The 144179-nt window shown below is 39.3% G+C and overlaps 1 protein-coding gene and 2 long non-coding RNA genes across 11 annotated transcripts; 2 read left to right on the top strand and 1 right to left on the bottom strand.

Moving 5' to 3' along the window:
- Nucleotides 1-19601: 19601 nt before the first annotated feature.
- LOC119866410 lies at nt 19602-33508 on the top strand. Its single transcript, XR_005379973.1, has 4 exons — nt 19602-19632; nt 30958-31078; nt 31253-31929; nt 32850-33508. It is a non-coding gene; the product is annotated as an uncharacterized LOC119866410 (long non-coding RNA).
- Nucleotides 33509-50039: 16531 nt separating this feature from the next.
- On the top strand, nt 50040-58808 carry LOC111092771. Of its 2 annotated transcripts, none has more exons than XR_005379971.1 (4): nt 50040-50627; nt 53312-53544; nt 55178-55360; nt 57154-58808. It is a non-coding gene; the product is annotated as an uncharacterized LOC111092771 (long non-coding RNA). The 2 variants fall into 2 exon arrangements; XR_005379972.1 differs by lacking the exon at nt 57154-58808 and adding an exon at nt 55841-55901.
- A 14559-nt stretch (nt 58809-73367) lies between these two features.
- On the bottom strand, nt 73368-117634 carry SMCO2 (single-pass membrane protein with coiled-coil domains 2). Of its 8 annotated transcripts, none has more exons than XM_038577129.1 (10): nt 117231-117632; nt 113869-114003; nt 111200-111317; nt 105486-105625; nt 103940-104089; nt 100876-100966; nt 97609-97665; nt 95268-95324; nt 94055-94230; nt 73368-73574 (listed from the first exon to the last, which is right to left on the bottom strand). In XM_038577129.1, exons 2-10 carry the CDS (start codon nt 113991-113993, stop codon nt 73454-73456), a joined length of 1035 nt encoding a protein of 344 aa, XP_038433057.1. In that variant the 5' UTR covers nt 113994-114003; nt 117231-117632; the 3' UTR covers nt 73368-73453. The 8 variants fall into 8 exon arrangements, with proteins under 8 accessions (XP_038433057.1, XP_038433061.1, XP_038433055.1 ...); XM_038577133.1 differs by lacking the exon at nt 73368-73574 and adding an exon at nt 87828-87882; XM_038577127.1 differs by lacking the exon at nt 73368-73574 and adding an exon at nt 90818-91079 and having other exon boundaries at nt 117342-117632.
- Between the last annotated feature and the right edge of the window lie 26545 nt (nt 117635-144179).

The raw sequence follows: 144179 nt of genomic DNA, 5'->3' as shown, positions 1-144179 counted from the left end.
CTCCTCATAGAACTTCCCCATTTATCCTCTTGCAAAGGAAAACACTGGATATGTCCATCATTAATCCAGGCGTGGAGAGTTGTTTTTATGTTTCCCTTTCATCACCTCCACTGCCCTCTGTCTTTGGGACCTAGATTTTCCCCCAAACAGGTATGGGGATGAAAAGAATTTTTCTCCAGTCAAGTGACCAAAACTTCAGTTAGTACCCTATCACAACCACCACCATAGTAACAGATTCACATAAGAATCAACAAAGAAAAAAAAAAAAAAAAGAAAAAAAAAAAAGAATCAACAAAGAATGCTAACATTTATGATGAGCACCAGATGTTATATGGAAGTGCTGAATCACTAAATTGTACATGTGAAATTAAAACAACTTTAAAAAATAATGGATGCTAAAAGCATTGGGTGAATGGCTGTTGGGCAACAAGACATGCCCGTGGTCTCCAAGAACTACTCAGCAGACTATTAGTTATCGGGGGGATTTAGGTAACTTTACAATGGAGAGAACTGGTGAACACCAGCTAAACCAAGTGATTCAATTTAGCCTAACTCACATCATGTACCTTCTGAAGAGAAGCACTGCATTGTTGCTAGCACTGTGTGTTTACCCATGTTTACAATGAATCTAATTGTGAGGAATCCAACAGTCAGATGAATTTGGAATATAAGGAAGTCTTCTAGACAACCCGTCTTAGACTTTTCAAACATGTTAGCATCATGAAATACAAAATAAGAGAAAACAAAAAAGTCAGGGAGACAATTCACAAAGGAGATCAAAGAGACGTGACAACCAATTGCTATTCATAATTCTTCACTGAATCCTTGATCAAATTCTCAAAACTATGATAAAAGACATCTTTTAATAGTTGGACAAATCTGAATGTGGACTGTATCTTAGATCATTTCATTGTATATAAGATTATGGCTATTAATATTCATCCCACAAGTCCCAACTGTAAAAGTTGATCCAGTTGAAAGCAGACTAGCATCTAGGCACTTTTCAAAAACATTTCAGATTTCAGGAGTTTATTTAATAGCATTTGTTGAAATTTAAAAGAATAATTTTTGCCCAGTGGAGAGCTAGGCTCTCTTTATCTTTCAAGTTATCGCAGGTTCCAAGGCCTGGAGAGCTCATGTTTACCTTCCAAAAAACCTTGGACATTTTGTTTTTTTCACAAATCAAGGAACAGCCTGCCACTTTACAGTACTAATTCTTGCAGACTGCAACATTTCCTTTTATTTTGAGCAGTGTGAGAGCATTTTGCTTTTTCCAACCTAAGAAGCAGCATAAGCATACAGTCACCATATAATGTACTGAACATACTAGGAAAGTTGTGAGAGCAAAATGGAGCGCTTCTAGAGTCTTTATTAACATTTTTTGTTGTGTTCCTCTCATAGGATTAAAGCTACAGTTCTTTTCTTAAACAAATGTACACATTCACATATATTAACACTTTGCAAATAATTCACAAAGTTCAGAGACTCCTTGAATCCTACTCTTCAATCCCAGGTTCAAAACCTGAAGTTCTCAAATCCCAGGTCTACTCTTATTTGCTATGGATCCTGGGAAGCTAACCTCTCTGGGCTTTCCATTTTATCTATAAAAGATGATCCTAGTAGTACTAACCTCAAAGTGTCATGGTGAGGATTTAGAAAAAGTGCCTGGCACACAATATGTGCTTACAAATTTAAGCTGCTAGTTGCTGTCACATATTTCCTTTTTAAAATCTTTCTGTTAAAAATCTGCCACAGCTCCTTATGCCTACAGAATTAAATCCAAGCAAACTGTCATTACATCTCTCTAAAATCAGATCCTGATGTACTTTTCCAGTCTTATTTTACCAAGCTCCTGCACTCGCCCCTCGTGCTCCTTGCACTACTCATTCCCTCTACTTTCTGCCTCAGTACCTTTGCTTATATTGTCCCCTCTTAACAACTGCCCTAACCATGTGAGTCTACCCTGCCACCTACCTACTCCTAAATGCACCCTTTCAAGGTTCATGTTAAATTCAAGTTCTTCCCTAGAAGTGAGCAGGCTAGAAATAATCTCACCTCCCTCTGTGCTACCATAGCACTACCTGTAATAAGTGTACGTTTTACCCTGTTTTACAGAAATGTGCAGCCAAGTCCTTCTCTCCAGAGACAAAAGCCCCTGTGTTCTGCTTATCATATCTTTTCATGCACCATAGCCCCTGGTCCAGTTTCTTGGACATAGAAGCTCCATGATAAATATTAGTGAAATGAATGGTTAATCTGCAGGAAATAACTGAAACTGATAATATCTGAAAACTGCATGTCATTTCCTCTCATATAAAACTTAACTAGTTTCTACTTTAATTAAGTCTAGTCCCTGGATATTTATATTGGGGGTCAGGGAGTGTGCCATAGTGTAGATGTTTCCTGAGTGGAAAAGCTCAGTTTTGTACAACAGACAAAGCTAGACAACAAAAGAATGGTTCCATCTTTCTATTTGAGTAGAAACTGATATTCTATCCTTTTTTTTTTTTTATACCTTAAAAGATTTTTTTTTTAAGTCTTCGTATTTCCAAATCCTCCACATCATGTTTAGATTCAGTCACTCGTTCAAATACATATACTAAACATAAAATGCTAGAGGCTGTGCACCAAGATGATTAGAGAGACCTTTCCCTTGAAGAGCTCACACTGGTGGGGGAGGTGGTGGTGGGGGGGGGGGTAGACATCCTGCCAGATACAGCACAGGGGAAGATCTGGAAGAAGGAGCAGACAACACTAGCAGAAGGGAACAGCCCAGGCAAAAGCTGAAAGTCCTAAAAGGCATGTGTGGGGAAACCGTGTAAAGTCCTGTTTAGCTTGAACACAGGGTGGTAAGAGACGGAAGTCTGAAGTGCAGGAATGGAAGCCAGATCACGAAGGAGTTTTGAATTGTATCTTATGGGAAGAACAGAGTTTTGAAGCAAGCTAGTGAAATGATTAGATCCATGTTCTAGAAAGGTTTCTAATAACAGCAGTGTAGCAGTGGGACTGAAGAGGAAAGAAACTGGTAGCAGGAATAGGAGTAAAAAAGAAAAAAGAAATGGCCACCCAGGCTCTGTGGTGAGATGGAAGAAGGAATAAAAAGCATTTTCACCCCTTAAGTAGTTTTCTCAGTATGGTTGGTGTACTGCTGTTCCACTCTCAGGCCAGCTGCAGTACCCTCTGTGCTATACCAACTCCTAGACACTACTTTCTCTGACAATTTGTAAGCATTTATATGAGCTAATTTATAAATAAATGCAGGAGATGGGAAATTATCTAAGCTGACAAGATGCAGCAGACTCCTCAGGTGCCCTGAAGTAGACTGTCAGCCATTACCAAGCAGATTTCTCCTTGCTCCTTCTTGCATTCATTCACTTTAGTACTCACTCAACTGGGGTTCCTCTATGTGCTGGCCATTATTACTTTGTATGCCAAGGACATGGGGACACACGAGACATCATTCCTTCTCTCTGAGTGCTCAAAGCCTGGCAGAGGTATTGTCATTTGTTCAACAGGAATTACTAATTAGACAAGTTGTCTTTAATGGTCTTTATGTTCTAGGAGGCTGTTTAAAAATGTGTTCTGGATAATGGTCACAATAGCAACTTGTAACTCAATTTTACCTTAAATGACTGGTTTGGAACATGATCTACAGAGCTGGAATGAAAAGGATTCCTGCCACAATAATTGGGATTACTTTGCTTATGTTATGCAACAGATATTTGTGCATGTGCCCACTCACTAAAGTTCATTTTTAACCCCAAAATCAATACTAACAGTGGGCTTTTGAACTTTTTTGAGATTTAAATTCAATTGACATATAATGTATTATTAGTTTCAGAAGTAGAGTTCAGTAATTCATTAGTCTTATATAACACCCAGTGCTCATTACATCACACGCCCTCTTAATGTCTATCACCCAGTTACCCCATCCCCTGACCCTTTCCCCTCCAGCAACCCTCAGTTTGTTTCCTATGGTTAAGAGTCTCTTATGGTTGTCTTCCTCTCTAATTTTGTCTTGTTTTATTTTTCCCTCCTTCCCCTACGCTCCCCTATTTTGTTTCTTAAATTCCACATATGAGTGAGATCATATGAGAATTGTCTTTCTCTAATTGACTTATTTTGCTTAGCATAATACCCTCTAGTTCTATCCACTTCATTGCAAATGGCAAGATTTCATTTTCTGATGGCTGAGTAATATTCCATTGTGTGTGTGTGTATGTGTGTGTGTGTGTACACACCACATCTTCTTTATTCACTTATCTGTCGATGGACATCTGAACTAGTGGTGTTTTCAATGGACATTTATGGACATACACAGAGCAGCAAAAAATTTGAGTTGCCCGTGAGCATGGTCCCAGCTGAGGTGGAACAAGGCAATGCTCTACCTTCTTGTCTCAGATCGGCATTCATACTACAAACAAGTGTTTATAGGGCTGAAGTGCTATTTAGTGTTCCTAACTGCAAGAATGCTGTGATGTGCCTTGCAGAGAAAAAAAGGACATGTTAGATAAGCTCTGTTCAGGCATGTGTTATAGCCCCCGTTGAATGTGAATTCAATGCTAATGAATCAACAATATTAAATAAGGTGCCTTAAAACAGAAACAAGGCTATGTATCAATCAGTTGAGAAAATGTTGTGACAGAGGCTCACAGGAACCTAAATATTCCCTAGGGCCAATGGTTCAGTATTCACTGATTCAGTATTTGTGGAGACTTTATAGAATGTAGCTACCACAAATAACAAGAATCAACTGTATTATATAAGGTAAGGAGTGCAAAGAACCAACCACACATAACACACTGATTTTTTTTTCAGCTTCACTTTCTGAGGATTTAGGAAGGCCACGAAGTGAGGAAACGGAAATCACTTTCTGAATCCTATAACACTCCAGTAGAATTAGTGGGTATTTTTGTACCTCTGGAATCACTCAGACACAGACTCATAAAGAAGCGTCTGCCGCTCTGCTGGCTGGGTTAACAAGAGGAGGACAAAGAAGGGGTCAACAGGCCAAGATGTGCAGTGGGTCGATGTAAACAAGTGTTCGGGGTGTCACTATTTTCTGCTGGGAGAAGTCTTAGGTTTGCAGGTTGGCTACTCCTTGAAGGCCATTTATTTCTTGCTTGATGCTTGTTGGTTTTTATTTTTTTTTTCCACTATCCCAATAACATAGGAGGCCCTCAGTGCAAAGGCTTCAGAAAGGGGTGTTATGTGCCTGACCTCACTTGGACCAGTTTAGACTATGAAGAACCAAAAAGCCCCCTTCTCTAAGCAAATAATCCATTCTTTAATTTCTAAAAATTTACAAACTGTAAGACAATATAAATCCCATAAGTCATCCAAAACTTCTATGAATGCCCCAGGATTCATGTTTCCCTTTGTAAAAGCTAATCCTGTCAAGCAGGAAACAACTTCCGGACCATGGTGTATTGGAAGCTGGCATCCCTGCTCCAAGAATTCCATGCTTTAGAACCAGAAATATTAATGGAGAGTTCCATCCTACATCTCCCTCTCTCCCAATGCTGACATTGTGTTTACTTGTCAAACAAAACAGTCATCCAAGTTTAGACCTATTGAAAAGCTTCCAAGCAAGATGAGAGGCCAAGTCAAAAAGGAGGAACAGCTAATCAGAAATCAAGGGCAGGAAAAGCTGGACCCAAAATAAATATAGTACAAAATGCCCAGAATAGCCCAGAAAGACAGCTGATGACCTTTTCTTTTAAAATCTCTTAATATCACAGTATCAAATAGCCTAAGTATCTAAAACTAAGCACATTACTATTAACACAAAGATAAGGAATAAAGTAAAAACAAACTTAAAAATAGGAAATGCTGATAGTACAGTGACAATTTGTGTTTTGAAATACAAACTAAAACACAGAAGACAAATATAATTAATGTATGGTACTGAGGAGTCAGTCATTGGCAAGGGATTATACCTCAATTCAAGGTAACAGTCATGGGAAGTGATTGAGGCTATTTTGAGTTCTGAAAGCTACCAAAATTTCTCAAGAGACTGTATTATTTTTTACCTAACAACTCAATGGGTCCTGCTACAATGGCTGTAAATTACTGCAGCCCTAATTTAAGTTCTCCTCTTGATTGAATAAGCTCGGAGCTATGACTTGTCAAGGAGAGGCAAGCATCTTGCTATTCAGGAACACACCCTGGGGACACCAATTTATTTCTCTGATTATGATACACAAAGCCTTGAACTACTGCTAAATAATAGATTTAAGAACTACTGAAATCCCTTTTCCTAATTCCTTGCTCCTTAAACCATAAAGAGCTTTGGCTGATTGAAATTCTGGTGCTAGAACCATGCTTTTAAAAAATGCCATAATATTAAGCCATAGATCCATTACATGAGAGTCAAAATTCCCTTGAACCCTCTTCCTTTTTTAAAAAACTGCTGAGAGGGGCAGCCCAAGTGTCTCAGCGGTTTGGCGCCGCCTTCGGCCCAGGGCTTGATCCTGGAGACCAGGGATCGAGTCCCATGTCGGCCTCCCTTCATGGAGCCTGCTTCTCCCTCTGCCTGTCTCTCTCTCTCTCTCTCTCTCTCTCTCTCTCTCTCATGAATAAATAAAATCTTTAAAAAAAAAAAAAAAAAAAAGACTGCTGAGACTATACACCTAAGTACCATCAGAAGTGCTAAGTGCTTCTAAATTAAATACATAAATATATAGCATTTAAAAAAAAACATACCACCTATCCAGTTATAGAGCAAGTACATGTGTGCACACACATCCTCCACATATTTTGATTATTTGCTGAATGTGTAAACATTTCCTTTTTCTCTGTCTACAGTTGTACCCTTGCATATCTGTATCAAGGAGAAGAAAAAAAATCAGCAGTCACTGACTGCCAATTTCCTAAGGGGTGGGGGAAAAACAAAGCAACTGAAAATAAAAAGACTGCTGTGGCTTAGGCCCAGTCATGCAAATAGCTTCAAGCAGCCCTTGAACTCCATCCACACCCTCACACACAAAGGACGCATCTGCTTAAAGGCATACTTCTAAAAGCCCAACCACATCTTCCTTTGATTGTGAGATCCCAGATATTTGGTAGAAGAGGGAGAGATTACTGGAGGGGAAAAAAATGGAAATAAAAATCTTTTGTAAGATTCATAATGGAAAGAAATTCATTTATGTATTGCCTCAAGTTATAATGAACCAATAAAGCACAAGACAATACACCTATGTGACACGATTCCAAATAAGATTGCCAACCCCCCAGCAGCAGTTTGAGAATTTATAGTAGGAATTACCTAGAATAGAAAATGTTTGGCCCACAAAAGGCAGTTAGGAGATAGTAAACTTCAACCCCCATATGACAATTAGGGTGAAAAAGATTACCAGGGTATGGACAAAGAGGACCCAAAGGAATGGTGCTATGGGGGTTGATTTTCAGGACACCATTATCTCAGTGGCTACAAAATGCCTGCTCAGAAACCACTACATGACGAGCTGGAATGATTATGTAAGTAGGCCTGACTAATGACCTGCACAGTCCCATGGCCTTCCTCAGTCTGGAGAAGAGAAGGCAGCAACAAAGCCAGATGAGAGGCCCCACCTCATGCTCCTCAGCCTCCAAAGTGGTATAACCAGACAGCTTTGGCCACCAACATCCGAGTTCTCAAGAACCATGAGATTGCCTCTCATGAGGCAAATGAGATTTCTTCTGTTTGCCAGTTGCCAGAACACCTAAATGACTGGAAGTACAAACCTCCCAAAGTTTTTAATTCTTCCCTGTATGTCCTCCTGCATCAGCTTCATTAGATACCCCTGGTGTAAGACAACAGAGATCTGAAGGTAAAAGTAATAAGTAAGTACTAACACTATTTGCTATTTATTCTTATTAATTCAATGTCATTTCTATGACAATTATTAAATGTTCTTTAATGTTTGCTTTGATGTCTGGAACAACAAAACAAATCCAATTTTAAGGGGTGGGTCACTCTCAACTGTGTCATGTGGGAAGTGAGAATTCAGAGATAGGAGTGAAAGCAAAATACAGCTTTCATAATCCAGCTATGTCATATATTTAAATATATTTATGTAGCTTATATATAAATATACACACCCTTTAAGGGGTGTATTAGAGTACATTAAAGCAAATGTTGGTGTGGGAAAAAAAATCTAGATACATTCATATAGCCTTAAATTAGTCACAACACTCTGGTAATTTAATGTGTTTTTTTTTTTCTTTCTTTCTTTTTTTTTTAATCTACTGTGGAGGTTAACTATTTTTGTAAATTTAGGTCAAATCTTGAAATCACTCCTTCACCCACTTTCTTAAGTATCAAAAGGTCACAGGAACTTCTGGCTTGGGATGTGTAAAAGAATCTAGCATTTTGAAAAATACAAACACATCCAAAAGTAGGTATTACATTCAGAAAATTCACAAAACCCCACTCTGCCTCAAAATGCCAATCTAAAAATTAGCTTCCTGATTTTACAGATGAAGAAACTGAGGCCCAAAGTAGATGATATAGCAGAAGTGCAATAGCTAATAGAAAAGTCAGAACTAGAATTTCAGAAAGCTGGGTAAAATGTCCTCTTTGTTCAAGTCACTCTAAAAGTTTTCTTTTCAGAACATTAGATTATTCACTTGTTTGATCATAATCTCACCGAGGGCAAAAATCAAGCTAAATCTACACCATATGCCCCAATAGCTAGTTCAGAATCACTAACAGATGAAAAGATATTGCCAACTAGAACCAGTTAGGATGCATCCCCTATACAGGGTATGATGGTGGGTAGTAAATCACTCACAGAGCCTTCCCACCAAAGCCCTCCCAATTACCCCAGTAAAAAAGGACATTTGTTTGCTAATTCTTCTCAAACAAAATTATGATTTTCCTATGTGTGAAATCACCCAGGTTCCCCATGACTCTCAGCTCCACTGGCCTCTTCTTGAACTAACCGAGTAAAGCAGTTCTAACAACCAAGAGTGTCTTCACTGACTCACCCTGGGGAGGGACTTGCCAAGAACACACGGACAAATGTTTCCTTTCATCTTTCCTCTGATTTCAGTTTAGGGTGAGGCAAGTAGGAAAATATGTATTAGTTTTCACCATACTTAAAGAAACTAGCTAGTCATATTTTTTTTTAATTACCCAAAAACTCCTATAAAGTATCAGAGACAGAGTCAAAGAGGAAAAATCTCTAATCATAAAATTCAGAAAAAATAGTAAGAATAATGGCTATTTATTTTTAGTGCCAGTACAACATACCCAAAAGCACATGCTGATACTACTGCAGCAAACCGTCGCAATCAGGTAGGCTTAATCCCTATTTTGCAGATAAGAAGCGAACCCAGAGAGAGCGTGGGAGAAGGAGGTGGTGGAGCTGTGAGCTGAACATAGAACGGTCGCACAGCAAGGCCCCCAGGCCCACACCCCAAATTTGTTTGAAAATACATATTTTTCCTAGTTTGGTCATTCTACTGTTTAAGTCCATCTTGGCTCAAGATTCCTACAATTAGGGACTGGTTTTTCAAAGCTCCCTTAAAAGAAAATTAGACTTAAAAAGCAATTTGACAAGATTAGGATAACTTTGTTCAGAAAATGCTTTGAAAATGTTAATCGCCTTCAGAGATTCAGCCTGCCTCCCTAGATCAATATTTATTCCTTTATTCATCTTCCCAAACTCTTCAGGTTTCACAGCAGAGATTCTTCCCCTGGGTTGCCACTTTTCCAGGCTCTTGATCTGGCTGACGAGATAGCCTAATCATTTCTAGGATAGCTCAGACATCTCTCTCTTCTGGATTTAGTTTCTCTTCCTCTCTGTAACCACTTCCTGTACCAACCAAAGCCCTACTCTGCCAGGGGAGCAAGCCCTCCCACACCGCACACATAGCAGAGAAGGTTCCACCTGGCCACCCCCTCAAGAGCGATCTATGAAAAAAACGCAGGCTCAGACCGTCACAGTCAGGCTGAGGCAGACAAATCACCTAGCTACCGAAAATCAATTTGTCTGCTTTAACAGACGTTTATTTAGTTCAACATCACTCCCCAGATCTGCATAATCTAAATTACTGAGTAGTCCCTCAGCATTACCAAAAGACATGCACAAAAATATTCACTGAAGCACACTATTTGTTATTCATCCAAACTGGATAACTATCGAAATGTCCAGCAGCTGTAAAACAGATATATAACTGAATATCATGACAGCAAGGAGAATGAGAACAAAAAACAATATTGTAGATAAATTTCACAAATATAATCAGAAAAATTAGCCAGACACAAAAGAATATATAGTACATGATTCTATTCACATGTGTTTTTTTAAATAGGCAAAACTAATCAATCAGTTATTCCCAGGAGCATTAGAAGAGGCAGGTTCTGGGGTCCTGGCAATCTTTCATTAATCTGGGTGCTGTTACAAAGGTGTGTCCACTTTGTGACAATTATTCCATCAAGCCATCCACTTATAATTTGTGCACTTTCCTCCATATTTCCATAAAAAGCTGACTGAAAAAGACCTCAGAGCACATCTGGTCTGCTCTCCTCAGTTGGCATGAATAAAAGTAATTGTTTCCCGGGTATGTTAAGTTATCTCAAGGACACAGAGGAAATCCATGGAAAGCCTGGGACTGGACGCTGTATTTCTTAACTCTCCACCCAAGCACCACAGCTACCTCTCAAATGTGGAAGGATGTTTCTCTAATTTCCTTCCTTGTTGTGACTATGGCCAAGGTTTAGAGGGATTAGGATCATATTCCTATTAAGAATACAACCCAGAAGGTTCGTCTCCTACCAAAAGCAGAGCCAGGAAGATCATTTGAAACACCCTTTAGGATACAGCCAATCAGAAAAAGTTGGCACCATGTTCCCACTCTAGGTTTTGTCACTTACCAGTTGTGTGACCACCAGCATATTCCCTACCTTACTCTGAACCTCAATATCTTCATGTAGATCACGGAAATATTAACTCCTACCTTGCAAGGTTGCCATGACATTATCAGGTAGTAGTGTCAGAGCTGTGCCTGGCATGTTGCGAACACTCAGAAAAAGTATTTACTGAATAAATACTGATCGAATTGAGGGAGTCCAGTACTTGTCACTTAGCAGATGCTCAATAAACAGTTAAGTATTATTATTATTATTACTGAACAAGAGGTGCAGGGAAGAAGGGAGTAAATAACCCCATGTGAAAACATCTCCTTTTTCTAAGCTTATAAAGGTCATTAATGGGTTGACCCAATTCTTACTGGTTTTGATGCTCCACTGAAATATCTGTGAGACAAAGAGCAATAATGAATTTGAAAGACGGCGGTGCTTTTCATGCACAACCAGCTCTGTGTTCTCTCTCTCAGTGCCAAACAGATGTGTTCACTGACTGTTAAAACATTCTAAATTCTCCAGTCACCTAGGTGAGTCATAGAACTTTTATAATCTAACTTTTCAAGAGGGAGATGGGCCATCAAGTCTCATAGACTTAATGACTTAATGAGTAGACGTACATAGTCAAATAACTTTACTACTGGGAAAAAGATTTACAAACTGAAGACACAGAAGGGTAACTGCAGGCTTTAAAGATGTCAGAAATAAACCACAGAGAGGAGAGAGTTTACTCACATTTTAAAAAGTTTAATGCTGATTTTTTATTTTCTTCAGCTCTTCAAATTTTCCATGTGCTTATGAGCAAACTGATCCATAAAACTCTTTTATACTGAAAAGAAACAAATATAAAAAAAAGATTAATTAAAACTAATTTCAAATTAGAGCACACAAGAGGAACAAAAGTAAGGCCTATAGATGGTGAATTATTGTATAAAAAACAAAGAGCATCAAACTAGGTTACACATGTGTAATTAAAAACAAGAAAATGTGTTACGGACCAACAGATTTAACTAACTTCCTTCTAGTTATCTTTTCTCCTCTCTCCCCCTTCATTTCCTCCTCCCAGCACTCCCTTCTTCTCTTTCTTCCTTACTTCCCAGTTGCTGGACAAACTCAAATATTCCTTGAAGCCTGAGTTTCAGGAGAAAACCATCATCATTCCTTTTTATAGCACAAACTACCTGGCACATGTTAGGCATTCAATGAATGCTGAGTAAATAAATCAAAAATTTACAATACTTGGCTGTTAGGTTAAAAAAATTAATAAAAAAAGGGAAATCAATAAAAAAATCAATATGCAGACAATATGGTAGAAGATAAACACTTTCATTATCAAGACTTGTGATTAAAGTTGATTAATACCCTTACCTCTAATAAATAACAGATATTTAGAAAAAAAATTGCCAGGACTATACGTATGGGCATGTATATCCTCACCATTATAGTAACAAGATATATTTTTTGGTAGTATACGAGTATTTAGGAATAGAACTTCCTTTTGAGGTGCTCACTATTCAAATATCTCGTAATCACCTCCATCCAAATGAGAAAGCAAAGTATCTCCAAGTTAAAAACCAGAAATGTTACCTCACATGTGTTTATCAAATGTAATCAAAGCCTGTCCCAGACAAAATTATGAACTAGCAGTGTGGCTCCTTCCTTTTTCTATCTACTCGTTTGAGGAGTCAGTGACCCCAGATGTTTAATTCAGTAGGGAAGCAATAGGATCAGCTCTAAGGTTCAAACAGTTTAATGGATATCTTTTCCAAAGACATTTTCATTTGAAAAAGAGCTTCAAAAGAGGCAGGTGCTTAACACTGAAATAAAATGCCTTACTGACAATGGAATTTCAGGCATGAACAGAGGCTGTCTTAAAGAAATCTCTCAATTCAGGTAAGCATCTGTCCATTTGGTCACCCCTAAAGTCAGATTCCTATATAACCCATATAGACACACCAATCCAGGTGAACGTTAAGCAATTAATGATGTATATATACATAGGCTAGCCCAATTTCAAGACTAGTGTGTGCTCCAAAAATAAACAGTTGTTAAATGAATGCAGAGGAACCCTACTCCATAGGTGCTTCTGAGAATGGAGGCAGGGGTGAGTGATGTGTGACAGCAAGTACAGCAATTTCACTCCTGTTTTTAGACTCAGATCCAAGATTTGGCTGGAGAAGAGGTTTCCTGGAGTGCTCATAAAAGACTTGCAATTAATGATTACATTAACAGCAAAGAAAATTCCAATGATCTAGAACAATAATCACACCAAAATCCAACCACCTTTTCTAACAGGGCCTTTGTGGGGGAATGAAAGTTCTAGCCGAGGTCCCTGGTCAACCTGAGTCTGAGTAGGTGGGAGCCTCATCTGTGTCTTCATCTCCTGCCCTGGAGCAAAGAGCAGAAGGAAGGATACCAATATTAGCAGGAGGAAGGCTTCATAGAGGATAGGACTAAGGGAGGGAAACAGGGACCTCCAGCAGGCAGCAAGACACAGCACATTTCTGGGACATCCCAGGTCCCTTCCCAGTCCCCATCAGCCTCCTTGCTGGAAATTACAAGGGCAAGGTTTAGATGTCACACAGGCCAGGGCCTATTGGATACAAAGGAGGATGGAGAAAATATCAATGGACTGGTTTAAAGAGAAGAAAAATCAGATACCTATATTCTATAAGACCTAATTCTAAACATGTAGAAAAATTTTAAAGAGAATTGTAAGAAAGTGTTGCCTGAACTTGCTCCAGAGGAATCCATTCACTTGAGAGGCACTGAGTATTTTCAATCCCTCCCTTAGCACAGAGCTCTGATTATTTGGCCCAACCAAGACTGAATACATAAAAACATTTATAAACATGAACTGTTCAATTTTTTTGACTTTCCATCATGAGCCTTGTTTAAGCAAGTCAAAGATGTCCTTTGTCATACAGTTTTGATCGAATGCAAGAGACTTTAGTCATTTCCTCAGAAACAGACGTAAGCTATAAATATGAACTAACCAACACAGCCACTCACAAAAAGGTCCACTGACAAGTTTAATTTAAAAAGAACACTTTATTAAACTGAAAAGCCGGCCATAAAAAAATTCAAACCCATGCAAAAAACATTCCTAGCAGAAAAACCTGTTGTGTAATGCCAATGATAATTAAAATAGCCTGTTATTTGACTTGTGTATATTTCCTACACAAAAATTAACAAAAGTCTGCATTTACGTTTATCTAATAAAACAACCCTTAGCATCTTGCCCAAGTCAGACTTCAAATTCTAAGAATAATCCTCCAAGCCATTAAGTGACTTCTGTGTATCCCTTCCCTTTGAGATGGGAAAACACATTTATTACTACTTTCTAAATCCCTTTGCTCTTCTAAGGCATGACCATCATAAGTGAAAATACACGTTAGACATGATCATTTGGAGGCGAGGTTATTGTTTATTACAATAATATCTATTTCATACTTTAAAACTAAATGGAATCCAGGGGCACCCGGATGGCTCAATCAGTTAAGCACCTGCCTTTGGTCATGATTCTGGGGTCCTGGGATTGAATTCCACATTGGGCTCCCAGCTCAGCAGGAAGTCTGCTTCTTCTCTCTCTGTCCCTCCCCACTGCTTACGCTCTGTGGCACAAGCTGTCTCTCTCAAATGAATTTTTTTTTAAATTAATTTTACTAGTTTGTTTTTTTTTTAATTTTTATTTATTTATGATAGTCACACAGAGAGAGAGAGAGAGGCAGAGACACAGGCAGAGGGAGAAGCAGGCTCCATGCACCAGGAGCCCGATGTGGGATTCGATCCGGGGTCTCCAGGATCGCGCCCTGGGCCAAAGGCAGGCGCCAAACCGCTGTGCCACCCAGGGATCCCTCTCAAATGAATTTAAAAAAAATTAAAAAAAAAAAACCTAAATGTAATTCAAGTCTCTACACAATATAACTTAAGTATCTGAAGCAGAGGTCTACAAATACAGTCTGCAACCTGTTTTTGAAATTAAAGTTTTATTGGAACATAGCCATACCTATTCATTTACATACTGTCTATAGCTGCTTTTGCAGGACACAATGAGAGTGGAGTAGTTGCAGAAGAGACTAAGTCCTACAAAGTATAAAATATTTATTAACTGATCTGTCCCTTTAAGAAAATGTTTCCTGACCTCTGGTCTCTATGTTAGTATAGCACAGCTGACCACTGAAATACATTCATAGACGACTAAATGTTGAGATAAACACTAATCCTGGGCAGCCCGGTGGCTCCGCCTTCAGCCCCAGGGCATGGTCGTGGGGTGGGGTCCCGGGATCGAGTCCCATGTCGGGCTCCCTGTGTGGAGCCTGCTTCTCCCTCCGCCTGTGTCTCTGCCTCTCTCTGTCTCTCTCTCTGTGTCTCTCATGAATGAATAAAATCTTAAAAAACAAAAAAACAACACTAATTCTGGTTTACTCATCCTATTGGATAACTACCTAAGTCACTTATCCTTTAGCTGCTTTAATTTTCTCATTATAATACAATAGATGATATTTATTGGGAACTTATGTGCCAGGAACTATTCTAAGGGTTCTACTTTTAACAAATGAACAATGAATTCATTCATTTAATTCTGACAAAAATGCACTAAGGAAAGTAAATGGTCACCCCCATATTACAGATGAAGAAACCAGTAATTAAAATAACTTGCCCAAAGTCACATTGCTCTTAAGTGGGAAAATCAGGATCAGAACTCAGGCAATCTGGGTCCAGAGCTACTATTATTAATCTCTGTGCTATCCTGATAATAATTTTAATTTTATAAAAGTTACACATGATAAAGAGATATCTCAAAAGAAATTTAGGTTAGAAATGTTAAGTAGAGACAGCAAAGTATACCTCTGCACAGTTTAAGATAAGGTACCTAAAATAAGAATATGAATGGACTTCCATAGACTTGCAAGACCCTTCTAATTATAAAATTAGAGCTGACCCTGGGGTATATAAAGGCATATAAAAGTCCACAATACTTTTTTTTTTTTTTTTTTTTTTTACCAAGTCATCAAAGAACCAAACTAACCAATGTCTATCTTTCCCTGAAGTTAAGGCCACTTCAGGACCTTCAGAAAGCCTTCAGGATAAAGACTTACTAGGGACCCCAAATCTTCCAAATTTGTTCCTATCTAGTCTCATCCTCTGCTTGGTTTCCATCTGGAAAAAGGCTGAGCGATCATCCACATAAATTATGGAAAGACGGGATCCCTGGGTGGCGCAGCGATTTGGTGCCTGCCTTTGGCCCAGGGCATGATCCTGGAGACCCTGGATCGAATCCCACATCGGGCTCCCTGCATGGAGCCTGCTTCTCCCTCTGCCTATGTCTCTGCCTCTCTCTCTCTCTGTGACTATCATGAATAAATAAATAAAATCTTAAAAAAAAAAAAAATTATGGAAAGACTTCTTCACAACCTGGCAAGAATAACTCTACCCAAATACCAATCACTGCATGGTTCAAGAAGACGTCCCCTGCTGAATCATCCCCACCACTTCCTGAAGTTCTCCAGGTTGTCTGGAGGAAATGTGTCACCTAAATGTGACCCAGTACTCTTTTGGACTGAAAGGCAGGTTTACACAATCCAAATAAAATAAGGGTAAAATATACTGCTAAGTTACTCATCACCAACTTCCCATTTAAATAGAGATGGTCTTAACCATCTTTTCAGTCAGGCTAGTTTTTCATTGGCTTGTAATGTCTGCAGAATCAAGTCCAAATCCTTGGTTTTGAGGGATGCCTGGGTGGCTCAGCAGTTGAGCGTCTGCCTTCGACCCAGGAGGTGATCCTGGAGTCCCGGGATTGAGTCCTACATCGGAGTCCCTGCATGAAGCCTGTCCCTCCCTCTGCCTCTCTTTCTCTCTCTCTCTGTCTCTCAAGAAAAAAAATCTTTAAAAAAAAAAAAAAAATCCTTGACTTTGACATTTAAGGCCTTCCTCATTTTATCCCTTAGTTACTTTTCCAATCTTACTTCCTTTTATTTTTGGTCTTTCATGTAACAAGGCTAGCCTATTTCTCCCTCACGCATCACCTCTACTCCTGCTTCTGAGCTACACATTCTGTACTCCATTTTCTCTTCTGCTACCAACACCATGTCCAGTGTACAAGCCAAATCTCTGTGCTCCATATTGTGGGATACAACTTGCAAGTCCTGTAAGGACTGGATCCTCACAATCCCTCAGGGGAAAGAGGTACACAAAAGACTAAAATTGTATATTAAAGATGTGAAAATGCTACAGGATGTAAAAACTTTACAGGATCTAAAGACTTTAGAGAGAGACCATCATTGAATTGGACCTTGAAGGAAGGGGGACCCTGACAGTGTGGTTGTGTTCATAAAGTTGTAGGGGTGACCAAATGGGATAAAGGGTTACATCATACACTTCAGAGTCAGATAGGTCTGAGTCCAAAATCCTGGTTCCTGCTGACTGGAAAAGGAGTGTGTAGGAGTTATGATCAAATAAGTTAGGTTGACACCTAAGCATGGTCAAAACTCTATTTGTATCCCGTTCTCGTGTCTCGGTCAAATAATTAAACCTTTCATACTGTGTACCTACGGAGTCTTCCCCTTCTCTGTCAACAAGATTTAGTGTTTCAACCTATTCATTCATTTGGGCATTTAATCACATATTGATTTTCACCCTTCAAATATTCCAGAAGTATGTTTTGCCTCCTCAATAACAGTTTGTTATCAAAGAATGGATTCTTTCAAATAGACCTTTGGCATTTTCAAAATTTAGGTTCAAGGCTCCTGACAAGTAGTGCTACTTTAGCTGAGAAGCAATTTAAATTATAAGCATGGGCTGTCTAGCAGGTTACATGGGGCCCAGCCAACCATAAACATGTGTATTCCAACTCGGCTTTGCATTCTGGTTATCCAGTAACTCATATGAACAAACTTAAAACTTACTCCTGAGATGGTCAGAAGAAAAAAGCTCATGGTGAGGGCTAATGATAGAATATATATTAAAAAAAAAAAAAAAAAAAAAAAAAGAGATCAAGTTAAGCAGTACAATAAAGTGAAGGCTCTTAGCCAAAAAAATAGACATTAGAAAGTTGAAGAAATTACATGTTACAGTATATTTGCAAACCTGTGGTTGGGCAAATGGCTTGGAATTCATCTCTTATGCTTTAAAAGGGTTCAGTGTACAGCATACAGTGCTCTCACAATACCAATCACCATGCAGTAAATTCTAGCTGAAAGGATAATCTCATAATCTCTGATGTCCCAAAGTCCTCAGTGAACCCATTTTCTAAGCCAAAATCAAATTCAATGTAGTCAAATTTCCCTCAAGGTCCCAAAATCTCAGTATTTGTAATGTCTACTGACATATTACATCAAATAAAGCCCACATGGCTTTAAATTAACATGTTGCTTCACAATCATATTTGTAGTGTTTAGTAATGGCTTGCCTTTTTTTTAATTTTAATGTCTTCATGCACAGCTTTCTTTGCCAATGCAGACAAATTATTTTAATTTCCCACAGAAAGATTCTAATTCAAAGATTCTAAGCAATTTTGGGAGTCAAAAGTTGTTATTCTTTGAAAGTTTTGACTGAATTGATTGAAATGATTAAGGCTGACTGTAAAGTTTTATATAAAAATAAACAAGCACAGTTGTGTGTGACATAGGACAGTGGGGTTGGGGGAGGGGTAAACTTGGCTCAGTTTCCTAAAGCACCAATTTCCTTTGTGGCAAATACTTCATGGGCTATTGTGAAAATTTTATAGAACAATGTATTCAAACTTTATATAACAAATATTATGAGCTACAATGTAAAATTTACCAAAAATATATTTTAAACAGTTGATTTCAATTAAATTTTGGGCAAGAACTTTAGACATTCCTGTTATTTACACATTTCTTGGAGCATAGTCACAGTTTTGTAGAAATCAGAGATTGCTGACTATAGTCATGTCCTCAGAGGGGAAAAATATTCTATAAGTTTTCTGAAATATGTTCTATCCCTATTGAAAGTATAGGAGAGGGACCCTGGGTGGCTCAGCAGTTTAGCACCGCCTGCAGCCCAGAGCATGATCTGGAGACCCGGGATCGAGTCCCATGTCAGGCTCCCTGCATGGAGCCTGCTTCTCCCTCTGCCTGTGTCTCTGCCTCTCTCTTTCTCTTTGTCTGTCTTTCATGAATAAATAAATAAAATCTTTAAAAAAAAAAAAAAAAGAAAAGAAAGTACAGGAGAGACAACTGTACCAGCCCAGAAATCTTGGCCTTCATAACCAAGAAATCTTGTAGAACAAAATGCTTCTACCTCCATCATTAGCTATTCTGTTACTGCAAATATCACTCAAAAAACATGAAGCCAAACCACTCTGATCCCACAAGCATTCTAAAAGAGCGTTCTGAACTAATGTGAAATTTGTATAATAATTGTTGGAATACAAACAATGACTTCAGTCCACTGGTACATTAAACTTTATCATGGCAGAACTCTGTGAACCAACATACCCAAGTTCATCATAGCTCTGGAAAGTGGGTTGGCCTATTATGAACTATATTATTGCTAGCCCAGAAGAACAGCAAGGATTGTTTCCCTGAAATTGTACCACATAGAATTTATTTTCACTGTCAGCCTAGGACCATGATCTCTGCATCATGTGTTTTAGAAAGAAATGCATGTGGGTTGACTGACTTATTTCCTAAGAATTAAGCTAATGAATTATAAGAGATTACTAAAAAAAAAAAAAAAAAAAAAATTCTTTCTCTCTCTTCTCTTACCCCTTTCTTATTTTAACAGGACCAAACCGGAAGATGCTTTCTTCAAGGGTAAGAATGGCACTGGCAATGATCATCAAAAGCCCTAAAAATCTAATTGCCTTTGACCAGCATTCCATATCAATTAAGTTAAACAATTGGACAAATGAGCAAATGATTTATATATGTAGTTTTCACAACGATATTTATAAGAAAAAAATAGAAATTTAAACATCTAACAATAGTGACACTGAGGTCTATCCATTAGACTATTAAGCAGGCTAAAGTTGCTGAGGTGAGTACCATGGTTAATAACACAGAAGGACATACATGATACATTAATTGATTCTCTTTTTGTAAATATATACATAAGGTAAAAAAAAAAAATCTATAGTTTTGAACACTTTCTTCTTCATCAGTGAGCCTACAGCTGTCTACCAGTCCACATCTTAAATTAGGGATAAAGGTGAAATTTCAGATGAATGTGGTTTTATTTTCCTTTTTGCTTATCTGTATTTTATAATTTCACAAAATATTATTTTGCCAAAGGGAGCAGAGCATGATGACTAAGGTTATAGAATATGGTACAGATAAGCCTGGGTTTTAATATTCCAAGTCCATAAATTTTTTGCTATATGACCATGTTACTTAACCTAAGCTTCCCATCCAACAAATGGGAAAAATAATATTATAGCCATCTTTTTTATTAAAGAAGGTAATAGAAACTCTATATTGGATAAAGGAAATGATTATTATGTACTTTGTAAAATACAAACTTAAATTTATATATTTTTTTAAAGATTTGAGAAATAGTACACGTGTGTACATGTGTGTGCAGGGAGAAGGGGAGAGGGAGAGAATGTCAGGCAGACTCCTTGCTGAGTGCAGAGCCTGAAGCAGGGCTCGATCCCTCAACCCCAACACCATGACCAGAGTAGAAACCAAAACTCACTCAACCAACTGCTCACCCAGGTACCCCAAAGTGTTTATATGTTTAAGAAAAACAAATCCAAACCCCAGGCTCACAGAAGAAAAAAAATACATAACTAAAAACATGGGGAAAATTTTATTTGCAATGGTAACCAAAAAAAAAAAAAAAAAAAAAGCATATTTAGCAGCCCTGAGTTACCATTTCACATATCCCAAAACAAAAATCCCTAACAGTTTCAATGTTCTAGTGAAACTACTGGTCTTTCACTGTTAGTAGCACTATATTTCATGTGAATCTTTTAGGAAAGCATTTAGGCTCTATTAGACTAAGAGTTAATAATTCCTCCACTGAATTTATCTGCAGGAAATAATGTGCCTAAAGCAAAAAATAATATGCAAAAAGGTATTTATGACAGAATCCTAAATAATTAACTGGAAATATCTGAATATCCAGTTAGAGGAATGATGAATGGTTTAATTCATCTTGGCATGTCAAAGCAACAAAATAAGGAAAGCATCCAGATTGTCATATTGAAGGCCTTGCAGAAACAAAATAGTTTGATACGCATTCAAGTGAAAACAACAAAATTCAAAATACCTATTTTCTATCCCTATATAAAACATATATAAAATCAATCAGCATAGGAATAACTGAGATGAGGAGAAACGTGTAAGGAGAAGAGTTTTCTTTTCTAGACTGAGGAGCCGTGAGTTCAAAATAGAGTGGTGACCCAACATGGCATCCTCAGCAGTTGAACCAGAAGACATGGTCGGTCAGCCATGCCAACTGCTTACATTGCATGGTAGATAATACCAAAGTCTCTATTTCTAAAGAAGAAAGGAAGACCAAATTTTACTAGTATTTCATGAATGGATTGCCAATGACCCTCTCAGTCCCAATGGCAGCTAGTCACACAAAAGAAGTCTCTGAAGGAAGCCTGGAAGCTCCACTGCCATGAGGCATCCTCCATTCCTTGTGTCCTTCCAATGACTGCAAAGTATTAGTTTATATGTGTCCACATAAGTGAATGGATGGATGATGTTATCATTATAATTTAACCACCAAAGTGACTCCCATGAAATGGACATTGTAGTTGACAGGAACCAGTGATGGATGAAAACAACAATAATGTAAGCACAAGGGAGCATAAACTCATGAATCTGACACCTATACTTGATCAAACTGCACAACCGTACAGCAGCCCGTGTTCCTCTAAAGATTACATTGTCACAGCGAGAAATTTTTCTGAAACATTTCGAAAATATTTCCATCATTATGTCATTATTTCCTCAAATAATGTCACATCCATAAAACCTCTCATATCTGTACTCTTTAAGCACAGAATTTTCTAATCTGCTTTAAAATTTACAAAATAAAGAGTTTTAGTTTTTGAAGTCCTATTAAAAGTAGGGAAATGCAGCATGTTCCCATTCTTTCTTAAAGAAATGACTGAACTTCTTTCTTAAAGAGGAAAATAATAGCTATTATTTATTGAGGGTTTGCTGTTTATGAATCAGGCACTATTTTCAGCGCTCAACATGCATTAATCACTCAATCTTCAGCACTATCCCTGATGAAGAGACTATAATAATTATCCCACTTCACAGATACAGAAACTGAAACAGAGAGATTAAGCAAATTATCCAATCTAGTAAATAAACAAGACAGGAAGGTCTGTTCTTACTCCAATATTATACTAGATTACAATTTACTGACTGATTTCAACTGAACCTTTGTGCAGTTGGTGGATAATGATGAACAAGCAGTGAACCCTGCATGTCGCCCATTTGGATTTGTACATACTTTAACTTTTTCAATGATAATATCTGAAAAAAAATAAGTATATAAATAAACTGAACTTACAGACCTTAACATTAGTGTTTCCCAAATGGAAATAGATTTTTAAAAATAAGGAAGCAAATACAATCATACTATCTTCACTAAAATTACCATGGACTCCAATTTTTTGTCAAAAATTAAAGGGCTGAATATTACTAAATATAAAATTATTTTTAAAACGTTTTTGTGTCCTTTTAATTCCTATTTTTGTGTTTACAATATGTAATACATTAGTGCAATTATGGGTATGTTATTTATAATACAAATATATATACTGGAGGAGATGCTCACAAATTTAATGACAGTAGTACCCTGCTCAAAAGTTTAGACTATTGCAGAAGACTTTTAAGCAAGAGAAAACCAATCACATTTGCATTTCAAAAAGCTCTTTCTGGAGGCACTGTCTGGAATGAATTTGGAGCAGGGTGCAGCAATGGTTCCTGAAGGTTTGAACTCTGCAGAGACAGGGGAGGGAGGCTAAAGCTGAGAAAAACATTTAGGAAACTTATCAGTCATGAAGGAGCAGAAGTCAACGATGACACGATGGTTTCTGACTTGTGGTGACAGCAAATTCAGAAGAGAATAGAAAACAAAGTTCATGTGTTGGGAGTGGGGGCACAATGATAATTAAACTCTGATACATTGAGATTAAAATGCCCTGAAACCAAAGGGTGAATGCATGCAAGGTAATTGGAAAAACAGGTCTGGAAAGTTCAGGAAAGAGCCTGGGCTCACTCACAGCTGAGCTTCACCAGTTTACAAGTGGTTGCTGACAAGAGAAGTTTTGATAAGCACACTGGGGGAGAATACCTAAAGATGGATAGGCAGGGCACCAGCATTAACAGAACACGTGGTGAGAGCAAAGCCATTAAAGAACTCTGGGAAGGAAGGAAGGGTCAGAGGAGAGAGGTCCAATAGAGAGTGGAATGAGCAGGCTGAGGAATTGAGGCATGCTAACAGCTGGCAAGGCAAAGGCTACACGGCTGAGGGACCAACCATGTACCCATGCCATCAGTGATGTCAGAACATCTGGGCATCACACCTGCTTGCAAAGCAAAATGAGGCCCCTCTGCCATCATCCCTTACCCTTACATATGTTAAGAGATTGCAAAAGATGAGCTTGGTAAAGAAAGACATAGTATCAGCAGCCTTATACTCTATAGAAATGAGAGAATAAGCATAATCAAGTTACGATTAACCTGTCATATACAACATATGTCATTACTAGAAAAAGTACTTTATCCCTATGAACCTTGATTTTATATAGTCAACTAATAAAAAGAATGTAAAAGTGCTTTCTGAGACTAAGAACAAAACCTCCCTAAGACTGAGAAAACAGAAAGAAATAACTTCTGATGCTACTTTTGCTACATTTTGCTTAACTAAACCTGCCAATGTTGATGATTGCTCTTTCCCATTAGACCCCAATGGCCCTCTGTCATGATATAAAGATGGGCTTTGGCATTTTGAGACAACTGTGGATCTGCTCAAGGTCTTCTCCCTAGAGGGAAACACAAGCTAGATGAAGGCAAAGTTTACTATGTTTCCAATGCCATTAAAATTTCTTATAATGTGGAATTTCTCCATGATAAAGGGTTATAAACCTTATCTTGGGTCTCATTATCCTGATCATATCTACTTGGTCTGAATACTGAGCCAGGATAAAACCTCATGGAGGCTACACAACCCTCTCAGACTTAAAACTCATACCTCAAGTTGAATTTACCAGCTTTTTTTTTTCCCCAAAAGTTATTATGGAAAATGTTAAAGGTATACAAACATAAGTGGATTAACACAATGAATGCCATGCACCCAACACCAGCTTCAATAATCACTCCTTATGGCTAGTCTTGTTCCATTTATATTCTCTCCTATCCATATCCCCATATTACCTTGAAGCAATTGTCAGAAATGATATTTCTGAATGAATATTTCAGTATGTCTCTAAAAGATAACGTAACTGTAAAACTATTATCCTAAAATTAGTAATAATTCTTATTGTTAGGAAGACCAATTTCTATCTCAATACCATCACATTTCCAGTCAATCAATGATCACATTTCCAATGGTCTTGTAACAGTCATATTTTAAAAAACCATTTGTTCGTTTGCATTAGGATCTCATCAGGGTTTACCACTGTGTTTGGCTGATAGCTCTGTTAAGAATTTTCTTTTTAGGATTTTATTTATTCATGAGAGACCGAGAGAGAGAGAGGCAGAGACACAGGCAGAGGGAGAAGCAGGTTCCATGCAGAGAGCCCGATGTGGGACTCGATCCCAGGACTCCAGGATCACGCCCTGAGCCAAAAGGCAGACGCTCAACTGCTGAACTACCCAGGCATCCCAGTTAAAAAACTTTAAAAGTTTTTTTTTAACTGGGACGCCTCCCCTCCTCAACAGAAAGTCTGCTTCTCCCTCTCCTTCTGCCCCTCCCCTTGCTGCTGCTGCTTCTCTCTCCCCCTCTCAAATAAATTACTTTTTAAAAATTTTTTAAATAATTTTTTTAATCTATAGGTTTCCCCCTTCATCTCTTTTCTTTCTCCTTGCAAATTACTAAATTGAAGAAACTGGATTGTTTGTCCTTCAGAGTATCCCACAGTCTGGCTGCATTGGCAGGTAGAATTTAATATGTTTTAGTCCTTTAAAATTCAGGTGGCTAAACTTTTTCTTGCTTATTGATGGACGATAGATATCCCACGGTGCACTGAACAAAACCAGGATGCTTTTCTATTCTGCTGGCATTCGGTAAAATGGAAAACAAACATAGACAAGTTTTAAGGATGCTATAAAATTATCTTTGGGGCAGGAAAAGAAGTTGGAGCCTGGGCTAATAAAGTAGTATTTAGGTCACGGGAACAGGCAGAGGTACAAATGTTCCAGGCCTTCCTTTTCAACTCCCCTGATAGAATAGAGAGATTAGAGTGGGCTCTAAAACAAGCAGGTTGAGGTGAATCCCAGCCCCACCACTCTCCAGCTGTGGGTCTTCAATCACTACTTAACTCCTGTGCTTCAGGGTCCTTATCCATAAAATGGACATAACACACTCCACACCTACTGCATGAGAATTCAGCAAGATAAATTCAGAGAAAGAGCTTGGCAACAGTAAGTGCCCCCCCCCCCAAATAGTTGTCATTATTATTTTTAAATTATTATCCCTAACTAAAAGTGAAAATCTCCCTCTCAAAACTAAAGCTCAACTTTTTGAGGTACCACTTATACCCCCACTAAGTGACAACTCTAAATTGAGTTTTACCCTAAAGACTTTTTGCCTTGTGTTCTTGACAATTTCCGTTTATAATGGCACTTCATAACAAAAACTACCCTTGCCGTGTGATCTATCATCCATATTTTGCAAACAGCAGGAGAATCAGCTGTCCTTGAACAGTCACAGAACTAACCTTCTTGACTGTTTAAAAAGCATTCAAGGGAGAGACAGATTTCTTTTCCTTAGACTAAGAGCCTACCATGTGCAAAATATGGCATTAAGCACCAGCAACCTCATGAATTCTAATCTCCTGGGTTTTAAGGGGGGGAAAATCCAATGGTTTTGTTTTAATTATTAATAACCTGAGAGGGTTTTTAAGATTTTATTTTATTTGAGAGAGAGAAAAAGTGCAAGGAAGAGAGAGCATGAGTGGTGGGGAGGAAGAGGGAGAAGCAGATTCCCTGCTGAGCAGGGAGCCCAATGTGGAGTTCGATCCTAGGACACTGAAATCATGACCTGAACCAAAGACAGATGTTTAAAGACTGAGCCCATCCAAGTGCCCCGAGGGTTTTCACTTAAAGTATGTATTCAGTGCCTATCACTGGGCCCTATGCTGTGTGTGTGTGTGTGGGGGGGGGGGGGGGGGGGGATAAAAAATTAGGAATAGGGCATAGTCTCTGGAAAAAGAGTTTATACAGTCCATTAGGACAGAAGAGAGGTTTACTAATGATCTATAATGTAATATAATACAATATAATAGTAAGTGTCACATGAGAGGTCAAATGAAATGCTAGGAGAAAATCAGGAGGGAAAAATAACTCAGATAAAGGTAAATAAGGGGAGCTGTTCAAGAAGGAAATAATATAAAGATGAAAGACTGGACAATGTATAGGATTTCAACACGTCAGAGGAAGGGTTGGGAGAAGCATAAAGAATTTCAAATAAAAGAAACAGGAGCATGTGGGCTGAAGTGTGGGAGTATTTAGCCAACAGTAGTAGCTGTAAAATATAGGATGCATGAAGGGACAATGAGAAAGGAAGCTAGAACAATCAGTTGGGCTAGATCCTAAAAGTCCTTGATGAGTAATGGTAAGGAGACTGGACTAGATTTGGTAAGTAATTGAGAAGTGCTGAGGTTTTCTGAACCAATGAATGGTACAGTCAGAGCTGTGTTTTATATAAATTAATATGGATGCATGAAGGTGAAGGGAAAGCAATTCAGAAGTCAAGGACCTCTAAGTCAAGAAGAAAGAAAGCTATGAATACTAGCTATATTGTGGATGAATAAAATATACTTGGTCACTGAAATGAGAAGTGAAAACTCAAAGTTAGCTGCAGAGTTTGGAATCTTAAATGTCTGGAAAAAATAGTGGCACCATTAACAAAACCGTAAGTTGATTCAAAAAGCTGGGGTTGGAAGAGAGGTAACACAATGAATTCCATCTGTATATGTTGACTTGATCTCCCAGCAGCACATACACAGAAGACCATAACCAACAGGAAGAGTATGAAGAGAGGGCCAGTGAGGGAATCTTGGAGAAGTAGTATGTGTAGGATGAAGCAAGGGCAAACGGATGTGGAAGTAGTGTTCAGAGAAGACTATGCAGGTTAGGACAAATCAGGATTCAAAGCATGGAAGAGCTTTCCAGGAGTCACAAAGACAAAAGACAGACTGGAAGTTAAAGGAATGAGTGAAGAAGTAAAGGCAATGAATGTAGACCCCTTATTTAAAATTCAACATAAAAGAATAAAGAAAAGAGGGGATATAGGCAGAAGCACTGAAGAAAGTGCTGCATACAGTAGCGTCGTCCCCTCCCCCAAAGGCCACTGTTTCACTTTCCATGATTCCCATAACCACCTGTCAACAGTGGTCCAGAAGCAGGTGATCCTCCTCCTGACATATGATCAGAAGGTCAACAGTAGACTAACATTATGTCATAGTGAGCTTCAGCTCACTTCATCTCATCACACAGGCATTTTACCATCTCACATCATCACAAGAAGGGTGAATAAGTATCTTATACTTATGTAACCACAGTCACATAACTTTTATTACAGCATATTGTTGGAATTGTCCCTTTTTTTTTTGTTTTTTTTGTTTTTTGTTTTTTTTTTTTTGAGAGAGAGAGAGAGACTGTGAGCATTCATACATGCACATGCAGGAGCAATGGAAGAAGGGGCAGAGGGAGAGAGAGAATCTCAAGCAGACTCCCCACTGAGCACAGAGCCTAATTCAGACTCAGGGCTCGATCTCATGACCCGGAGATCTTGACCGGAGCTGAAATTACCAGACCGACACTTAACTGACTGAGCCATCCAGGCACTCCAATTATTAGTTACTATTGTTAATTTCATACTGGGCCTAACTTATAAATTAAACTTTAACCATAGGTATGTATGCATAGGAAAAAAAGTTATATATACAGGGTTCACACTATCATGGTTTCAGGCATCCACTTGCGGTCTTGGAATATATTCCCTGTGGATGAACAGGCACTACTACATCCGTTTTTGGTTTTTGTTTTGTTTTCTGTTTTTGTTTTTTGTTTTTTTGTTTTTTTAGGAAAGGACAGTCTGAATATTTTTATGCAAATAAAAGGGAATGGGGAGGAAACAAGTAAAAACACCTGAGACAAGAAAGAAAAGGAGTGACCCTGGAGACAAAAAAAAAAAAAAAAATGGCAGGCAGTGAAAATACCGAGACAACATTAAGGTAAAAAAAGAAACTTGAAAATCAAGATGACTGTCAGATTGGTTTTTTTGGCCTACACAGAGTTTCAAAAAATGTGATTTAAACTTGTAGAGATCTCACCTAGAAAACCAGAGACTTGATTTTCCTGGAAAAAACAAGATGGGCAATGCCGGCCCAAGCTTCTGTAAACCACCACCGCTGCTGCCCACACCTGAGGCGTGGCTGGCACCCTGTAGTCCACCACAGTCCCTGCCCACATCACACTCATTTCAGGAATTTCAATGGCTCCTCTTGGCAGCAGAGTTTGTGACCCCAACCTAGATCTTTTCCATAAAAGAAGACAACAATGTCATCCTTAGAGAGCAAGTAGGGAGTACAGACTTGAGACTTGGAAATTATGGGAAAAAATATTGTAACAGTCATGGAAGGAAATGGGTTAGGAAGTCAGCAGGAGATGAATAACCAAAGGATTGTTATCTAATAGTCTGATGGAGAGAGCAATGATTCATCAGTTTGCCTGCCAGTGCCCGACAGCCTGGAGGCAGAGGTCACAGGGCAGTCTTGGTGGGAGACAGGAAGACAAGGTTCTGGGGTGCTTGTGGGGTTGGGGGTGGCCTTGGTAAGGAGACTTTAGGTGCTGGTGGCTCGGGAGAACAAAGAAGAGACATCACAGGAGCAAAGAGCAGATCAGGAAGAGGGACAGAACTAGAACGCAAGATAAGAAGGGTTTTCCTAGAATTTTTCTGGCAGGAACTTGGAAGTCTCATCTGTATAAAAACATCAGAGGACAGACACACATCAGTGAAAGAGTTGAGAGACTTGGGGAAGAAAGTAAAAGCCTGATTAGTACAAAAGGGAAAAGTTAGCCCTGCAAAAATTTACCATTACAGTTTCATCTCTCTGATACTCAACTCCTAGAAAAAACCTGGAATAGATTTTTCTTTCATGGAAAGAAAAGAAAAAACAGAACCAGACTTCATAAATCATAATGTAATAAGTTCAGAAAATTATATTTTTGTGCAATGAGCCATGTGAATGTTAAGATGATTTTTAAACTACACACTTGACTTCTCTTCAAATATCCTTAGTTATGATTTTGAAGATAAAAAGTACACTCATTCTTTGTCCTTATATGCAGAGGACTGTATATATTATCTCGAGTTTTGAAGAAGGAAGGAGATCAAAAGTTCAAAGTTGAGCAAATTCTCAGTCTCACACAGCAAAAGCTTATAACAAGGGAAGGAAGAAAGCCAGTGTTCATGACCTGCTTGCCCAGTGCCTGAACCTTTAGTGTATCCATATTCCCTGAGTTCCTTTATGTTTAAAAGAAAAACACACAAAACAAAACAACATGTGAAAGCTTCATCTTCAATGTCTGAGTTACTTACTTTTACAGCAAGAATGCCTTTGTAACTTTTTTAGATTTTTTTTAAATTTAATAAAATGAAGCTAAAGCAACCTTTCTAAAAATCAAAGAAACATAAATCAAAATGAGACCTTTTATTTCATGTACCATATAGCCTACAACATAATATTTGCAAAGGTGTGGGAAAACAGGAAGTCTCACAGTGTTGCTCCTGTTGTTCTCATAGATAACACAAGCCCATGGCACAAAATTTTAAAAGGTACCAAGGAGCTATTCTCAAAACTCAGTCTCCCTCCCTCTACCTATGCCCAGACACCCAGTTCTTCTCCTTGCAACCAACTACCAGTTAAGAGTTTCCTGAGTGTCATTCAGAGAATCCGGAAAATCACAGGAGAGAGTGCAAATTGATCTACTTTACTGAACAACAGTTCAGCAGCATCTGTCAACATTTAAATACACATTGCCTAGCAACTTCACTTGTAAAACTACAAAAAAGTGATCTATGTACCTAGATGCTTATTGCAACATTTTAGAGGTTATGAGTAATTGGAAACCATTTAAATGTAAACAAGCAGAGTACACCCTCCCAGTAGAACACTATGTGGTCATTATAAAAGGAGAGAGAGGGAAAAAAAGGAAGCTGCTAAAAAAAAAAAAAAAGCCAGTATGAAAGTTTTTCATAAACAAGTTTCTCATAAACAAAAATTTCTGGATATACATATGTGTGTATGACCATTGTCATGTCTGGGAGGATAGTCAAGCCATTTCTAATTTATGTTAATTACAGACCATGAGAAATGGGAAAAGAGAAGACTTTCATTTTTTAATACTACACTATTATGTGAATGACAATGAACACAGACTGCTTTGGTGACTTAAGAGTTTTAAGAATTAAGTTAAAAAAAAAAAAAAAGGCAGGCGCCTGGGTGGCTCAGTAGGTTAAAAGCATCTGTGTTCAGCTCAGGTCATGATCCAGGGTCCTGGGATTGAGTCCCACATCTAGGTCCCTGCTCAGCAGGGAGCTTGCTTCTCCCTCTCCCTCTGCCTGCCACTCCTCCTGCTTATCTCTGTCAAACAAAATCTTAAAAAATACAATAAAGCTAATAGAAATCAATATTATATGGATGAAGCTAGTATCTGTAAAAACATTTTGCATGTATGTTATCAAAAAGCAAAAGGTATGATAGGTGCAGACCTGAATATTCGAGAGCTGCCCCAAAGGCCCAGGCATGCACTAATGCATGATATTATCAAAGAACAAATGGGAATCATATGTTCTGAGGGCTGCAGGAGTCCCCAAGCTGAAGAGGGAAGCTATAATGGTCTAGCCATCCACAACATGCAATTTTTTTTCTCTTCTTCTAGATCCAAACTTTACTTCCATGAAGTGATTGAGAATATTGGGAGTGGACAAAGAAGGGTGATGGGCATGGCAAGAAAGACATCTAATAAACCTGTTCCTTGGGGCACCAATCTGGCTCAGTAGGTAGAGTATGCAAATTCTTGCTCTCAAGATTGTAAGCTTGAGCCTCTTATAGGGTGCAGAGATTACTTAAAAATAAAACTTAAAAAAAAGAGAGAGAAAGAGAAGGTAGTCCTGAACACAAGAATTCCAGAAGATCTCCAAGAATATTCCTAAGGTCTACTTTCTAAATTTCAGCCAGAAGACAAACTTCCTTCCTGAAAAACTGGGCATCAAGTGTAGAAGATCAACTTTAATCTAAGAACACGTAGTACATTTGTCAAGAGGAAGCATAGAGATGAAAAAGCTGCTGACCAAGGAGAGTTAGACTATTAAAACACATCAGCATCCCTCTATCTCCAGTGGTGATCAAGGGAAAGGATGCATTCACTGATTCCATGGAAGTTTCCCAGGCTTGCCAGCAGATAAACCCCTGAAAAGGAGAATGCCCTATGAGGCAACATTCATTCAGAATCGGCAGGCGGTCATTAAATATCTTTTCCACCAGCTATGCCCAAAAGCCCTTCCAACATTGGTCTTATTTCTCAAACTCCCTGGATTAGTTTTCCGTTGCTGCCACAACAGATGACCACAGACTTGGCTACCGAAAATACCACTTATTTGTTATCTCACAGCTTCACTGGGTCAGGAGTCTGGGCACAGCTGGGTCCCTGCTCCAGGTTTCACAGGCAGAAATCAACGTGGCGGTAGGGCTGTGTTCCTCTCTGGAGTCTCTGCCGATGAGCTCATTCAGATTGTTGGCAGCATTAATCCCATGTGGCTGTGAGACTGAGGTTCCCCCCATTCTCTTGCTGGCTGTGGGCTAAGGGTTGATCTACAGACGTGGCTTGCAACCTCTTTCAAAGTCAGCAATGGTGAGTGAGTTCCCCACTCTAGTCTCTCTGCCTTCCCTTTGCCTCCCCCTCTGCCCCATCTCTCTAAATCTTGGGCTTTTAAAGGCTTATTAATTACTTACCTCGGGCCCACCTGGATAATCGAGGCTACCCTCACTATCTTAAAGTCAGCTGATTACTGACCTTAATTCCATCTGCAAAGCTCCTTCAGAGCAGTAGAGGTTAATGTTTGATTGAACAACCAGAAGACAGGCATCCTAGAGGGGTATCTTTAGAATGATGCCCATTACATCCATTTATGTTCTGAGGTAGAAAAAAAAAAAAAAACTGACCCAAGGAGTCCAATCTACCTGGATTTTTCAGAGTATGATAATGAACTGGTGCTGCTTTTACAGGAGTTATTTTGATCAAACCTGCAAATAATTCTGATGAATATTATTATACCCACCTTTATAATCAACAAAACTATGGCTCAGAAGTTAACTTGCCTGAGAGCACAAGAGCTGGAACTAGTAGAATCAGAATGAAATCTGGTTTCAGCAATCTTAAAAAGCCCATTTCCTTTGCTATTTCTAAAAGCAATACACAGTTGGGACTTCTAAAAAAGAGTGGTTTAGTTGCTAGTAATAGGAGTAAGGAATACTGATACTTAAAGCAGAAGAAAAGGAAACCGAATAGGATTTACCAACAAATTGATTCTGTAAATTAAAGGTGAAGGACAAAATAAAATCAAAGTCAATTATCACTTAAAGGACAGACTGAGATTTAAATTTTAATTTTATTTAAATTTTTAAAATTACCAAATAGGCATATAATGGGATTCTAGTCCTAAGGCTAAGCAGGCAGCATAATACCCCATAAAAGCATGTGCATGTATGTGTGTCCACAGGTGTGTGTATATGTTCACACACATATGCTTTCACTTATTTTCTTTTACTCAGCAAATATTTATGAAGCATCTTCTGTGTACCAGACACTTGTCTAGTTGCTGGGCATAAAGCAATAAACGAAACAAAGTTCCAGCCTAGAAACAGCAAATAAACAAACAAGTGAAAATACAAGAGATAGCAACGATAGTACCACGGAAAGAATAAAGCAGAGCGAGGAAGAGGGAGCTCAGAAAGGAGGAACATTATTTTATATAGGCCGGTCAGGGAAAGCTGAATTGACATGTGCCGTCAGAACACGTCCTGAAGAAAATGAAGGAGACATGCAATTCTCTGGGAGAAAGCATTCCAAGCAGAAGGAATGAAAAGTGCAAATGCCCTGGGGCAGGAGTATGCTTGCAGAATTAGAAGAACTGAAGAGAGGCCATTGTGGCTGCAGCAAAATAAACAAGGTGGGGAGGGGCAGGAAGAGAGGTCAGTGAAGTCAAAGAAGCTGGGTGTGGAAGATGACTATGCAGGAGTTTTGGGTCACTCTAAAGACTGAATGGGATCCTCCTGAGAGAGATGAAAAGCCATTAGAGTTCTGCATAGAAGAAAAATGGGGATCCCTGGGTGGCGCAGTGGTTTGGCGCCTGCCTTTGGCCCAGGGCGCGATCCTGGAGACCCGGGATCGAATCCCACATCAGGCTCCCAGTGCATGGAGCCTGCTTCTCCCTCTGCCTGTGTCTCTGCCTCTCTCTCTCTCTCTCTCTGTGTCTATCATAAAAAAAAAAAAAAAAAAAAAGAAGAAGAAAAATGGTGGTTTATCCACAAATAAAGAACTGAAGTTCAAAATACCAAATCTAGTAATAATTACTTCTTCCTGATGAGGTGACTATAAATTTCCATTTCCCAGTTTTACTTCTTATTAAAAAAAAAAAAAAGGTCTAGTGCATAGGATATCAAGTTGGTTTTTAAGGGCACTAAAGTGAACCTAGAGTGGTTCTCTTAAGACAAATGGTTAGGTTATTTGGCTTTGGCTCAGGAGGGCTGGATTTGGTTACTGATTTTGTGTGCATTCAAATTGCCTGATGCCTGTGAACCTCAATATCTAGCTTCAATGGAGGTACCAGTGCCCAGGCCATCTGACTATCTGGAGGTAAGTAAAACACTCACATCGTACTCAGCTCAGCTCCTAAAAGAGCTCCCCACACCCCCACACCCCTTCCAATGGTTATCTGTTAGTATTACTTCCAAGCATAGACCAATCAAATCCGCTTAAGGAACAGCTAATATGTGTGAGTAATCCATAGCATACATTGGATAAGGATCATGTGTTAAACTGGACTGTTTCCTTTCATCTACCCTCTGTAAGTCACTCTCAAGAATAATACCAGTCTAAACTAACTTAACTATCAAAACCCAAACTGACAGAAATCTTTTGGCAGCAAAGAACACGAAATCCAAACCACCAAAACAAACAACCTTCCTGTGCATTTAATTCATCCCTGAGGTTTCGTGAACTCCTCTCCCAGGGAAATCTTTTTATTCCCCTCCAGTTTTTCAGTCAAGATCTAAAACAGCCAATAAGTTGAACTTAAAAAGATAACTGAACAAGTACTTGTGAATCGAGGGGGTAATATTGGACTCTCAAAGATTAAAAATAAATACATTTTACACAAGAACAGACTTCTGACTACAAACTTTGAAAACATTCAAATACATAGAACTTTCCATGTGTAATATTTACTGGTCATGTCAATACAAATTCTCTTGGTAGATAAGAAGATCACACAGACTTTATCATTAAGGGAAGCCTCAGCCGCTTTTGTTCAACATTCTAGTTTAAATGACAGTTTTTGTGCTTTGTTTTCTGAGGAGGAGGAATAAACAACTTTACCATCTCCTAGCCTATGTGTCCTCTCTAGAGAATGTCAACTTAGCCCAATTACATTTATTTTTCGTGTAGGGAAATGGCAGCGTCTGTTCCACACTGGTGCTATGTGTGTGTGCACGGAAATTTCACCATTTAATTTTCATGTCTGGAAGGAAAGGAGCTTATAATTATGCTGTGAGGTATAACTGTAATTAGGTTTTCAAATACCATAGGTATCCCTGTGATCCAATTTTAAAATAACAGAGAGTTCTGGTACTGTATTATTGGGTTGGTTTTTTTTTTTTCCCCTCCCTTGAACCATCACATTTCTCAAACCTCAGGAATCATGAGAAAATCGTATAGTTAGAAAAACATGTTTAATTAAAAAAAAAAAAAAAACAAAAAAAAAAACAAAATTAAGCCAATACAAAGTGTTACTAGTATTTAGGAGCAATAAGAATTTCATACATACTTGTAGATGCTTAAAAGTCATTATTATGGCTACGAGTTATATTCAGCAAAATAGGTTAATGGCAAGTTTAGATTAATCAGCTTAACCTTATTACCTCTGGTGATGCTAGTAAGATTTTACAATAACACAGCTTCCTATGAGGCCACACAGTGCACTTTATACATGCTCCTTTACATTTATATTTTGCAGAAGATGAAACACCTCTACAATTCATAGGTCTTACTTAAGTCTAAGCAGTATGTTTGTGTTTGTGTGGTGTTTATGTTTGGCGGTTGGAGGCAGGGCAAAAGCAAACGCTTTTCTGCAACCATCCTCAAAAAGTGAGTAAGATAGTTCTTGACCCACATAGGATAGTATGTAAGACATAACATGTAATATTCTATATCATTACACATACTCCCACTTTTCTGTACTGCTCCTATTCTGGGAAAGAGAGAGATCAACTGAAAATAAACACTCCCAATTCTTGGGTTGTAGGTTCTAATTACTAGAAATAGCCCGGTTCATTTAAAAATCACAGTTATTGGTTCTAAACACCAAATAATCTTGGAAACACCACGAAAGTGTTTAGAGAATATAACAAATCTATGAGAAACAGAGTACATAAACATACTAGATAAGCATTTGTAAAATATAAAATGCTTAATAATTTTATTCCAATATATTTCAAGGGCCAACTTTCACTCAAACATACCCACTGCATTACGAAAATTCCATCAATGTATAAATTGTACACAAATACCCAAAGTCATATGGCATATGGTAAGGCCAGGTTGATGGGAAAAAAAAAAAAAAGACTCCCAAGAAGTAAAGGAATTCATGTAAAAATGGAGCCCCCTTAAATAACTGAGTGATTCTTACCGCACAGGATTATCAGAAAACAAAATTAGACAATCTCTATGGAAATCAGTAAAGGAGAACTTTCCAGAGCACTTGGAAATATAAGAAGGCAGTTCACATTCCAGTAATTCCAGGTTTGTTCCCAATAAATTTGCATTACTCATTTTTCGTATAAAACTGATAGGGGAGCATTTAGCACTTAAACAAAATGTAATATGTCCACAGTGTTGGAAACTCTTTGGGAACTGACCTAACTGTAAAAATAACATGAGTATTCAAAAGAAAGAGCTCTTGTAAGCAGCAAATACACCCATGTAAAAATCTATATAAAGTATCATTCTATAGACTTTTTAGGTACGTGGTAACCACCTTCACAGTTTTTCAGATTATTCCCTTTCCTTGTGTTTCCTTATATTCCCTTACTTTTAAAAGTATTGTTACCATGACGTTACCCCTCAAAACTTAAGTTTGACACAAAAAAGCTCAGCAAGAGGAGAAAACATTTTCCTTCATTAATTTAAAAATAACTCAAGCTATGATATTTCTAAAGCAGTCTCCTTTTTCTTTTTCCTAAAATACATATGAAGTCAGTCATGGAGGATTATCAAGTAACATGACTTGTTGCAATTTCAGATTTTGAGATTAAACAAAATCCAAGCCACTTGGCCAAGACAGTAAACATACAGTCAAAGTGGAGTTCTCAGGGCAGGGCGGGGGGGGGGGGGGGGGGGGGGGGTTGCCTAAAAGGGGTCTTTGAGATTTTAAGACTCTCATCCCCTCCCTCTACATATATATGCCAGAGCAAATGTAAAATAATCACTTTTCTTAGACATATAGGCTCACACATTAATTTATTAGACTCCAGCAATCTAACAATTCTAAGAAGTAAACAGTTTGAAATCTGAAGCAGAGAGGTTAGATGATTTATTAGTAATTTTAATTCTGTGAGTCATTCTTCCAATTTGCTTTCTCCTGATCAATGCTGGATATTAGGGTTGTATTTGCCTAAAAGTAGCATATAAGAAGAAAACTCTTCTAAAACAGCACAAATCTAGACAGAATGGAAGTTTCCTGTTCCTTCAGTAAATGACAATTCTAATGTGGACAACATTCAATTCTTGGGAGAAAGAAACAACAGAAGACTTTATTTTGAACACCTAACTCCTGTAAACCTAACCTCCTACAAATCTTTCACAAAATCTGTGTAACTAGTCATGCAAGCTACGCCTAAAACAGCTAGCCTGGTACCAATGTTCTAGGTATTGCCAGCATAGCTTGTTTGGTGATATCCCAAAACTGGTTTTTCACTCTATCTATGATAACAAATGTTACCATTGGCAAAGAATGGAAACACTGTTAAAGATTAAAGTATCAAACAACATTTCTTTCGGTATTTGTCTTTCAGTTAAATACAGAAATGAATGTTAATACTCTTTGTCACTCCCAGATGGCCACAGGAATGTCCATATTAGCCATCTGTAGGTCAGAAACCTTATAGTTAGCCATGTCAAAAACCTATACTGGACCTTTCATTCTCCAGCAGAAACCTGCATATCAACCACAACAAGGTGATTCAAAACCAGCATGGTATGATGCCAAAAAATACTTTACTCCAAAAGCAACAGATGTATTCTGGAAGCAGTTTTATCCCATGGGTTAATCGCTAATTTCAAAATATTCATTACTCATAATTCACCTTAAGTTTCAAAATTTAAGTTCTAAACATTAAATGTAAGGTTTGGGGTTTTTTTTTTTTTTTTAAGTTCTGAGTAATCTCTACACCCAGTTTGGAGTTCAAATTCATGATCACAAGATCAAGAGTCACATGCTCCACCGACTAAGCCAGCCAGGCATCCCAACACTAAATATAAGTTTAATGTGGACAAAAAAAATTTTTTCCAGTGCACAGCCTCTTTCAAGCATAAGGCCATTTTTTTAAGTTATTCATAATTTTATGTAAAATGGTGCTCAAAATGCTTAAAGGAAAAAATACACATGGGTCAGTCAGACAGAGATCAGGAAATTAACATGAAACAGGGGCTCCCCCATCCCACCCCATCCCCCACCAAAATAGTACTTCTTAAAAAAGATTTGAGTCAACGAAAATACAAGCTTACCAACAGGTAAAAAGCTTTAAGCAGTGCGTATTGTAGCCAAGTGATTGTTACTCCTTAGAGAAAGGGGGAAGACTTGGGTTAAAATATCTTTTGCCTTCAATCCTGATTTATGATTTCCTCCACAGAAAAGCACAATTTCTGCCAAGTAGAGGAACACAAGGCTTAGCTCGCCTATTGGGGGCGGAAGGGGGGAGGGGACCAACAGTAGCAATCTTTTTTTGCATATAATAAGCACTTTTATTTAGCCCACTAATGTAAAACACAAAACCAAACAAAGGCATAAGGGATCTATAGACCTGGCAGGATCTGCAAAAATAAGGAACATGAAAAGCCATGTTAAGCGACATTTCCAGAGTTTTTTCAGCTCTCATCAGAATCCAGCAGTTGTTATACTTTCTATGACCTATGCCATGGAAAGGGGAATACTTTTCTTCTACCATTCTCTCTCTCTGAATAAAACAATTTTTGAAAAGAACCAGAAGGAATCAGCTGTTTTTACAAAATCATAGAACCTTATCAAAGTCTAAAAATTTTCTGACGCATCTCAATGAATCCTCCCACCTCCCTGAAATGGCTAGACTCATTCGGTTACTGGAATGCCTGCCTTCCCTGGGTCATTTTGCCCACTCCACCCCAGCTTCATCTCCAGTGAGGACTGTCCTCAGGGATCAAACAATACAAGGCTATTCCCTCTTCTGCGTAGTAAGCAGGCAAAAGTTTTATAATAGCAGTTCTGTCTCCCTTAACTTCCCGGGACTTCAAACTCTAGTTCTTCAAACCACTCCTAATAGGTCACAATTTCCAGGTCTCTGGTCATAATATCTCCCCACCCTAAGCAACTGGCAACCTTCCAACTTGGCAACATCCCTCAAAATAGAGTGTATGGAGTCTAGCATAAGAATCTCTAACATGGAGCACAAAGGGAATAGTTGTCTCCAGGAGACTGGACACTAACTTACATTAAATCTGTTAAACGTGGTAAGGTTAACTTTCCTTACCTCTCCATTAGCAGAGCATCACGTTTGTCCAACCAAGTAATCTTCATTTTTAGTTGATTTTTAAAATGTAAATTCATAACATATAGTCATGTTAAATAAGATAGTATCTGCTTCACTTCACCATGTCCTCTCAAGAGGATTAGTTTCTGAATACTGTCATCAGTGATCTCTCCCAGCTTTGTTTTAACCTCAATTCCCAATCGCTGATAAAAATGCTGAGTCCAAACTCTGTGGTGAGCACTTCGAAACTCCAAATCATTTTCTCTTAATGCACATCTTTTTAAAAAAACAAAAACAAAATACCAGTTTTCATAAAGCAAGCATTTTAAACAGAACCTGAGAAATCTTGTGAATGGGCAATATGTAAAGAAGAAATAATTCATTTCAACTGTTTTGTTGGGGGAACGGCTGGGTGGCTCAGTAAAAAAAAATACAAGAGTTAAGTGACTAACTCGGTTTTGGCTCAGGTCATGATCTCAAGGTCATGAGATAGAGCCCCACGTCAGGGTCCAGGCTTAGCTGAGAATCTTCTTGAGATTCCCTCTCCCTCTCCTTCTGCCCTTTCCCTATTGCTCATGCATTCTCTCTCCCCCTCCCCCCCCCACCCCCTCCAAAATAAATAAATCTTAGAAAGAAATTTTTTTGTTGGATGAAGCATGATCACTATCCCTACCAGTACTGATGTCCCTACTACAGATGTCTTGATTATACCAGTCTATGCATTATCTTCAGAATGTGACAGAAGCCTTAACAGGCCTACCAGCTAATGTCTTCAGGTTGCCATTTTAAGTAATTTACCATTAATACACATCTAAGCACTAATGTTAACCAGATGGGAATTGTTAAGCACCCTTAGTATCAAATTTGTTGAAACACTGGTATTCCCGAAAGTCACCTTTTTTCTGCCCTGTTCCATTCTGTGAGACAGCAGATTTATCCAAGATGTAAGCAGGAGTTACTTATCAAGTGCCTCTTTCATCAGTTTTTTAGATAAAAAAATAAATTATATGTGTTAAGATTTTATTTATTTATTCGTGAGACACATAGAGAGAAAGGCAGAGACAGAAGCAGAGGGAGAAGCAGGCTCCCTGCAGGGAGTCTGATGTGGGACTTGATCCCAGGACCCCAGGATCACACCCTAAGCCAAAGGCAGACACTCAACCACTGAGCCACCCTGGTGTCCTAACACATGCAATTTAGAAAGTATTCTCTAACCGTTCAATTTGAACATATGGAGGAGGGAAGAGAAATGGGAGCTATTTGATTATTGGCTTTGGCCAGCTCCATCTCCGTATTTTAATGGAGGATCCCCCAAAAAATGTTCACAAAAAAGGTATGGAGAATGACTGATGGAATCAAATGAGGGCCAGTAATAATTATGGTATGAATGATACTCTCTGGACTTGTGCATGTTGAGTCCCTGGGCATAAGGCCCAAAATGATCCATGTACTTGATTGGGGACATCTTTTCCTTACCACAAACTCTGCAACAAGAATTGTTTTTATTCAGTTCACAGATCACCAATTGATTCTCCTAGAGAGTGAGCCACATAATGCGAAGGCTCCTTGTGGAGAACCCATCAAGCACCAGGGACCTTCACAACACATATCCCACAGCATGCTGGTCACATCCACAGAGAGAAAGCTTTCCTGAGCACCCTCGGGTTTCTGCAGGCTGCTCCATGAGGTCAGCTCATGCAAGTGGATGGGTTACCCAGCAAGGGAGCCAAGGGCCTTTAGCCTCTGGACAGTCAAGAGAGCAGTAAGCCAGAAAAGACTGCAGACAGGGCACAAAACAGCATTCACACTGGGCCCCGCTGAGCACAATCCCCAACCCAGCTGGGTTGAGTGATGACAGAAGCAGCATTATGGAGGGCAAGATCAGACTTGTCAGTCACCCACTAGAAGAAGTTCTGCTCTCTTCATATCACTAAGTCCACTGTAAGCTCCACCCAGGGCAGTGGCCAGGGCCATGCCACAACACATTAAGCTCAGTGTTACCAGAGAGCGCTGAGCCAGAGAGAAGAACCACCTCTTCCCCTGTGAGACACAGACTTAGAACCACAACTAGAATCCCCTCCCCCCCTCTCTGGTACAGTGACCTGGATGGGAATACATTTTTCCTCCTTCATCCTGAGCCTCATCCTGAGCCTCATCTGAGCCTTAATCCTAACCTTCATGCTCCATGCCACAGCTGGCCACTCTCTCACTTTCTGTTTGGGGCAGCCCTCCAATAAACCTATACAACAGTGTCAGGGTTCTGACCACAGTTCAGAACCACTCAGCAAGATGTGGAATCTGTGATCAACTGTCAGGGATTATCACAGCAAAAGGGCACCCTGAACCCAAAACCTACCACAGTTAATTCTCTTTGTTAACAGTAAGTCTATTTTAAAAGATGTGCAAGGAAAAATGTCCACAATACTCTCCCTTTGAAACGCAATCCACAGGGTGATCCGAATTGAAAATACACCACCCATTTTGATTCACTGACAACAGAAGTCAGAGACCAACGAATTCAACAGTTGGTGTTAGGCAGGCACCCTGGTGAATTAGAACAAAAGCCATGTTAGGATTAGAATTGTCTGAGTCAAAAGAATTTTAAAGAAGTGTGGACATATCTTACTTACCCCTTTGTTCTAAAGATAAGGAAACTGTGGGTCAGATGGTCCTGAGAAAGCAAACACACACCTGGAATGCAGTCTGCTACTCAGTAATTAGGATTCTATGTTCAGCAGGCTCCTTAAAGGTCTTCTAATACTTGTCTACATATGGACCAGATTGTAAAAATTTATTTTTAAATGACAGAAAAGCTATCCATTTAAAAATATTCTGCTTTATCTCTAGATGGAAGCTTGACAAACAAACTTCCTATCCTTTAGCAACATATCAACTTGAGATAAAAATCACTAATTCCATAAAAGGAATTAGAGACAAATGAAAAGCCAAGTAGTGGAGTTGCCACAGACATTCTGGCCAGCCAGCATATGAACACAGATGGGGCTCAACATATAAGCTGTAAAAATAATACTTGGCTGCTCATCTGTAAGTGACTTCAATTACACAAAGTCATCAAAGAGTATGTTTCCCCTGATTTTTTGATTTCCAAGACTTTCCACGCAGCCATCCTCCTAGGTCCCAAACTGTCTGATTTATAACGTTCCCTTTAAACCACATCAGTTGCTCTTTGGAAGTGGAAAAGATATAAATTATAAATAAAGTCAGTTCCTTCTGGCTAATGCCAGTTTAGAAAGACAGTACTAGCAGGGGTCCCTAACCTAGAGTGACCATGATTATTTTTAGCAACATAGCAGGTAGGGATGGAGAAATGAACATTCCCATCTTCCTGCAGGTGCCACTCACTCTCTCTGGGAATTCCTCTTGACTGCAGGTCTGGGTCACATACTCCCAGAGGACAATGAGCAGCCCTCTATCAGATCACACTCTTCTGGAACCTTAGCCAGATCTATCATGATTATAGATAAACTTGAACACTTAAGTACCATGTTATAGAATTTATTTTTAGAACTAGCCATGTGACCTCGGGAAGTTTTCTATGTGCTGGTTTTCTCATCTGAATGGGAATAAGAGTACCCATCTCAGTTGCTTGTTTGTGAAAAAGAGAAAAGAACAGTATCCACCTCAGAGTAATTGTAGAGAGTATAATGCTTTTATCAATTAGATCACATAAAAGCATTGCCACATCATAAATAGTCAATAAACATCAAAATTATATTGCTGCCCTTTTAAATCCTAACACATTAGGTGTCCTCTTATCTGTGCTTGCTTTTTTGTTTTTTTCACCAAGTCAACAGCAAGTTCTTGTGTGTGATGCAGGGGGAGGGACATAAGCTTTGAAATTTGGCAGGAATAAACATCTAGGTTCTTCTATTTACTACATTAATTAAAAAGATATTTTTCCACATTCCAACACTGCTGAAATTGGAATGTCTTACATTCAGTGAAACTGGGTATTATCTCTGATCTTGAGCAAGTTAATTTAATCCCTGTAAAACTGGTAATATTACCTTCCTCTCTTACTGTTGTAGGAAGACACAATAACATAATCATGCAAACCCCTAAAACACAGCAGGCAACCCTGATAGGCCCTTTCATTCTGCACCCTTGTGTACAAAAAAGATGCTTACAAGGTGAATATTTACATATATTTAATAGGGCACCCCATTATGCAGAGAGATTTTAAAATAGTGCCCATCAGAAATAAATAAATTAATTAATTAATTAAATTAAATTAAATTAAATTAAATTAAAATAAAATAAAAATAAAAATAGTGCTCAGACCCATTCCAAGCCAATGTGTGTGGGTATCCCTGCTGGAGTGGCCTCTAGAAAAGGGGTATAAGTACAAGAATTCTCAGGATGGACAATGTATGGACACCCAGAGCCCTTGGCAAGGACCTGCAGCTGCTCTTAATAACCCACCAGAGCCTCGACAGTGTCTAACTCCCTGCGGAGACCAAGCTCAGGTTCAAAGTGTGACAGTGGGGCCAAGAGTGTAGGAAGGGGCCTTAGGAAGGGGCCTTTTACAAATCCCATAACAACTCCTGGCATGTAACAACGCTTACCTTGTTTTAAGCACTTAGTTCATTATGCTCTGCTAAACCCTTCACAATAACCCCATCAAATACAACCAACTTCATCCGCATTCCTGTTTTCTGAGGCCTGGAGTTTAAGTCATACCTGACTAAGCGGCAGAAGTCTGTGTGGTTCCATGGCCTGTGCCCTTAACCATTGTGTCCTTTCTCAGGTTGGTTATGCCACAGCAGCTCTAGAAGGAAGCAAGATACCCTCGCACTTCGACATCTTGCCTTCCAAACAGCCAAACAGCATCCACTCCAGGAGTGTATCAGAACATTCTGGATCCAGATAAAACAGAGGCAAAAGTAGGTGGATGCATGGGGGAGTGCATTTTCAAGCCCCTCAGTGCCACCTTGGTCCTCAGACTTGGGGAAACCCTAATGGCCAACGTTTTGTGTGATTTTTTTTCCATTTGTCTTATTCCTGACTTATTTCCCACAGCTCTAAGCAACACTTGCCAGATCACCTCTGGTTTTCTCTTTTCTTGATAGGCTTCCTCAATCTTTTTCTTTTTTAAAAATTCTGGTTCTTCAAGGTTTCTCTCCTAACAACAGTTACTTATCCCTACACTATACCACACTTTTCTGCAAAGAAACTTCTGTATTCATCCTTTGCAGGTGTGAGTCACAACGAAGAGTCATAGTTGGAGATTCCCCATCCGAACTTTCCAGAATGCCAGTGCACATGTGCAGGCATGTTAGAAAGATAAAACTAGAGGAAATCACAAACCACAGTACAGCTGGCCTTGCCTGCTCCCTGTACTATCAGATCACCTGAGACTCTAGAGGTCACACTGGGAAAGACCATCCACATGGAGATTTCAAGAAGACACAGTGCACATGTTCGACTCACCTCGGCCATTCCTCTGCAGCAGAGTCACTATGTTACATTAACTTCCTTCTCATCTGAGAAAACCTTATTTTATGCCATCTCCCATTTCCAGGCAATACAATAAACTGCCAGACCACCTACTCCACATGCAATCACCAAATCGCCACATCCCTCAAGAGAGGAGATGTGGGTTTAATACAGAACCTACCACCAGGGGCACCTGGGTGGCTCAGGGGTTGAGCATCTACCTTTGGCTCAGGTCATGATTCCAGGGTCCTGGGATCGATTTCCCCACAGGGAGCCTGCTTCCCCCTCTGCCTATGTCTCTGTCTCCCTCTGTCTCTCATGAATAAATAAATAGAATCTGAAAGAAAGAAAAGAAACAAAAAAGAACCTACCACCAAAGCAGCTGGAGTTGTTCGGCCTATGAATAAGGAACAGTGACCTATTTATCTCTCTACTACACCTATAAGGGCAGATTAGATATTACTAATAGTAATTGTAATAATATCTTGTGTGACTTGGCATTATGGAGCTTCTGAAAGGCAGGGCAAAGAATACAAGGGTTACAGAGATGAGGGGGACTCGCTGAGAAGTGAAATCCACTTTGTGCCATACCAGGCACAAATCATCAGACTTCCCTACTGAGCCCCCTAACACACTCAAACTACTGCAATGATGGGCCAGCAGAACCCCCTGCCTCCTTGACTCACTAGAAGGCAGAAATTGAGGAAGAACTGTGTTCGCTTTTACAGATATGACTTAATCTGAGGTTGGAAAACATGTAGGGGTTTGGCCTTGTTTACCCATCCCACTTATACCACAAACCATGCCAGACGGTTTCAGACATTTGCGGAATACAACTGGCTTTTGGAAATGCCAGGAAACTGGTTCATTTTTTCAAAGCATATCAATGTATTCTCTGGCAATGTAACTCCTAAATTACCATCCTTGACCATACTAAAATGCCCTATCCGGTGATTGGAACTTCAACAGAAGCCACATCTCCCATATTTGCCCTCCAGTTGTTAAGATCTCCTGGATAGTTCTGGGTTTGATGGTTTGTGTGCCTCAACCTGCTTTGCTGGACTTTTGTGGTGGTGAACCACCAATTCTGTAAATTCAACATGAGTTTAAATATTCCAGAAACAAATGCATTTATGTACACATGATTAATATTCTAAACATGCAGTAATTCATCCTTGGGCAGAATCGCTCAATTACAAGTCAGCCATTTCACACATACAGAAGCTGGCTCCAGCTATATCACAATCAGGTATAAATATTATCCAAGCATCTCACCAATTTCTGAAACGCTGGAGATCTGTTTATCATTAACAAAAGGGTATAACCTCTTCCTTTGGTTTTGTTAAGGGATCCAAACTTTCTAACTTTGCAGGTAAAGAGACCATATATGCCAGTATTTTGGTGCTATTACTGTTTGTTTCTTTTTTTAAGGGGTTAGATTCTTTGAGACAGGGGAGTGGACGTTGGTATGTTCCACCCAAACCCCATTTCTGAGAGCCAGCTGCACTCATCCCTGGCTGCTGACAGTTCACAGGGAAGGTCCCCAGCCAGCTGTAGGACACTGCTGCATCAAGGTTAAGCCACCAGAAGGGGTGGCCAGCTGCCAGCCATGGGCTGATTCAGGAACACAAAGGTCCAGTCTCTTGCCTCAACTGGGGACATCCCAACGTCAGAGCTTTCCATAAGGACAGCTAGAGCCTCAGTTCTAACTGCATTGCTGGTCAGCTTCTGCTCCACCAAATCCTACTGCCTTTTCCTCACCCCTAAAACCCTTCAACACCCAATTCTCACTGTGCTTCTAATATACCTCATCAAAGACAGGCTATTTCCTAAGTGTAGAAAGTTATTTGTTCAATTGTACTGAGGAATTTACAGGCCCTAGACATGTTCTATCATGACATACTATCATAGGTCTGATGAAGGCCAAAAATAATCTTTGAAATATTTCTGACTCAGTTTAATAATTACAAATGTTTGATAGTCCAGGTCTCTCTCTCTCTCTCTCTCTCTCTCTCTCTCAACTTATTTGAGAGAGAGAAGGAGCAGGGGGGAGAGGGAGAAGCAGAGTCCACCACTGAGCCCAGAGTCCAACAAAGGACTCCATCGCAGGACCCCTGGACCATGACCTGAGCTGAAGGCAGTTGCTTAATCAACTGAGCCACCCAGGTGCCGCCTAGGTCACTTTGTAAACACCAACCCAATTCAGACAGGAGTTAAATAATGCCCAGGAATATCACAGGCTCACAAACAAAGAAGGTGAGACATTGCCAGGCTAGTGATTTGCACATCACAACATCAGGTGGCTTTGAAAACTGACACTAGATCACAGGATGCCAGGTCTTATGTTTTCAACCTTAACCAATGGAGCACACTCTTCCCCACATAAAACACGCTTGCTTCATGACTTCAAATCCTAGGGAATCATTCTAATGCTACTTAAAGAGAAGAGTTCTACATATAAGTATGAAAATAAGCCCTGAACACTTTTTCCCCAGCATCTCAAACTTTTAATAACAGAGAACAATTCTTGGGGCTAACAGATTATTGATGACTTTGTAGTATTTACTGCATCCTCAAGAACACAGATGACAGGCCTGAGCAAGAATCAAGAGCTACTGCTACAGTGTTGCCCAGGAAGCAGTACCACCTTCCAGAAAACCTCAAGGAACCATCTACCAGTCATTCAGGCTCTAGCCCAGTTTAGGGCCTGGGCTGAGATGTCACAAAAGTAGAAGTCAGAGCAAAAGCAGGTACTTGTACAGTGTCTGTATTTTATTACTAAAGGTTTGAGTTCAGAAAGTTAAAAATGTAGATAATGTACTCCATATGAAAAACTCAAAATCAACTCCTGCTTAACATTTTATTGCTCTTTACGCATGGTCTCATTTGACCCTCACCGCTCTCCCTGTGAGGGCACGACTGGTATTATTTTACTATTATGCCCAGGTTCACACACCTGATCAGTGCTGGATTCAGACTGCCAGATTTTTGGTTCAGGGTTCTTTCCTATAAAACCTGCCAATTTGCAATTTTTTCTACATATTTCTCCATGATTGTGTGCAAAGCCCCAAGACTCTGTCTCCCTCCTCCATGTGTTTTTCTGGCTCCCACCTTCATACCTACAGATCTATATCTCAGAGGAACAAGGACTACAATAGCAGGTAGTCCTGGAGAGGGCCACAAACCACCCTCAGAGGGGTCTCTCTCTCTCTCAAAGACTCGAAACAACACACTCTGCTGGTACCACAACTTCTGAAGTAAAGCTGACAAGAGGCTCAGGAGATCAAGTCATATGACCACCAGGGTTCAATATCTCTGGCTAACCTGGTTGCTGTCATTCAAATACACAAGAGAGACGGGAAAAGAGGAAAAGGCTTTATAAGGCTCACCAATTTCTTAGGCATAGTCATCGTCCTCAGGAAAGCCTTCCACTCTGGTCAGTAGGATTTGCTACTGTCATTTGAAACGCTTGGTGGATTTTATTCTTGCCAAATTGGCATTCTGTTTCTGCAATGCAAAAAATGTTCGGACCAAAGAGATCAGATGGGGATTTTCACGTTTTCAAGAACAGAAGCAAGCCTCTCTCTGCCTCAGGTGGATGCATTACAGCTTGTGGGAGTGCTAATGAGAGCTAATTACTCTATTTACTTCATAAGCCAACCAGCCAGCAACAAGAAATGCCTGGTAAAACTCTCTGCATTCTCAGGCTTTGTTTCAAAGGGCTGGTGCCAAAACAATCTGGCTGGAGTGATGGGCTCAGGGCTGCCCAACTGGATTGTTATCTGGAGATCACAAAGCACAGTCTTTAGACCTTTGTATCCTGTAAATTAATAGTCACATCAGCACCAATTTTATTCTTCCACACTTAATCTACTCTTTCACCATTATCAACACTCTCACCTCTGCCCCCAAATGTCCACTCTGGTTGCAAATTAAGAAATCAAACATTAGGCCTGGAATTTTAGGAAAACGACTGCCTACCTACCATTAAAACTGGGTGTGGCATTTTACAATGTCCTACACTCACTTTGCAATAGTCCCAAGATTTGGCCAACAGTTCATTCATTTTGATACCTGAACTCTAGACATAAGAGGGAATTTAGAAATCATGTAAATTTCACTTAATCACTGATACTTAACAGTATCCATGTGTTACGTAAAACATATACATATGGCATGAATTATATAAAAATGCAACTAATTTACGACTCTAATTTATGTAACTTACATAAATGACATTAAATAGAGATTCCCATCTTTGTCTCTCCATTCCTAGCATAGAGGGAGGGGAAGATGGAAAAACCATAGGACAGTAGATCTAAATTTCCCAGAAGAAGAACAAGAAGGTTAGCTATGAACCCAATAAAGCTCCATTCACATTAACCTTTCCCCATTCCAATACTCAGATGGTATATTGTTGAAAATGCAACCATGGCTTCAGGGACAAAAGAGTAAGAAGATCCAAGACAAATTTTAAAGAAGACTGCCAAGGGCATTATCTTTTACTGCACAGAAACAAGGCTGCATTGGATTATAATAGAACTTTAGGCTAACATTTATAATTACTTGGCTCAGTTTATTGAAATGAAAAAGTCTGAATAAATACACAATAGAAGTTAAATAGCAAGACAACCCTCATGTTAAAATTCTTTAGGCAGAAATAATTTATATTATTAGTGGTAGCTTTTTATATGGATGACAAAATCTAGCATAAGGACTAATCAAAGCCAACTCATTTTATATATAGTATGTAAAATGGAAATTTAATCAACAACTGTTCTCCTGAGTTACTCGGCAACTTTCTCTCTTCTCAGGACTTTCTACAACTTTCTTGTTAAGACTGCTTTGTTACCTGAATGTTTATAATACACGGGGCATGTAACAGGTAACATGAATGATGCCAAAAATCTCAACTATGTGTAAAGGAATGACTAGGTTATGGCCCTTCCAAAAAACTGTCTGTGCTTTTTACATAAACATGTAGACAAAACATGGTTTATTTTGGCTCTGAGTACAGTCCTAAAGTGGGGATTCATCACAAAGTTCTCCAAGCAAAAGGATTTCAGAGAAGCAGTTGACATCCATTACAGAAAACAAAATCTACTCAACAGGAAAATAAGTAGGCCAGATAAAGAAATGTTTCTTGCACTGAAATATAAATAATACTTATTAAATTTCACAAGTCTGAGCAGGTTTGCCAGTGATTCTGATTTTTTTTTTTTTTTAAGAACTAGCATTTTTAGCTATTAGATTAGGCAGCAATCATTACTGAGCTCCGGCAATGAGTAAGCCAGTGGCTGTGCTAGGCACCTTTTTTATATATATATATATATACACACACACACACACACACACACACACACACATACATATATATATTCCCAATTTAATCTTTCTCAGATCCCTCTGTAAGGTAGGCATTGTTGCTTCCAATTACAGACAAGAAAACCATGGCTCATGCTGGTGACGTCACAATATTAAGACATGACTCTATTGGGATTCCATCCAAAATATGGCTGACTCCAAAACCCAAAGCTGCTGCTACCTTTACCCAATAACACCACCAAGAAATTACAACCAGAAATTACAATGACAGAATTGTTTCCTAAGTACAGGGGATCAGCTCTGGGGTCAGAAGCTCTGGATTTTAATTATGCTTCTATTGAGTGGTGGTTTCCTCCAAATTAATGGAGATGAAAATAGTATTTAACCTCGTAAGGTTGAGGTGAGAAGTATATAAAAAAGCCATAGTGAAAGCACTTGCAAAACAAGTAAGCACTATTTGTATGTTATTATTCCCTTCCTCTTCACGCTTCAGCTGGGAACTGCATCAGAGGAATCCACCCACAGGGCAGAGAATTACCTTCTGGAGGCCTGAGCAACACAAACCCTGGCACCCAAGAGAATGAAACTTAAGGGGTAAGGAGAGGAGAGGACTTGGCCACCATCTCTCTTCAGTGTAACTTCTCTACCGCTAGAGAAATAAAATAACTGTTGTGGGCCAGCTCTGCCAGGCACAGCCACAGTTTGCTAGGCAAGCTGCTGGTCCCAGTTCCTCAACCATGTGAGAATGGATGGAAGCCCTGCCCTCAGGTAAGCTCACTTCTACCCTGTGGGAAAGGAAATTAAAATAAAACCAAACAAGCCATGGCCCAGCAATGAGCCTCAACCTTTCTCATCAACTTTCCCTACTCACTCATGCCCGCCCACCCACCTACACACACACACCACACATACAGAGATGTGGTGGTTTTTCCCATGGTACACAGTGGGTGCTCGTATTAGAGCAAGCACTTGAGGCCCATTTGTCCTCATTAAGAGACTCTATAGTGGTCTAGAGTGGGGATAGAATTTTAAACACTGACAATTCAGTATAGTGGCTTCCAGAACAGAAAAGGGATCATTTCAGTATAGACAAAGGAAGGCTGAAGACCGTGCAAAGGAAAAAAAATCAAGATTTGACTACATAAAAATTTTATACTTCTGTAGGACTAAAAACAAAATTGAAAGACAAAACAAAGAGAAAGCTGGAGGGGGAAAAAAAAAACTAGGTGAAAATACATGCAATAATGAGAAAAGGTTAATAAGGGTTAATAAATGAAATACAAAGTTTATGACAAATGAGAAAATACTAATTCCCAATAATAGGCAAAGTTCATAAACAGTTAAACAGGAAATATAGTCAACAGTCAGATAAACACGTTTGATCTCACTAATATCAAATAAACCATGGATGCCTGCATGGCTCAGTGGTTGAGTGTCTCTGCCTTTGGCTCAAGATGTGATCCCAGGGTTCCGGGATGGAGTACCGCATCAGGCTCCTTGTGGGGAGGGTGGGGGGGGGCTGCTTCTCCCTCTGCCTATGTCTCTGCCTCTCTCTGTCTCTCATGAATAAATAAATAAAACCCTTAAAAATATATATTTAAAAAAAATAAACCAAAAAAATGAAATATCTTTTAGAAAATTACCAAATATTATTAAAATAACAATATCATTCTGCTACTGGTGGCAAAAATTAGTACACACTTTTTTGGCAACCAATAACCATATCAATCAAGATACCCATATGCATGCCCATCCCTTCTACTTTTTGTCATCTATGATAAAGATAAAAATGATCTGAAAGAGAAAATGCTGACTGCATAGATGCTCATCAAATACTGAAAACAAGCACAATGGGATTAAATAAATCATGAAATATCCCTAGATGGAATATTCTACATCCTTAGAAATAATATTTATATTATTTCGAGTAATAGTGTAGTGTAGGGAAAGGCAAATAAAATGACATTAAGTATAATAAAGGGGGAAAACAAATATTCAGAATATTTCAAATATGGAAAAATATATAAAATTTAAAAATGGAAAGAAACACAGCAATACTATTTGCACCTTTGTGTAGTAGGATTACTGATGACTTTACTATGTCTTTAGGGTTTTTCTATACTACTAAAATCTTCTATAAGGTGCATATTACTTTTATAATTACAAAAAAAATGTAAATAACAATCTCCCCTGCAAACCCACAACATACAATCGATGGAAATCCAACAACTCTCCAAACCACTCCCACAAATACCCAAACAACTGTGCTGTGGGCAGGTAAGACAGTAAACTGATGGAAGAGTGGCTTTGTTTTAAATCTAAGGCTAGAAAAACATTAGGCTTCTTGATATGAAAACAAAAACTTCACATCCCACTTGTCAAAACTACTTTGGAAATTCATTAACCAAAACATTTTCCGTCAGGATTTAAACCCACACACCAAAATTATCTCCGCAGAACAAACTAGTTAAGCGAGCAGGAAGTTTACCAGGAACACCCTAAAAATTAACAATTGTTTTTACAGCTCGGATAAATCCAGCCAGCTCATGTTAGTACACAATGTAACACAAACACTCTCCAGTGAGTCCTCTTAAACAGGAGGGGCACGAAATCCTTATAATAAGGGTTTTCCTTGGCAAGAATCACAGATGCTATGGAAATTGAGCCTTTGGGGGTTCACCCTCCTAAAAGCTGATTTTACAAGCTTTGAGATGGCATTCACTATCTGGCTTCATCTTCACAAACCTAGAAGGCAGGGTTTCTGACCCAGCACTGCTGTCAGTTGTGACTATAATTCCTTATTCTGCCCCATGCACCCTAGGGTGTTCAGCAGCATCCCTACACTCTACTCACTCAAGGTCAGTCCTCCCTCCGATCCCAGTTATAACAATAAAAATGTTCCCTGACCTGACCAAATGACTCTCATGGGCAAAATCACTCCAGCTGAAAAATCACTGGTACAAATTACATGCTATCACTGCCTGCATTTTAAAAAGTAGGGAACAGACACAGCTAGGCCCATCTAATTTCAAAGCCCAAGATCCAAAACTCGATACTGTACTTGTACACAGGTAGGAGGCATATCTTCTAGGATAACTGATACACACCCATCTTTTCTACTTCAATCTCCTTTGCATCCACCCCCATGGAGCCTTATCAAGGCCTTGGTGATGATCACGTAAACATGTATTGATAATAACAGATAAGACTCTGGCAACAAAGGCACAGTCCTGGCCTTCAAAAGGTATATAATCTATTTGAAGAAATAAGACATAATCATGGATCGCTAGAGTGCCAGTTTTAGAGAGAACTGTCTCCTCACCTACAATGCTAGTGCTGCCCTCATAATTCACTGTGAGCATCTCAAAATCACCCTGAACTCACCACCCACTTGGTAAGTGAGCATTTAAAAATCCAAAAATTTAATTGCCTGCTTGCAACTGAGTTTGCAGGTTGAGCCCTGATAGAGGCTCCCAGCAAAGGTTTCCGGAACCGGTTTCAAGTGGGCCTGGAGGAAAGAGAGAAGTCAGTAGGAGCAGAAGAAAAGGTGGAGTGGACTTAGAGCATTCAAGAGGGGCAGAGGCGGAGTCTCAGCCCAGCAGGACAGGGGAAGACAAGCTGGGAAAAAAAGGTCAAGATAAGGTCACAAGGTGACCTCCAGGTAACCAGTGGTGATGCTGACCAGGTGAGACCTAAGAAATATCTCTCTTAAAAAAAAAGTAACCAAGGGCTGTTACCTAGCACATATTCCATTATGAAGGTGGAGAACTTAATTTCTCAAACTAAAAGATCAGCATTCCTGGAGAACAATAGGTAGATGCCTGCTTTAAATTCACATACATGAAGGTGATGATTTTGCCAGAACAAGGAGTCCATCTGTCCTAAAAGTAAACCCCAAGTCTTCTTTCCTAAGTTCACAGGTCCTCCTGCTCTCTAAGGGCATCAGCCCAACCAACACAAAGAAACAAGAGCCCAAACTAGCCAGGTTTCCTGTTTTTAAAATCTGGCTTTCAATTAGGTGAAATCTCCCAAACTTTAAGTAGTGGCTTAAATTTCTTTAAATACTGTGTGGGTCACATCAAACCAATCGCTAGGCAGTCTCCACCCCAGGACCGCCAGGATAAAAACTGCCATAAGCCACAGCCCACAGGAAGTCAAGTAAAGCTTTCTGGGGCAGGCAGGATAGTCTCACACACAGGGTATATTTGGAAGATTTGTCTGGCAATGTGACATAGAATACAGAGAAGAAATTTGTGTGGAGGCTGCTTTTAGGCAATAGGTTTGAGCAATGGAATGTAGAAAGGGCCCACGGTACCCCGCCCGCCTGGCTGAATCAAACGGGCCTTCAGGTGACCCACCTCAAAATAGCCAGAGGCCCAAGGCACCTGGGTGGCTCAGGTGGTTAAGCGTCTGACTGGTGATTTCAGCTCAGGTCATGATCTCAGGGGTCATGAGACCAAGCCCCACACTGGGCTCTGTGCTCAGTGAAGAGTCTGCTTGGGATTCTCTCCTTCTGCCCCTCCCCACAATTCCCCCACCCCACTCACTCACTCCCTCAATCTCTCTCTCAAACAAATCTTTTAAAAAAAAATTATATATATCAAAAAAAAAAAAAAAAATATATATATATATATATCCATCCATAGGCCCCAACTGACCAATGCCTACCTACATTAGGCAGTTACCAAAAATGGGGCAGTTCCATACATTGCCATATCTCATCTTCCCTCTTTAAAAACAGCCCCCACCTACTGCCTCATTGCAGGTAGTCTCTCCTCTGCTGTACTGCTCACCCTCCACCTTGCGGTGTATTCAATAAACTTCTATCGCCTTTGTTCTGCCTCAGGTGAATTCTTTCACCTCCTGTACCACTGGCTTTGACCCAATCACCACCCCACATTTGGGGGCCCTCACTGACCAGGGGAGACACCCTCCTGAGACACCACAGTCTGTATCAGAGCTGAGAGGGATGGGAACCAAAGCAATGGTGGAGGCAATAGAGATTCAGAAAATGTATAAAAGGCAAAAAATAACAGTGCTGATGGCCAGGAGAGGGTCCCTAGGACACCAGACACAAACCTGACCCATCGCAAACTATCAAAGTTTGACTTTAATAGTCTTTAATGAAGACGAGTCTTTAAGACTAGAAAGAACAGGCTTACAAGTGTGTTCTTTGACTTCTGAGAGCAGGGCCATCCTCTTGGACTCGTGACCTTGTCGTCACACAAGACCTCGTACTCAGGCTCCACGCTTGGTTTAATGCTCTTCTATCATCATCTTCAGATTCTTAATTTAACTTTGAACTTGTGTTTTGTAAGAGAGGTCTGATGGAGCAATGAAGCACATGAGCAAAGGAGATCCTGTTTAATATGTGTGGCCACGATTCTTATACAGTATTTGCCATGACTGAAAAGCACATAATTTCTGTGGATTCATGATACATGGGAGTCCAGAAAGACTAGTCCAAGAGAAGTGTGTGACAAATACAACTGAGTGAGCAGGTGAGTGGGTGCTGACAAGCTCCCAGAACCCAAGCTTTCCATTCAAAGGAACCACAACTCGCTTTGCAAGCAGAAACAAAGCAATGTCTTTCTAAGAAACACAAACAACCAAGAAATCCTAGCATATCCTCTTACTCCTATTACCTCCTTGTATTAGCCAACCACGCACACTGAAAATAATGGTGTAGAAGAAAAAGGAAAAATAGAGCAACACATGGTTCTTTCTCCTTTCAGTCCGTCCTTAAAGCCAGCCCATCCTTCTGTAGGACAAAGACTGATAGAATGAAGGGATCAAGAAGTGAAATAAAAGTGGTACATTAGTTTTGGGCAGTGTTTCCACATTCTGGTGAGAATACACACACACCCATACAAGTTACAAAATACGAAGTGTGTGATTCCAGTAATTCTGCAGATGTGTCAACTGGCCTTGTACCATATAAACAGTACAAATCCTAATAATTTAAATTCTTAATTTTTCAGGCAACTGAGTGGCTCAGTGGTTGACCATCTGCTTTTGGTTCAAGTCATGATCCCGGGGTCTTAGGATTGAGTCCCTCATCAGGCTCCCCTTAGGGAGCCTGCTTCTCCCTCTGCCTTTGTCTCTGCCTGTCTCTCATGAATAAACTCTTTTTTAAAATTTAAATTATTAATTTTTCTTCACTTAGAACAGTATTAGGGGAACCTGGGTGGTTCAGTGGATTAAGCGTCTGCCTTCAGCTCGGGTCATGATCCCAGAGTCCTGGGTTTGAGCCTGCCTTCTCCCTCTCCCTGCCTCCCCACCCCCCCCCCCCACTTGTGCACTCTCGCTGTCAAATAAAATCTTTTAAAAAATAAATAAATGAAAGAATATTAAATAGCAAACAAGGACAAATGGCAAACAAGGACAAGAGGGAGTGCAGAAGAAAACGAAAAGCTTTTTATGTTAGGACCTTTAATAATTTCAACAAGGGTTAAAATTCTCATTTTAAACAGGGCTCCACAAATTATGTGGCCAGCCCACTGAGAACCATTGAACTCAAGAATATCATGCCTATCTAAAATGCTACACATGAGGCACCTTGGTGGCACAGTCGGTTGAGCGTCCAACTCTTGGTTTCGGCTCAAGTCATGATCTCAGGGTGGAATCTGAGCCCCTCAATAGGCTCCCAGCCTGCTTGGGATTCTCTCTTCCCTCTCCCTCTGCCCCTCCAACACAGCTGCCACCCACCCCCCAACCCCACCCATTGCCACATGTTCATGTATCCTCTCTCAAATAAGTCAATAAAATCTTAAAAAAAAATAAAATAAAATAAGGGATGACTGGGTAGCTCAGTGGTTGAGCATCTGCCTTTGGCTCAGGTTGTGATCCTGGGGTCCCAGGATTGAGTCCTGCATCAGGCTCCCCAAACGGAGCCTGTTTGTGTGTCTGCCTCTCTCAGTGGTCTCTCATGAACAAATATTTTTAAAAATAAAATACTACACACACTGGATAAGTTCTCCCTGATGTCTTTCAAGGCAACCCCCTAAAGACCCACCAGTGGACTGATGGGTCTATGCTTTTTTAAGATTTTATTTATTTATTTATTTATTTGACACACACACACACACACACACACAGCACGTACAAGTAGGCAGAGCAGCAGGCAGAGGGAGAGGGAGAAGCAGGCTGAGTAGGGAGTCCAATGCAGGGCTCATCCCAGCACGCTGGGATCATGACTTGAACCAAAGGCAGATGCTCAACTACTGAGTACCCCCCCAGGTGTTCTTAGTTCTATGCTCCTAATTACTGAATCACTTGAATCCTTTTCTCCCAGGCCCCTCACTCATCACTACACATCTGCTGAAACAGCGCAAAGCCAAGGTCTTTCCAACGAAAAGTGGCTCTAGTGACAATCAGTTAAACTGAAGACTATAGAAGACCTTACCCGGAGAAGCAGCTAATGCAGAGACCTCTCTGCTGGACATCTCCCTTCAACAGAGTGCTTTTCTGTGCTTTAGTGGTTCCGTTTTAACCAAACTCAGGCTGTTTCTCACCATGCAGCGCGATCGGGTTTCCCCTGGGAAGTGGTTCTGTGAACCACTAAGTCTGACTGTCTAAAAATTCCTCCTTCAAAAAACAGTCAAGTTTCCTTTATCTCATGTTATTCTCCTCTTCTGTTTGGTTTTGTACCACCACTTTCCACTTCAACAAATTAATTTCCTGCCTAGAGACACATCCCGGCAAATGTGTCAGTTTGTATTGTTTAGATGAGAGACTTCTGTCATTCTTTCAAATTTTTCCTCTGCACCAATAATCCTGGGAGCCAGCCTCTCAAGAGCCTGAGTGGCTTGTCTATGAATTTCCTTTCACTGCCTCCTAGTAGACTGAAAAAATGCAGACTGCCTGCAGTGAACTTACTCAACTCTTGTCCCTTCCACTCACATCTTTTTCTATTTCCCCGTCCTTTATTCTAGTCTGGCTGAAGGAGAGCTCTTGAGGAGTTCAAAGCTAAACCACTCTCCACCGGATTGTTAATCTATCCCTGTCCCCATGAGACTTTGTACTCATGCCCTCCTTGCTTTTGCTGCTTTCACATGACACCCTCCACCTGGCTATCACAGCATGCCTCTCCTGGTTCGATTCCTTGAAAGGCTGGGCTAAAGGGCCACCTGTGGTTCATCCCCTCCCTTGTAATCCTTAGTTTTTTGCATGCTGGATTCCATTTCTATTGGGCTACTGAAACTGTGCAAGGTTCACACACAAATGATCTGGCAACTGGCTGGACCAGGGGCAGTTTCTTAGACCCATCCTTGTAAGGGGTCTGTTGCACCAGATGGCAAGGACAGTCTCCTTGCGTTGGGTGTGCTTCTTCCCTTGCTACCACCATCTTCCCCTTCTCTGATGGTTCCTGCTCTACTACCTCTACTACTACCTCAGTAAATTTCTTGAGGCTGATCATGTCTAAATGTCAAGAGTTCCTTGAAGGTTGTGTACTTGCTTCTTTTTTTATTCTGTATCTTCTTCAAAATAGGTGGAGGGGATTGAGAGATACAAACCTCCGGTTGGTAAAATAAATCACACAAATTAGAAGTACCAGCAGAGGGAATATGGTCAATATATTGTAATAACACTGTATGGTGACAGATGGGAACTACCTATTGTGGTGAGCATTGCAGATGTACAGAACTGTCGAATCACTACGGTGTGCAGCTGCAATTAATATAACATTGTAGGTCAACTAGCAGTAAATTTAAAAATAAAAATCATTGGGAATATTTGATATATTGTACACAGCATAACAAAGACCAAATAACTAAATTTTCAATTTCCCTTTTTTAGATTCTGAAGTATTTTATGGTTTGTTGTATTTCAGCAGATTACAGGCATTTCTCTAAGATTTCCAAAGGTAAATCAAATGCAAGATGAACTGTACTCAAAACTTATCCATAATAGAGGACTTATTTTCTTGATATTAGAAACTTTCAGGGGCACCTGGGTGGTTCAGATGGTTGAATGTCTGCCTTCGGATCAGGTTCTAGATCTCAGGGTCCTGGGATCAAACCCCTCGTTGGACTCCCTCCTCAGCGGGGAGTCTGCTTCTCCCTTTCCATCTGCCCCTCTTCCCTGCTTGTGCTCGGTCTCAAATAAACAAATAAAATCTTAAAAAAAAAAAAAAAAACTTTCATGGCCTAGAAATAATTTGACATTAGATTCAAATAAACCTCAGCATGCCACATTCTGTCACGTTTCCTTACCTTCCTTATATTTTCTAGCCCGTTAAAAATATTTGACTATAAAAATGTCAATAAATTAAATATATATGTGTAAAAAATAAAAAGAAGAGTTCCCTGAAGGCTCTATACCTGCTTCTTTTTTAATTCATTATCTTCTTTAGTGAGTTCACCTACTCTTAATCCTTATGTAACAGTTTCTTGGAAATGCTCCATCAATCTAGGATTTTGCCTAAACTTAAATTTCAAATTCTTAACATCTTCATGTGAAGAAAATCAAATCATTCTAAAAACCTAATGAGACAGGTATTATTTTACCATAATACAACACAGTTAAGTTATTGTGGGTCATGATGGAATCTCAAACTCCAGGTGTTCAACTCTTAATTCATCCTATTTCCCATTAAAATTCAACTTGCACCTGTATGTTTCTTGATTAAATTTAAAGCATAATCTTATCACTCTCTTAAAAACCCTAAGGGCCAGCTCCATTACATCTTACCTCTCTTAATATTGTATTGATCTATCTTATCTTTCCCTAAAATCAATCTCACTGTATTCTACATTTTGCACCAAAGCCTAGCATGCTCATCTCCCCCCACACTGCCTCAATATCTCCTACTCCTTTAAGGCCCATTCAAATCCCACCTCCTCTAGGAACCTCACCAAACCCAACCCTTTGTTCGAGTGACTCATCTAGCTTGCAGTATGATCTTCCCACAACTACCTCCCAAAGACCCAGCAAATTAATTTTTTGAACTTAATATACTTTTTATAATTCAGGAGTAATGCATGAATGTTGTAAAATAAACATTAATATGCTTTAAAAATTTTTTCATCTTCCCTTGTCACTCTAATCTCACCTCCTATAAATCACCCCATTTAATAATTTTTCATGCATTAACAAATATAAACTATACATGTGTGCTTGGTTTTCTCAATATAGAATAGACATATGTATAAGTCAACATGTTTTTTTTTTCCCCAACCATTTTAACAGCTAAACAGTTGTCTAAATCTGTTTTTTATTAGGTTATGCATGAGGAGAGCCATCTCCTTTCTGCCTCCATCATCCGTATATGAATATTCTCAAGGGTAAAGGCTATGTTTTGTTCTTACATCTTCAAGATGACCTCATACAAAGACCAAGAATTACTTAAACACAGATATTATCATATTTGGTCCTCAAAAAGCACATAGCCAATAAGGACAAGGGATTCTAACCTAGAGTTGTCTGACTCTGGAGTCCACATCCTTCATCCCTAGGCTACAGCTAATAGATTTTTCATAAGGCCATCCTTTGCTTTTTAAACCAAAGTTGGAATTCAGAAGAGCTCCAAGTATTCTGGTGTAGGCAGATGGGACTGAGGAAAAGAGATGGGGCACTGTCCGATTGGCGAGTATGTGGAGGTTAGTGGTTGCAACTATAAAGCTAACCTATCACTCAGTCCTTCAATCTGTGTTTATGGAGAACCTACCAGAAATTGAATTACTTGCCTCGTCCTCTTCAGGCTCCCCATCACACTCTCCCTCAGGAGTAGCTGTCAACATTTGTTGAAAATCTCTGTGCCAAGTGTGCCGAGATTCTTTCTATTAATAATTTCTAATTTTTTTGAAATTATTTCTAAAAATTCTACGAGACAAATATAAGTACCATCATTTTAAAGATAGGAAAACTGAGGGACACCTGGGTGGCTCAGCGGTTGAGCGTCTGTCTTTGGCTCAGGGCGTGATCCTGGAGTCCTGGGATCAAGTCCCACATCAGTCACCCTGCATGGAGCCTGCTTCTCCCTCTGCCTCTCTCTCTCTGTGTCTCTAATGAATAAATAAATAAAATCTTTATTAAAAAAAAAAGATAGGAAAATTGAGACTCAGAGAAGTTAAAATACTTGCCAATATTAGACTATAATAAATAGTGAATCCAAGATTCAAGCTGAGGGTCTGTGTGGTTCCAGACTGATCCCTCTTTTGTTGTACAGAATGTTGCCTTTCAATTATTAGAGAAAAGATGAACTATGACTTTTTAAAATTTAGACACAGTTAAGATTACATTTCACTACAAGTAACTGACCCAACTTCTGTGGTCTAACCAAATGGAGATTTTCTTTTTCTCCCAAAAAGTCAAGAAGTGGGCAGACAAGGTCTGGTACGGCAGTTCCGAAATGCCATCAGCTTCTCAGCCTGCTTAACCTTTGAGCTTTTTGGTCTTTGGTCACAAGATGCCTTCTCCACTTAGAAAACAGCCTTCAGGGACGCCTGGGTGGCTCAGTGATTGAGCATCTGCCTTTGGCTCAGGCTGTGATCCCAGGGTTCGGATTCCCCACAGGGAGCATGCTTCTCCCTCTGCCTATGTCTCTGCCTCTCTCTCTCATGAATATATAAAGTCTTAAAAAAAAAAAAAAAAAAAAAAAAAAACAGCTTTCATGTTCCAGGGAGAACAAAGAGCAAAAAGTGGGCTCACAGAAGCCATCCCCTTATAAGAGCTTTTGAAAGAGGGGAGGGAGCCCAATCCACATACTTCCATCTCATTGGCCAAGACCATAGCTCTAAGACACCCTGCAAGGATTCTGGAAAAATAAGGTTTTTGTTGTTGTTATTGTCGTTTTTTCAAACTGGACATGGTGGTAAATTAAACAAAATGGGGTTAGCTGAGAGAAGATGTGGGTAGAATGGATTCTGATTGGCATCTAGCTGTGTCTGCTCCAAAGGGTGATGTAGAAACAAGTGACCCTAGAGAAGCAAGGTACTCTGGGAAGAGAAAAGCAATGAAAGAATCTCCATATTTAGAAGCTTTCTGGTTGTGCAAAGTCACAAACTGATGGGGGTGAGGGCTGAAAGAACATGAACCCATCCAAAGCAGCTGATTCAGAGGAAAAATACTGAGATCCAGGTGACTTCACACAAATCATCCTAGCCAACTCACAGGTTCAATGGGAGTGTTTTCTCTGAGTCCCCTCCAGTTTCCCTTCCTCCCACTCACTCACTTCCTGGAGTCCTGGAGTTAATATAGAGGGGCACCTACAGGCTCATTCAACTCCTCCTATCATTCATAAGAAGAAGTAGAGCATGTCCAAATTCCAATTCAAACAAAATAAAACTCTCTACTATGTGTTGTTATAAGCAGCAGCATCTTTAGACACATAATGGTTGCAGAAACACGGCTTCTGCAACCACTGCAGCCACACTAACAAGTTAGAATATTAAGAAAGTAGGCCATTGAGTTCTAGCCTTGTTTTCACTTTTTCCAAATAAAGTAAACTCTATAAACTGTCCTCACAAAAACTGCATAAAACTCTGTGGTGGCGAGATGATGACATTTGTGCAAGTACTATAGAGAGAAGGGTGACAAAGAGCGAGCAAAAGAGGACTAGATCCTGTGAGCTAGATTCTACATAAATACAAGGTAACCTAGGCATATTTAGTGATATGATAGAGTATTACATGCAGAACATGAAAGAATTAACCCATTTCCCAATAGGCTTCCTACTTCTTCCCAAGAACTCCCTTGCTTGCCTAAGGAATTTGGCCACTTATTTATGAATGAGCTTGCCAATAAAAACTGCATCTTTACTCTCTCGTACCAGGTAAAATCAAGCTTGCCCTTTTTAATAAACACATACATGTGAGAAATCAGCACACCTGCTCTCTTGAACTCGTGTCTGTTTTTATGTCAAATGCTTGATTTCCCTAAATTAAAAGAGAGGTGAAAATACTTAGCCTTCCTCTGGAGTTCAGAGGATGTTCATAAAATCTACAGCCAGCCCCAAATATTACAGTACTTGATCTTCTTCCATCAGGATTCATAGTGGAGACGTGAGCCTTTGCCAGAATGACTGATACTAACTACAATTGAAGTTTGTACAATTCCTTCAGTCATGGACATTTTTAGGTACACCACTGTACAGAAACCACCAAATGATCTTTCTATTCTGAACTCATTATGCTTGCCAACAAAAACAAGGATTCACATGTAGGCCAGTCAAAATGTGAGTCACAGCAAGTTCTAGTGAGACACAAAACCCAAGTCCAGTCACAAACTGTGACAACACACCCACCAGGACCACTCAGAGTCCAAAGCCACACAAATAGAAACTCTTCAACGGGTACAGACCAGAACACATTTCACTCAGACCCACCTCTCCCTCACAAAAGTGCCTAATAAGTGTTCAAACATAAAACTCCTGGAAAAGCCCATTTTTAAATCTAAAATCCAATTGTTTGGCCTTTTAGACCCTTCAAAATGGAAAAAAATATTGAAGCAAAAGTAATCCTCACCACTCGGCCTTTGAAACACTGTCAACTTATGCCAAACTGGCATCAATAACGTTTATATTTAAAATAAACAGCATAAAAGAAATAGAAGAGTCTTTGTATTTTTGTAGGGTGGGTTGGTTCAGTTTAGTTTTTTTAAGCCATTACCTCCAATTAATTAAACATCAGTCTCTGTGGTTGTAATATTTGTGACAAAAGCTGTAGGCTTTTCGACTAGGAAAACGGTTCGGACATGCACAGTGAGGACTTTGAGGGAAAAAATGGCAGAATACACTAGAGATGAAGCAACTGCACAAGCCCAGAGCAGTTTCTGGACAGTGTCTATTTTTGAACAGTTTGATGACTGATTTAACTGTGAAATTATCAGCCTTCAGGTGAAGGGAACCACTGGCCGAAGACACATTGCTCCATTTATCCCCAAACACCACCCAGTGTCATTAATCTTAACAGCTTTGCATCTCATACTTACACCCATCTGTTCAACCATGGCTAAAAAATAATAATAATAATCCCAGCTCCCTGAAATATTTCACGATTGGCTGCTCAACTAGGACTTTTTCTTTTTTCTTAATTTCAGAATATGGCTTTCTAGGGAAATCTCTGGGAATAAAAAGACCATGATTATGCAATATCTGTGCCCTATGTTTCCACTTTGAAGCAGTATTTCTTTAATAAAGAATTAAGACACACACCCAAATGTGAATGAATAGTCATTAATTCACTCATTCATTGTTTTGAAAAGGTAATTCAAATCAGGCCAGAAACATGTAATAATATCTTTGAAAAGACAGAATAGATGAATGAGATCTTCTTTCAGTTAACAGTTCAAACAATGTGCTATTTGGGAACTTTTTTTTTTTTTTTTCCTTTTTTAGAGAGAGCAAGCAAGAAGGGAGAGGGGCAAGAGGGGGAGAATCCCAAGCAGACTCTCCATCAAGTGTGAAACCCAATGCAGAGCTCAATCCCAGGACCCCGAAACCATGACCTGAGCTGAAACCAAGAGTTTGAGGCTCTAACAATTGCACCGCTGAGGCACCCCTGGGAACCTTTTTAAATGGCAGGTGAAAAACTCAAGTTAATTTCATGTAACAAATCACCAACATAATATAAATTAACTATAAAAATACAAACATTTCCTGAATATGAAAGGCACGTTTTTAAAAGGGAGTCAGCTGGTCAGTAACAGGGAAAAAGTGACCTTGTTCTGATTTATCTCACGCTGGTACAGTGAGTGACAAGCTACATAAACAGTTAAGTTCTCCCTCACTCGTTTCCAAAAAATGTCTATGATGCCCTTGAAATTAGGCACTAGTGATCTAGAACTATGTTGTCCCCTGTATTTCAAGTCAACACTCTGCCCACAAAGGCCAGATTATCCTACTTTTTAAAAGATTTTCTTTATTTACTTGAAAGAGTGCTGAGAGAGGGCACAACAGGGGGAAGAAGAGGTATAAGCAGTCTCCCCACTGAACTAGAGCGGGGTGCAGGGCTTGATCCCAGGACCCGAGCGGAAGACAGATGCTTAACCAACTGAGCCACCGAGGTACTCCATCCTACTTTTTAAAAGTAACTATCAAAGAAAAAAAAAAAAAGTAACCATCAGAAGTATGATATTTGCTGGTTAAAGAGAATTTAACCAAAACCTGATCCTACCTTTCTCAATAATTCAACTACCTTTCAAGTTTTGTCCTTTAAAAGCACTTTGCTTTACTGTATCATATCTGCCTTATAAACACAAAGGAAATAAATATGGGTTAAAACTAAGTACATAAAATTAGTTATTACTCAAACTGTGAAAAAAATTTAAAGCATCGCCATATTCAAGTCCCTAAGCCAGAACTAGTTTCCTGGAAAGAAAGCATAAATTTGAATTTGGCACATCAGGACAACATTGTAAAGATGCTCTTCACTTGAGTGGGGCTCAATGAGTGGGGCTGGAAACGGTTTGGGCCCTTGCTTACTAGTTGTTTCAGTTATTACAAACTGCAGTTTGAACACTATCAACCAAGAGCTCACCTTAGCCCATAGGAATTCCACATTACCTCCTCTTTCCCACTGAAAAAAAAGTCCACTGGAAAATACAGTTCTGTTTTATGTACTTCCCATAGAACATAAATAGAAAAAACCCATTCACCACTATATCAGAGCTATTAAGCAATTGCTATTTCTTAGCCCCAAAACACAAACCGAAATACAAGTGTTCTGATCTTTTCAGTAAAAGACATCTTCTCTTTGCAAAAAGCCTGTTGTTTATCCACTCTGTGCTAATTTTTTCAAGATAAGAATAATACAGACCCAGGTGTTCTATACACAACAGCAAAACAAAACACATCTTTCTAGCTCTGAAATCTGATTGTCATGGGCTACAAAGATGGAGAATCCCATCTATGAGTCCTGTGTTCCCTATTTCCCTCCTTGGTTTTATAAGATGTGATGCGGCTTCCTTCTTTTCTCCTCCTGGAAACGCCCTTTCATTCAAGGCACCTGGGATGCAGCTTTTGCCTCACGATGAAGTTCACACCTGACCTGGCAACAGAAGGATCTTCACTGCTGAGAACAGTGGTGAATGAAAAGGGAAACCTGACTCCCAAGTCTCAGCCCATATGTGGGTTTTTGGTTGTTGTTTTTTTTCCCTTCTCCAAAAGAAAGGGCCTCAAGCACTGGTAAGTGAGGGCTCTGAATCAGTTTACGGAGTTCTTTTCCCCAGAAAGTCCCTCACAACCAAAAAGTGACCTGAGCACACAAGATCTCCGAACAGGAAAAAAGGGTTTCAAACAGGAAATAAAAATCAGAATTCCATACTTCCACTTCTCAAAATACCTTTTCCTCCCAACGGCCGATTGCTTTCCCTAAATACCTAAACCTGGACACTAAATCACGTTCTTCTATTGCTCTCTGTGCTGCTTATTGAAATGAAGGATTTGTTTTGGTCCTACATGTTGAAAAATCCATGCTCCTATAATTAAGAGTTTGCATGCCACGCCTTCCACCTCGTTTCCCTGTTAAAACTCGCTTCTCCAAAAAAAAAAAAAAACAACATAATCCTTGAAAACCCAACTACCAGCCTTCATCATTTTCTCAAGCAGCCACAGAAAGCAGATCTGAAGATTCTCAGCAGCTTCCCTAACCCCTCCAGATCACAAAGTTGGCAATGAAAGGGATTCTCAGTGAGAATGTCAGAGTGAAAAGGAGTTGGAGTTTTAGAAGTGTGCCCCCAAGGGACGAGTTTTCCTGCAGCTCATCATGAATACACCCCAAGTGAATTTCTCACATCCTGACTGGACTATATAAAAGGATTTTTTTTTGGGGGGGGGGGTTGATATAAAAGGATTTTTTTAGGTTGATAAGAATATTAAGAATATCAATGATATCCTTTCATTTAAATCAACATGTAACAAGCCACCGCGAAGCTAAAAAAAAAAAAAATACAAACCTTTCATTCTCTCAAAGGGCATAATTTTTGAGTCGAAATTTCATAAACTTGCGACATTTTTAAATACCACCGCCCCCCAACACACACACACACACACACACACACTTCTCTAATTGGGGTTCTAGGGTATTGCTGGAAGACCAGGGTGTGGGGGTCGAAGGACACAGACAATACCTTACATGTCCATCCTGGAGGTACTTTTCACATCAAAGCTAGTTGGGAGCCCCAGGAGTTACGCCCTGTCCCCCCCCCCCAAAAAAGTTCCCGTCCCCCGTCCCCCCTCCACCCCCCGCCCCTTGGGAACCTGGAGTGAGTAAGGAAAGGAAACCGACCCGGGGAAGAGGAGGAGCAGCTGCAACCGCACGACGGTGCCACTTCCCTCCGGTCCCGGAGGGGAGCCCCACGCCCTTACCTGGGGGGTGGGAGCCGCCGGGCACTTGTTCCAAAAGTTCTGGTTCACCTTCCGTCCGAGTTCAGAGCCCCGGCACGGCGGCCCCGCCGCAGGCGCCCAGCGCGAAGCCCGTCCCGTCCCGCTCCCGCCTTCCCCACCCTCTCGGCCCTACACCATGTCAGGAATCCGGGCAGGCACCGAGCTGCTGCGAGCTGACATCACCCCCGGCTCCAGGTACCTCCCCCTCCCACCTCCCACTCGCCTCTCTCCTCCCTCCCTGCGGGAATTAGCCAAAGAGCGTGCGTAAGGGGGCGGGGCCGGCCGCGCCCGCGCGCCCGCTGATTGGGCGCCGCGGCCGTCACTCAGAGGAGTCGCCTGCTCTATACATTCCTCGCGGAGCCAGCCTGGGGCTGGGAGTGGGTGGTGGTGGCGGTGGCGGTGGCGGTGGCGGTGGTGCTAGAGGAGGAGGAAAGAGGGGAAAAAAAAAAAAAAAAAAAATGCTGCCTTTCCTGCTATCTCTGAGGAAAGGGGGTAAATGGCACGGGGAAGCGCCTTTAAACTTCTCTGGGCGTGTTTTGCTACATCCTAGACCGGAAACGAAACTAACCCACCCGAGCCCCCCTTGGTAAGGGAGAAACAATCGCCTCCTCTGTGTCCCGGGCAAGTGCGAGTCCCGCGGCGCGTGGAGCAGAAAACGGCTAGCTCCGAGTCCGGCGAGTAAAGCAAGCCTGCTCACTCTGCTGCCCCCTTTTATTGTCTTGGGGCTGCTGCGTGTTCCCTTAGATGGGGAATTTAGAACTTCCAAAGCGCCGGAAAGGTCGGGGAGGGAATCCCAGAAACCGGTTGCGACCCCCGCCCCTCCCCCCAGCTCTGAATGGGGTAACTGGTGGCCTCATCAGCCATGTGCTGCTTTTGCATTTAGCGGTGAGAAATCACACCCCACGAGCTTCTGGACAAATAAAAATTGAGTCTCCGAAGAAAAATTATTATTTACCCTTTTTAAGTACCTGAAGGCTGTTGCTTTCATGCACCACTGAAGGGCGGGGAGGGGGGGGGGGAGTCTCCCAATTGAGCTCAACCAGCCACATGAGAATAATTACTGTTGAATGGAGCCAATTGCAGCGGCTGAGCTATCAATTAAGAATTAACTAACATTTACCCTTGACGGATATCATGCTGTATAATCCCCTTGGCTAACAGAACAGAATGATTCTCAGGAGACTGTTCTTTCAATTTGCCTAATATCTGATCCAAGACAGAACTGAATGGTGAGCCGTGGCTCTATTTATAGGAGATCTAGATAGCGTATTATCCATTATCTTCTGGAAGGACAGTGAATTGAGTATTGGCTTTCTGTTGGTTTGTATTGTTTGTTTTACGGTTGATGACAACATCTACATTTCACCAGTCCGCCAAAGAATTGTAGATAGATGTGCAGAATCAAACGTTGTATCTCATTTAATCCTAACAGCCGATAAAGTGTCATTAGCCCCATTCTAACATAAGGAATCAAAGGCTCAGCCAGATAATGTAAGTAAATTAATCCAGAACATCCAGGACTGGGGTTGAAACCAAGATCCATTTGACCCCCCAACCACTTTTTCTCTTTATAGTGGCCATTGCCGACAATGGACACTCATTCAAACACTATAATGCTGAAAAAAATCCACAGACCCAGGCCTCTGATCTCATAGATCTACTTTCTATTATCACCATTATGCTGTTGTCAGACCAATGCTATTTCAAACTTCTAACTTCCCAACCTCCTTAGAAAGACTCCTAAGTCTTTCTATGCATCACCACCAGATGAGTTTTCTAAAACAGCTTGCTTTAGCCATCAACATCCTCCCCTCTAAATCAGCTCCCCCTCCCTTTCCCTGCAATTCTTAGCTAGCCATTTAAAACACTCCTGAACCTGGTCTCTATTTCTTTCCCACCTTATCTCCCACTTTGCTCCCAGGAGACCCTCTCTTATAGACAAACTGGTCTACTCAACATATCCCTGCTTGATTCTCACCTTCTGGCCTAGCTGGAATCCCCACTCTTCTGCGTGTTAAGTCTTGCCCCTCTCTCAAAGCCTAAGTCCTAGTCCTCCGTGTGTGCGATAGTGGAAAGAGGAAGGGCTAGGGGCCCATTGCCCAGTTCTGGCACTTACTTGCTGTATAACTGGGCAAGTCACTAAAACTTGCCATCAGAAACCTCGATCACCTCCTTTATAAAATGGGGTTGATAATACATCAAAGATTATTGTAAGGGTTATTGAGATTGTACAGAGGTATAAACATATGATTAAATATGTCCGGTTTTATATATTTTCTTACCTTCCCACAGGATTAAGCAAGTTCCATGCTTAATCCACTTTGTATTCCTTATATTCTGATTCAAAGAAAAGACTCACTAAAAATATAGGCCTGGGATCCCTGGGTGGCACAGTGGTTTGGCGCCTGCCTTTGGCCCAGGGCGCAATCCTGGAGACCCGGGATCGAATCCCACGTCGGGCTCCCGGTGCATGGAGCCTGCTTCTCCCTCTGCCTCTCTCTCTTTCTCTCTCTCTGGGACTATCATAAAAAATAATAATAAAATAAATAAATAAATAAATAAATAAATAAATAAATAAATAAATAAAAATATAGGACTATAGAAGAATGGATCATCATATCACCTCTAATCACCTTCTATTCCTTAATGCACCCAGAACCCAAATAATCCCACAGCCAGAAACCATAACTCTCTCTCTCTCTCTCATACTTTGGCCAGAATCCTTCCCTTTTCCCACTCTCCCATCATTCATGCAACAACCCTTAACTTATTTTCTGCACAACCCACTTAACCTACCTCTCAGCCCCTCAGCCTTCCCCTCCCTTAGTTAGGAACACACTTATCAGTGGTGCCTGTTCCCTACTTTGCTCCCCAAATGCCTTCGAACAGTGGCAGGGTGGCTACCAATCATTTTTCCAGCTCTGGTCATAGGATGACTGCATCCAGGCTCACATTCTGCAATCCGCAGCAGATGGGGGAGGGAATGGCCCACCCCCACAGGGATGGCAGGATAGAATAACAGGAAGTTGCCTCCCATCCCCTCTGCAGCTGGAGTGATAACAGCTGCCATCAGAGTCCAGAAAACAAAAGAGGAAAGCTGAAAACAAGGCCAGGGCTGGAACAGTAGTATTGAAATCAAGGGTTCCAAAGTGGGTAAGAAAAGAACCAATGGGTGAGATTTCAGCCTCCTTCTCCCTGAACTCTCTTCTTCTCCTCCTTAACAAGAGTTAGAGCTCCTTTGTTCTACATTTAGCTTCATCATAATGTTTCATTTTTTTTTTAAAAGTATATGTGTGTGTGTGTGTGTATTATTGACCTTTAGGTATCTTGGAGAAGCCCCAAAGGATTAGAACAATGTAGCAGAAGTGAAATAGGATGCCTGATGAGGAGACATCCAGAGTTTACCCACTATCCTGGATTCCAGCTGGCTTAATGGAAAAAATCCATTTACAACTCCTGCAGGTTTCAACATGAATTAGCTCTGTAGGTCTAGATATCTATTTTCTGCTTAGTGATTCCTATGGTTATTGCTTACCTTTAGTACCTATGAGTTGTGCCAGGTACTAGTACCGTGAGTATGAATGGGGAGAGGAACATTTTGAAAGCATGAGAAAGCCTGCAGGGAGTAACAAAAATAGAACTTAAAAAGGACCCCACTGGCCATTTGATGCAGCCACCTATGGGATGTAAGAACCCCTTCTACAGCATTCCTGACAAGTAGCCTTCTAAGCCCCAGCTTGGATTCCTTTTCTGCCACAAGGAGCACAGAAACTCAGATCTTTCTCCTAGCAAGCAGACTCTAGTTTTCTGACTTTATCATCCAAAGACCTTGGTCTTGTGTCCTCATTTAATCCTCATAACCATTCATTAGGGTGAGTGCTATTAGCCCCCTTTTAACATAAGGAATCAAAGGCTCAGCAATTTTATATAAGTAAATTGCTCCAGAATACACAGAACTGGGGGTTGAAACCAAGGTCTCTATCTTCAAGCCATTTTTTTCTTTATACATCTAAAGCATTGCTTGTCCACAATCTACTTTTTTTCAATTCTGCCCTCCCAAGTAACAGGGAGCAGGCTGTCTTTATTCCTGCATCCCCAAGCCTTTGCAGGCACGAGGACACACACACTGATTTGTTTAGATGCAGATTCCAAAAGAGGTCCACCTGACTCACCAAGGTCACATCGTGTGCCTGTCTGGTCTTCACAGGCTTCCGGCTACCTCTCTCTGAAGCACAGTCCTGATCATTCTCGACTCCTTTCAAAACACTTGAACAGGGGATCCCTGGGTGGCTCAGCGTTTGGTGCCTGCCTTTGGCCCAGGGCACAATCCTGGAGTCCTGGGATCGAGTCCCGCATTGGGCTCCCGGCACGAAGCCTGCTTCTCCCTCCTCCTATGTCTCTGCCTCTCTCTCTCTCTCTCTCTCTATCATAAATAAATAAATCTTAAAAAAAAAAAAAAAAAAAAAAACTCTTGAACATGTTCCTTCACCAGGGAACAAAGCCCACACTCTCTTTGGGCATTCAAATGCCCTTACATCCTGGCCTCCAACTTACCTTTCTACACTTACTGATCCACTTTCTACCAGTCTATCCACTTACTGATACACTTCTTCATACTCCCATGCTGTGCAAACTGGATGACTTTGCACCCATAGTCCTTAATGTTTCTTCCTCAATTAAAGATGATCTTTGCTCATTTCTACTAAAATCTACCTCCCAGGGTAGTTGTGAGGTTTTGAGGAGACATCATGTGCACGATGACAGAGCACATTGCCTGACACATAATAAGACATCCCTAAATAGGGGATCCCTGGGTGGCTCAGTGGTTTAGTGCCTGCCTTTGGCCCAGGGTGTGATCCTGGAGTCCCCAGATTGAGTCCCACATCAGGCTCCCTGCATGGAGCCAGCTTCTCCCCCTGCCTGTATCTCTGCCTCTCTCTCTGTCTCTCGTGAATAAATAAAAAATCTTTAAAAAAAAAAAAGACATCAGTAAATATATTTTCCTTTTTTTTTATGCAATAAAACAATTGTACTATTATTTTTACACAGGGCTTATGTCCCTCACTGGCTAAATTCCTAATAAGGGTAGGATGCCAATTTGTTTTATCTTTATGTTCTTTAGGGAATCTAAAGCCCTCCTTTGGTGCACCTGGCTGGTTCAGTCAGTTAAGCATCTGCCTTCGGCTCAGTTCATGATCTCAGGGTCCTGGGATACAGCCTCACATCAGGCTCCCTGCTCAGTGGGAAGCCTGCTTCTCCCTCTCCCTCTGCCTGCCACTCTACCTACTTGTGCTCTCTCTTTCTGTCAAATAAATAAATAGTAACTTTAAAAAAATAAAATAAAAAATAAAGCCCTGCTTATCCGAGACGTTCAATAGAAATTCATTGAATGCAGGAAGGAAGGAAGGAAGGAAGGAAGGAAGGAAGGAAGGGAGGGAGGGAGGGAGGGAGGGAGGGAGGGAGGGAGGGAGGAAGGAAGGAAGGGAGGGAGGGAGGAAGGAAGGAATGATGTCTTTTGCTTCAAACTTCTAACTGCCAGGAGCTACCTCCTTAGAAGTTCAGGAAGAACTGGACCAGAGTTGTCTTAAAGGATCTCATTACCTCGGACTCTTCCTACCCCAGTCACACTGTTAAACACAGTAGAGTCAGTTGGACACATGGTATAAATCATGAACCCAAATTCAAATGAAACAAGCTTAGCTTTAGAATTCTTTCTAGAAGCAATTATGGCTTATGCCATCTGATTCTAAGCATGGCACCGATGATAACCCAGACATTATTTTAATATCCTTTAGCTGGATACTAAGGCACAGCTCAGCTATCATTACTGACACCACATATGAACTCAATGCTCCTCCCTATTCCCTTTCTGCCTATGGAGACAGGTTAGAAATAGGACCAGCATCTCACTTCAAGCAGGGTCTTATTTTAATCACCCTCCCCTCACAACCCAGATTGTGCTGGTTATTCTTCGGTTACCTGCCAGACAAATCCAAAAACCCAGTTACATTCAATTACCCATTTTGTTATTCTATTTATAAATGGAAAACAATTTTAATTAAAAATAGAGGCTATTGCATTTCATGGTCTTTTATTAATGTTCAATTAATGGCTAAACTAAACAAATTAAATTCCCTTAAACAGTTAACCCCATTTATAAACATAGTTAATTGAATTCCCTAAAAAGCATCTCTGGTTTCTATATTCTGAGAGAGGCCGACAACATGGCAAGTCAGTCCGTTCAGTACACAGCAGCAATTCTTCTTTTCTATTCCCTGCAGATGATCCACAGAGCAGTCTTCATAAGCAGGCTCAGGTCTTTCCTTGGGTGACAAGTCACTGCCATTCCTTCCAACCAAATGCACTGTGCACAAGCCTTTTTAGAGTTCCTGGGAACATGCACAATCAACAGCAGAGAATTATCCATAACCAGTTAACTCCCACCTTGCCACAATATTTAGTAAGGCTCAGTTTTCAAATAGTATATCATGGCTCACTACTAATCAAAATTTACCCAGTTTGACATTGTAGTACACCCCATTCTCTGGACAAGTGCCACATATGATTCTCAGGCCTCAGACTAATCCATTAATTCCTACCCCACTCACCTTTTCACCTGGACAATCATTAATTTACTGTTGCTTTATTCAGTCTCTCCTAATCCCTAACTAGAATTCTTCCACTTAACTAGAATTTACATTTTAAGTGGCATGTTAGATTTCAATCCAGAAACTTCTAAGGGGATTAAGAAGAAGGAGTTTTAGTTAGAACAGATGTAAAATGAGGATTGGACAACTGACTTAAATAAATGCTTTTATTAAAGGAACTTTTGTAGCAAGTTGAAAAAAGTTGCTGATTAACAAATCTTTAGGCTAGAGCATCTTATCTCCCAAATTCTATAAAAATGAAGTTCTTTCCTGCTTTCCCTAGCTCCTCCAGATTCTATCTCCAGAAAGGCCTTTTCACTGAAGGATGCTGACTGTGTGTAACATGTGAATTGCCAGTAATTAGTACTGTGGTTTGTTAAACTAGCCAGGGTATTAAGGGAGCAAGGAGAAAGTGTCTCAACCATCACTTTAGTATGTCTGTCTTTAAGTGCTTTAAACCTTGTTTCTCTTAATTTCTCCTGATATAGTTTCGATTTGGCCCTATATTGCCTGAATTCTGAATTAATCATAGTGTAATAGCCTTAGAACTACTTTCTATTCTGCAAGATGCTGTTTCTGAAAAAAATAATCACCCATTCCTGCATAAAAGGAAGTGTAAGAAATAGCACCTCTTCTTTGGTAAAATTAAATAAAGAACCGAGTTCTAAGATGTAGGATCACTTGACATTTTTGACACTTGACATAAGATGTAGGATCACTTCATCACCTATAAATGGGATGACAATAATGCTAAAGAAAGCACTGGAATGGAGCCATGAAACCCTGGGTGCTGCCACCCCCACACTTCTTCTGACAAGAGTCCAAGATAGTTCTTTACACACAGAATTCTCAGTGAACATCCTAAGACCCTTGAATGGTACTAATTGGACCATGGGTTCCCACCTGAATCAAAGACAATCAGGTAGAAACTTGCCAACAGCCTGGAGCAAGCAAGCATGGGAACTCATCAGTAGATTTCCCTACAAACTAGTCACTAAGTGGCCCCCTCAGGTTCTGTCTCAAGATATTAAATGTGAGACACATTTAAAAAAACAGAATAGGATAAAGCAGAAAGAAGCAGAGAGGGACATAGAATGAAGGCAGTAAGCAGAAGCATGAATAAGTAGAAGCATGAAGTGTAGAAAGTAAGATCAGAAGAAAGTCAGTAACTCAAAACATAAAGCAAAAATGGGTAAATCCTGAAAGTCACACATAGAAAAGGTAGGAATCAGAACCATGAGATGAAAAAAAAAGAACCTTGAGACCATAGACATCATAAGAGTAGTGGAAAATACCTACAGAAGTAATAGAAAATACAACAATAATAAAAATGATACTAGAAAACACCAATATCTATGTGTCTGGTACTATTTAAATGCTTTAACTTCAACCTTGTGAAGTGTGTTTCCATTTCACAGATGAGGAAACTGCCACAAAAAAGCTTAAGTAACTTGCCCAAAGTCACATGCTAGCATGATTCAACACAGTTCAGCACTAGAGTTCCTGCTTAGAGAAAAGCTGAATTAACAAGAATAATAGACACATAGTGTTACTGTTGAATATTTAACCATGCTCCAGATCTTATGAGGCTTGATGGTTCAGTGGTTTCCTGCATTTCCTTCATTCTCCAGATAGTCTCACACTAAATCTCCATCACCTGAGGTAACCTGAGTACTTGAAATAATCTAATACTGGGACTTCAAATGAGATAATAAATGTGGGTACATTTTGCCTTCCCTGAAATAAATGGAGCAAGGTATAGTGTTTTTGTTTTGAAGATTCTGTTAATTTATTTAAGAGCAAGCAGGAGAGATCACAGAGGCAGAGGGAGAAGCAGACTCCCTACTGAGTAGGGAGCCTGATGCGGGGCTAGATCCCAGGACCCTGAGATCATGAGCTGAACCAAAGGCAGACACATTGAACCAACTGAGCCACCTAGGCTCCCCTGAAGTGTTTTTATTCTGAAAAAAGGTGAAAGTTCTGAAGATATGATCTCGGTGATCAAGATTGAATTTGTCTCTTCATCACATTGCTTTGTGACATACCTTTGCATCAGGCTCAGTCTGTCTTGGTGGTATAGTTTTCCACGCACTGTGGGAATTTTAGAATGTGTTAGTTTTCAACATGTAATTATCATTACATGTTAATTAAGTATAATTATATTAATTACATGACCCTGTTCTACCTCATTCCTTTTCTAAGCAACTAGAACGAAGAGGCTATGATTACCGGGGCAATGAACAAAGCCCAGGAAGAAAAGCAGCTTGAATATTGTTTTATCTTTCTACTACCTCTCACAACAGCAACCAGATCACTTAGGGTATGGAGGGAGTCTAGATTTATTCTAATAATAATAAAAAAAAATCAGGGCATATGTTACAACCATCTTTTTGTTTCGCTCAAAAACTAAAAACTTTTCTCAATCAACCCCATTTTACTTTTATTTTATTTTTTTTTTCCATTTTGCTTTTATTGAGTACATTTGTGAGTGACCACAGATATGAAGACAGGTGATGCTTTCTTGTAGAGCTTATTTGCAAGGTTCTGAGCTTTGCTTTCAAAAAGGCAATGAGTAGATGTGAATCAGTGCTCCCATCAGCATGTTAGGAAGGGAAAGAACTGGAACCTAGATTCAACCCTGCCTTAGCAGGGATTGAGTTGCAAGGAATTGAAATTTGCTGAAATTCCAGCAGAAGATTTAGAACCTTCTGTGTTGCACTAAAAATTATTTCCATATGGTATAATTGTTTGAAAAGTTGTTAGTGCTGGGCATTTTATTCCAATTTGTTCAATGTACTGGCTTCTAAATGCTCTTAAATATACATGTAAAAGAAAATAATCACCCCCTTCCAAAATGCCACTCAAAATCCTCTGACTTTACCTCCTAATGAGGATTAGTCTCCTAAGGATCAGCTTTATTTGTCCTGTCCTATTTTAGATATCAGGGTTGTGTTTAGTTGCCTTCTAAAGCTTTATTTATTTATAGAATAAAAGAATCATATGTGTGGAAATAATAACACTTTTGTCAGAAAGTCAGGCAGCAAGTTGGAAGCTCCAGGGTCCCAGTGCCTCTTCCAGTGGAGCATACTTGCTACAGAGCAGGAGAGGGAGAGAGAGGAGAAAGAAATTGTATGCCCTGCAGCAGGGACCCTAAGACTATAAATAATCAAATTATGAAACAGTCTGCATTGTTCACCCCAGCAGAATCTCTCAGCTCTGAGATGTTCCTGCCCACTCCCCATATACACTCTCCCCTCCCACTGACTGTCTTACTGACCATATACAGAGGAAAAAAAAAAAAAAACACCAAACTATTGTTTCTTGTGATCCTATGACTTATAACCTCTGTAAGACATTTAATGATAAACTTTATTTATTTTTTAAAGATTTTATTTATTTATTCATGAGAGATACAGAGAGAGAAAGGGAGAGAGAGAAGCAGGCTCCATGCAGGGAGCCTGATGTGGAACTCGATCCCAGGACTTCAGGATTACACTGTGGGCCAAAGGCAGGCGCTAAACCGCTGAGCCACCCAGGGATCCCCTAATGATAAACTTTAAACACCTATCTTGGTAACCCTTTCATGTTTTCTGAGAACTGAGTTCTAGAACTTGATTTAATCTTCTCAACAAACCTAAAGCTAGGCGCAGTTATTATCACAACTTACCAGATAAGGAAACTGAAGTCTAAAAGCAGAACTGGCTTCGTGGGTGGGAGATGTGTGGAGTCACACAGGGTCCATGCTTAGAGGGGCTCCATACTTGGTTTAATCCTCTACTGTCACTATCTTGGACTTTTTAATTCCTTAAGGGGCCCCACATTTTTATTTTGTACTATGTACAAATTACATAGCTTATTCTTTCTAGAAGGAGTACATTTCACAAAGTTCTCCTGTTAGTTTTCTAGGGTTGCCATAATGAAGTACCACGGACTGGTGCCTTATGCAACAGAAATTTATTTTCTCACAATTATGCAGGCTGGAAGTCCTATCAAAGTGTCAGCAGAATTGTTTTTTTCTGAAGCCTCTTGCCTTGGCTTGTAGATGGCTGCCCTCTTTCTTTGGCTTCACATGGTCTTCAGGATTAGGGTTTTATCCTAATGACTTCATTTTAATTTAATTACCTCTTTAAAGGCCCTATCTCCAAATACAGTCACATTGTGAGGTAGTAGGCATTAGGTCTTCGACATACAGAGACAACTCAGCCCATAGCAGTTCCATAACAACCAGTAAGTGGAAGAGCCTCTAAGATTTGTTCCGTTCATTGCTCTCTATTTGTCTTCACAAATATCCATGTAAGTTGTAAGAGTGTCTCTTCTTGTCATCAGTAGGAGAAGCAGAGGTCAATACTTGTTATCGTGAAACAAAATGGCAATACAGGAAATGTATTATGACAGGACTGGGTTGAAACCTCAGCTCTCCTGGTGCTGAATCTACTGCTGGCCCAGTACTGCCTTTTACAACCTACACACACAGACACTGCTGCCAGGATAGATGGTCCCTCTCTACAATTATAGGTTCTGGACTGTCTGCCTTTGGTAGATTTCAAAATAGCACAGTTGACTGTTTCTAGCCAGGAAAAAGAAAATCATTACTCTTCTTCTTACAAGTTACACAAAGGCACCTCTGTGGAATACATCCAACATACCATTGTGTAACTGTTTTATCTCATTCTTTTGCTGGCTCCAAGCTGTGAGCATGAGCAGTGAGAGTTTGTGGAGATAACTGGGGAGTAAGGTTACCCATTTAAATGATAAAACAGGAAACTCATTTCCAGTTTGGACATGGATAGTGTTTTAATGTGAGCAGATCTGGAGTCCGGACTAAAGACTTGGCAGTATTATAATATGGAATGGCAAGGGGGTGGGCAAGGGGGGCACTAGATTTCTACTTTTACTTTATTATTTTTCTAAGATTTTATTTATTCATGAGAGACACAGAGAGAGAGGCGGAGACATAGGCAGAGGGAGAAGCAGGCTTCCTGTGGGGAGCCCAATGTGGGACTCCGTCCCAGGACCCTTGAGATCATGACCTAAGCCAAAGGCAGACCCTCAACCACAGAGCCACCCAGGCACCCCAGATCTCTTCTTTTAAAAGGATGAGTTCTTGGTGACAGCAGGGCAGGGAAAACATTTGTTGTGCTTTGGCTTACAGGTATAGTGGAGTGGGAAGGGTAGCAGATCAGGGACAGGACTCTGGTCCTAGCCCTGGCTGTGATACTAAGGTTGAGCAGGTTACTTCACCTCTCTGGACTTCAACCTTCTTTTCTGCAACATGATGCTTTAAAGTCCCATTCCTATCTCTCAAATTCAGTATTGTTGATGGGGTGTAGCAAGTTTTCCCTTGCAAAAACAAGAGAGCATGGAATACAGTTTTTCACTTAAATTCAGTTCCCAGTTACTGTAATATGAACTTTTATAATATATTAGTTTTTTAAAAGTTATTTTCTTTTATGATTAGAAAAATCATTCATCAGTGGAGAAACTAGACAATACTATAACCAGGTGATTAAAATTAACATTACTAATGAGGGGAAGATGGACTTTATATGTCTCCAGATATGATACCCTGAGGAGAGAAACACATCACCACTTAGGTGATATTCTGAGACAAAATGCATAATCTGAATCCAATCATGAGGAAACATCAAAGAAACCCAAATTGAGGACATTTTGTAAAATGATTGGCATACTCTTACAAAATGTCAGTGGTGGGCAGCCCCCGTGGCTCAGCAGTTTAGCGCCACCTTCAGCCCAGGGCCTGATCCTGGAGACCTGGGATCGAGTCCCACCTCAGGCTCCCTGCATGGAGCTTGCTTCTCCCTCTGCCTGTGTCTCTGCCTCCCTCTCTTCATCTCTCATGAATAAATAAATAAAATCTTAAAAAAAAAAGTCAGTGGCAAGAAGAGAAAGAAAGGTTGAGGAAGCCATCCAGATAAAGCAGATTAAAAAGACAAGTGACCCACACACATATGTTAATTAATTTATGACAAAAGAGCCAAGAATATATAATGGAGAAAGGTCAGTCTCTTCAATAAATGGTGTTGGGAAAACTGAATAGCCACATGCAAAGGAATGAAACTGGACCTCTATCTCACAGCACATACAAAAAAAAAAAAAATTCAAAATGGTTTAAAGACTTGAATGTAAGACTCAAAACCATCAAACTCCTAGACAAAAAGCATTATCCTCCTTGACATTGGTCTTGGCAATGATTTTTAGGATTTGACACCAAAAATTGGCAACAAAAGCAAAAATAAGAAAGTGAGACTACATTAAATTAAGAAGCTTCTGCAGGGCAGCCCCGGGTGGCTCAGCGGTTTAGCACCGCCTTCAGCTGAGGTTGTGATCCTGGAGACCCTGGATCTAGTCCCAGGTTGGGCTCTGTACATGGAGCCTGCTTCTCCCTCTGCCTGTGTCTCTGCCTGTCTCTCACTGTCTCTCATGAAGGAAAAAAAGTTTATTATTATCATTATTTTTTAAAAAGTTTAAAAAAAATAAAAAGTTTCTGCATAGCAAAGGGGACCATCAACAAAATGAAAAAAACAACCTACTGAATAGATAATATTTGGAAATCATTTATCTGGTAAGGGGTGAATATCCAAAATATATATTTTGGAAACTTCATACAACTCAATAACAAAAACCCAATCTGATTTAAAAATGGGCAGAAGATCTGAATACTTATTTTTCCAAAGATACAGACTGCCAACGGGTACATAAAAAGATGCCCAACATCACTAAATATCAGAGAAATGCAAATCAAAACCACAATGAGTTATCACCTCACACGTGTTAGAAACACTATTATCAAAAATACAAGAGATAACAAGTGCTGGTAAGGATGTGGAGGAAAGGAACCCTCATGCACCATTGATGGGAATGTGAATTAAAGCAGAAAACAGTATGGAGGATCCTCAAAAAAATAAACAAAGAACTTCCATATGATTCAGCAATTCCACTTCTGGATATTTATCCAAAGAAAGTAAAAACATTACTTCATAAAGATATATGCACCCCCATGCTCACTGCAACATTATTTACAACAGCCAAGATATGGAAACAACCTAAGTGTCTACCTATTGATGAATGGATTAAAAAAATGTTATATATAATGGAATATATATACACAGTGGAATATTATTCAAACATTAAAAAGTGAAATCTTGGCATTGTGGTATCATAGATGAAACTGGAGGACGTTATGCTAAGTGAAATACATCAGACAAAGACACATACCTTATCATCTCATTTATATGTGGAATCATAAAAAACAAAAACACAGAAAAGTCCTACCAAACTCAAAGAAACAGGCTGGTCATTGCCATAGGCTGGGGGTGGGGGTGGGCAAAATGGATAAAAGGAATCAAAGGCTACAAACTTCCAGGGGTGCCTGGGTGACTCAGTTGGTTAAGCATTCAACTCTTTATTTCGGCTCAGGTTATGATCTCAGGGTCGTGGGACTGAGCCCTATATGGGGCTTCCTGCTCAGTGGAGAGTCTGCTTGAGATTTTTCTTTCTCCCTCTCTCTCTCTACCCCTCCCTCCACCATGTGTGCTCTCTCCAAAATAAATAAATAATTAAAAAAAATAAAAGGTACAAAATTCCAGTTATTAAATAAAGAAGTCATGGAAATATAATGGATATGTGACTATAGTTGATAGAATGTATTGCATATCTGAAAGTTAAAAGAATGAACCTTAAAGTTCCCATCACTAGAAAAAAATTCTGTAGCTATGTAAGGTGACAGATGTTAACTAGGCTTCTTGTGATGACCATTTCGCAATATATATAAATATCAAATCATTATGTTGTACACCTGAAACTAATAATGTTGTATGTCAATGATATTTTAGTTTTTTTTTTTTTTAAGATTTATTTATTTATTCATTTGGAGAGAGAGAGAGACTGGCAGAGAGACACAGGCAGAGGGAGAAGCAGGCTCCACGCAGGAAGCCCAATGTGGGACTGGATCCGGGGTCTCCAGGATCACGCCCTGGGCGCAGGCGGCGCTAAACCGCTGCACCACCAGGGCTGCCCTATATTTTAGTTTTTTAAAGATCTTATTTATTTGAGAGAGACAGAGCATGAGCAGGGAGGAGGGACAGAGGGAGAGGAAGAAGCAGACTCCCCACTGAGCAGGGAGCCCAAAGCTGGGCTCAATCCCAGGACCCTGAGATCACAACCTGAGCCAAAGACAAATGCTTAACCGACTGAGCCACCCAAGATCCTTCTTATACTTAAGAAGTAAGTTTTTTTTTTTATTTTTAAAAAAGGATTAATACATGATCCTGGACTAGATCCTGTATCGAAAAAAATTTCTATAAGGGACAGTATTGGGACAATTGACAGGATTAAAACATGGGTAGTCGATCAAAGAGATACATCAATGTTAAATTTCTTTTTTTTTTAAAGATTTATTTATTTATTTATGATAGACAGAGAGAGAGAGGCAGAGACACAGGAGGAGAGAGAAGCAGGCTCCATGCCCAGGACTCGATCCCGGGACTCCAGGATTGCGCCCTGGGCGGAAGGCAGGTGCCAAACCGCTGAGCCACCCAGGGATCCCCCCAATGTTAAATTTCTTAAGTTTTATAACTGTAGTACTGGCCTGTGAAAGAATATTCTTGTTCTTAGGATATACACATTCGAATATTATGAAGTAGAGGGAATGATATTCACAGACTTTCAAATGGTTCCCCCAAAATAGAGAAATTAATGAAACAAATGTGACAAAATATTAAATATCCATGAATCTGGCAAAGGATATATGGGAGTACCTCATTCCATTCTCGCAAATATTCTATTAGTTTGAAATTATTTTAAAATAAAAAGTGTTTAAAAGAAAAGTAGTACTGGTACATAACATAAAATTTTCTGAAGAAAATCACCTGCAACCCCCACCCAGAGATAACTGTTAACCTTTTGTATATACCTTATTTCTCTCATGGAAAAGAATTATTTTCATGACATCCAGACAGGAAAAGTGTTCATGGTGCTTAAGTTCACAAGTATAGGGGAGTAGGAAGGGTAGCAGATCAGGGTCAGTAATTGGTTTGGGGGGGCCTGTTACCTATTGTGGCCAGTGGCTCTCAGGAAGTTTGCTAGGAACTTCTAGGAAAGATTTTTACCTGTTCTTTTTTGTTGTTGCATGTTGTAATGCACAAAGACGTTTGGTGCAAGCAGTCACCTTGGGACCATGAAAGGAAAGCCAAGAGAATAGAAAATAAGGAAAATAAGGTGATTCCAGCACTAGCATCATTAAGCTGCTTAATTAGCCAACCCTGGAACCACCCTCGCTGCAGACATTTTGTCACATGATGTTATAAACGTCCTTATTTTTTAAGTCAATATTGTTTAGGTATTCTGTTACAAACAAAAGTATCCCAATTGTGAAACCTCTATTTTTAAACAAGATAATGCAGCAATTTGTTCTTATCAGTCACATGTGGCAAAAGTTCTTCCAAAGGAAAAAGGTCATGGGACCAAATCTGGGTTTTGAGCATGTGGTGAGGTCACTAGCCAGAAGCTAAAGGGAACACACGTTTCTAGATTGGGACAGGCAGTATGGGCTTCACACCCAGAAGGGGAGGGCCAACCTTACTCTCTGGTGCACCTCTGAGTCTAGAATAAGGAATGGGATTTAAACTTGCTTTGGTTTCCAGAGGGGAATTCAATTTGGGGAATAGACAAAGTAGAGTAAGCAGGAAAAGTTGTAGCTCAACATCTGTGCCTCACATATAGGCTGGGTGAAAAGCAGGCCATTGGCCATTCCAAGCCAATGTTAATAACTTTTGCATCAGTGTGACTTCTGGGAGTAGTGATCAGTGGTAGAGATGATGTCAGAGTAGGGCAATGTGGCAGGTGGTGTCTGAAAGTTACAGCACTGGTGGAGGCTGCACTTGACAAATGTTAGTTCATTGATTCATCAATAAACATTTACCCAACACTCGCTATGTTCTAAGTAATGTTCCAGATGCTGAAAATACGTGGCTTCACATGGCTTCACATATTCTTGCTCTTGTAGAATTTACAATCCAGTTTTGGGAGGCTGTGTGGCACATGAAAGGCTACAGTTATTGCACCCAGACAGATCTAGATTCAAATCCTGATCTACTATTTACAGTGGGACCATGGACAAGTGACTTATCCTCTCTGCAATTCAGTTACCTCATATAAGAATGGGGATAAAGCAGCACATGGGTGGCTTAGTTGGTTTGGCGTCCTACTCTTGACTTTGACTCAGGTCATGGTCTCAGGGTTGTGGGGCGTTGTGACATTGAGCCCTGAGTTGGGCTGCATGCTCAATGGAAATCTGCTTCTCTCTCTCTCTCTTTCTCTCCTGCCTCCCCACCATGTGTGCTCTTTCTAAAATAAAGAAATCTTAAAAAAAAAAAAAAAAGAATGGGAATAACAATTACTGGCTTATTAATTAACTGTGAAGATTAAATAATAAAATGTATATGAAGTGTTCAACATAGTACATGAGACATAGTAATTATTTGGTAAACAGGATTGTTTTTTTATTATTGTGTATGTGGTTATTGTTATATTATCAGTTAATAGCATCATTGTTACTGTTACCATTTACATTTGTGTTCTTTTTTTTTTTTTAAGATTTTATTTATTCATTCATGAGAGACACAGAGAGAGAGGCAGACACATAGGCAGAGGGAGAAGCAGGTTCCCAGTGGGGAGCTCAGATGCTCAACCACTGAGCCACCCAGGCGTCCCTACATTTATGTTCTTCTTGTGCTAGAGGATAGAATTTTGCTGAAGATAAAGCTGAGTATAGCCTTATCTTTAAAGCCACCAAAGGAGATTAGGTTGATGTGTTCATAGTCTTGCAGTCAAAAGGCACTCATTACCCTCTTTTCCTCAAAATCTTTCATGTAAGTACCAGAAAGCTTGAGTGTGAGAAGCTGTGAAGGTCTTAGGAGCCCCAGGAGGATTCTTTCCTCAAATCAGCCAGATTCTTACTTGGAGAGATCACCTCAATCTGAGAGGTAACAATGCACTTTTCCAAATGTAAGGAAAATACCATTCACTTTTGGCAGGAATTTTTGTCATTAAAGATTCCAAAAGTCAGAGGCTTTTCAGTCACTTGATCTGCTATGAAAGATATCTCTATTTCTTCCTAAGACTTCACTGACCATATTTTGAGGAAGAAAATAAGAAAATGAGAAACAAATTATTCCTACATTCCCCCATAAGAACATTAACATGTGGTATTATTTTGAAAAGGCCTGGATCTCATCAAGTACAAGTACAGGAGGACATTTGGCCATGTATGAGGCTGCTTATTAGTCAAGTGCTCCTCATTTGGTAAACTCAAATGTCACAATAGACACTACTGCTTGTTCTTTTTCAGAAAAGGAAGATAACCACACAAGCAATTCAGGCGCTTGATAAAGGGCTAAAAGAACTCCCTTAATTCAAACATGCACAGGTTCATCCTCTACCGAGGCCATATATCACTCAAATGCATTTATTTATGTATGTGATGATACACTTATTAAAATCTTTGTTACCATTTAATTCCAAGATGGCAATTACCCATAAATTAAAATCTGTCTGGATCCACTTACTAAAGAAAATAAAACTCACACTCATCATATATATAATTAAAAAAAATCAAACTGGACTTGGAAAGTAATTGTCTCTATCTCTACCTTCTCAATTCCCCTTCTTGGATCTAAATCCAAGAGCCTGGAACAATAAGAAGACATATACAGTAGACTGTAGATTAGGTTGTTAGTGGTTCATTGATGCCGTTTGAGTATCTAGGCTCCTTTTATCTCTTGTGGTATCCATCAGCTTTGCCCTAAGGGTTATAAGGCCCAACTAGATTGTACATTCCTTTCATGATTGCAAGATAACCTAAGGAATTTCAAACATCAAATGTGCACACAGTGACATCCAAAAGTAAAAGAAGATATTTTTCTTCCTACTATCTCTTTTTAAAGTAGAGGAAACTTGGGACAACAGGGTGTCCAACTCAGGGGTTCGGTGACTGCCTTAGGCTCAGGGAATGATCCTGGAGGGAGTCCCACATCGGGGTTCTTGCATGGAGCCTGCTCTCCCTCTGCCTGTGTCTCTGCCTCTCTCTCTCTCTCTCTCTCTCTCATGAATAAATAATAAAATCTAAAAAAAAAAAAAACTGTAGAGAAAACTTGCTCACAAACCTCCCCTCCCTTCTGATACTCCCACCCACCCTGCCCCCTTGCTGGCAGATATACCCTTAAGTCTCATTCCTCAGAATTGAATCACATGTTCTAAACCAATTATTAACAAGGGAATCAGGGCTCTGCTTAGGGCAATTAGGATCTGATCCAGAGTCATAGAGGGCAGAAGTATGCCTCTCAACAGTAAGAAGAGGAAATGAGGCTTGGCAGCTGGATAGGCATTGCTACATTATTCTGAACTTTGCCTTGTTAGGCTATATCACTTGGAGATTATATCAGTAAAATCAGTCATTTTGAAATTGAGGAGAAAGAGAGAAAAAGCCATCATCTCCAGTAGTCAAACAAAAATGATGTGTCACTTGGTCAGTAAACTATTCTATGACATAGAATATTAATGAGTCTCCTCAAATACACCTAGAAAAAAAGAGATTCAAAAACCAAAATTTTAAAAAAATTTAAAAATTAAGTTATGCCAAAATTGAAGCTAATCTCCTAGGTGACTTACAGGCCCCCTCTGACAAAGGGGCTGTCCTCTCTCACACCCATTCATCCTCACACATATCACCCCTCATTGCAAACTAAACCTCCCTTGGAAATCTCTACCTTTCCCCAGTTCTGCTGGGCCACATCTACTTTTTAATTTTTATTTTTTAAATTTATTCATGAGAGACACAGAGAGAAAGGCAGAGACACAGGCGGAGGGAGAAGCAGGCTCCTTGTGGGGAGCCTGATGTGGGATTCAATCCCAGGACTCCGGGATCACAACCTAAGCAGACGTTCAACCACTGAGCCACCCAGGTGCCCCAGATCCAAAGTTCTTAATTAGGTGATCTCACATGTTTATAAATATGTTCATGGTACTACTACTACTACTACTACTAATACCCTATAACCTATTAAGCATTGTCCTTTAATCCAATTATCTCATGAGGCAGGTATTATTTTCCACTATTTATACATGTGTAAACAAAGATGGGATTAATAACTGCCAGCTTCCCTAAATTTTGTTCCCACTTCCAACTTAGAACCAACCAGTAAAGGCCAAATATGCACCCCTAACCATTATGTAGGATGCCCCCCTTCTAGTTAGTCTGCCTACATCTCCCTCATGCTAGGAGCCTCCAATCAGGGCATACCTGAAGCCTTCCTCTTTTTCACTGTAATGCTTTCCCACTCCTCTGCCTTTCTGAAGTCTCTGTTAAGACACAATTGGGGATGCCTGGGTAGCTTAGTCAGTTAAGCATCTGCCTTTGGCTCAGGTCATGATCCCAGGGTCCTGGGATTGAGCCCCACATGGGGGGGTGGGGGGGGTCCCTGCTCAGCAGGGAGCCTGCTTCTCTCTCTGCTTGTGCTCTGTCTTTTGCTTTTTCTCTCTGTCAAATAAATAAATAAAATCTTAGAAAAAAAAAAAAGACACAGTGATGGTGGCTGACATCCTTACTATAACAAGTTTGAAATAACTGGTCTTTGCATGTTTTCATTTGGTTAATCATCATTTGCTACAGATGTCTTAGGTCAAGTTCCCCAGGAAATGGACTTTGAAATTCAGACTCAAGTGTAGGTTTATTGGGAAATAGTCTCTAGATCATCCCCTGTGAAGGGAATGATGGAGACAGGATGGGGTAGACTGAGAAGCTGAACTGTGACACAGTTGCACTAGGGCTTTAACTAACCTCATGGGGAGCTCCGGGTTGGGATGGCCCTTCACAAACGTACCCTGGCCTGGATCAGTTGTTGGATACAGGATTCCCTTGAGAAAGAGAGGAATCTTAGGCAAAGGAGATCTCTTTGACGAAGGCATGTCCAAGGGGAAATCCTAGCTCAGCAGTCAACACTCTGGGCATCCAGGGAACAAGTGCTTGGATGACCTTCAGGGCAGAGAAAGGGTGGAGATTAGAGGACCCTACCAAACACACAGTTGGCAGCAGATCTAACTAATGACTAATGAGTCTAATCACTCTAACATAAACATTGAATCCAAGTTTAAAGCTCCCTTCACTACAGTATAGCTAGCTGTCTTCACTCAAAAAAACATGACAATGGAGATTTTGTGATCATTTATTTTCTGTCCTCCTAATCCAAAACCAAGACCATATTTGTAAAATGATTCTGACATTTTTAGTAAGTGATTGTGTGCATAGTGGTTGACTCAGTTGAATATGGTATTTGAAAGATCTGAAATAAAACTCAACCAAATTATTCCCATTTTAAGGCTATACATCCCCTAGTGGAAATTATTTTATCTTAGTTTAGATATTAATAAAGTATATCTTAGAAGTTAATAAATTAGTAATTTATTCCTTAAAAAAATCTAGTTCCCCATCTTATTTTCATCACTAGTATATGATTATTGCAGGACTTTTGGCTTTACTTGAGCTAATTAAACTCAATATTTCTTTTTTCTTTTTGGTTTTACAAATAAAGCATTTGATACTGTATCCAGCAATGGGAATTTTCCTGAAGATTATCAGAAACATATACTATGTCCTGTCTACCAATTGGTCTGAATAGTCCCTTTAATATTTCTAAATAAGTCTGAGACTTAAAAAAAAATCCGTTAGCATTTTCTCTCACTATCACATGACATTTTGAATATATTATTCATCGTTTCTAAAGCTTTTAGCTTCCCCCCCCCTTTTTTTTTAAAGATTTTTATTTATTTATTCATGAGAGACAGAGAGAGAGAGAGAGAGAGAGAGGGCAGAGACACAGTCAGAGAGAGAAGTAGGCTCCATGCAGGGAGCCCGATGTGGGACTCGATCCCAGGTCTCCAGGATCAGGCCGTGGGACTCGATCCTGGGTCTCCAGGATTAGGCCCTGGGCTGAAGGCGGCGCCAAACTGCTGAGCCACCGGCGCTGCCCAGCTTTTTCCCTTTTCTGTTTGTCTGGAAATTCCCTCATCCATACCTACTTCCTTCTTCCTCCCCGCAAAAGGAGCCACCTCTTGATTAACTTTGTATGGGATCTCAGCCAAGTTGTAATCCTAGGTAGCTTTTGCCCATAGTGTAGCATGCATTTGAGTCCTAAGACTTAATAGGGGAATCTATTAAAACAGAAGATATTAGAGATTCATCCTAGATCTAAAGATTTGGAATTTCTGGAGGTGATGTTGTTCTATGTGGAAATTATTGAGCAAATATTAAATGCAGTACTGGATGAGGTAATAGGGAGATCACAAAGATAAAAACATATAATTTACTTCTCTAAGTACTTATTGACTATCTACTATTGTTCTAAACTACCAAAACATGGTCCCCACATTTGGATTTATATTGTTCAGCTGGGGAGTTTTTTAAGATTTATTTTAGAGAGAAAGAGAGCATGTGCATGTGCACATGTGAGTGGGGGGAGGGGCAGAGAGAGGGGGAGAGAGAATCTCAAGCTGACTCCTTGTTGAGCATGGAGCCTAAGGGGAAGCTCCGCCCCACAGCCCTGAGATCATGACCTGAGCTGAAATAAAGAATTGAAGTCTTAACAGACTGCACTACCAGGTGCCTCCAGCTGTGGAGACTTTTAAAAATAAAGTTCCTGGACCTCACATTAGCTCTACTGAATCTAAGTATCTGGAGGTGAGATGGAAAATCTTTAGTGTATAGGGCTTCCCAAGTGATTTGGGACCAGTTATTTGGGAGTATTATTCCAGAGACCACAAAAATGAGTGAGGCAGAGTTTTTTTGAAAGGAATGTATAAACTGGTATGTTGAGCAATATTCTCTAGCAAGTTTCCTAACTCTGCCTTATATTCACAGCTTCTAAAATTTACTCAGCTGTTTTTCTCTGAAATGTCTTTTCCTAATGTCTGAAAATCTTGTCCTTCCTTCAAGATCCATTCAAATGTGAGAAGATTTGGGACTACATTCCCTGTCACCACCTTCTGACCCCACATCCATTACACAAGCCAATGTTGTAGAATCCACCCTTACAATATCCACCTCACCCCTCATCTCCCACTATTTAGCTCACCTGAACCACCAAATGCTTTTAACTCATCCCTCACACTCCATCTGCCCTCCTGACTCCAATGTATTCTTTACAGTTCTATTAATCTTGCACAGTTCAATTTTAACTACTTTTTCCTATTGCAAATAAACTTTACTATTTCCCCATTACCTATAAAATTAGGAATAAAAATGCCCCAAACTTCTAGCATTCCAAACTTCTGTATCAATTAGACTTCCTTTGGTTCTAAGTCATAGAACCAACTCTAATTTAAGGAGAAAAAGATATAGGCTAGTTCCCAAAATTGAAGTTTCAATCATTTCCCTTCTTTGTAGGATTCTTCCCAAAATTCTCATTCTTAGAGAATCTAATTCAATATATTCTCAACTGTTGTTAACAGAAAGAAGACACTGACTGAAAGACCACTTACAATTGCACTCACTGGTAAAGGTAGTTCTTTGAAAGCAAAACTAGGGTTAGTTTTACCAAAAGGGAAAGGGAATGTTAGGAGAAAAACCAAGATATGTCCACTACTCCCCAAATATGGGAAGTATAACTCATCATGATGGAGAGGAGTTCTGTGCTTTCCTTTTTGAGGAAAGTTGGGGAAGAGGGGATGGGCCAAGGAAGCTAATACTTGGTAATCTCAATATTCTCAGGATCGGAGGAGAATAGGCTAGTGCTTTGAGGTAAATGTTTAAACAATATGAGAATGATTCAAGAAGTAATTATGAGTCATAAAAGGAAAGATAGTTTATCTAACTATTTTCGTTTTTTCTGTGAACAAGTAATTTCTATACAACTACAATGTTTTTTTGCCAAACCCTCAATAGTATTTTTTGAAAAATATTTTAACCCCCATAATACAAGAACAGCCAGAATTTTATTAAGGAGAAAGTCAGTAGAGCAGCAGTAACTTCTATATCTTTAGGAGGGTAACAAGTCTTCCACCTCCAAGTTCAAGAAAGGCTCAATGATCTCCCGTAGTTCCCACATTCTGCGGCGACCGAGCATTGCAGGGAGTAAGCTTTCAAAGATAAATGTAGCATCGAAAACTAGTATGTAACATGAAAGTCCAGTGAAGGTGAGGACATAAAATATGATGAAAATCCTCAGTGCACGCTTCCTACAAGGAAAGAAAACGTCTGTGTTAAGAACATTCTGAAGGAAACAGCACTGATGAAACTCCTGGCTCCTCCACCGGTAGTTCTAGAACTTCAAGAAAATAACTGAGTTTCTCTTGACTTCAGTTGACATCTGCAAAAGAAGGAGCTTGGAGTAGTTGAACACTTACTTCCATCCTAGGGCTGGCATTAGAATTCTAAAGTTCTGTAGCCGTAAGATAATGAAACCCTGGAAATTATGAGCCTCCTTTGAAATGCTCTTCTCACACTCTAGCTGATTATTGACATCTTTACCTAACTTGTGACTCACATGACACCGATTTGGAGGGAAATAAAGGAAAAGGCAGTTAGATTTTCCTGAGGATATACAATGCAATGTGAAAAATGGAGTCTCGCTCTATCACTAGTTTTGTCCTAGCACCAGACTTAATCCTCTTAAAGTTAAACTTTCTCAAATCTTTAGAGACTCCGTCTTCTAGGCTATATCTATGATGTATTTTATTTATTTGCTTTTAAATCCGTGCACTATTATTTTCTAATTACAAATGCAGTGCATGATTAGGGTAGAAGATCTGCTCTCTCTCTCTCTCTCTCTCTCTCTCTGGGACTATCATAAATAAATAAAAATTAAAAAAAAAAAAAAAAAAAAAAGGGATCCCTGGGTGGCGCAGCGGTTTGGCGCCTGCCTTTGGCCCAGGGCGCGATCCTGGAGACCGGGGATCGAATCCCACATCGGGCTCCCGGTGCATGGAGCCTGCTTCTCTGCCTGTGTCTCTGCCTCTCTCTCTCTCTCTCTCTCTCTGGGACTATCATAAATAAATAAAAATTAAAAAAAAAAAAGAAGATCTGGAAGATCCAGAAAAACACAGAGAAGGAAAGAAATGTCACAGATAATCCAGTTACCGGGAGATAATTACCATCAATAATATATTTCAGAAGAGAAAATTTAGAGCGCACTTAAAGTTAGCCATGGATTATTTTGTGATCCAACTCAGTGGAATCTGTAAACCTGAGCCAAGTTGCATGGCATTATTGCCACTGGCTGTCTCTCAGTAGTTACACAAGTAATTGCTTGTATTTCACATTTTTTTAAATGAAAGATTTATTTATTTCAGAGAGAGAGAGAGAGAGAAAGAATGAGCATGAGGGGCACAAGGAGAGGGAGAGACAATCTCAGGCAGATTCTGCACTGAGTATGGACTTTCGGGCAGGACTTAATACCATGATCCCAAGATCATAACATGAGCTGAAACCAAGAGTTGGTCACTTAACCTACTGTGACCCAGGCACCCCATCACATTTTATTAGAAAGCAGAGAAATGAAAAAGTTATAATCTCATCACTCTGATATCATCAGCTCAGTTGTTTCTTTTTTCTTTTCTTCTTTCCTTTCATTTGTTCATTCTTTCTTTTTTCCTATTTTTGTGCTAATTTTTTTGTTTTCTTTTTCTTTTGGTTTGTTGTGTATTATTCCAGTTTTTTTTTTCCTTTAGTGAATACTCTAGGTATGGTTGGGTTCAGATTTATGTATTTATTTCTTTTCATTTATTAACTTTCAGATTTATTTTTTGACACTGCTGAATTGTTTGATATTTATTTACAAGTCAACATAACTTAAATTATTTTTCAGCTTTTCTATTATTAAACAGATAAAAGAACATGTGTAACATTTATTTTTTAAAGTACAGACATTTTTCTTTGGGAAACATCATGGGTACTAATTCAAAATAATTTCTTTCATATTGCCCTGTGTGAAACCAAATATTAGTATCATTAAATATTTTATTCATTTTCAGTTTACATTCTTTAAAGAATAAAGACATTCTTTGACTTTTTTAATACTGTTTATTTATATATTTCTTTTTCAAGACTTGCCATGCATAAGACCTTCAATCTTTTCCAAAATGTTTACACTGTTTGTGAAAGGTCTCTAAGGGAACTGAGGAATTGGGGACTATACCAGGAAGAGGTACTCTCTGAGCCCAAAACAACAAAACTGATACATAATGATTGACTAAGTCTGCAAAATCAACCTCCTCAAAAAGATAATGTATAAATATGCTTCAGCAGAACCAATATGTTTCCAATTCTTACACAAGAAATTGGTCAAAACCTTATGCAGTCTTAACTAGAATATAATGATATGATGAAATCAACTGGATTATAATCTGTATAACTGGATTATAATCAACTGGATTATAATCTGCCCATTTTACACAATCAAGTGATTATCAAAAGGTATTTACTTCTTTGGTTTTTGAGATATAATTTGCATGCCATAACATTTACCCTTTAAAGTGAATAATTCAGCAGCTTTTAGTTTATTCATGGGGTTCCACAACCATTACCATTATCTAATTCCAGGAAATTGTCATCACCCCAAAAAGAATACCTGTAAAACCCCAAAAAATTACCTGTAAAGAATAGGCTGTGGATTCTATGTCAGGATTATGTGCAATGTAGAGTGCACACACGAGAGGTAGAATTGGATTGGTAGTGGGAGGGGGGTGGGTAAAGAATCAGAAAAGTTTTCTTAGAGGAGGGTACTATTCCAGATATATATGATGGTGTGGCATCTTCAGAAAGGCATCCAAAGAGTCAGAATTTGCTCGTATGTATTTCTTTAATGCCATTCAAGGGAGAGGCATCCTGTCCAGTGAACAAAGGTTTTCAAATCTGCTTAGCAGGTAGGTTCCTTTGGTGGAGGTGGCTGCATCATAGCTTGCAGACACCATCCTTTAAGATTTATGTATACATATTTATCTAAAGCAATAATAAAGAAATATATATATATCTGAAAATAATGTGAAAAGCACTATGACTCCAATAAATGAATGGACTTTTAAAAAACAAGAATAGATAATTTATAAAGGAAGATAAAAGAGATTTTTAGTCAGTCCTTGAAGAAATTCATCATACTGTGGTTCATACATTTGGGGCCTTTGTCCAGCTCCAAAGGCCCCTTTCTCTAACTTACCACATTGTAATGCCAGGAGCAGTGTTCTGCACTAATGGGGCTGGTGCCACCTGAGGAAGCAGGGGCTCACTTCCTTCCATACCCATTTCTTCAGGACTCTGAGAGTCTAGTTTCTCTTCTTGCTTTTGGTACATCCCCAGCTTTGTGTTCAGCAGAGTCATGTCTTTGCAAAAGTTCTGAAAACAATAGTAATCAGCTATCATTTAAAAAATTATTTTACAGGTCTGCTAGTCTTACTGTAGATGATGCGGAGTGCTTTTCCTCCAGAACATCTCGGGAGCCCACATTGCCAATCTCATGTGAATCACATGAGGAGATCATTGGAGAATGATACTTACCCAGTAGAAAGAGACTTACACATTCACAAAATAAGGTAGCATCATGGTAGAAAATTAAATGAAACCCACATGCTAATCTTTAACTACTGGATTCATGTAGGAAGATAATTATCCTTATATTGAATTCATGTGTTCAATTTGTTCATCTATGCAAAACATATTGACTCATTCCAGGCACTATTCTGGGATACTGTGGTTAACAAAATAGATAAGGAATATGCATTCTATTACTTGTGCATTTTTAAACCAAATGGGTAAGGAATTACATGCATGTTTATAGGGGCTGGGGGACAAGCAATAAATGACTAAACATAAATGTACATTAGATATTATAGATTAGGATACATCCTAAAGAGAAAATAAATAAGATCATGAGATAGAGTAGCTGAGGTTTGTTGGTGGGACATTTCCAGATAGGTGGGATGATTAGGCACCTCTGCACAAGTAACAGATTGACTCACTCATTCATTGCTTCTTTCACCCATTCACATTTACATCAATATATTGTGGAAGTTCAGATATGGCATCACTTTTCTGACTAGTGAAATTTATGGGAGGTCTGGAAGAGGAGATGGCATTTGCAGACACCATCCTTTGAATGGAGCTGAGCCTTGAAGAATACGTAACGTGTTGATATGGAGGATAAGCTCCAAATGGAGGAGATGTAGAAGCAGCACAGGGCTATGGAATCTTTGGAGTACACATGATGGTGAGATGTTCTGTTGGTCCAAAGCAGAGGGCCAAGAAAGGGAGAAAAAAGTGATAAGGACAGAGAAAGAGAACAGTAGGTGGCATACTCTTAAATTCTAGAGAAAGAATTTTCCCTTTATTTACATTTTATCATCATTTGAGCTTGTGTAACTGTGAAATCTTACCTTTATTCTTGCAATGAGTTTCTCCTTTAATTCATGAGCTTCATTACAAACATCTTCCTGAAAAGACATGCCACAATTTGGGGTAAAATAGAAATTATATTTTTTCTGGTTTATTTTTTAAAGATTTTATTTTATTTTTTTAATAAATTAATAAAGATTTTATTTATTAATTTGAAAGAGAGAGAGAGCAAAAGAGAGGGAAAGAGTGAGTAAGCATAGGAGGGAGGGAGGGGAAGAGAGAGAGGGAGAAGCAGACTCCCCGCTGATCAGGAAGCCTGATGTGGGGCTTGATTCCAAGACCCCAAGATCATGACCCAAGCCCAAGGCAGACACTTAACCGACTGAGCCACCCAGGTGCCCCTCCCTTTTTTTTTGGGTTTATAACATAAAACCTCACTCATTTTCACATCACTTAGTTGTAAAGTGACTTCTTTGAAACTTACCTTTACTCAGTAAAATTCTTGCCACTTATATAGCAAATCTATAATATAATCATGATAAATTACAGGAGACATAATAAAAAAACTAGTATAATTATTTTTAATATTTTAGAAGCATAAATTTATACAATAGCAGCTTATGATAAATCATCTTTTTCTCTATTCATTATTCTTTTTTTATTTTTTTAAATATTTTATTTATTTATTCACAGAGACACAGAGAGAGAGAAAGAGGCAGAAACACAGGCAGAGGGAGAAGCTGGCTCCACGCAGGGAATCCCACGTGGGACTCCATCCCAGGTCTCCAGGATCACTCCCCGGGCTGCAGGCAGCGCTAAACCGCTGCGCCACCGGGGCTGCCCTCTATTCATTATTCTTTCGTTGTGCCTTAAAAAACTTCCAAGACACTAGGGGCACCTGGGTGGCTCAGTTGATTAAGTGTCTGACTCTTGATTTTGGCTCAGGTCATGAACTCAAGGTCATAAAATTAAGCCCTGCGTTGGGCTCTATGCTGGGCATGGGCAGCCTGCTTAAGAGTCTCTGTCTCCTTCTCCTCCTTCCTCTGCACACCTCCGCAGCCCCCCAACGTGTGCATGTTCTCTCTCATTCTCTCTCTAAAAAAACCCCAAAACCAAAAACTTCCAAGACACTAGTTGGAGAAACAGTATGTTTCAGAGAAAAAAAGAAAACTATATTTCTTTTATATATTTTAAAATTTATAGTATATGAATAAAAGTTCTCATTATGTTAGTTTGAATATTTGGACTCTATAGTTTAGCAAAAGAGCTGTCAACAAAAAATGTTTGGTTCCTGTTTTCTTCCCATCTCCTGCAGGTCATCAGGTAGAGATAACAGATGGTTTTGATTAGCTTATATCAATAAGTTCAAGAGACAGGCTGAAAGCAAACCATCTAAGACATGATTGCCAATTATATATATGTCAGGAGTAAATAACTTTAAGTTTTTTCATTAATCTGTAATTGACTTGTAGGATACTTTGAAAGACAGCTATAGCAGGAAGAACAGTGTTCTGGGATTCAAGAAAGAAAGGTGCTAGAGGTGCCATTTCTAGAAATATTTTTTTAAATTTATTTATGATAGTCACACAGAGAGAGAGAGGCAGAGACATAGGCAGAGGGAGAAGCAGACTCCATGCACCGGGAGCCCGACTTGGGACTCGATCCCGGGTCTCCAGGATTGCGCCCTGGGCCAAAGGCGGGCGCCAAACCGCTGCGCTACCCAGGGATCCCTCTAGAAATATTTCTTAAACAAGAACTTGAAAAAGCAAGCAAAGATACGGATTTCTGAGGCATAGTTTGTAATGGGAAAGATTTATTATAAAGCCCCAACTATCCAATGAAATGGATTTAATCCAAAAATCAAATCCTGCATTATATAAACAATGAAAAGGTAAAATGACATTTAGTGGCATAAAAAGTTGCTGAAGAAATATGCTAAGTGAAAACAGCAAGTTGCAACGTGTAAATACACGTATAGGAAAATTTAAAAGAATATAGATATACTAAATATTTATTGTGTTGATCTTTGAGGGAGTAGCATTATTTTTCATTTTTATATGAAATAGCTCTGTTTTAATCATTAAAATAAGCATGCATTGCTTTTGTTAGAAGAAAAAATACACATACTTTTATTTTTTAATTGGGAGAGCAAGAACAAGACTGGTCTTTTCATCTAGAGATTTGGGCAAATCATGTCATGTTCTTGAGTTATGCTTTTCGCCTCTGAAAATGAAGGTATAGGCTATAAGACAGTTCCCTTCTGGTTTTAAAATTCTGAGTCTAATCATCCAATTTTGGATTCCATTCACTAAAATTCTCCAGATCTGAGATTCCCTTGAAGAACCAATATTCTTCCTTATTATAACACCATTGTGTCATTACCTGAACACATTTGTTATCCATTTCTTCTAATTGCTTTTTAACTTCCATAATCTTCTCCTTTAAAATAAAAGGGCATAAATCAAAGTTATAATTAATTGAAACAAAATGGAGATTTTTTTTTAAGATTTTATCTATTTATGCATGAGAGACACAGAGAGAAAGAGAGGCAGAGACACAGGCAGAGGGAGAAGCAGGCTCCATGCTGGGAGCCCTGTGTGGGACTCGATTCCAGGTCTCCAGGATCACGCCCTGGGCTGAGGGCAGCACTAAACTGCTGAGCCACCTGGGCTGCCTGGAGAAGATTTTTAGAAGAAAGCTCATTCATAATCAAAAAGTCTGAGATTCAATAACAACTGTTTTTTTGATACTGCTCTTTTTTTCTTTTTTAAAGATTTATTTATTTATTCATGAGAGAAACACAGAGAGAGAGAGAGAGAGAGAGAGAGAGAGAGAGGCAGAGACACAGGCAGAGGGAGAAGCAGACTCCACGCCGGGAGCCCGATGTAGGACTCGACCCCGGGTCTCCAGGATCAGGCCCTGGGCTGAAGGCGACGCTAAACGGCTGAGCCACCCGGGCTGCCCTGATACTGCTCTTGATGCTGATCTCCAAAATCAACATTAAGTTGAATCAACACGATGGAATTAGCCACATCCTACACCCTTGAGCTAGGCACTGTGCTGGTTGGATACATGTTACGAGCATTTACCCCCAAACAATTTCCAGAGAATGTATAGTTACACCCCTCTTTTACTAAATCCATCAATCACCAACTTCTATATTGTGTGACTTAATTACTTAGAAGGGAGCTGTGACCTTATAATCACATTTTACTTGATACCCTGGTTTATTTATATAGTAAGTATCTTTGCACAGTTTTTATCTAAGATAATTGTATTAAAGATAATGGGAGTCAGTCACAGAATGAGTCTAGATGTTGATATGGAGATCTCAGAAAGCTTCATGGATTTGGGGGTTAAATATGACAACACTCAAAGGCCACCTCAAAGTCCTTTCCTAATCTTACCTTTTAAATTTGTTTCTGCTGTGTGCGTGTTTTTAAAGTGATTTTACCAATTTTTTCCCTCCTCTCCCTTTCACGTCATTCTGAGTCACTCCAATTCTTCATGAGATATAAATAAGCCAATACATGTGGTATTACTTCAACTTTATTGACTTATTTCTCCTTTAATTTTCCCACACTTTGGTTGTTGTTTCCATATCTAACAATCTTCACTTTCCTTTCACTGGAGTAAACCTATAGCCGTTGCTATTGACTTTGCTTCTGTAATGCTTATATTTAAAATTTTAAATTCATTATATTGCTGCCTTTGCTTTTATGTAGCCTTTCCCATCACTCTTTAGACTTATTGAGGATGGACCTTGTGTCCAGTTTTAGAATCACGTGTATTGAGCTATGATTTATATACTGTAAACCTCACTGTTTAAAAGTGTATGGTTTTCGACATAATCATTAGCACAAGATACAGAATATTTCCATCTATACCAAATTTCCTGTGTTCCTTTGTCAGTCCTCCCTCCCTTTGTGCATACAACTCTAGCAACTACTAACCTCTTTTCTGTTCCTATAGTTTTGCCATTTTCAGAATGTTATGTAAGCTTCTGGATCCGGCTCGCTTCATTCAGCATAATGCATTTGAGACTCATTCATGTTGTTGAATGAGTAAGAAGTCCATTCCTTCTTATTGCTGAGTAGTATTCTATCATATAACATGTACCATACTTTATCCACATACCAGTTGGTGGATATATGGGATTGTTTATAGTTTTATTTTTATTTTATTTTATTTATTTATTTTTTATGTTTATAGTTTAAGTCATGCTATTTTTCAAAGTGCATACAAAGCTGTGCATCCCCAGGACAGAGAGAATCTCCATATGTAGTTGTCATGCCTTCCCTTTTCATATTATCCTAAGCCTCTGTTGGTTTCTTTTTTATTTTTTTATTTATTATTTTTAAAAGATTTTATTTATTTATTCAGAGAGAGAGAGAGGCAGAGACACAAGCAGAGGGAGAAGCAGGCTCCATGCAGGGAGCCCGACTGGGACTCTATCCTGGGTCTCCAGGATCACGCCCTGGACTGAAGGCGGTGCTAAACCGCTGAGCCACCCGGGCTGCCCATGGTTTCTTTTTTAAATCTCACTTTCATTTATCTTTGTGCTCTTTTATCTTTCTCCCCATTCTTATGATACCCATCCCTCACTAACCCTACCTCCTACTGAAATCCACATCCCTGTGACACTACTGACTTTTAGAGGAAATTTTGCAGGGCAGGATATTTTTTGGCTTTTGCCCTCTTTTCTTTTCTCATAATTTGCACTTTCCAAAGCCCAAGGATAGTGAAAAAACTCTTGACTTTTCAACTAGCTCAAAATGAGGTTGCTGCTTCAAAATTTTGTACTAAAGCATGGTTAAAAGTATTTCCCCCCCCATGTTAAATCTGTGCTGATCTGTAGCTGGCTTTTAATATGTGAAGGGTCCAAATAAACATTACCTTCCTACAATAAAAGAGACATTTCTTCTTTATTTCCTCCAAAAGTCACTTAAGCTTTCTGGCTTGAACTAAAGCAGAGGAGGTAGCAAGACACAGGATTTTCCTTTCTTAGAGATTTTTTTTTTCCAAAGGCATGAAGTTTAAAAATACTATCAGCCAGAGCTCTAAAGTTGAATTCTTATCCAAAGTTGGTCACTACCTTTCTAACACCTTGAGACTCTTTAAAAAAAGGGAAAGTAAACCTTTCGCAGAAAAGAGTGTCTCAGAAGCGCAAGGCAAGAAAACAACAGAAAAACTGGAGCTCATGAAAATCAACATAAGAACTCTTCAAGAAGGCATCAAAGATGAAGACAAATATATCTCTTACATTTTAAGGATGTTATTCACAAACATTTAATTCTGGATGTCTTCTCTGAATTGTTAGGTGCCAGGATACAAATATTAGGAAGAGAAGTCTTTTCTTAAGATACCCATCATTGTCTTAAGATGGCATAAAGATATAAGCCTATTGAACTGAGTTTGTAGGTAGAATTAAAAAGTCTCTTTGTGTCATCAGGGAATAGAAGAAGTGGATCCCACATGAAAGGTGCTCAGAACTGACCACCAGGGAGCACCACCAGAGAGCACCTCTCCTTGGGACAAAAGATAGGTTTTAATTCTTATTATGACCTGGTAAATGATAATAGAAGGGGTGGGAATGGTGGCAAACTCTTCACAACCTCCCAGCTTATCTTTTCCAAGCCTCCAGCTTACCTCAATGTTTGCCCCCTGATCAGCGTCAAGGTCCTGGTGTGACCCCAGCTTTTCAATTTGGCCCTCCAAGGACATCACCTCAGTTAGTAAGCTGCAAACAGACAAAGAGATTGATTAAGTCCTATAGATTAAGAAAAATCACCCAATAGGTTTTTTTTTTTTTCATCTTTCAAGAATGAAATCCTATTCTTACATAGAGGACTCTTGAGTAGTGGGGTGTTGGAATGGGATGTCACAAAAGCAATGCAAGAAAAACACTAATCTATATAATAGTAAAGAAATGTAAGGCCTAATTGGATATAGAAGCAGAAAATTTAAAAGATTAAAATGGAAGCTTAGCTAAATTTCTAGGAAAAAACCCTACAGAAAATATTTGGAACTTAGAACTAGGTAAAGATTTCTTAGACTTGACACCAATAATACTACCTATAAGAGGGAACATTGATAAACTGGACCTCATAGAAACTTTAAAGCTTTAGTTTGGCCAAAAACTCTGTTAAATGGATTTGCTTGTCAATATCTGGTAAAGGTCTTATGTCTAGAATATATGAAAGCTTTTCAAGCCTCAACATTAAAAAAATAAACTATCCAATTGAGAAATAGGCAAAATACATGCACAGACATTTCACTAAGGAGAAACAGACATGGCAAATATGTGAAATGATGCTCAGCACCATTAGCTATTAGAGAAATTCAAATTAAGACTGCAAAGATATATTGCTACAAATTTATCGGAATGGCTAAGATGCAAAATAGCGATAATGTCAACTGCTAATGAGGATGTGGAAAAATTGGGTCACTCAGACATTGGTGGTGGGAATGTAAAAATGGACAGCCACTCCAGAAAATAGCTTGGTGCTTCCTGTCAAAACTAAAAACAGACTTACCACGTGAACCAGCCATTTCATTCTTGGGCAATTATCCCAAGAAGATATCCCAAGAAGAGAAATGAAGATTTATTTTCACACAGGAAGTTGTACATGAATGTCCAAAGTGGCTTTATTCATAATAGCTGGAAACTAGGAATAACACACTTATCCTTTGATGGGTGAATGGTTAACCAAACTCTCTCTGTATATATATCCATACCATGGAATACTACTCAGCAACAAAAAGATAGGAACTATTGATAGACAAGCAACAGCTCGGATGAACCTCAGGAAAATTATGCTGAATGAAAAAATAAATCTCAATGGGATGCATAATGCATCACTTGATAACATTTATGGAATAACTTGGTTATAGACATGTGGAAATGATTTGTCATTGCTGGTGATTAGGGGAGGGCCAGAGGGAATAGGTGTGGCTAAAAAGGGGTAAAACAGAGGAGTCTTGTGCAAGGGTAGATTGAGCATCTTGATGTGGTGGTGGTTTTCTAAGACTACTCATATAATAAATTGCACAGGACTGTATGCATATTTACATACAAAAATGAGAATACATATAACTGGAAAATCTGAATAAGCTCTGTTTAAAATACCAAGGTCAATTTCTTGGTTTTGATGGTATGCTAGAGTTGGACAAAATGTTACCATTTGGAAAAAAAAATGTTACCATTTGGAAAGGCTGAGGGAAGATGAAATGGGCAAATTCCTTGAAAGATACAATCTACCATGATATATACCCAAGAGTTCAGTAGCCTGAATGGCCCTATATGTCATTAAAGAAATTCAATTTGTAGTTGAAAATTTTACTGTAATGAAATACTCAGGCAATATGGCTTCACTGGTGAATTAAACATTTAAAGAAGAAATTATGCCAGTTCTACACAATTTTATCCAGAAAATAGAACAAATGGGGAAATATCCCATTTTTTTCTATCAGGCAAGTTTTTTGGTACTAATACATTACAAGAAAGAAAAAGGCCAATATCTCTCATTAACATATCCAAAAATTCCACTTTAGTAAACAGAATCCAACAATATATAAAAAGACCAAGCTGAGTTTATTCTGGGAATTCAAGGCTGGTTCAGCATTCAAAAATCAGTCATTATAATCTCCCATATTAGGAAATTATAAACAAACAAATAAACAACATGATCATTCATAGATGCAGCAAAAGCTATTGAAAAAATTTAGTATCATTCCTGATTTAAAAAAATATCTCAGTAAACTAATAATAGAAAACACTTTCTCAATCTCAAAAAACAAACAACCCACCCCCCAAACCAGCAAAACACTTCACATTACACTTAATGTTTTTTCTATAGGATTGAGAACAAGGTAAGTATGTCCAGTGTCTGCTGTCATTCCTCCAATTCAACATCATACTAAAAGTTCTAGTTAATATGATAAGGTAGTAAAAAAGAAGTAAAAGATAGATTGAAAAGGAAGATATAAACCTCCCTCTATTTGCAGATGACATGATTATCTATGTGGAAAATCCCAAATAACTTACAAAACTACTGGAACTAATAAATGAAGTTAGCAAGGTCACAAGACCAATATACAAAAACCAACTGCATTTCTATAGCCTAGCAATTAATAATTAGAGATTAGAAAAATTTAAGTATGATGGCACCAAAAGCATTAAAAACTTAGGCATAAATCTAACAAAATGTGATACGTCTGTACTCTGAACATAAACAACACAAATAGAAGGAATCCCTTTGACTCAAAGCCTGTTCTTTTTATACCAGTGACTACATACATAACAGTTACTCTTTTCTGTTTCATCTTAAAATTTCTTACTTAGATTCAAATATGCATTAACAAGCATTCTTTTAAATACTTTTTTCATGTCATGCTGGTTGGATCCCTTTGGACAATACTGAGTAAAGCTCAAGAGTTATTGGGGACTTGAAGTCCTTCCTTTGATGACTATTAACATAGCTACAAAAAAAGATCCTATAAGCAAAGTCCTTTCCTTGAGAAAAGAGAGAGCCAAAATGCAGATAACTTTGATATACACTTTGAGATTTTGTGACATTGACTTCTAAATCCAAGACTTGGTACTTCTTATTCTGAAGACTTTTCCTGAAAGATTTTACCACCTTAAACCAAGAGTTTCTGAGGTTACGAAAATTTTCAGAATTTTTTGACCAAACCCAGCACCCTAAATTACCTCTTCACTGTGTTCTCTGTTAGGTTTATTTTTTGTACAATATTATTAATTTTCTCTATCCAGTCTGTGTGATCAGCTCTAAGTTCTTTCACTTGTAGTCCCATCCGTGTATTCCAGTGGTTTAGCTGGAAGAACATGTTCTCCTGACTCCTGCAGAAATATTATTATGATCAGCTTTAAGGTAGGAAATGGGAAACATCTTCAAATGGCCCCAAACCTTCTTCCTTTGACAGGTTGGTATGCTTATTCATTTCCTGCCACTAAAATGTGCCAGGTAGGCAGTTAGGCCTCAAAAAAAAAAAAGTTTTGAGCATTTATTTAATATCCATTTAAAAAAATAATATCCATTTTAGCAGATCTTCATAAGGCTGGAGATAATAAAATGTATCTTACATTTAATTTTAAAAATGATGTATTTTTAATTTCCCTGCATGGATTGAATGTTGAGAATTACACTATCTTAATGAATGTTGGGACAGTGATTCCATCTTTTTAGGAGTAGAGAGGTATGAAATATGGAAAGAGTCTACAAGGGCTTAATAATACCTTTTTATTGATAATTTTTTCATATCTAGAAAATTATCTGTGAATGACGATATATGCATTAATTTCAGGCTCCAAAGAAGGGCTGGGAAAAAGAAACCCATGGCTCTGCCTACATCTCTAGAAATATCCTTACTCCACATTTTTAAAAAGATTTTATTTATTCATGAAAGACAGAGAGAGGCAAAGACATAGGCAGAGGGAGAAGCAGGATTCCTGCGGGGAGCCCCATGTAGGACTTGATCCAAGGACCCTGGGATCACAATCTGAGCTGAAGGCAGATGCTCAACACCACTGAGCCATCCAGGTGTCTCATTACTCTATATTCTTACTGGAATGTGTATGTAGTTACTTGTGCACGTGAGTGTTTAAAGGTTTAAGACATACATGGATTTTAAATCTTCCAGGCTTTCCTTAAGTTCTCTGCTAAATTTCATTTTCTCCATAAAATACTGTTGTTGTTTTTTTTAATTGAAGTTTGAGGGGATCCCTGGGTGGCTCAGCAGTTTAGTGCCTGCCTTCAGCCCAGGGCGAGATTCTGGAGTCCCAGGATCAAGTCCCACATCGGACTCCCTGCATGGAGCCTGCTTCTCCCTCTGCCTGTGTCTCTGTCTCTGTCTCTCTCTGTGTGTCTCTCATGAATAAATAAATAAAATCTTAAAAAAAATAAATTGAAGTTTGATTTACAGTGTTAAATTAGTTTCAACTGTACAATGTAATGATTCAACAGTTCTATACATTACTCAGTGATCATTGCAGTAAGTGTACCCTATATCCATTTTATCTATTTTACTTATCCCTCTATACTCACCTCTCTTCTGGCGACTACGTTTGTTCTCTGTACTCTTAAGAGACTGTTTTTTGTTTGTTCATTTGTTTTGTTTCTTAAATTTTACATATAAGTGTAATCCTATGGTATTTTTCTTTCTCTGACTGACTTATTTCATGTAGTATTATACCTACAAAATATTAAGTAATTCGTTTTGCATATGTCAAGGCTTACACTTCAGGGATGTTCCCCTCTGAAAACTGCAAAGATGTGGATACGTGAGGATCCTCATGTTGAACCTGATTTGTTTCTTGCTCATTCTGTTCATTCTGTTCATCATCCTGACGATGCTCAGCCTCCAGCTCCAATGTATTCTAAGGAAGATTATCAAAGAAGTAAAGCAGAAAATAAAGGGTTATCACAAGAGGAGATGGTCTCTTTAGCCTACTCATCCCCCTTTCTCTGGAGGGCAAACATAGAACCCTCTCTGAGGTAGGAGCCTTCTAATGCATTTATAAAATAAGTAGACATGCCCTCCTGCTCCATTGACAGAGGAAGGCTGGGGCAGAGACACCTAGAACATTAGTGTTCTCATGCAGAGCTCTTTTCAGTGCTGGTGAGTAACAGAATTCCACTTGACCATGGAAACTAGCACTCCACTCAAGATGACTGGTTTCCAAAAAAGTCAATGTCAAGGAAAAGTAAACGGGGATGGAACTATTTTATATTGAGTCTAAAGAGATATAACAACTAAATGCATTGCATGGACCTTGTTTGGATCTGATTTTAAAAGCATGGGCAAAAAAAATAAAAAATAAAATAAAATAAATAAAAGCATGGGCATTTGCCAGGTTTTGGCACCAAAAAACAAAACAAAAACCTTAAAAAAATAAAAGTATGGGCATTTGAGGAAGAATTGAAAAAATTAGAATGTTCAGAGAATTGAGGATATTAGATTATATCATAGAATTATTGCTAATTTTCCTGATGTGATGTTGGAATCTTGGTTATGTAGAAGAAAGTCTTTATTTTTAGAAATGCTGTCTGAAAATAAACAGGAATAAAGTCTCATGCTTTCTTTGACCTACTTTTAAATGGTTCAAAAAATTCCATCTATCTACACATGTAAAGAGAAAGCAAATGTGACAAACAGTAACAATTTTAAAATCTAAGTGTGAGAATATATTGATCTTCATATAATTCATTTAAATTTTCTTTTTATTTAAATTTTTTCATAATAAGGAGTCATAAAGGGGAAAAGCCTACTTTATCAGTTTGACCCACGAAATTTCTTTCTTTCTTTTCTTTCTTTCTTTCTTTCTTTCTTTCTTTCTTTCTTTCTTTCTTTCTTTCTTTCTTTCTTTCTTTCTTTCTTTCTTCTTTCTTCTTTGCCTTGTTCTAGAAAAATATCCAAAGCATTTTCTGATATTTCACTTCTATGCATGCACACAGCTGACAATAGTTTATCTTTGAACATTTCTTTAGTAACTACATTGTGAAACATTTAGCTGTCCTTTGAAGAAGTTTGGTCTGAAATTTATGTGTTTCAGCAGAACTATTTTTAAACTGGAAGGAGAAAAAGTTGGAGTGCAGATCAGTCTGTTATTGAAATGCCTGGATAAATTACTGACCATGTCAACAGTAATAACTAACATTCACACAACTCTTGGCAAAATTCTTTCATGTGCCTTCTTTCCTGTAATTCCCATGATAGACCTGAAGTGGATAAAGTCAGGTGTTGAAATCCCCGAGGTCATTCATATTAATAATTAGCCCAAGGTTCTACGGTGTAGTGGGTTGAATGGTCCCTCCAAAAAAGATACGGCCATGTCTGAATGCTAAGACCCTGAGAATGTGACTTATTTGGAAAAGAGTCTTTGTGGATGTAAAGAGTTAAGGGTCTTAAGATGAGGCTATCTTGAATTACCTGGGTCCTAAATCCATGAGAAGTGTCCTAATGAGAGGCAGAAAACACCTCCACGGAAGGGGAGGTCATGTGAAGACAGAGGCAGCCACGTGCCAAGAAATACCTGGAGCCACTAAAAGCTGGATGAGACAAGGAAGGATGCTTTCATAGAGTTTTCAGAGGGAGCATGGCCCCACTGATTTCAGACCTCTGCCTCTAGGATTATGAGAGAATACATATTGGGTTGTTTTAAGCCACCAGGTTTGTGGCAATTTGTTACAGCAACCTTGGGAAACCAGTACATTTGGCCAGGAAGTATGTAGACTAGAGCTTGAAGTAGGTTTTCTGATTCTAAGACTGTGACTGTTTTCATCTTATCTAGTCCTTGGATCCACATTAAGAACCAGTCTCTACCACTGTCACTTCCACAATCCAGTGGCACCTTACTATTGAGGTAAGGATTATTATCATACTTACAGATGAAGAAATGATGGCTAAATTTTCAAGTACTAGATAACTCCATTATATCTTAGCTACTTCTTTGTGAATAATAAGCATTCACAATGTCAATTTTGTCCCACCTAATCTTTTACCAAGGTATTCAAAGGCATCGGGAATATTGTGATATAAAGCAAAAACGCCTCATCAGGTATGGAGGACCTGAGTTCTAAGCCTTGTTCTACTCCTGTGTACATTGAGCCACCTAACCACTCTAAAGCTCAGTTTCCTGTTCTGTAAGAAGGAAATGGGACCAGATCATCTCCAGAGTTCTATGTCCAAAAAACCTACAATGACATTTCTCATTTTCATTAATCAGTTTACTATAATGATTAGTACACCACAAAAGAGTCAAAAGTCAGGAAGTAGAAATCAAATATTTTTTAAAAGCTGCAGGATTGAACAAATACAGAGGTGTGTGTGTGTGTGTGTGTGTATTTTAATAACAAACTAAAAGTGTTCCTGCATGAAATACAAAGCCTGAGGGTATTACTTTCCATTTTTGTGTAGCTCTTTGAAAAGCTCATATGTCTCTGTCTTGAGTGTTCCATAGGCACCTTAAACTCAGCAAGCAAAGAACTGAACTCATCATATTTCCCCTCCACCTTGTCCAGGTTCTCATCTTTACATATGTTTCCCCTATTCATCCAGATGCTTCTGCAGGAACCCTGAAAGGAGTCCTTATGTTTTCATGAGAGAGATTCTTTTCCCACTTTATCACTCATGTCACATCTACTTGATGTCCAAGCCCAATAACACTTATCTTTTAAACCTGTATCCTTTTCTCTCCATCTTCATGGCTGCCAGTCTGTGTCTTGCTCTGTGGTCCTCATCACTTCTGCCTCCTTTTGGCATCCTGGCTCCCAGCCTGCATCCTGTTCGATCTCCATCTCCTTAGTGATCTTGCTGCTCACTTCTTCATCACCCCTTTTCTTTTACCTTTCCTCTCTCAGAACACAAGTTCCCTTTGGTCCTTTTGTCTTTGTAGGTACTGTCCCTTTCTGAAATGCTTTTCTTCCATCCAGTTTATTCTTCAAAATTCGGTTTTCCTATTCCTGGTTGTCTGCCTGTATAGCATCAGCCATGTACTTTGTAGCACACCTGCTACATCTAGCATGGATTTATCATGAATAGCCATTTTCTTGTCTGATTTCCTACTAGTGTGTGAGCTCACTGAGGGGAAACGATTTTAAATAAATAGAGAAAGAGATACCCTCCACACTTTGCAGTGCCTAGAACATGGTGGATGCTCAAAATGGGGTTTAGAATAAATAGATTTCCTATACTCACTGCAGCACTATTTACAATAGCTAAGACATGGAAGCAACTTAAGCATACATCAATAGATGAATGAATGGATAAAGAAGATGTGGTATATATACACAACGGAATATTTTTCAACCATAACAAAGACTGAGATCTTGCCAATTGTGACAAAATGGATGGATCGAGAGGGTATTAGGCTAGGTGAGATCAGTCACACAGAGAAGGCAAATACCATATGATTTCACTTATATGTGGAATATAAAAAACAAAGCAAATGAGTAAACAAAACAAAACAGAAACAGATTTATAAATACAGAGAAAAAACTAGTGGTTGCCAAAGAGAGGAATGAAGTAGGGGAGGGGGATTGGGAGGTACAAACTTCCAGTTATGAAAGCAAAATAAATAAAAAGTCTACATAAGTAAGCAAATACCTAATACATAAGTAAGCAAATGCTTGGGAGAGATGCAGACAAAAGCAGGAAATAGGAAAGTGTGCTCACTCATCTGGCATCCAAAATCAACACTATACATAGTAGTGCCAGAAATTGGAAAATGTGAAACCAGAGCAAAATATTCATTTCTAAATATTTGGGGGGCTTTGATAGTTAGATATGGCAATTTTGACAGCCTGGCTAAAGTCTATTTTGTTAATTAAGCCAACTGATTTTTAAAATTTCTGTTAACTCTTGTCTTTTTTCTGAACCTTTAAATCTTATGGTTTCATTAAAAAAAAGCAAATGTAAGATTATGCAAATTAAAGACCTTTGGTTTACTTTCAGAGAATAAGAAATCTGTCTCTTTCCCAAGAAGGCATATACTTGTCCTTTTACTGGCAAAGAGCCTAGTTTATTAGTCCCCATGTTAATTAAGTAGCTGTATGTGATTTATTTTTATATGATTGTAGAATTTGCCATATAAATAAATTGATATAAAGAAATATAGCCAAAATCCTTTTGGTAAACCTTATACCCTGTCTTGAAGTTTGTAAGAAATAGTCTTTTTGCCTTATACCCTGAGAATGTGGACTATTTGGTAAACTCTTAGAGTGAATAATTTTGTTCTCTAATTAGACTTATTCTGATCTGAACTGAGTCAACAACTGATGTTCCCTGCCTGGCAGGATTCAGCAGGTCACATTATGCTGTGCGTGCAGGGAAGGTGTCCTGGCAAACTGGGTCTAATGGTAGCAGCCTTTGCCTGGAGTCCAGGGACAAGCCTCCCCCCAATCTCAATCAGATGATACTATTTATAGAGTAATACCTTCAATTCCTGTGTTCCCTAAGATCATAGCACCTCATACCTCAATTGCCCTATTTCCTTTTCTCACCTTCAGCCTTCCTAAAACCCCCATCCTAAGTCTCCCCTTCTAAATCAATTCCTATTATTCTTTTTTTCCATAAAATGTGTCTGTCTATCTCTCCTTTTGCTTTTTGTCTGTATCACTATATCTATTCTCCACATCTCTAACTCCATCCTCTCATGCCTTCTACCCCTTTCTATTTCTTTTTTTGTTTACTTCCTGAAGAGTCCTTGAAGGTAAGGTCCAGCTTAGAATATTCTTTCATGGCCTTTCTTTGTATGGATTTACAGAATTAGCCATTTCTGAATCCAAAATATACACTCAAAGGAGAAGTAGAGAAAGAGATCAATCCTGAGCTTCCTTTGGGGGCTGCATCAGCTTGGAGATGGACATTCCCACTCTATCCTTCCTTTGTGTTCTTCTGACTGGTTGAAACCAAGGGTCAGTAGCCTGGGGAATCTATTTGCTCATCACTAACAACTGAGTCTGTCTTAGCATGCCTCTGCTCTGATACAAATGGTGGCGAAAACAAAAACCCTTTCCAGGACAATCTCAGGCATTTGTTGAAATTTCCTCCATTCTATGTCAGCCAGATGAGTGAATGTCAAAGATGGAGAGATGTTCAGACTAAATGGAGTAACTAAATCACTCCCATGCTTCCTATTGGAAGACAATCTGTGAGCAGGGGGCGATTTGACATATGGCAATTTGCTCTAAGGTGAAAAATGTCACAGTTTTTTCACAAATCCCAAGGACCCAAGTAACATATAATGCACAAGTTTTTGCGTGGGAAGGTCAGCAAGTCCCTCATAGGATAACAGAAGCCCTCAGGTGAGATACTACCTCCCTCCTGGTTTCAAGCCCTGAACACCCTGCACCCATTATAAGGAAGTCCTTAGATATTTCCTTACAATGTCCAGATAGATAGGAGATGTGAGTTTCCCCTCTTCACCCACTGCAACAAGTCTCCCTCTTACCCATTTTGTAGTCTCTGTCTCACGAAGGAAGTCAGTTTGAGGCTTTTTGGAGAAAATGCTGTCTCCATCATCTGATCTATCCAAGATGTGGTCCATTTTGGTAAATTCCCTTAGTAAACTGCAAGCCACACAATCAAGACGGGTGCTGTTATCAGGTCTTAGGTATACAGTTTAAATCTGCCCTAAACATTTCTAGAGGGAGGACACTGGAATCTTTTCCGGCCCCCAGGAGCACCTGCTGCCTCTGTACTGATTTGACTCTGTGTGAATAGTACACTGCACAAAACAGGAATAGAGAGGCTGGGTAAGGATTTGCTGACTGAATCAATAAGTGATTTAGCAGTGAGATTTCAAATTCCCAAAGCCATTGCAGCTGTGTAGCTGTCTGTGCACAAATGCGTATATAAAATAAACAGTAATAAATAAATACCCTTTTTAAAAAGTAGAGTAAAAAAGTGTCATGTGGTTCAAAGACTACGCAGAATGGAGTAAGTTTGCGATATTATCCTAATCTCAAGCCCCTGGATATCCTTCCCACATTACTAGTTTCTTCTTTCTTCTTCCACAGAGATTCTATGCCCAACTCAGTAGCCATGTTAATGTAAATATATGTCTTTTTAAATATACATGAGAGGATATTATACACACAGGTTTTTAAAAACCTCTTAGAGTCCATTTCCTATTAGCACATATAGAGCTGCTTCATTTTATTTTATTTTATTTTACTTTTCAAAGATTTATTTATTTATTTATTTTAGAGAGAGAGAGAGAGAGAGAGATACCACAAGCAAGGAGAGGGGGAGGGAGAGAGATCCTCCAGCAGACTCCCCATTGAGCATGAAACCGGGATGTGGGGCTAGATCTCTCAGTCCTGGGATCGTGACCTGAGCTGAAATCAAGAGTCGGACGCTTAACTAACTGAGCCACCCAGGTGCCCCTTCCTCATTTTAAAAATGGTTATATGGTATTCTTTTGTGGGCCCATACACTAATTTGCAAATGAGTTCTTTATTAATGCATATATGGATGATTTCTAGTTAATTGCTACTACAAACAATGCTGTAATGAATATCCTTACACATCTAGGTGTCAACGTACATGTGTACAAGTATATCTATTAAATAACCCTAAAAATAGAATTACTGAGTCGATAGATATATATTTTTTAAATTTTGGTAGATGTTACCAAGTTATGCCATAAAGAGCTTAAATCCATTTTATACTTCTAGCAAAAATGATGAGTGTGCCTGTTTTCCAGTCCTTTCCTACAATCATGTATTACTAAAGTTTTTGATCTCTGCCAATCCCATATGCTTCAACTGGTATCTCATTTTAGTTTTAAACTTTTTTATTCATGAGGCTAAGCATCTTTGCCTATGTGTATAAAACTCATTGATATTTCCTTTTCTATGGTAAGTGTGTCGATAACCTTTGCCCATTTCCTATTGGACTACTGTTATTTTCTGGAGTGCATATGTGTGTGTATATGCACATACACACCATGCTCATATGCTCATACACTCACATATACTTCTGAGTGAATCATAATGAATTTTTGTTGGAGGTCTATGGCAGTAATTTCCAGTCTCTGGGTTTTGAACCTTGAGGTGGGGGACACTTTCACATATCTTGCATAGAAAGAGGTTTTGGAATTTCTAAACATTTCTGTGGATTGCTTGATTAACTGAACACTGCTCAAAGTTTCCAAATGTATATATGACTGTTATTAATAAATTGTAAATGCATTTAAAAACATCTTTGCTGTTGTAATATCTTTTTTGAGGAGGATCCTGGAAAGTCTTTTACTTAATACATTTATTCCTATTTAAAAAGGTTGCTGGGGGGGATCCCTGGGTGGCTCAGAGGTTCCGCGCCTGCCTTTGGCCGAGGGCATGATCCTGGAGTCCCGGAATCGAGTCCCGCATCGGGCTCCCGGCATGGAGCCTGCTTCTCCCTCTGCCTCTCTCTCTCTCTCTCATGAATAAATAAATAAAATCTTAAAAAAAAAAAAAAAGGGAGCCCAGAAATCCAGAAATTAAAAAAAAAAAAAAAGGTTGTTTGGCAGCCCTGGTGGCTCAGCGGTTTAGTGCTGCCTCCGGCCCAAGGTGTGATCCTGGAGACCCAGGATTGAGTCCCACATCCGGCTTCTTGCATGGAGCCTGCTTCTCTCTCTGTCTGTGTCTCTACCTCTCTCTCTCTCTGTGTCTCTCATGAATAAATAAATAAAATATCTAAAAAAATAATAAAATAAAATAAAAAGGTTGTTAACCGTTGGTTTATATTAGAACGTATTTTTATCATGTATAAACAAATGCATATATATATATATATACATGAACATTTTGTGCTTTGTTTACTCTAGAAAGTATTGTAAATGGTTTGTGTATTTTGCAGGCGAAGGTAATAAAGGCACAAAACAATCAAAGTATTTTTGCAAATTGAAATTAGAGCCTTGACCGTTTCTATTTAATTGATATCCACCTGGTTCACAACTCTAGGCCCCTTTAGTGTCTCAATAAGTATTCATGAGGTCAAAATTAGAAAGATTGTAGAGAAGACTGTCAACCCCATCCCTGAACTTGGAAATCTCATTATTTCCATCCTACTGTCCTGAGGAAGTCTCCGGACAGGACCACAGAAACTGTGCCTGAGAGGCCAGGCTTCACTTACTTCTGCATTGCACCTTCAGCCATGTCCATATTTTGGAGAAAGCCATTGTTTTTCTCAGTCAACTGTTCTTTCCCAGCTGTCTTCATCTGCAGAGATATCTCATCACTTAGCTTTGGAAGAGCCATTTCTTCAGCACTGCAGGGACAATGATGGTGACAAGAGGGTTTTCACAGTGGGATTGGCAACTACATTCCCCACCCTGAAACACTGGTGTATATTTCAGGGATCTTGGCCTTAACACTTCTCTGTCCCAAACTGGACATCAGTTGTAAGGGACCCAAAGTAAGCTCTAAGGTTTCTCTGTTCAAATATATATGCAGGAAAGTCTTTGTATGTGGCTGTTCCTTAGGACTTCTCTGGTTAACATGAGGGTTGTTGGAGGATGCAAATGTGTATTTTGAGTCCTTGAATGGACTATTAGAGAGCAATATAAAAGAGCCAGGCAAGGAAAATGGAAAACTTCATTTTTATAATCTCCTTCTAATTGTATGTATATATGTACACTGTAAAAAATAGAAAAAGAGGAAGAAGGAAATAAAAATCATTGGTACCCTACAGATAACCAGAGATACCGTGGAGGTATTCAGACAAAACCACTGTTAATACTGTTGTATTTATTCCCATTTCTTTTTTTTTAAGATTTTATTTATTGATTCATGAGAGACATAGAGAGAGGCTGAGACACAGACAGAGGGAGAAGCAGGCTCCCTGCAGGGAGCCTGATGTGGGGCCTAATCACTGGACCCGGGATCCAGGATCATGCTCTGAGCTGGAAAGGCAGATGCTCAACCAGTGAGCCACCCAGGCATCCCTATTTATTTCCATTTCTGAACTTGAGATTCATCTTATTCTTTTCCTATTGTTGACAATTAGGTTATTTCTAATATTTTACTAATGTAAATAATGTATTAATGAATATCTTTGCTTAGTAATTTTCAGTGAGTCTATATTATTTTATTTACTTAGGATACTTCTTTAGAAGTAAAACTACTGAGTCAAATGTATATGTTCTTGGGTTTTTTTTAGAGATAGAGAGAGAGCAGGGTAGGGGAGAGGGAGAAGGAGAGAGAGAATCCCAAGCAGAGTCTACACTCAGAGCAGATCCCCACTCAGGGCTTGATCTCAGGACCCTGAGATCATGACTTGAACCAAAACCAAGAGTCAGTCACTTAGCTGCCTTCAGCTCAGGCCCGCCAAAGCGCATATGCTTTTTCAATTTTGATTTTATTTATTTATTTATTTATTTATTGAGCAGGGAGAGGGGAAGAGAGAGAGAGGGAGAGAGAGAATCTCCAGCAGACTCCTCACTGACATGGAGCTCAATCCTATGACCCTGAGATCATGACCTGAGCTGAAGTCAAGCATCAGATGCCCAACTGACTGAGCCACCCAGGTGTCCCTGTATATACATTTTTAAGGACTTAGAAAAATATCCCCAGATTACTTTCCTAAAGATTCAACCACTATACACCACCAGAAGCTGTATATGAGAAGGGGAACTTTCATTCCTGCCAGACAGGCAAGTGTTAGTGGGTGGCGGTGGAGTGAATTGTTAGAATGCTGACGTGGTGAGAAACATAAAGGTGAAAGGAAAGAAAGGGAGTAGAGGGGTGTGAGACAGGTTCTAGAAAGCTCATATGAAAAGCTGTAAGAAAGGATCCATATGAAATATAACTCCTAGTTATTGGCTGGAATCACAAGGATTTTACCCACCACCAAGGAGGAAAAAACCTCCGCTATAGGGTGGCCTGGCCTCCAGGAGCCTGAAAGAATCACTGAGGGCCTGAGGGGACTGGAGACAGAAGGGAAGGGGTAGCAGGGATTTCCCTAGAAGGGTGAATTATGGCTGAAATGAGGAATGGGAGGAAGAGAGAGACTTTGGGAACCTGAGATTTTGGAACCATCTGGGTAGCCAGTGGCCTGGTCTATCACTTTGTGGCAAAATTGTGCTTTGTTTAACCAGCGTGAGGATCCACAGTGGATGTGGTACAAAGGGGACCCCTGTGAAGCAGAAGCAAAGGGAAACACTAGAACCTTTGATGTGAGTTAGCTCCATCCTTCTTTGAGTGTGACCACGAAGAATAAAACGTTGATCTCTTTCAGGAGGGACACTGTGACCCGCCCAATTTCATCACAGCGCCTATCTGGACAGTTTCATCTGTTTCCTGAAGATGTTAAGCATTGCTAAGGCAATTCCAAGCTCTGAAAGATGAATGGCCATGAAATCTGCCTGGTGTCATGTCTCTTTCCTGTCCAAAAATTAGAATACTGTGCAAATAATATTTCCTTATTTTGGTAATTCTCTGACAACATAATAACTTCCACTGGGTGATTTAAAAAAAATCTGTTTCTGGGGCACCTGGGTGGCTCAGGTTAAGCGTCTGCCTTCAGCTTAGGGTGTGATCCTGGGGTCCTGGGATCGAGTCCCGCATTAGGCTCCCCATGCAGGGAGCCTGCTTCTCCCTCTGCCTATGTCTCTGCCTCTCTCTGTGTGTCTCTCATGAATACATAAATAAAATCTTAAAAAAGAAAAAGAAAATCTGTTTCTGAATCCATCTCTTATTTCAAATAACAGAATCCTACTGATGGCTTATGTCTGTGCAGCTCCTAATAGATTACAAGCGCTTTTCACATGTTATCTTATTCAGTTACCAGAACGACACAATGAGGAAGGTATTGTTCCTGTTTTATGTGTGTATTGTTTGAAGCTCTGGGAGATGGCATGATTGCCTTAGAGTCATACAGTTGGTTAACTAGCAAAACTAAAAATTTCCATGTCCTCACAACTACCTATAAGGGATTTCTCTCTTACTCCAAAAGATGTTCTAGACCAGGGCTCCCCAATAAAACTTCTGTGATGTTGGAAATCTTTTCTACATTATTCAGTACAACAGGCACCAGTCACCTGTGTCTATTGAGCACTTAAGATGTAGCTAGAGCAACTGAGGAATTTAACCTAAATAAATTTAAATTCAAATAACCATGTGTGGCTGGTGGCTACCTGCTTGAGACCCTCTTTCTCTCTGCCCCCTGCCTCTTTACCCACGCCACACTCAATCTCTCTCTCTCAAATAAATATATATTTTTTAAGATTTTATTTATTTATTAATAAGAGACACACACAGAGTGAGGCAGAGACACAGGCAGAGGGAGAAGCAGGCTCCATGCAGGGAGCCCGATGTGGGACTCGATCCTGGGACTCCAGGATCGCGCCCCAGGCAAAGGTGGGGCTAAACTGCTGAGCCACCCAGGGATCCCCAATAAATCTTTAAAAGGATAAATAAAATCGCACATTTGGGCAAGCATTTTTAAAGGAACAGGTCAACTATTTCAAAGGACAGCTGATGAAATCTTTAACTTACATTTCATGGAAGATTTTCTCCAGGCCTGACCACTCAGATTACCCTCTTCAGTACCTGCTAGCCAGACAATTTGGGATCCCAGAAATTTTAAAGCATGGTTCTAATAATCACCGATTTGACGTCACCGTAGTTTCCTGGTCAGGTTGTAATGAGATGGTACAGCTGTGAAATAGTATATGCCTGGTGATATATCCTTGTTCCTCTCGGTTCAGCAATCACAACTAACCTCTCAATTCAGTGGGGTAGACTAGTGACAGTTAAGTTTCCCTGGAAAGTTCTGGTGATGCCAGATCAGCCTTTCCCCAGCACCAAAGGCAAAGAAGAGGCCATTTATGAGTGGTACACACTTAAGCAGGTGAGTTTGCAGTTGGACTTGCCCTCGCTGACATTCCACATGGAATGTGGCACATGCAAGCTTCAACCCCCTCTCACAAGGTTCCAGGTGTGCAGCGCTCTTTGGTTTTTTAAAATTACGTCTCCACCTTGTCTCCCAGCTTCCTTGCTTCTCCTGCCAACTCTTTAAAAACTAAGTCCAGCCCTCTGTCCATCTGTCTACTGACACGATGCTCAGGGATGCCCTTCTAACTTCAGCTGCTCCTGGCATGCTCGCTCCTTTAACCTCCTTGTTTGAACAAGGCATCCAAGACCTTCTACAACAGAGGACATGACTTCTCCCATTTCCCCCCTACTTAGCAGGAATGAGAAAGAAGTCAATCTGGTAAACCAGGGCTACTCTTACTTTATGGCTCTGTCATCTATCTATACACTTTTGAAATCCATACTTCCTCTTATTCTCTACCACCCACTCACTGCTTCCAAGACTTCAGTGCCAAGTTCACATTTTCCTCATCTCCTTCCTTCATTTTTGGGGGAACTCGGCGCCCATGGGAGGGGGCTAGCATTCTGACTTCAGGGATCCTAAGCTGCCAACTCTTAAAGCTTTCCTTTATGACTATCCAAATTATTTGGCAGCATGGTGGTGAAATCAGAACGACCTTTAGAAGCATGACCTTTAGAATTAGGTCAGTGTTTCAAACCTGCCTTTGTCATTTATTAGCTATTTGGTTTATGGCAGAATTTAATTTCTCTGTCTGAAAAACATGCTTGAGAATATCTGCCTACTTGGTTTGTCAAGAAAATTAAGGCAATAATTTGAGAAAGGAGTTTAGGGTATTACTAGATGATTGCTAGTGTTCTGGCTAGAGTGTAGGCTCTATGAAAACAGTGATGGCTGTGTGTTGTTGACTTCTGTATCCCAGCATTAGGTGAGAAGCTGGCACTAGGCACTCCAAAAATTTTTGTAAAAGAAATGAAATGAATGCATATATGGTAGCCATGTTTTCTATGTCAATATTTTAGGTCTTGTCATCACCCTGAGCATCTCATCAGTTAAAAAGCTCAAAGTCAGATGTCTCACCTTTCTCCTTCTGGGCTTTCCTATGTGTTCTTTCTAATAGAAACCCAGACCCCATTACCTTGTGACCTCCCATAGTACCTGCTGGGCCAACCTTCAGTCTTGGGTTCCTGCCTTATATCATGACTATGCTCATACCTTTGTCCCACATAACACTATGCTTCTTGAAGAAAAATCATGGGGCGCCTGGGTGGCTCAGTTGGTTAAGCATCTGCCTTCAACTTGGGTCCTGATCCCAGAGTCCTGAGATTGAGACCTGCATTGGGCTCCCTGCTCTTCAGGGAGTTCACTTCTCCCTCTGCTCCTCCCACCAGCTCATGCTCTCTCTCTCTCTCAAAAAATTAAAATCTTTTTTTTTTTAAAGAGACATTAAAAAACAAAAGAAAAATCACAAGATTCTTATTAGTGGTTCCACCACAATTTAATAACAACAACAATAATAGATAACACTCGGTACTTACTCATGTACCAGTCACTCTTCTAAGTGTTTTACATATATAACCTAATCAAATTCTTACTACTTTCAAAAAGGGAGGGATCTGGGATTCAAACCAAACCTGGTTAGTTTGGCTCCAGGGACCATGCCCTTAAGCACCACTGCATATGACTATTCTTCACATTGTATTCTCACCGTTACTCAGCAAAAGTTTGCACATCTCCTATTGCCTCCCAAACATATGGGGCCAACATCTGTTTCCTGTCTTGCTTGGTTCCTTTTCCCCTCTGTCCCACTCCCAAAATGCAGCCAGCTTCCTTTGTGAGCAGTGACCCAGCCTCTCCCATTATTACATTGATGGAGGCCACCTGATGAGTGCTCTGCATTGCCCAACAGCCTCTTTGTGTAGCTTCTTCTCTATTCAGAACATCCTTATGTTTTCCTCATCCTCTCCCCACCCCTCATAGCTCAGAAAAAGTACTCCACCACAGTTCTTCCTCAGGTGTCCTCGATCCAGACCTTTGTTCCTTCTTGAGGATTATCTTCCATTAACATTTAATTCTCTTGTCATTTCAGACACTATTTTTTGAGCTCCATTTCTGGCATTCCACTAAGGAGCTCACAATTTCTTTAAGGAAACACATATCTTCAAGCTCTGACTCTCCAGTATTGCTTTGCCTCCGTGTGAAAACCTTGTCATGCTTCCCCTCTTGTAGAAAGTCCTTTACCTGTGTATTTGAACTACCATCCTAGCTCTCTTGTTTTAACAAAAATTTTTTAAAAATTTTGATGTCTATAGTTGCCATATCTTTTTTTAAAAATATTTTATTTATTTATTCATGAGACACACACACACACACACACACACACACACACACACACACACACAGAGGCATGGAGACACAGGCAGAGGGAGAAGCAGGCTCCATGCAGGGAGCCTGATGTGAGAGTCGATCCTGAGTCTCCAGGACCAGGCCCTCGGCTGAAGGCGGAGCTAAACCGCTGAGCCACATGGGCTGCCCTATAGTTGCTATTTCTATTGTTTGTTTACATATTCTTATCCTAATTGTTTTTAATATGGCTTCTTGATTACATTTTTTTTTTTTTTTGCTTATTTTTGCATTTACCTTAAAAATCCAATTTCTTTGGTGGAGTGGAAATGGTATACTTTGTTTCTCATACTGATTTGGTCCCAGAGGGTTTTCCATGCTCAAAGCACTGTGTTTCATGGGAAATCCTTTTTAAAGATGATAGATAATGTAAATGAAGTTCCAGGCATGCAGGAAGGTCTTTTAAGCAGTAGCAACCACAGTCATAGGGCATCCCCATTGTTGCATCTTGGATATCACAACTGCGCAGCTTTCTTGAACTATTTCTCACCCAGTGTCATAATCTCTAAATGCTCAAAAAGACTTCACCAGAGGCCTGAAGCTTAATCTAATTCCTCAGCATCTGTCTCACTAAACAGGTTCTGATTCTGATCCCTGTTGAACCTCCCTGCTCATCACAGACCACCTCCAGCCCAGCCAGTCTTGAGATGTGGCACCTAGGTCAAGAAGTGCATTAGAGGGCCTGGGGGACTTCGTTAAACTGTCTGACTTTTGCTCAGGTCATGATTTCAGGGTCCTGGGATGGAGTCCTATGTCAAGCCCCATGTCAGGCTCCATGCTCAGTAGGGAGTCTGCTTGTCCCTCTCCCTGCTCATGCTCTCTCTGTCTCTCTCTCAAATAAGTATATAAATAAATATAAATAAATAAATAAATAAATAAATAAATAAAATCCTTTTAAAAAGGGAGGGGGCATTAGATCCCTTTAAAAGCCCTACACTGAATATATTGGCAAAAGGCCTCGTTGAGGGCCCAGAGATTTCAGCAATTAAACACAGAAAGGAGTAAATATGTGTTTATTAATCAGAACTCTTTAATGAGTATCTTTCCATGGAGAGGTTTGTAATATTTTGATTCACTAACATTGTGACAAAGCCACTAGTTCCATCAAATAATCTGCTTCAAATGTGCAGATATTTTTAAAGTTTACCAGGACAGGGAAATATCTGCAAGTTACTTAGTATCTCTGTGCTTCCCTTTCCTCAGGAACAAAATAGGGGAATGTCTACCTCCCAGGCTTATGGTGAGGAGGAAGTGGGATAATTGTGTATAAAGCATTTGGTCCAGTCAAATGGACACACAGCGGGCACAGAAAAAGAGAAGCGACAGCTGGGAGGAAAAAACATGTAAAACCTCAGGTGGTGAGGGTCTTGATGCCAAGATAAGAAAAGCATTATTCATCTCACATCTGGAAAGCCCCTGGCTTCCAGCCCTTTAATAAAATGATTCTCACTGTTTGTAAGAAAGAAAAAGTTGAAAGAAAGAGAGAAAGGGAGAAAAGCTGTCCTGTGTCCTGTGATACTCGGGAAAGGTCTTAGAAGCCCAAACTCTCTTATTAGATCCTAAACAAGAGTGATGTCGGACTTGGAGCTAGAGGCAGTGGTAGAGAACAGACATAATGGGAAAGGTTAGGTAAAGTAGTGCCTTAAGCTTCCCAGATATTTAGGAATAAAACATCAGTGTGAAGTCCTCCTATATGGTGGTAACAGCATCCTCATCTCTACTATCAAATATTTATCAGCTGCTTATTGAATCTAGGACACTGTGCTAAATAAGGCGGGGCAAGAAAGGATGTACAAGACAGTCTTTACTTAGGAAAAGATCAAAAACAGTAACAGTTAGTATATGTTGAAAGGCAAGAGTTGAGTGGCATTTATAGGATTGCTGTAGCATTTCAGAGCAGAGGGATTATTGGAAGGATGCCTACCTAGGGGTGGGGTAGCTTTTCAAATACTTTTAAAGAGGTTCACATAATAAGTGTGGCTGAATCACACAGATCAATGAAGAATAGGGAAGAGAGGTTTCTGGTGACTGGGACCTGTCATAAATACGTTGGCATGCCAACATAAGGATTTTGAGCTTAAACAGAATTTGATGAGGACATAGTTCTCCTGACAAATTTCATTGTATTTTATTCAAATGTATTTAATTGGTGTTAAATTAACAATTAAACAGAAAAGAAGGCAATGATGAAAGACACATTTTTTTTAAGGATTTTATTTATTTATTCATGAGAGACACAGAGAGAGATAGAGGCAGAGACACAGGCAGAGGGAGAAGCAGGCTCCCTGAAGAAGCCTGATGCAGGACTCAATCCCAGGACCATGGGATCACGACCTGAACCAAAGGCAGATGCTCAACAACTGAGCCACCCAGGTACCCTGATATTTTTTCTTTTCATAGAGAAATAATTTGCAGGATTTTCATCCAAAGGGTAAAAGTGGCTATTTTGGAGTAGTGGGAATTTTTGTGCTTTTCTGTACAGTGCAGATTTCAGAGAGAAGGAAAGAAAGGAAGGCAGAAAAGCCTGCCGGCAATGGGGAGTTAGCAAGGATTCTTGTGAAAGGACTTGCCATGGCCAAAGTTATGCTATAGGAACATGGCAATTTCAGGCAGCATTTTAGAAAGGAATACAGGGTTTCTAAGCAAGATGTTAGAAATGAAGCAGTGGTTTCTGGGCACTGGCATGGGTTTTCCAAGACAAGCCCTGTGAGACTCATTTCATTTCCTTTTGCATGACAGATGCAATTCATCTTTTCTGCACACAAAATCTTTTCTCAAACATTTAACACATTCAAGTGACATAGAATGAAAAAATGGAATCATTTTGGAAGCCCAGGAAAGTAAGCCATAAGAAGGAAATTTAATTTTTCTGCTAATGGGGAAAAAGAAATCTACAATAGAATGCAGATTTTCTCTTAGTCTTCCTCTACCTGAGATATCAGCCATCTTATCTCCTCCAAGAGGAGATAATATGAAAGTATTATATTTCACCTTTAACCAACAGTTCTAGTTAAAGAGTTTCCATTTATTATATCATAGGCAGATTTTTGCTTTACTTCTAATTTTAGGGAATTTCTACAGAAATCACGAAGACATTTGGAAAGAAGGGCAGCACAATGAAATTGGTATAGATGTATCTAGCACTGGCATGCCTTTGACCACACACCTGAGCCCATATATTACCTGAAATCTTCAGTCATTTAAAGCTATGATTTCAGAGCACTTGAGTGGCTCAGTTGGTTAGGTGTCAGACTCTTGATTTTGGCACAGGTCATAATCTTAGGGTTGTGAGATCGAGCCCTGGGGTGGGCTCCATGCTCAGTGTGGAGTCTGCTTGAGATTCCCTCTCTCTGCCTCTCCCTCTGCTCCTCCTCCTCCCCCAAATAAATAAATAAATCTTTAAAAAAAGAAAAAGCTATGATTTTGGTCCTGGATCCTTAGAGCTGCTCCTTTAGGAGGAGCACCTGAGTGGCTCAGCCGGTTAATTGTCTGACTCAATCTCAGCTTGGTCTTGATCTACGGTTACGAGTTCAAGCCCTGAGTTGGACTTCATGCTGGTGGAGCCTAGTTAAAAAAAAAAAAAAAAAGAATACTCTTAGGAGGTTTACTTTTAAGCCTCTTCTCCCTGGTTGGCTAGACAGTGGTTCTGATACTTTGAAAGCTCACAAAACATTCTTGAAACTCAGAGAATGTTTATAATCTATGGTCATGCCTGACTACATTATTTATAGGGCCCTATGTCAAGTGAAAGAATGGGGCCCCTTATTAAAAATTATTAGGAATTTCAAAACAGTAACAGCAGAGCATGAAATCAAGTGTGGGGCTCATCTGAGTGCACAGATCTCAGGCCCTTGCAGCCAGCTTGTAATAAGACCAGCACTGATTTTAGATTTAATAATATTGGTATTTTACTTAAAAGTTTTTGGGGAAAGGATTCTTCTGATAGAGGAAAAAAAAAACAAAAAACAAAACTAAGGCAACTGACTTCATTCTCTTCATTTTATACTTTAAAGAATATTGTTAAAAAATAAAGAATATTGTTAAAAATCACACAACAAGAAAAATTTGTCATTAGAAGAATTAAAACCCTGGGGCATCTGGGTGACACAGTTGGTTAGGTCCCAACTTAGTTTTGGCTCAGGTCATGATCTCAAGGTCATGGAATTAAGCGCTGTATCTGCTCTGTGCTCAGTGTGGAGTCTGCTTGAGATTCCCTCCTCCTTCCCCTCCTCCCTTTTTCCTCTCTCAAATAAATAAGTGTTAAAAAAGAATTAAAACACTATAAAAACATACAAACCAAAAAATGAGAAAGTTTGCCTTATAATCCTACTTCTCTCCTTAGAGACATCAATATTTTGATGCATATTCTTCCCAGATACTCATGTACTCATATATACATTACTTTACATATTCAAATGCTTTTTTTAAAAAATTAGGCTTCCTGCCCAGTGTAGAGCCAAAAATGGAGCTTGAACTCATGACCTTGAGATCCAGAGTCAGATGCTTAATTGACTGAGCCACCCAGGCACCCTTGTATTCAAATGCCTTTTTATATAATACTACTGTGCTCATACTGTATATTATGTTACATACATGCTTTTCTTTTGCAATATGTCTCAGAACCTTTTAAGTTAGTCTTGTATGTCATCCTCATTTTTAAATCATTATGTAATATTTCATACCATCGATTTCCATAGAGTATTTTAAGCATTCATTCTTTCTATTCTTGAATATTTAATTTGTTTTTAAAAGAACATTAAGACAAATTATATGCTGGCAAATTGAACAACCTAGGAGAAATGGTTAAATTTTGAGAAACACGTAACCTTCCAAAACTGAATCAGGTAAAAAATAGAACACTTGAACAGACCTATTACTAGCAATGAAATTGAATCCATAATCATAAAACTCCCAACAAACAAGTCAAGGACTAGATGGCTTCACAGGTGAATTCTACCAAACATTTGATGAAGAGTTAATACTGATTCTTCTCAAACTATTCCAAAACATAGAAGAGGAAGAAAAGCTTCCAAATTCATTTTATGAGGCCAGCGTTACACTGATAACAAAACAAGATAAAGACACTACAATAGAGAAGTACAGGCCAATTTCTCTCATGAACATAGATGAAAAAATTTTTAACAAAATATTAGCAAACTGAATTCAACAATATGTTTTTAAAAATCATTCATCACAATCAAGTGGGATTTATTCCAGGATTGAAGGGTGGTTCAATATTTGCAAATCAATCAATCAATGTGATACATTACATCAACAAGAGAAAGAATAAAAACTATCATTTCAATAGATGTAGAAGAAGCACTTGACAAAAGTATAATATCCACTCATGATAAAAATGCACAACAAAGTAGGTTCAGAGGGAACATACCTCAATATAATAAAGTCCATCTATGAAAACTCCACAGCTAAGACCATAATAAATAGTGAAAAACTGATTGCTTTTCTCCTAAGATCAGGAAAAAGAAAAAAGGTCCACTCTCACCACTTTTATTTAGTATGGTACTGGAAGTCTAACCACAGTAATCAGATAAGAAGAAGGAATTAAAGGCATCCAGATCAGTAAGGAAGAAGTAAAACTCTCACTATTTGCGGTGATGTGACATTATATAGAGAGAATGCAAACAACTCACCAAAAAACTACAGAACTGATAAATAAACCAGTAAAGTCACAGGATACAAAATTAACATACAGAAATCTGTTGTATTTCTTTATACTAATAATGAGGTAGCAGAAAGAGAAATGAAGGAAATAGCCCCATTACAATTGTACCAAAAAAATTAAAATACCTAGGAATAAACTTAGTCAAGGAAGTAAAAAGCTTGTACTCTGAAAAATATGAAACACTGATGAGTGAAATTGAAGATGACACAAAACAAAAAGAAAGATAATCCACGGTCTTGGATTAGGAGAACAAATATTGTTAGGCTGTCCATATACCCAGAGCAATCTACACATTTAATGCAATTCCTACTTAAGTATCAACAATATTTTTCAGATATCTAGGAGTAGTAATACTAAAATTTGTATGGAACCACAAAAAACTCTGAATAGCCAAAGCAATCTTGAGAAAGAACAAAGTTGAGTTGCTGCTCTTGCTGTGAGCAACACTACAGTGAATGTCCCTATATGCTCCTCTTTTTGCACATACAAGACTATTTTTCTATTATCATATGGCCCCGTGCCCCCACATATGCAGAGGCTCCCTCATTATCAATATTCTCCAGACCACCAAGCTGCATGGTAAATATCTATAAATAGTTATAAATATCTATAACTGGATATACTGAATTGAAAGGAACTAAGAGGCCAAAAACCTATCCCACAGCACACAGGTTTTAATGGTAAAATTAGTTAAAAAAAAAAAAAAAAGATACTAAGCTTGGTAAAAGTATAAATTGTGTTAACTTCTGAAAAACAATTTAGGATTATATCCTAAAGGGCCTAAGAATGTATCGAATGTTTTGACCCAGTAAATGTCCATGTAGGAGTAACTAGAGATCTGAGCAATGATATTTCTGTGCAAAGACGCTTATAGCTGTTCTATTTGTAATTTTAATAAATATTCTGATATTGAGAAAATTAGCATCTATTTAACAATATGGAGTCTTAAAATATTGAAAATCTTTTTGGGCTGATAAATAGAGCTATTTGAAGCCCTCCCTTCAAGTACTGTCGCTTACAAGATCCTGCTCTACAATCCCCTGCTGTTTAAACATTAAATTAAAGTTCATGCCTGGTATAGTCTGGGGCCTCCAGAACCCAGCTGTTGTCTGACTGGCTGGTCATTCTAATTAGTTGGTCCATGCCTGCTGGCTTTTAAATATTTTCTATGTGTTTTGAATATAATCCATGGATATCATGTGAAAATTCAACAGTAGGGATTAAGAGAATTAGGAAATGAGAAGGCCATGCAGCTTGGTGGTCTGGAGAATATTGATAACGAGAGAGTCTCTGCATATGTGGGGGCATGGGGTCATATGATAAATCTCTGTCCCTCCACTCAAATTTGCTCTGAACCTAAAAACTACTCTAAAACATAAAGTTTATTTTATTTTTTAATTTTTTAAAAAGTTTTTTTTCTATTCATGAGAGACACAGAGAGAGGCAGAGATACAGGCAGAGGGAGAAGCAGGATCCCTGTGGGGTGCCTGATGCAGGACTTGATCCCAGGAATCACAACCTGAGCCAAAGGCAGACGCTCAACCACTGAGCTACCCAGGTGCCCCTATAAAGTTTATTTTTAAAAAATGGTGATCTGAAGATAAGTGATACCATGGGAAAATACATAGAATGAATTGCCAGGTGGGGGAAAAAGGCAGTATATAGACATTATACCCAATATAATCCCATTAGAAATTCATGTTGATTCATATAGAAAGTCTATGAGGAAACAACAAAAGTGTCAATGATGATTATATTTGCATGATGGGATCATACTTGATTTTTGTCATCTGTTTCGTTGCTTATCTGCATTTTTCAACATTTTTTCACAATGGGCCTGACAACTTTTGTAATTAGAAAAAAAACAGTGTTATTTGAAAAGTAAACGAAAACTACAGTTACTTAGCTAGGAAAAGGCAATCTTTCTTCTTGATTCATGCAACATTTGCCATACTCGCTTGACGATAGTTCCCTGGGGAGCGAGCCAAAGAGTAAGCCAAGAAGGCTTGACAGAAGCTCAGCAAAAACATCTGTAAAGAAGGAGGCTGGGGGCGGAAGGAAGGAGAGGCCAAGAAATCAGCCAGTATCCAGTCTCCTCTCATTCTTTCTACCTCCTTTTGTTCAGACAGTTCATTTCGGTGAGGCCACAGGCATTTTTGAAATTCTGCAAGGTGGGGAGCTGCCAGGGGCAGCCTTGCTGTTCTTTCATGTGTAAGCATATGTGACTGGTTTTCAGGGAGAACATACAAGGGAATGTTTCATTCTCTAGCTGGGCTTGAATCCAAGGTATAGATTTACAGAGCTGTGTACAGAACCACTGAAATAACACTTGCATTTCCCAGCATGAGATGGGGCAACAGCTTTTATCTTAGCAGGGTCTGGTTAGAGTCCTCTTTTCATAATGATAAACCTCTAAACAATAGGTGGCAGCCCCAAACCATGCTAAAGAGTCTTGACCACATTTGAAAGCCTGTCATGGAATGTACTTTCCTGTCCAGCCGGCTCCTGGAAGAGATACTCTCAAGGCCAGGCATCTACTGTGGTATAATAGATGTTCAGTCCCAGCCTGATTGAAAATTTAGAGCTAGGGATCCCTGGGTGGCTCAGGGGTTTAGCGCCTGTCTTTGGTCCAGGGTGTGATCCTGGAGTCCTGGGATCAAGTCCCGCATCAGGTTCCCTGCATAGAGCCTGCTTCTCCCTCTGCCTGTGTCTCTGCCTCTCTCTCTCTGTGTCTCTCATGAATAAATAAATAAAATCTTTAGGAAAAACAAAAAGAAAACTTAGGGCTAATATCCTTGGACATTGGGATGAAGCTCGAAATACACATGGGGACCCCAGGAAGAATAGGTAGTGGGCTCTCATGTTCTGAGACTGCTGACATCAAACAGAAATCCAGAATCACAGGATGTATTTTATAACCATGGGCCTAGGAAGGAAATTTCAGTTCCCAGAGCAGATAGCCACCCCCCTCTTTTTAAAAAGATTTTATTTATTTATTCATGAGAGACAGAGAGAGAGACAGACAGACACAGGCAGAGACAGAAGCAGGCTCCATGCAGGAAGCCCGACATGGGACTCAAACCTGGGTCTCCAGGATCAGGCCCTGGATTGAAGGCAGCGCTAAACCACTGAGCCACCCAGGCTGCCCCCAGATAGCCCCTTATATGATATCAGAAATGTGCCTTCCTTACCTTCATTTTCTCTATCATCTACCCACCACTCTGAAATCCTTCTATTAAATTTCATTCTATATGATTAAGGAACAAATAGGTTTTACAAAATTATCATTATCTTTGGAACAGGTATCATATCAGCTATGACCTCTTAAATGTGATTAAATTTATCATGTCTAGCTCCAGCTGACAAATGTTCCCCGCAGAGTGATAGTTATTAGGTGACTAACTGGGGTGAGGGAAAAGATCCTGTTAAGGACTTCACTTCAGGAAAGCAGGCCCAGTAGGGTTCCAGAAAAGAAGCCCAAGAATGAGAATAGTTAAGGGAGAGGTGCCCAAGGGACCAAGAATATACAGTTAGCCTTCATTATTGACAATTTCCATTTTTGCGAATTGGCCTACTCGCTAAAATTTATTTGTAAACCCCAAAATCTACCTCTTATTGCTTTTGTGGTCATTTATAGATTTTCACAGAGCAATGAAAACTTTGAGTTTCCAGACATGTTCCAAGCTGAGGATGGACAAGGTGGTGCTCTGCCTTCTTGTTTCAGCTCTCATACTATAAAGTGTCCTTTTTGCAGACGATATGCTGCCAATCTTTGCATTGGTGATTTTTTTTTGTTGTTGGTGGTGATTTCATTGTTTAAAATGGCCATCAAGTGTAGCTCTAAAGGGCCGTCTGGTGTTCCTTTGCACAAGGAATCCGTGATGTGCTTTAGAGAGAAAAAAACATGTTAGGAGGCTTCCTTCAGGCATGAGTTATAGTGCTGTTGTCTGCTGGTTCAATGTTAAGGAATCAATAATATACATTAAATATGTTATATTTAAGCAGATACACATGAAAAACAAAGTTATGTATTGATCGGTTGATGAAAATTTTGTGATCAGAAGATCACAGGAACCTAACTCTGTATTTCCCCAGGGAAAACTGTTTAGTATTTGTTAATTTGCAGCATTTGTAAGGAGTTTATAGAATATAACTACGGTAAATAATGAGAATTAACTGTGATCTTAAATTTTGGAAGAAGAAAGAGCAACTGGTAAATAGTTATCTTTAGTAATGAAATAAATGATATGTATTTGTATCTTCCTATTATTCACATGAGAAAAGATTATTGAGAGCCTCGATGTAGTTGTTCGTAAAGCTTATCAAAATCTAGAAATCCTTGGAATATATCAATGTCTCATAAAAATTCTAAAATCTCTCTTTACTTCCCCCAAGGAATTGTTCAGGGCAGCGATTCTTTCCCTAGATAACCTCCTTCACTGACATACCGTTGGGGTACTTACTGTATAAAACCAGTGATACAAAAATACCAAGAAACTTCTAATGGAAGGACTTAGCCCATTTTACCTTAATATATGTCTATACTTTTCACTATTTCATTTTACATGGCAGTCTAATTTGCCTGAAATGCCTTTTTTTTGTGACATTTTTTAAAAATATTTTTTTCTTTATTTATTTATGATAGTCACACAGAGAGAGAGAGAGAGAGAGGCAGAGACACAGGCAGAGAGAGAAGCAGGCTCCATGCAGGGAGCCCGACGTGGGACTCGATCCCAGGTCTCCAGGATCACGCCCTGGGCCATAGGCAGGTGCCAAACCACTGCGCCACCCAGGGATCCCACCATTTTTAAAATAACTACAGGAATACTCCTTCACCAATAAACATTATTTTTAATATCTCCTCAGTAATTAAGGAATTCTCTGTTCCAGATGTAAAGATTCAAAGTGCTGTTCTCTCTGTGAGGGCTCTGGATTACACTCCTGAGTGTGCTGATTTACAAGCCTTAAAGTATGGATTCCCCCTGGGGAATGGGGTAGGGGGTATGTAGATGAATGTGAATTGGCACACATATCCATCAGGCAATTTACACTGAAGTAGCAGTCCTAAACTTTGTAGTGTTAGATTCTAACAAAGTTATCCAGACAAGAAGCCTCAGCTAATTGTAACATCCATTTATGACAAGTACACAATGCTTCAATGGAAACCAGGCATCAGAATAAAAAGAGGTCAAGTCAAGTGGCACCCATCAGACAAGCCAGGTTGGTCTGCAGGGGTGGGGGTGTCGGGTGGAATGGGGTTGGCCAACACTGAAGAGACAGGGTACTTGTCTCATACTCAAAGAAATCATAAGACCTGAATCAGGACTAGAGAGAAGTTCAACAGCCTTGAGTGGCCCTCAGTACAGCACTGGCTAAGGCTGCCTGGGACATTGACCTCCACAGATGTCTTTCCTAGGAGGAACAGAGCTGAGCTCTAGATGAACACTGTGTCCCTGCATGAGGTCCACATAATTTATTCCTTGCTGCATTTGATAAGATTGCCTTATGAGGCTGTTCTGGTTGGAGTAGGGGCTAGGAGCCAAAACTAGCAGATAAAGGGAAAGACAATGATGAGAGAGAGTAGGGGCAGCAAAGCATGGACCCGGCTGCTCTGTCTGAAAAACTCTGTAGAAGTGGCTTGCCTAGAGATGTGAGACCCAGGTAGCCAATCAGGCATGTAAGCCAACTGGGCCATTCTCTTCTTTTAGTTTAGGGGAAAGACTGATTTTTTAAGACCCCGTGGTTCTACTATGGGAAGAATCAAAGTATCTAGCCAGAGAAATGGAATTACAATGTGCAAAGAGAGTGAGACATATTTGTGTTACTGGTGGATTACTTGATGGATTTATGTCAGGGATTTTAACATTTCCCCCCTTCAGGGGAACAGATGAGAACTAAGTCTACATAAATCCTCTAGAGTTATACTTAACTCAATTAAGGCACAATAGATTTTAAATCAAATTTCTTCTATGCAGAAACTTTCCAGGAAGGCAAAGCAGAGAGAGGAGTCTCATTATTCTCTTCTGTCAGTCTTTTAATCCAATCTCAATAAGCAGTTTCCTGTCCTATAAGTCAGGGTTCTTCAGAGAAACAGAAGCAAAAGGATATATTATATATATTATATATTATATATGTGTGTGTTTGTTATATATATATGTATGTGTGTGTGTGTGTGTGTGTGTGGTACTGAATTACCAATACACCAATTGGGGTCTTCTCATCCTCCATAATCGCATAAGGCAATTCCTTATAGTAAATCTTGGGATGGAAATACCCATGATCTGCCATAATTCAGTCTAAGTCCAAAAACCTGAGAACCAGGGGAGCCAATGGTATAAATCCAAGTCCAAGGGCACAGAGGGTCCTGATTAGATGATGCCTGCACACATTGCAAGGGGCATTCTCTTGAGACCACCAATCCAAATACCAGTCTTATCCAGAAACACTTCATAGACACACTTGGAAATGTTTAGAGGTGCCTGGGTGGCTTGGTTGATTAAGCATCTGCCTTCAGCTTAGGTCATGATTCCAGGGTCCTGGGATCAAGACCCACATTGGGCTCTCTGCTCGGTGGGGAGGCTGCTTCTCTCTATCCCTCTGTCCCTCACTCCATTCATGCTCTCTCTCTAAAATAAAAAAAAAAAAACACGAAATGTTTAATCTGGGTACCTCATAGCCAGCCAAGATGACATCTAAAATTAACCAATACACTGTATTATTCACAATTAATTTCAACAACTTACTTATTTACAGAGATACTTTTTGTAGCTGAGAAAGTTTGTGAAGTTGTTTCTACCCACTAATTTTTCAAAAATATGCAGCAGATAGATTACTTTGTCCCTTACACAGATAAAGATAACTAAAGCATAAAATGTTTGTGTATCCAAAGGTTGTTTATGCAAAGACCTGAGCAAAGTATTTGGTTTGTATATAGTAGTTGAAAGAAACATCTTTTAGACATTTATGGTTTATCTAGTCTCTCTAGTTTTATATTCTGCTCTTGTGGAAGTGGGGGTGGTATGATCTATGACAAAACCCTTCTCACGTTAGCCAGTATAGCACACTTCAGGAGGATGTGACCTCAGGTCAGATAATAGTTTTCTGACCCATAGAAAATCTGTAGCATAGCCAAGATCGAGGGTATCCTTACGGCCAACATATTGTCAAGTCTATGGTAGATGAAAAGTACCCCCTCCTTGCCTTCTCTTTCTCCTCTTTCAAATACACTCTGCCCTTTTAACCCTTTGATTCTGGTGTTGATAATGTCACCCCTCTGTCCTTATTAGCTCAAGTATTAGAAGAAGTTTAGGCGCCAGAGAGTGAGGGGAGTGGAATCATATGATTGGAGAATGAGGGTGCAGGAGGTAAGAGTGGCCTCAGGGTGAATTGTCAAAAGGATGATCAGATTTTCTCAGGGCAAATTTTCTCAGGGCAAATTTTAACCTTCAGGTAGTACATCTAAAGCAGATTATTCTGCTTGTAGGTCATTTGTTTATTGACCCACCTTGAATCATATTATAGAAAGTTCCTTTATTTACTTTTTTTTTAGGATATTAGGGGACAGAAATGGGGAGAGAGGGTTAAACAACTGAGGCCAGGGGTCCCAGAACCTGGCTGGGATCCCCTTTGTAGGGCCTTAAAGACCAGCAAGTCTAAAAAAAAAAAAAAGAAAAGAAAGAAAGAAAAAAAGACCAGCAAGTCTGGTGGCCCAAGTTTGGGTTTTGCCTTTCTTTCTTTCTTTCTTTTTTTTTTTTTTTAAGATTTTATTTATTTATTCATGAGAGACACAGAGAGAAAGAGAGAGGCAGAGACACAGGCAGAGGGAGAAGCAGGCTCCACGCAGGGAGCCTGATGTGGGACCTGATCCCAGGATTCCAGGATCTCGCCCCTTGGCCGAAGGCAGGTGCTAAACCACTGAGCCACCTAGAGATTCCCTGGGTTTTGCCTTTCTGACACAAAGCAGAGAAAAACATTGATTTCAGGTCAATTCTAACTTCTATTGACTTGTTTTTGTTTTTATATAGTGGGAAAAAGAATGGGAAGAAAAATGGCATTTCACTCAAGTATAGCCCGTCTTTCTCTAGGAATCAGTGAGTAGTGTTCTACTGGGGAGAACTAAAGGAGACCCTTCCCACTTCTTGTGCAATTCTGAAGTAGCAGGCATTGTGTTCTGGGTTTATATCTATTATATTGTTAATCCCGACAACAGCTTTGTAGGATAATTGATGTTATTCTCATTTTACCAGCAGCTAGCAAGTACTAAAAGGGGAGTCATTTGTCCAAGATTCTGTAACTATTAAGTGGCAAAGCAGGAATTTAAGTAAGTCCTAATCTTTTTAAACTAGAAAGCTAGTGCTTTCTCTACTTATTTCCAAAAGTTTTTATTTAGAGACACCTAGGTTGTTCAGTTGGTTGACCGTCTGACTCTTGGTTTTGAGATTGAACCCTGCATTGAGCCCCCACTCAATTAATCAATCTTTTTTTTTTTAAGAAAGCTTTTATTTAATCAAAAACTATTTTTGAGCATCTGTTATATGCCAGGTCCTGTGCGAGCATAGAGAATCAAGGATAAATAAACTTACAGTCCTGCCCCCAGAGAGTTCACAGGCCAGTGGAAGATGGAGCACACAGGTGCAGTGTGTTCGGTGCTGGTGAAGACTACCATGCCGGCACAGAGGAGAAGCACCTGTCTGAATCTTTGGGGCTTGGAAACACCAATCCAGAGAAAATACATCTACAGGAGCTTAAACAACAGTGCTTCTCAAATTTTAATGTAAACATGAATCACTCTGGGACCCTTCTAAAATGTAAGTTCTGATTTAGTAGGTCTGCAGCAAAGCCCCAGATTCTGCATTTCTAATACTGGCCCAGGAGAGGCTGATGTTGCTTGTTCATGGATCACACTTCTTAGTTGTAAAGCTCTAAAGGAGAGAGGAGGTTAGCCAGGTGAAGGGGTCTGTTGGTGAGAACTTTCCCAGGAAAGACACAGAATGTGCAAAGACTCAGGGAAAAAAAAAGAACAAGATGAGCTTCAAGGAACGGCCATGGATCCAGTAAGCCTGGATGGATGAAACGATGAGCTAGCCTGACATGGGATTAGAGGCAACAGCAAACAAGCTGGAAGCACATTCCGCAGGCTCTGTAAGACTCTGTCTAGTCTTGAGGGCAAGGGAGATGCCATTCCATGTTTTTAGCTGGTAAGTTCTTAGCTTTGGGCTTTCCAAAAAACATACTGGCTGACATTAAAACAATGTTCTTAACCCTGTTGCTTGTTAGAATCACCTGAGAGCTTTAAGGACCACCAATTCTAAGTCCCCCCATCAGACAGTTAAAGACGATCTCTAAGGCAGAGCTTCTCACAGTGTGGTCATTGGATCAGCAGCATTATTATCACCTGGGACCTTGTTACAAATGCAAATTCCCTGTCCCCCCCCGCCGCCCTTTCCAATCCACTGAATCAGGAACTGTGAGGATAGGCCCAACAGTCTGGGATTAACAAACCCTCCTATGTGACTGATGTAGCTAATGTTTGATATTAGGTTAGAGGGAGAAAAGCAGGAAGAGGGAATCCCAGTAGTGTCTCAAAGCAGAGGGGTTATCATGCTGGTTAGTCATGGGGTAGTTTCTGGATGGAAGGTAGTAAGTGACATTTGTGCAGGGATAGGTCCAATTTATAAACTATGTAAGCTTCTGTCTTGTGAACTGAATTGTGTCTCCCCAAATTAATATGTTGGAGCCCTAAGTCTCAGTGAGATTGGTATTTGGAGGTAGGGCTTTTGGGAGATAATTAAGTTCAGATGAAGTCATGAGGGTAGAGCTTTATGATGGAATTAGTGCCCTTATAAAAAGAGGCAGCTCCTCTTTTCTCACCACATGCGAGGACTTAGGGATAAGGCAGCTGTCCCCAAGCCAGAAGAGAAAACCCGCCAGAAACTGACAATGCTGGCACCTCCATCTTGGACTTCCTAGCCTCCCTAATGGTAAGTCAAAAAATGCCTGTTGTTTAAGCTATCTAGTCTATGGTGTTTTGTTATGGCAGGCAGCCTAGGCTAAGACACTACTGGAACAGTAAGCTCTCTTACTGTGACACATGGGTCCCTGTGGAGTTACTGTTAAAATACTTATCTTAGAACTTGGGGGCGTGAACTGGTTTTAATTATAACAAATCGAGGCCAACATCAGTTTTGCAATTATGGCTTTTGTTTGTTTTTTGTTTTTTGTTTTGTATCCTAAACTAAAGCAGTGATATGAGTAATTGGAACTGAAACCTCTAAGGGCATTACCAGATAAAATATAGGATGTCCAGCTAAATTTGAAATCCATATTAACAGGAAATCAGTATTTAGTAAAAGTATGGCCCAAATAGATAGTGTAAGGGTTATAATTACTTTAAAAGCTATTCATCGTTTGTCTGAAATTAAAATTTTACTAGATGTCCTGTATTTTTATTTACTACATTGGAAATTCTAACCTATAACAAATGAATACAGATCAAGAAATATTTTTCAAATGAATGATGTAGTTGATTAGGTGTATAGAGTAAGGGTAGTGATGAGTCAGTGATGCCTTATAGGTTTCTGGTTTGGAAATTGGGAAATCTTGATACCCTACAGGAAAATATGGGATGCTGGAGGGGAAGTTGGAGAGAAAGGGCAATGTGATGAATTACACTTTGGAAATGTGGAGATTAAGGTCCCTCTGGAATATATAGGCAGACTTAATTAGTAGGCTCTTGGATATACAGTTCTGGAACTAAGGAGAAAGATCAGGATGGAATCACAGGTGTAAGAATCATAAGAAATTTGATGGTAGGGAAGCTCTAGATGTGGATAAGATGCCAGAAAAATAGGTAGAAAAGTGGGAGATTTTGAAAATAGGCTATAGGCTAAGTATCTGAGGTGTTGGGGACCAAAGACAGAGCCCAAAGGAAGGGTTCTTTGGTCAAGAAGAGGAGCCCTCGTCTGTTTTGACAGGGTGGAAGGGATAACTGTGCATGCAGGTGAGCTGGTAGGCTTGGTGGAAGGAAATGAACTTGTGGCAGGAGCTCTGCATAGATTCTCTTGCCTAAGCCACTCTTTTCCTTTTATGATCTGTTCATTCTGGTTGTGCTCATTGTATTGAAAAATGTAAAATGATGGAATCAGAGCTTAAAATGGTTATTTTTATAAAAGCTAAGCTTTGGAAAAAATCTTAAGGCAAACTGCACTTTTTTGTTAAAGTAGGTGTGGATAACACAACTGTAAACATTTGGATTTAAAAAGAAGAAAAAACCTAGTAGGATTTTGCACTCATATTGCTTTACCTACAGAAATTCAAATTGGACACAGATTGGTAAATCATTAGTGTGATTTTTGCAGAACTCCCATTAATGGACCCCTTCCAAAATGCCATGGTCCTAACTCTGAAGACTAATAAATGGAAACACCTGTTTTAGCTTAAAATAAAATGTAAATTACACATTATCATTTCTTAAATATTCACTCTTTGATTTTGTTTTTGTTTTTAGTGTATTTACAACTATTCCTTTCTTTCTAGTTTAATTGCCCTATGATTGACAAATAAATTTCATAAATTTAAGGTCCACATATTTTGATACATGCATATGTTGTGAAAGGATTGCCATAACCAAGCTAATTAAAATGTCAATCACTTCATATAGTTACTTATTCTTATGTGTATGATGAAAACTTGAGATCTACTGTTTTGGTAAATTTAAAGTATAAAGTATGTTTTGAACTATAGTCACCATTCTTGTATGTTAGATCTCCAGAACTTGTCTTATGACAGTTTATACTTAAAAAACATTTGTACTTAAATTCAACTTAATTAACATAAATTGTATTTTTACTTTCAGAGGTAGAATTTAGTGATTCATCAGTTGCATACAATACCCAGTGCTTATTACTTCAAGTGCCCTCCTTAATGCCCATTGCCCAATTACCCTAGACCTTCTCCCTCATCCCCTCCAGCAGCCTTTGGTTTGTTTCCTATAGTTAAGAGTCTTTTGCCTCCCTCTGTTTTCACCTTATTTTCTTTTTCTTTCCCTTCCTCTATGTTTATCTGTTTTGTTCTTACATTCCACATAGAAGTGAAATCATATGGTATTTATCTTTCCCTGACTGACTTATTTTGCTTAGCATAATATGCTCTAGCTCTGTCCATGTCATTGTGAATGGCAAGATTTCATTCTTTTTGATGGCTGAGTAATATTCAATTACATTCTCTCATATATATCTCCCCCATCCTCTTTATTCATTCATCTGTCAAAGGACATCTGGGCTCTTTCCATACTTTGGCTATTGTGGACATTGCTGCTCTAAACATTAGGGTGCAGGTGCCCCTTCAACTCACTATGTTTGTATCCTTTGGATGAATACCTAGTAGAGCAATTTCTGGGTCATGGGGTAGCTCTATTTTTAACTTTTAAAATTTTTTTTTATTTTTTTAAAGATTCTATTTTATTATTTATGCATGAGAGACACAGAGAGGCAGAGACACAAGCAGAGGGAGAAGCAGGCTCCCTGCGGGGAGCCCAATGCAGGACTCGATCCCAGGACTCCAGGATCATGCCCTGGGCTGAAGGCAGGCACTAAGCCACCGAGCCACCCAGGGATCCCTATTTTTAACTTTTTGAAGAACCTCCATATTTTTTTCCAAACTGGCTGCACCAGTTTGCATTCCCACCAACAGTGTAAGAAGGTTCTCCTTTTTCTATATCTTTGCCAACATCTGTTGTTCTCAGTTGTTAATTTTCACTCTTCTGACTGGTGTGAGGTGGTATCTCCTTGTGGAGTTGATTTGTATCTCCCTGATGCTGAGTGATGTTGAACATTTTTTTCATGTGTGTTGGCCATTTGTATATCTTCTTTGGAGAAATGTCTGTTCATGTCTTCTGCTCATCTCTTGATTGGATTATTTGTTCTTTGGGTGTTGAGTTTGATAAAATCTTTATAGATTTTGGCTACTAGCCCTTTATCTGACATGTCATTTATAAATATCTTCTCCCATTCTGTAGGTTGCCTTTTAGTTTTGTTGACTGCTTCTTTTTCTGTGCAAAAGCTTTATATCTTGATGAAATCCTAATAGTTCATTTTTGCTTTTGTTTCTCTTGCCTTTGAAGATGTGGCTAGCAAGAAGTTGCTGCAGCTGAGTTCAAAAGAGGTTACTGCTTGTGTTCTCCCCTAGGACTTTGATGAATTATCTGACATTTAGGTCTTTCATCCATTTTGAGTTTATTTTTGTGTATGGTGTAAAAAAATGGTCTAGTTTCATTCATCTACATGTGGCTGTCCAATTTTCCCAACACCATTTGTTGAGACTGTCTTTTTTTTCCATTGGATATTCTTTCCTGCTTTGTTGAAGATTAGTTGCCCATAGAGTTGAGGGCAATTTCTGGGTTCTCTATTCTGTTCCATTGATCTATGGATCTGTTTCTGTGCCAGTACCATGTCTTGATGATTATGGCTTTGTAATAGTTTGAAGTCTGGAATTGTGATGCCTCCAGCTTTGGTTTTCTTTTTTAGAATTAGTTTCGGTATTCAGGTTCTTTTCTGGTTCCATAGAAATTTTAGGATTGTTTGTTCCAGTTCAGTGAAAACTGTTGATTGTATTTTGATAGGAATTGCATTGAATGTGTAGATCGCTTTGGGTAACAGACATTTTAACAATATTTGTTCTTCCAATTCTGAGCATGGAACATTTTCCCATTGTGTCTTCCTCAATTTCATTAATAAGTGTTCTATTATTTTCAGAATACAGATCCTTTACGTCTTAGGTTAGGTTTATTCCTAGGTATCTTATGTGTTTTGGTGAAATCCTAAATGGGATGAATTCCTTGATTTGTCATTCTTCAGTCTCATTGTTAGTGTACAGAAATGCAACTGACTTCTGTGCATTGATTTTTGTATCCTGCCACGTTGCTGAATTGCTGTTTGAGGTCTAGCAATATTGCAGTGGAGTCTTTTGGATTTTCTATATACAATCATATCATCTGCAAAGAGGGAGAGTTTGACTTATTTGCCAATTTGGATGACTTTTATTTATTTTTTGTTTTCTGACTGCTGAGGCCAGGACCTCCAATACTATGTTGAACAATAGTGGTGAGAGTGGATGGACATATTTGTCAGGTTCCTGACCTTAGGGGAAAAGCTCTCAGGTTTTCTCCATTAAGAACAATATTCACGGTGGGCTTCTCATATATGGCTTTTATGATACTGAGGTATATTCCCTCTATCCCTACACTATGAAGAGGTTTAATCAAGAAAGGATGCTGTACTTTGTCAGATACTTTTTCTGCATCTATTGAGAGGATCCTATGGTGCTTGTCTTTTCTTTTATCAATGTAGTGTATCACATTGATTTGCAGATGTTGAACCAGCCTTGCAGCCCAGGAATAACTTCCACTTGGTCATGGTGAATAATCCTTTTAATGTATTGCTAGATCCTATTGGCTAGTATTTTGGTGAGAATTTTTGCATCCGTGTTCCTCAGGGATATTGTTCTGTAATTCTCCTTTTTAGTGGGGTCTTTGGTTTTGGGACCAAGGTAACGCTGGCCTCATACGAAGAGTTTGGAAGTTTTCCTTCCATTTCTATATATATATATTTTTTGAAATAGCTTCAGAAGAATAGGTATTAGTTCTTCTTTAAATATTTGGTAAAATTCCCCTGGGAAGCCATCCAGCCTTGGACTCTTGTCTCCTGGGAGATTTTTGATGACTGCTTCTGTTTCCTTGCTGATTATGGGTCTGTGCAGATTTTCTATTTCTTCCTGTTTCAGTTTTGGTAGTTTATATGTCTCTAGGAATGCATCCATTTCTTCTAGATTGCCTGATTTGTTGGCATATAGTTGCTCATAATATGTTCTTATAATTGTATTTCTGCAGTGTTCACTGTGATCTCTCCTCTTTCATCCATAACTCTTTTTGGGTCCTTTATCTTTTTAAAAGATTTTATTTATTTAATTTGAGGCTGAGAATGCATAAGCAGGAGTGAGGGTGAGGAGGAGCAGAGGAAGAGGGAGAAGCAGACCCTCCACTGAGCAGGAGGCCTAATGGGGGAGATAGGGGCTTTATTCCAGGACCCTAAGATCATGACCTAAGCCTAAAGCAGAGGCTTCACCAATGGAGCCAAACAGGCACCCTCCATTTCTCTTTTCTTTTTGGTAAGTCTGGCTAGGGACTTATCGATCTTATTAATTCTCTCAAAGAATCAGCTCCTAGTTTCATTCACTGTTTTTTTAAATTCTGTATCATTGATTTCTGCTCTAATCTTTATTATTTCTCTTCTCCTTCTGGACATAGGCCTTATTTGCTGTTCTATTTCCAGCTCCTTTAGTTGTAAGGTTAGGTTGTGTATTTGAAATTTTTCTTGCTTTCTTAAGGAAGGCCTGTATTGCTATATACTACTCTTTATTAAGATCACATTTGCTGCATCCCAAAGGTTGTGAATTGTCCGTGTTTTCATTTTCATTTGCTTCCATGTATTTTTTTAAAATTCTTCTTTAATTTCTTGATTGACCCACTTATTTAGTAGGATGCTCTTTAGCCCCCATGTATTTGTGGTCCTTCCAAACTTTTTCTTGTAGTTGAGTTCAAGTTTTCAAGTATTGTGATCAAAAATATGCATAGAATAATCTAAATCTTTTTGTACTTTTTGTCTTTTTGTACTTTTTGTACTAATTTGTGACCCACTATGTGATCTATTCTGGAGAATGGTCCATGTGGACTTGAAGGTTTTAGAATGGAATACTCTGAATTCCATCTGGTTCCAGTGTGTCTTTCAAAGCCCTTGTTTTCTTGTTGATCTTCTGCTTAGATGATCTATTTGTTGTGAGTGGAGTGTTGAAGTCCCCTACTATTATTGCAACTATTATCAATGTGTTTCTTTAATTTTATTATTAATTGGTTTATATATTTGGCTGCTCCCAAGTTAGCAGGCATAAATATTTACAATTGTTAGATCTTTTGTTGGGTAGACCTTTCTATCATGATACAGTGGCTTGCTTCATCTCTTATTACAAACTTTGGTTTAAAATCTAGTTTGTTTGATATAAGGATGGCTATTCCAGCATTCTTTTGATGTCCATTAGTATCATAAATGATTCTCCTCACCTTCACTTTGAATCTGGAGGTGACTTTGGGTCTAAAATGAGTCTCTTGCAGACAGCATATCAATATGTCTTGTTTTGTTTTTGTTTTTAATCCAATCTGATATGCTGTGTCTTTTGATTGGGACATTTAGTCCATTTATATTCAGAATGATTATTAAAATGTATGAAATTAGTATCACTGTATTACCTGTAAAGGCACTGTTCCTGTAGATGGTCTCTGCTCCTTTCTGGTCTTTGTTACTTTTGAGCTCTTTCTGCTCAAAGGATCCCCTATCATAGTTCTTACAGGGCTGGTTTAATTTTCATAAATTCCTTTAGTTTTTGTTTGCCTTAGGAAACTTTCTCTCTCCTATTCTGAATGACAGCCTTTCTGGATAAAATAGTTTTGGCTGCATATTTTTCCCATTTAGCACATTGATTGTATCATGTCAGTCCTTTCTGGCCTGCCAGGTCTCTGTGGACAGGTCTGCTGCCAGTCTAATGTTTCTACCCTTGTAGGTTAAAGACCTCTTGTTCTGCTTGCTTTCAGGATTTCTCTTTTTCTCCAAAATTTGCAAGCTTCATTATTGTATGTCATGTTGACCTCATTTTGTTTTGTTTTATTTATTTTTATTTTTTAATTTATTTTAAATTTATTTTTATTTATTATTTATTTATTTTAAATTATTTTTATTTATTATTTATTTTTATTATTTATTTTATTTTTTATTTTTTAAATATTTATCTATTTATTTATTTATTTAATTTTAGAGGGGCTTCTCTAAGTCTCCTGGACTTGAATACCTGTTTCTTTCCCCAGAAAAAAGAAGTTCTTAGCTGTAACTACACTTGCTGTTTTTAGCCAGCTTCCCAGCTCCAATGCTTGGGAACTTTGCTGCATTCAGGCACCCCCATTTTTCTTGTGACTCTGGGGATACTGAGACCTTGCTGTCCCACCTGTACCTGGCTTCACCACCTGAGAACCTTTAGTCTAGGGATGTCCCACCACCATAGCAGACTTATAAATGTTCTGCTATTGCCCTCCACTGCTTATAATACTTGGGCAGCCTCTTTAAGCCAGCTCCCTCCCCTCATCTGTATCCTCTGATATTTCATGCCAGATTCAAGTCTCCACACCTCCTACCTTCCAAAAAGTGGTCACTGTTCTATTTGTAGAATTGCAGCATCTCTCTTCTCAGGTCTCTGATTTTGCAGGTGTTCAGAATGATTTGATAACTATCTAGCTGAATTCCAGGGACCAAATGAACTTAGGATCCCCCTACTTCTCTGCCATCTTAACTTCTCCCTCAGACAGTTTATACTTTTTGAAGAATATCTCCCTTTTTCTACTACCCCTCAGCCCTGGTAATCACCATTTTACTTTATGAGTTCTACTTTTTTAGATTCCCCATTTCTTATTTTTTTAAAAGATTTTATTATTTGAGAATGAGAGAGAACAATTGGAGAGAGGAATAAAGAGGGGGAGAGGCAGTCTCCTTGCTGAGTAGGGAGACCCATGTGGGATGAGGACCCAAGGATCATGACCTGAGCCTAAGGCAGCTCCTAACCCACTGAGCCACCCAGGAGCCCCAGATTCCCCATTTGAGACTGGGCAGCATTTGTCTTTCTGTGTCTGGCTTATTTCACTTAGCATAATGTCTTCCAGGTAATTGATGTTGTCACAAATAGCAGGATTTTCTTGTCTGGATAATATTATAGATATCACATTTTCTTTATTCCATCCATTCACTGATGGATGACTTAGGTTGTTTCCATATTTGGCCACTGTGAATAAAACTGCAATGAACATGGGTACATAGATATCCTCTTTGAGATACTAATTTCATTAGCTTTACCTTTTAAAAAAACTTCATTAAATTTAAATCTATACCCAGAAGTGGAATTTGTAGCTTACATGGTAATTCTTAAAAAAATTTTTTTTAAAGATTTATTTATTTTAGAGAGCACAAGTGGGAGGGGCAAAGGGAGAGGGAGAGAAAATCCCAAATGGACTCCCCCCACTGAGCTCCGAGCCTTATGCAGGGCTTGATCTTATAATCTTGAGATCACAACCTGAGCCAAAACCAAGAGTTGGTCCATTAACTGATTGTACCATCCAGGTGCCCTGGTAATTCTATTTTTAAGGAACCTCCATACTATTTTTCATAGTGACTGCACCAATTTACATTCTCACTGACAGATTACAAGGATTCTTTTTCCACATCCTCATGAACATTTATCTCTTGACTTTTTAAGAATAGCCATTCTAACAGGTGTGAGGGAACAGCTCACTGGGATTTTGGTTTGTGTTTCTCTGATAATTAGTGATGTTGAGCACCTTTTCTTGTACCATTTGTATATCTTCTTTGAAAAAATGTCTATTCTAGTCATCTGATTTTTAATTAGATTATTTGTTTTTTGTGGTGTTGAGTTGTCT

This window comes from Canis lupus, chromosome 27, assembly GCF_011100685.1.
Source record: "Canis lupus familiaris isolate Mischka breed German Shepherd chromosome 27, alternate assembly UU_Cfam_GSD_1.0, whole genome shotgun sequence".
In the NCBI taxonomy this organism is placed as follows: Eukaryota; Metazoa; Chordata; class Mammalia; order Carnivora; family Canidae; genus Canis; species Canis lupus.
The sequence above is the reverse complement of the archived record's forward strand: the minus strand, read 5'-3'. Positions and strand labels throughout refer to the sequence as shown.

Coding starts and splice junctions, on each gene's coding strand:
- SMCO2 (XM_038577127.1), bottom strand. CDS start 113,993: ATGGCTCTTCCAAAGCTAAGTGATGAGATATCTCTGCAGATGAAGACA. Junction 105,626..111,199: donor AGACAGAGACTACAAAATGG/GTAAGAGGGAGA, acceptor AATCTTCCTTAG/AATACATTGGAGCTGGAGGC. Junction 94,231..95,267: donor AACTCATTGCAAGAATAAAG/GTAAGATTTCAC, acceptor TATTGTTTTCAG/AACTTTTGCAAAGACATGAC.